Source organism: Oreochromis aureus, linkage group 7 (assembly GCF_013358895.1).
Source record: "Oreochromis aureus strain Israel breed Guangdong linkage group 7, ZZ_aureus, whole genome shotgun sequence".
NCBI lineage: Eukaryota > Metazoa > Chordata > Actinopteri > Cichliformes > Cichlidae > Oreochromis > Oreochromis aureus.
Genome location: NC_052948.1, coordinates 16,946,557 through 17,078,282, shown reverse-complemented (window position 1 = coordinate 17,078,282; position 131,726 = coordinate 16,946,557). Strand labels below are relative to the sequence as shown.

General features: G+C 42.2%; 5 protein-coding genes and 1 long non-coding RNA gene across 8 annotated transcripts; 4 read left to right on the top strand and 2 right to left on the bottom strand.

The window, feature by feature from the left end:
* The first annotated feature begins 2,310 nt into the window (after nt 1-2,310).
* Nucleotides 2,311-26,376, top strand: LOC116332647 (filamin-C-like). Of its 2 annotated transcripts, XM_031755668.2 has the most exons (47): nt 2,311-2,824; nt 5,084-5,332; nt 6,836-6,933; nt 8,114-8,264; nt 8,699-8,817; nt 10,614-10,691; nt 10,797-10,959; nt 11,049-11,249; nt 11,414-11,530; nt 12,174-12,311; nt 12,477-12,603; nt 12,705-12,841; nt 12,948-13,141; nt 13,231-13,344; nt 13,456-13,599; nt 13,762-13,885; nt 14,167-14,327; nt 14,422-14,512; nt 14,640-14,809; nt 14,933-15,050; nt 15,137-15,399; nt 15,497-16,094; nt 16,269-16,442; nt 17,194-17,356; nt 17,500-17,828; nt 17,918-18,041; nt 18,210-18,366; nt 18,446-18,635; nt 18,732-18,755; nt 18,863-19,104; nt 19,207-19,306; nt 19,417-19,557; nt 19,681-19,809; nt 19,901-20,074; nt 20,190-20,354; nt 20,496-20,699; nt 20,781-20,933; nt 21,033-21,155; nt 21,276-21,524; nt 21,630-21,899; nt 22,004-22,141; nt 22,338-22,453; nt 23,261-23,393; nt 23,516-23,692; nt 23,801-24,019; nt 24,507-24,728; nt 25,691-26,376. In XM_031755668.2, exons 1-47 carry the CDS (start codon nt 2,449-2,451, stop codon nt 25,876-25,878), a joined length of 8,235 nt encoding a protein of 2,744 aa, XP_031611528.2. In that variant the 5' UTR covers nt 2,311-2,448; the 3' UTR covers nt 25,879-26,376. The 2 variants fall into 2 exon arrangements, with proteins under 2 accessions (XP_031611528.2, XP_031611530.2); XM_031755670.2 differs by lacking the exon at nt 11,414-11,530 and having other exon boundaries at nt 2,312-2,824.
* A 25,462-nt stretch (nt 26,377-51,838) lies between these two features.
* On the top strand, nt 51,839-84,054 carry LOC116332690 (potassium voltage-gated channel subfamily D member 2-like). Of its 2 annotated transcripts, XM_031755732.2 has the most exons (7): nt 51,839-52,241; nt 52,552-53,739; nt 77,876-78,038; nt 78,578-78,676; nt 79,751-79,849; nt 80,895-81,115; nt 81,981-84,054. In XM_031755732.2, the coding sequence occupies exons 2-7, from the start codon at nt 52,628-52,630 to the stop codon at nt 82,153-82,155; spliced, it is 1,869 nt and encodes a 622-aa protein (XP_031611592.1). In that variant the 5' UTR covers nt 51,839-52,241; nt 52,552-52,627; the 3' UTR covers nt 82,156-84,054. The 2 variants fall into 2 exon arrangements, with proteins under 2 accessions (XP_031611592.1, XP_031611593.1); XM_031755733.2 differs by lacking the exon at nt 78,578-78,676.
* Nucleotides 73,553-75,997, bottom strand: LOC120440917. Its single transcript, XR_005613623.1, has 3 exons — nt 75,855-75,997; nt 74,910-75,016; nt 73,553-74,528 (listed from the first exon to the last, which is right to left on the bottom strand). It is a non-coding gene; the product is annotated as an uncharacterized LOC120440917 (long non-coding RNA).
* Nucleotides 84,055-92,332: 8,278 nt separating the features above from the next.
* On the bottom strand, nt 92,333-101,279 carry nt5dc3 (5'-nucleotidase domain containing 3). Its single transcript, XM_031755722.2, has 14 exons — nt 100,869-101,279; nt 99,557-99,741; nt 99,027-99,101; nt 98,877-98,932; nt 98,680-98,770; nt 98,461-98,598; nt 97,590-97,650; nt 97,331-97,433; nt 96,724-96,825; nt 96,499-96,580; nt 96,311-96,397; nt 93,883-94,023; nt 93,688-93,752; nt 92,333-93,580 (listed from the first exon to the last, which is right to left on the bottom strand). Exons 1-14 carry the CDS (start codon nt 101,164-101,166, stop codon nt 93,319-93,321), a joined length of 1,746 nt encoding a protein of 581 aa, XP_031611582.1. The 5' UTR covers nt 101,167-101,279; the 3' UTR covers nt 92,333-93,318.
* A 4,684-nt stretch (nt 101,280-105,963) lies between these two features.
* Nucleotides 105,964-121,552, top strand: hsp90b1 (heat shock protein 90, beta (grp94), member 1). The gene is made up of 28 exons (XM_039614884.1): nt 105,964-106,134; nt 106,665-106,767; nt 107,091-107,232; nt 107,326-107,442; nt 107,527-107,858; nt 108,110-108,221; nt 108,332-108,463; nt 108,657-108,773; nt 108,863-109,000; nt 109,097-109,174; nt 109,282-109,347; nt 109,598-109,867; nt 109,959-110,204; nt 110,328-110,464; nt 110,561-110,639; nt 110,804-110,959; nt 111,173-111,268; nt 114,846-115,149; nt 116,246-116,281; nt 117,339-117,391; nt 117,482-117,565; nt 117,820-117,926; nt 118,072-118,225; nt 119,439-119,540; nt 119,639-119,713; nt 119,816-119,884; nt 119,975-120,110; nt 120,255-121,552. The coding sequence occupies exons 1-28, from the start codon at nt 106,086-106,088 to the stop codon at nt 120,386-120,388; spliced, it is 3,624 nt and encodes a 1,207-aa protein (XP_039470818.1). The 5' UTR covers nt 105,964-106,085; the 3' UTR covers nt 120,389-121,552.
* A 338-nt stretch (nt 121,553-121,890) lies between these two features.
* Nucleotides 121,891-129,947, top strand: hbp1 (HMG-box transcription factor 1). Its single transcript, XM_031755643.2, has 11 exons — nt 121,891-122,001; nt 123,479-123,645; nt 123,737-123,914; nt 124,251-124,371; nt 124,503-124,617; nt 125,038-125,156; nt 125,891-126,047; nt 126,194-126,338; nt 126,532-126,819; nt 128,756-128,897; nt 129,038-129,947. The coding sequence occupies exons 2-11, from the start codon at nt 123,504-123,506 to the stop codon at nt 129,053-129,055; spliced, it is 1,425 nt and encodes a 474-aa protein (XP_031611503.1). The 5' UTR covers nt 121,891-122,001; nt 123,479-123,503; the 3' UTR covers nt 129,056-129,947.
* The last annotated feature ends 1,779 nt before the right edge of the window (nt 129,948-131,726 follow it).

Genomic DNA, 131,726 nt, shown 5'->3' with positions numbered 1-131,726 from the left:
AAAACTAGTGCCGGTAAAACCCTTCATTGCACGGCTCTCTTTCACTTTTGGTTCACATGAAATTACTTTTCCAAGTTTCAAAATATTTCACTTTGGATTGTGAACCAGGTTTCTATTTTACTCTGTCTCAGAGTTAGGGCTAAAGATTTTTTTTTTTTTAAGTGTCAGATCCAGCAAAATCTAATCAGCTGGCCTTTGGCCTCAGGCCTATCTGTCCTGCAAATTCACCCCAAATCCCTTATTAAATATTTAATATATTCACCTGACAGACTAACAGGGAAAAGCTAATTAAAAAAGGTAGACCGCTGACTGTGATAGCAGCCATGGGCAATCTGGTGGAGATATAATGCCAACTCAACAGAGTCCAGGTCAACAGATCTCGCTCCGTGTTACGGTTCTTGCTTGAGTTTAGTTATTCACCATTCTTTATAGTTCCTTATAAAGATGGGAGCTGGAGTTGAATAAAAATAAGACACTTTATACCAGCAAATTAAAAAATAACATTGTAGAATTTGAATATTTGCAATGTTTTTAGTGATTAAAATCTAGAATAGTGCTCAGTTTTTTCTGTAAATCGTGTTCAGACTGTTTCATTATTTAATTTTATTTTTAAAAAAATATTATATTATGATTAGATTCTGTGTAAATATTCAGTGATTTTGGAATTTGTGCAAACATGTTAAAAAAAAGATTATAGTTGAAGTATCAGTTCACTGTGCCTGCCTTAAACCCACTGACACAACTTTTACTAGACAATATTCTGGATCAAGCTTAAAAGAATGTGCATTTCTCCTGCAGTGCTATGGTCCTCCATAGATGTAGCAGAGTAAAGTAACACTCCAGTGTCTCAGGGACACCTTGCTTCCATCATAAAGGAGAGAAATCCTCTGTTCAGAAAGAAACAAACTCACTTTGGTGTGCTTCGTGGTCAGCCCTGAGAGGTCCTGACAGGCTCTGACTCTTTCAGCTGCAGGAAAATGTAAAATTTACAGTAACTTCACAACATATGTCATTTATATGAAGCGCTGGAACAGGTTATTGTTGAGTGGAACAACGGTGTTAAAAGGTATCTTACTAGCAGGTGGGAGATCACCATGGGTACCCCTTGCTGTGTCCATACTGAGTATCTTGTGAATGCCATCTGCATGTGTCACGGTTATACTTACCTCCCACTACTTCATCAAGGCTGGTGCTGGCATCTGGTGTCACTGCCATGTCAGTGCTGAGTCACAGCACCACCACAATCCTTGAAGCCGCTGCAAGCCCGGTGTTTATTCTGACCTACTCATACAGATAATCAATTTTTCAATGAGCTGATGCTGTCCACACACACACACACTCCCGCTCTCTCTCACACACACACTGTTCATCAGGTGCTGATATCGGGCTGTCACTGATCAGAGCTGGAGATGACACTCTACTCATGTAGCCTGGATAACCTTGACCCACAAAGGGGCTCGCTTTTAAAATTTGAATTTTGAAAGCTGAGAGAGACAATAACTTAAAAGCCTTAAAAACCATCATCTCACAGCTTTGCTGAGCTTTGCTTGCCTGCACACAGATGTATTTCACTCAGTGGTGGCAGATAGCAGTCAACCCCACGTAATGCAGCGGTTTCATCTTCACCTCTGTGACCTCATCCTTTAAGATGTTTCATCCCAGGCCACAATGAGGGACTTGTGTCTAAAGTCCTACTTTTCTGTATCGTTAGGGAAGAAAAAGCCATTGAGAGACTCAGGGCACGTTTCATTTTCTTTTCTTAGTTCAGTGGTTCAGCCACTTGGACCCCGAGCTGCATAACACATTTACAACAATCGGCAAGCCCCAGCCCCCCCCTCAACCGCCCAAATAGGAGCGCCTAAAAATAAGCAGCATGCCACAACTGTTGCGCTGCCTAATGTCTGACCAATCACTGGCCCATCTTCCCCGTAAACCGACTCCCGTTATCCGCGTGGATTAGCAAATAGACTATGATCACAGACGCTGGGTGACGTGGCCCGGGGGGTCCTTTATAAACCCATCTCTCTCCTCACCCGACTTTCAAGTTAAAACAGAGGGAACTCTTAACGGTGCTGTTCCAGCTCACCTGCCACGAAACTTGAAAAAGCGACATTCTTTTCCCCCGTGGGCCATATTAAAAGGGACGACTTATCAGGAGGGTGCCAATTAAAAAACAAAACAGACGACCAGCTGTCTTGCACGTTGTGATTTGGATCATTTAATCCATCACTGACACCAGAGGCTTCTTCGCAAGTATATCCGAAAAATCTCTAAGCTGCTTTTTTTTTTTTTTTTTTTTTTTTTTTTTTTTTTTAACTCATCCGAGTTTGAACTTTCCTCCGCGAGAGCGCGCTTGCCACCGAGCCGCTAAAGTTTTTTTCTTTTTTTGCGCACAATTCAACACACAAGTGTCACCGAGGTATAAAAGTGGACGCGGAAAAAGCCATCATGATGAGCACCAACTACGGCGACGACCAGCTGCCCCCGCAGTACTACCAGGCCACTGATTTCGGGGAAGAGGAGGACGACGAGATGCCCGCCACGGAGAAGGACTTGGCCGAGGACGCGCCTTGGAAGAAGATCCAGCAGAACACCTTCACCAGGTGGTGCAACGAGCACCTCAAGTGCGTTAACAAGACCGTCACCGACTTGCAGAAGGATTTTAGTGATGGGCTGAAGCTCATTTCGCTCTTGGAAGTTTTGAGCCAGAAGAAAATGTACAGAAAGCACCACAACAGACCCAACTTCCGTCAGATGAAACTGGAAAATGTTTCTGTGGCACTAGAGTTCCTGGACAGAGAGCATATCAAACTGGTCTCAATAGGTAAGCCAGCCTTGGGCTCTAATAGTTGTTTGGAAAGTTCACTGCTATCCTAAAACCTTAACAGGCCACTATTACTTAGGAACAAGTTATGAAAAAGAGAAATTTATGTAACCTAGATCCTAAAACATACAGAGGACCATGGCAAACACACTCTCTTTTGGTATGTTATCAGTCCAGGTGTCAGTCAGCAATAACATGGCTTTTGAAGCCAGTGCTGAGACGAGGTCACCAGCTCACTGGAAAATTATTGTGGAGGTGCCACTGAGGTCATTAACTTGTGCCAGGGCCAAAACCCGGTGCCTCCACACTGTTGCTTTTGCTTACTCGCACTGCAGCAGTGTGGTAAATTACAGGCTGGAAATTCAGTAGGACTGCGCTAATGAGAATGACACACTTTATGCATGCGGACAGCAGCTACACACACGGAAACACAGGCAGTTGTCTCCGTCAGGTCAGGGGTCAGAAAGAACTCACCGAGGCTCTCCACTGATAGCCAATTTCTATCCAGAGCCATCAGCAACGTATGTGAGGTGAGGATTAACTGTGGTGGGATTTGAGGATCAGACAGTGCTGCAGAGAGCTGAAGGTACAATAAATTGTTGTGGATTTGTGGATGTTTTTGTCACGTCGACAGGGTCATAATAGAAGGGCTTTTCTCCAGCAGAGTGAACAGAAAGCCACCTCTTAAAGATATTTAACACACAGGGAGGAGAATTTTAGGTCTAAATGAAAAGCAAGATGACATATGGCTCCACCATACTGACTGTAGACAATCCTGCGTTTTATAAATGAGAGTATTTATTACATTTCTGTGCTCTGGTGTCTAATGATCCTTGCCACACACTTGAGTGAAATTCCTGGCATATCTGAAGCTTTGGCTGTTGGACTGTGAAGGCCACAGCGTGTCCAAATGAAAGAGCACTGCGGGTGTGCGTGATGACACCGGGGGAAAACACTCATCTCTCAAATCTCAGGGGTTCTGTTCATCACAGGGAAGAACAGGCCACAATCACAGGCATTACCTCAAAGTCTAGCAGAGTACATGTCCTGGATATTGTGTCTAGGAGTTAATATGGTGGTGTGTGTCTGGCACAGTTGTCGCAGCTGTACAGACACACTTTAGGTCAGACTGCTTTGACAGAAACAGGGCGTGATAATAAAAGCCCTGGCATTTTGCTTCCTAGTACCATCTCCCTTCATGCAGCACTATGGGGTTGTTGCAGCCGTCTCGAGATAATGTCTCAGCCTCATTACAGTGACCCAGAGACACAAAGAAAAATATAAAATAACATAAAACAACAAATCACCTCAGGCTTAGATGCACATGTGTTACCATGTGTAACTAGATGCCATTTGATGGCTGTCTCTTTGACCACGCTGGTGCCGGACACAGCGGGCTCAAAACCACACTGTGCCACATTGTGCCACCTGCTTCTGTCAGTCAGACAGTGACACATCAAACACTGCCTTCTGACAGGGGGTGGGGAGAGGGGGGTGTGCAGATCTATGAAAAGTTAAAAGAGTCTCAATAAAACGCTCTTGTGATAAACAACTGGCATCAAAGGCGCCTCGTTATTAAAGCCTCAGTGAATTAAGTGGGGTGTATCAAATGAGATTAGTCGATTACACATTAAAGTCCTGCCTCTCGTCGGAGGTTATTTGGCTTAAATGGCTGAAGTTCGAAAATTAGAGTGGATGTTATCGGGAGCTATTTGACAAACTTTTCCGTCATGAACTTCAGGAAATGAGCCGCACGCTAACTGTCAATGAATCTAATCTCCATCTATTTGATTTATCGCACTCTCGCGCAACAAGTTCAGGAGGTAATTGAAATCCAAGTGGTATTTATGCAGAGAGGGATCCGTTTCCACATATCCTCAGCTGTCACTATCTTCAGACTACCATTGTGACTGGATGACAGATTGTCAGGGGTCCTCAGCCAGACAGCTGTCTGAGAGAAAGGGACTTGGGGGGTGGGGTGAGTGGTGGGGGACAGTGAAGAGCATTAGATTCTTGTCTCCTCAGCAGTCAATCATCATTGTTTATATTTTTACCCAGAATAGCCTGGTCAACTCTGCAGAATGCCAGGGGAGCACTATTTGATAGATTACACTTATGCTTACATCTTACTATCATAAAACCTATCTTATCAGGATGGCCCATAAGCATGAAAACAGAGATTGAAAGTTCATCGTGTTCATTTTTCTTTGCAAGTTTTAAATCCTCATGAACTCTGCTGTCACTGTTGTCCAACTACAGATAGCAAAGCCATTGTGGATGGGAATCTAAAGCTGATCCTGGGTCTTATCTGGACTCTCATCCTCCACTACTCCATCTCCATGCCCATGTGGGATGACGAGGACGACGAGGAGGCCAAAAAACTGACCCCGAAGCAGCGCTTGTTGGGCTGGATACAGAACAAGGTGCCTCAGCTGCCAATCAACAATTTCAACCGTGACTGGCGGGATGGCAAAGCCCTGGGAGCTCTGGTTGACAACTGTGCCCCTGGTAAGAAGCTTGTAGTGGCATCGACTGACTCTACAGGTCAGGTCGTGCAAGCGCTGAGTCAGAATATGCACAGCGTCTGTTGACAGGCTTGTTGTGCGTGGCAGTTTTTCTTAGTGGAGTTTGAGGTCGGGCATGTGCCCATTTGAAACGCTATCACTTCCTCAGGAGAATTTGTCTCCTCATTTAGAAATCGGGGCCTGGTTTCTCTTACTCTTTCTCAGTCTCTCTCACACACACACACACACACACACACATGCATCTCAATTCAGATTCAGACGTCAGCCAGTGTAATCTGTCTCTGGAGAACAGGTAGTGTCATGGGGTTGCAGAGAGGTTGCTGATGACCGGAGGATGTCCCCGCCAGCTGTCCCACAGTGACTGAAGCCTTCAACCTCACTGTGTCAGGCCCTGAGGCCCAGGCCCAGATTTAGTGTTTATAGCTTTGCTGCTACACAACACCCCCAAATTTGGGCATCATTCCTCCTCTTCTGTCAAGGGGGATGCTTGGCCCTGCATCAAAATGCAGAATAATCTGTCACAGGGAGGTGCCTAAGCCACAGATCCAAAGACCACAAGGCCGTAATGTGAATCTCTGCCAGTTAAGGCTTCTGTGTCCAGCAATGAACACTAGAGAGTCCTCTCCTAGCTGTGCTTCACAGAGCGAAAGGTGGAGGAGTAGCAAGAGGAGTGTACAACACCATGTTTAACTGTGTTTACATGAGCCATTGATCTGGGGAGACGCATCTTTCAAACACTGTGCTGCAACACTGACCATACAAGGTCCTGTCAGCGAAATACAGCAGGGTAGCTGATGAAACTAGCTCTGTTCTGAAAAACCAAAACACAGAGGCTCTGCTTCCACTTCACGTACCAAAGTACAAGGAGCTGGTTCATTAGTCACCTTGACCTTGACCTTGAACAAAAGCATATCCTGTTTGACATGCAGTTAGCTACAGTTACTGTCTAGTTTTCATACAACTAAAGCATAAATGCTTTTTTCTCCTTTGGTGTTAAAATGGCCTTTATGGCATGGCTTAAAAGCATCAACCGTAGCGTTGACATCTCTCAAGGGACATTTTTATAAAGGCTATTTTGCGTTGTGCTGAAAAAAACTTGCTTTTAGACATATGTAAACGCAACCCTGTTAATACAATAGTTCTTTGTCCATACTAATTGGATAATGGTATTCTGTGGTGTGCCTGCGTGGGCCTTTTGAGTGAGTGGCCACTCCATTGCCAACACTAATCCAATTTAGGCATTAGCGGCACAGAGCAGGCTAGCTTCGGCCACAGTGAAAATGCCACTGCGTCTGTCGAAGCTGTTTCTTTTGAACAGTCCCGAGAGATTGTAGAGCAGAAATGCGGGTAAGGTCAGTCGCTGTTGTAGTTAGAGGTGTTGGAGAGATAGTAGTGACAACCCAAATGGCCCTATAATAGCATGTGCAGTTTAACACCGCCTACGTCAGTCATTCCAGAGCTAAATTGCCTTTTTGCGTCCTGTCAGGTTTGTGTCCGGATTGGGCAGACTGGGACCCAAACAAGCCTGTGCAGAATGCCAGAGAAGCCATGCAACAGGCTGATGACTGGCTGGGTGTGCCACAGGTAAGATGCACGATAGATGCCAGTAACAAACTGCCTTTGAGTGTACTGCAGCTCAGCTGGGTGGGGCTGATCTCATGAAACAATACAACATGAAAAGCAAGAGTGTTTCTTCAGTTTTCTGATTGGCAACTTAGCTATACTCATGGGACATACGTTCAGAGAGAACAAACCAACTACAGGCAGATTAAGCCAAAGCCTAATTTGCAAATGCAAACAGATCTCATACACATGGAAGGCAACACTGAAGTGGGGGGGAAAAAAACAACAGAACTATAAAGAGACCAGCGTTTTTTCCAGGGAGATTATGCTGGAGGATGCCATGAAATATTTATTACCCAGCTCAGGTCTAATATTTCCATTTAGTTTATTGTAGCTCTTAGTAAGTGAGTGTGTAGGAGTTTCATTTTGTGAATTTGTGGAGGTGTGAGATTTCTTAACACCTTCCGAGCCAGCCTCTGAAACTGAGGTGTAAATATGCCTGCGTTCATCAGAATAACAATGTGAAGTGTGCGATATTTTCAGTCCCATCTGTAAGACCCAGTCTCCGTATTGAAATGTGCACCGTGCGCGTTGTTTACTTGTTTGTCTAAGGCACAGGGTTAGTTACTCTCCATGAGGCTTAGCATTGGTGAGATAGCCAGGGGCTGTATGTCATGGCGCTGCAGGGCTGGGGGCTGGATTCCATTGTGGTGTTGTTAAGGAGATGTGGGAGAGGTCTGGCTCAGAATAAATCCCCCCCCTTGCTGGCTTATTGAGGGCAACAATCCTTAACCCTGCTGTCCTGAGGTTAAATATAACCAGTGTGGCGCAGGGCTTTGTGCCAGTGTGTGATAGACAGGCAAACAAGTGCTAAAGGGGTGGAGAGGAGCAGGGGTGGAGGGAATAAATAAGTTTTAATCCTCGTTAAATCCCACTGCACTATGCTTAATAAGGCAAATTTGTAGAAAGAGTAACCCAAAACCCTTGTTGCAAAAAAGACAGTATGGTTAATTAAGGCATAAATAAAGCCGTGCTGTCTTTTTATGGTCACAGCTGTCACCATGGTCTTTGCTTAAAAGCGAAACCGTGTTCTCTGTAATTGAAAACAGTTTTTTAATGAACGCCAAATTTTTCCCACAGAAAAGGTCAGCCAGTTTGTGTGACTAACCGCTTTAACGCTGGCCGAATTTCTGTGCTTCAGGTGATTGCCCCCGAGGAAATTGTCGACCCAGATGTGGACGAGCACTCGGTGATGACCTACCTGTCTCAGTTCCCCAAGGCAAAACTGAAGCCCGGAGCTCCTCTCAAGCCCAGACAGCTTTTTCCAAACAAGGCCAAAGCCTATGGACCAGGTGGGCATCTCAACATGAATGAATGAACAGCTCACAACAGTTCGTACAAGCACTATGACATGAATAATGAATGTTCACCTTCTCAGTCTTGAAAACAGTGATGCTAGATACTGTTACTGTATAGATAATTTAGCAGTAATACAAGTGTGTTCCCTCAGGGAAACCTTTTAATACTGCTTTTTTGGTGGTGCATTTGGTTGTCTGTAAATGTTGCATTGCCCCAAGCTTTTGTGAAAGAAACTCATATTTTATCCGATTGCATTAAACAATTTATTTTCTGTACTCTCACTGCATTTGCCTTCCTTGCACAGGAATGTAACCTCAATGCTGTATATTAATTGGATAATTGTAATCTAGAGGGGCCTATTTGTTTGCTCAGACCTTTCTGATGAGAAGGAAAAAACGTGCCTCGTGTTTCTATATTCATATCACAGGCATCGAGCCTCACGGAAACAAGGTACTGCAACCAGCTGTGTTCACTGTGGAAACTCTGGAAGCTGGCAGTGGTGAAGTCCTGGTCTACGTGGAGGATCCAGAGGGACACAAAGAGGAGGCGAGTCATACATGATACCCAAGGGTTGTTTGGCAATCTTTCGTCAAGCTCAGAGCCCCAAATTCAAAATTTGATTAAAGGGCTGGAAAGATAGTTGGCATGCCCCCTTCATCATCCCTCCAGGAGATATTTGAAGAGTCAGTGATAAAGCAGGGTCTGAAAATTACTAAGGACAAAAATCACATCCTTCATAATGAGTATGAGATGATGCCCTCAGGAAAAAGGTACAGGGTACCAAACTGTAGGTTTACATTTTCTTTAGTGCCATTATCAGTCAAATTATTGAATTATTAAACCTAATGCTAAATTTAGACCTCACTATGTCAGCCCAACAATGACCTAATCCAGGTGACAATGGGGCATTGGTTTGAAACCAAAAAAATGGGTGTTGTGCATGACTACTGCTGCATCTCATCATAATGGACAAAAACAAAAGCTGCATCCCAGCAGAAAAACATAGATGGGAAATATTTGTAGTTTTCCATGAAAGTTCTGTCACTTCTGAGTTTTTTTCTACTGCTTGTCTGTATACAACTGTAAACATGGCAAGCAAATTAGGAACGATGTTCCTGGTGTAGTTAGGCGAAACTGTCAAATGGAATAACACAAGACAGCCAGTATTATACACATGTACGTGGAAATCACTAGCAAGCATTAGCAGCAGGCAGTAAGCGTCATTAATCAAGGAGAAGTGTAAAGCCTGTCATGCCTCTCAGTTCTGGAAAGGCAAGATTTTCTAACTCTATAGATGCCTAATCTGACTATAGACTGTATATAAAAGATGGGTCGAGCCACAGTAACATCACCCATATCCTGTCCTGTCCTTGTCCCGTCTCCCTTCCCTCACCCCAGCCAGTCGTGGCAGATGGCTGCCCCTCCCTGAGACTGGTTCTGCTGGAGGTTTCTTCCTGTTAAAAGGGAGTTTTTTTTCCCACTGTCACTAAGGGCTTGCTCATAGAGGGTTGTCTGAATGTTGAGGTTTTCTCTCTGTTAATATAACGTCTTCACCTTACAATATAAAGCACCTTGTGGGAACTGTTGTGGTGTATATAAAATTGAACTGAATTAAATATGGACTCATTGCAGACAGAACAGTAGGTAGTAGGGGCGGGGAAAAAATATTTTGTCTGGCAACTTTGTGTCGATAAAATCTTGATATTTTGTTAAATACATTTAAGTTCTCTGGAAATACAGTGAGCAAGAGGGCTCATCTCATACACCACCATCCTGAGATGATGCGAGCTGAGTAAACTTACATTAAATCGGCTCGAATGCACACAATAAACACTGGACACACTTAGCTTCAACAGTTTACTACAGTTAATTACTCTATTATCAGAAACAGATGCATGTAATTGCCAACTTGACCCCATTCAATCACAGACTGATAGCAGACTGACTCTGTGTTATGGCGTTTTAGAGTGTTGGTATGCTTAATCATCCTATATTGCATCAACAAAATAAATAAATAACTGAAGTGAGATAACTTTGTCTTACAGGATAAAACAGACACTGAGAAAGTTTAACTTTGCGGATGAATTAATGATGAATCGCAATACACGTTGTTGCAATACTCAGCATATTGCAAAATATTAATAACTGCAATATGCTGAGTACCGTGGGGTCAGAAAGAGCGCTGGTTGAAGGCAGACACATTGGTGTCACTTTTCAGAAATTAAAGATATGGCCAGCTTTTATATGCAGTTTATGAATATTACATTGTGACCATTGCAACACGCAAAGATTTGCTCATCTTTGACTAAATGTCTCTCACTTTGACTTTTTCTGTTCTTCAGGCAAAAGTAAAACCCAACAATGACAAAAACAGAACCTACACTGTCACCTATGTTCCTAAAGTTGAGGGAGTTCACAAGGTGAGAGCCCACTGGCAATATTTGTGTTTTAACTATACATACGGTCACGGCAGGATAAAACTGACTCTGTATTAAATTTGTCTTGTTTTTTTCCTTCAACATTAGGTGAAAGTGTTGTTTGCAGGCCAGGACATTGACAAGAGCCCGTACACAGTGAATGTGGCAAAAGCTTTAGGGGACCCGAGCAAAGTCCAGGCCAGGGGACCAGGTCTGGAGCCCACAGGCAATGTGGCAAACAAACCCACATACTTTGACATCTACACAGCTGGTAAGCATGAAAAAAAACACCCACTGCTTACTGAAATCATATAGAAAACAGCAGTCCTCCAATAATCAATGGTTTTCTGGCAAACGTAGGTGCTGGTAATGGCGATGTCAGTGTGGTCATCGTCGATCCTCAAGGCAAAAAGGACACGGTGGAGCTCATCCTGGAAAACAAAGGGGACAGTGTTTTCCGTTGCACCTATCGTCCTGTTCTGGAGGGCCCTCACAAGATTCATGTGCTCTTCGCAGGCCAGGAGATCCCCAAGAGCCCTTTTACTGTCAACATCGCAGAGGGTGAGCCATCTGTCTGTGTTGTAAATTAGTGTCACACAAATCTGATTTCTTACCGTGCTGTAAGTGTCGCGGTGATCAATCCATCACAATCTGCAGTCAACTTTATTTATCCTGGAAACAGCCACCCTGTAAAGTCCATAATCCTTCCTATCTGTCATTTCTAGCTCCAACTGTTGCTCCTCCCAAGGGAGCGCCACTGTCGATAACTCCTCAGTCAGTGCGCACCCCTCCTGGAGCGAAGGGTGCGACAGGGGCTCCTCCCCCAAAACCTGGCCGTCCAAGTTAGTATTGTCTCATAGGAGGAGCTTGTGCCTCTTGCCTAGCCAGATCGACACAGTGCAATCCTGTGTGCCAGGCCCTGCAGATGCCCCTCTGTGCTTTTCTGAGTTTTTGGTGCCGTGGCTTTATGCCATGCTTGGTCGCCTGCTCTATCGTCCCGTGTCCTGAAGCTTGGTGGTGTAGTCATGTTCAGAGAGAAAGAGAAAGAGAGAGAGGAAATGCAGTGTTGTACACATAGTTTGCAGTTTTTCCCAGTTAGAATTTCAGCCACTTCCTGCCTGTCTTTGCTCCTCTCTCTTAAATATCTGTGCTTGTGCTGTCGACATGTTTGTTTTCATCATGGCTGCATTTGCCTCAGCCAATATTCCATTCAATGCCCGCCCTCAACATTTCAGAGTGACTGACTGAAATGTTGCCGGATGCTTCCTTGATGCCCCGTAATGTGTCAATATCTTGTGCAGCATTCTGCACTGAAATTTGTGCTGCAGAAAGCATCATTCTCATTTGCAGGTTCAGTCTGTCAACATTTGTGGAATCCCACTTCAATTGGAATTTGCTACTAACATTGCTGCGGTCAGCTCTTGGCTACTCTGAGCTTTTTTTGCTGCTGAATATTTTTCTCACGCTTGTTGTTATTCCTTTCAGCCATAAACCCAAATGCTTGCAGAGCTACTGGCAGAGGGCTTCAGCCTACAGGTGTGAGAGTAAAGGAGGTTGCAGACTTCAAAGTTTTCACCAAGGGAGCCGGCAGCGGCGCACTGAGCGTCTCAGTCAAAGGACCAAGTGAGTCAGACAGCTCTCTTCTCTGCATCACTCCTCCTCGTGCATTTTTAGAATGATTTCCTTTGTTTGGGTCCTTTGTCTGCATTCACATACGCGTATGATACGGCACTAAACAACAAAACGAAACGCATAAAATGCGTCTGAGCTGATATTATTCCTTTTCAGCCGGAGCAGAGGAGCAAGTCAAAGTGCGAGATGTGGGGAACGGTGTGTATGAGTGTGAATATTACCCCCTTAAACCTGGTAAATACACAGTCACCATCACCTGGGGAGGCCAGCCCATCCCACGCAGGTAGGCTCCTATTGTTGCCTTCAGCGATTCATTAACAATGCGCGGTCACATTTGTGCCAGGTAATATCGTGTATACTTCTTTGTCTTCTTGTGTGCTGCAGCCCTTTCGAAGTTCAGGTGGGTGCAGAGGCAGGTTTTCAGAAGGTGAGGGCCTGGGGTCCAGGTCTGAAGACTGGCATGGTGGGAAAATCTGCTGACTTTGTGGTAGAGGCCATTGGCACTGAAGTTGGAACTCTGGGTAAGATGTGTGCAGGTTATGCAAGCTCTTATGAAAGAAAAGTATTACCATTCTTCAGTGCTTTTAAATCTGAACTTTATACGTGTGAATGCTTCATTTTTCTCAGGCTTCTCGATTGAAGGCCCATCACAAGCTAAAATTGAGTGTGACGATAAGGGCGACGGCTCCTGTGACGTACGCTACTGGCCCACCGAGCCCGGTGACTATGCTGTCCATGTCATTTGTGATGATGAAGACATCAAGGACAGCCCCTTCATGGCTCACATTCTGCCCGCAGCCAACGATGTTTTCCCTGAAAAGGTAATTCTAGCTGATATCACTTATAAACTGAGAAAGTACGAATCAGATCGCTGAGATCTTCAACTGCATCCCAAATAATGTATTTCAAGGTGAAAGCTTATGGTCCAGGCCTGAAGCCGACTGGCGTCATTGTGAACAAACCGGCCGAATTCACCGTTGACGCCCGCATGGCTGGGAAGGGTCAACTCAAGATCTACGCACAGGTATGGACTGCACCAGTTTGTGGAATCCTTGTTATGCATTCATAGGAGTGGGTCATTTATATTCATGTGGGGTGTACACGCCAGACCTGACAAGATTTTGTATCCACTAAGGATGCTGAAGGCTCCACCATAGACATCAAGATCACTGACAGGGGAGATGGCACATTTCACTGTGTATACACTCCTGTCAAGCCCATTAAACACACCATCATCATCACCTGGGGCGAGGTCAATGTGCCCAGCAGCCCCTTCAGGGTAAGAGACATGGAGATGTACACACACATGACTTTATACTGCTCTTGAAATTAAGTCTATTTAATAGGATGATACTTCACCAGATATAGACAAAATAAGAGGACTGCAGTGGTTGTACTTCAATCGATTGCATCTGCGTCAAGTACACTGTGAATTCATTAGGTGCTGGTTGGAGAGGGTTCTCATCCAGACAGAGTCAAGGTCTATGGGCCCGGAGTAGAGAAGACGGGGCTCAAGGCTAACGAGCCAACATACTTCACTGTGGACTGCAGTGAGGCTGGGCAAGGTGAGCCTGAACAAGGAGATGTGGGTGGTTACAAAAACACTCCTAAGTTTAGTCGACCCTAAAGAAACTAGTGCTGCACCATGTAAATGTAAAAAAAAAAAAAAAAAAATGTAGAGCACAGAAAGAGAAGAATAAGTGAATCTGTGAAGCTGAATTTATTTGAAATGGATGACAGTATTTTATAAATAAAGCCAGAGGAGTTGAGTGACTGCTTCAATATATTCACATGCTCAACTTTTAAATAACCTTTGTGAACTGTGCTCATTGTTATGCACCATTAGGGGACATCAGCATTGGAATAAAATGCGCCCCGGGGGTGGTTGGGCCTGCCGAGGCTGACATCGACTTTGACATCATCAAGAATGACAATGACACCTTCACTGTCAAGTACACTCCGCCCGGTCCAGGCCGATATACCATCATGGTGCTGTTTGCAGATCAGGTAAGAAAACAGTTTTTTTACCTGAGCTGAGGGGGCCGGGCTGTAAAATTATCAGTGGTTTTCATTTTCATTACTTGGTAATTATATTCCTCAGGAAATTCCAGTAAGTCCGTTCAAAGTGAAAGTGGATCCTTCCCACGATGCTGGAAAGGTGAGAGCGGAAGGTCCTGGCCTCAACAAGACAGGTGAGCTTTCTTGACATCTATACTGTATAGGTATTTACAGTCGCAACAACTCCTGTTACATTGCTTTAATGCTCTAGGTGTGATACAAAGTAACAGAACAATTTGACAAGACGCACGTGTGTTTCAGGTGTGGAGGTGGGCACTCCAACCCACTTCAATATCTACACAAAGGGAGCTGGCAAGGCCAAGCCTGAGGTGCATTTTGCTGCGTCAGGCCCAGGAGAGGCAATTCGTGACTTTGAGATCATCGATAACCACGATTACTCCTACACTGTCAAGTACACGGCTCTTCAACAGGTACAGCGGACCTCTGCTCGATGTCCAGTTAGATTAGAAAAGGAATTATTCACAATAGTGCCATGCATTATTAAATACTCATTCTTCTTCTGGTGTTTTTTTATTTATTCATTTATTTTTTAGGGCAACATGACAATATCCGTGACTCACGGAGGAGATCCCATTCCCAAGAGCCCTTTCCACATCACAGTGTCGCCAGCTATGGATATCGGAAAAGTGAAAGTGGAGGGATTAGATACCAGTAAGTTATAACCCATCACACAGCTATAGTCCAGTTAACTGTATAATTACATGTTTTATATAAATTTATTGTGCTCTTTCGTGCAGAAGTGGAGGTTGGAAAGGATCAGGAGTTCACAGTTAACACAAAGGACGCTGGTGGGCAGGGCAACGTAGGTGTGAAGATGACCTCGCCCTCTGGCCGACCAATCCCGTGCAAGCTGGAATCAGACAAAGCCAAAGGCGCTCACAGTGTGAAGTATATTCCCCCAGAGGAGGGGCAGTACAAGGTTGATGTCAGCTATGATGGGAACCCTGTGATGGGAAGCCCTTTTGGGGTTGAAGCAGTAATGCCTGCTGATCCAACAAAGGTAAAAGATCATGAAAACTGTATAGATTTTTGCACTATGTATAAAAGGCATATTTCTCTACCATCTCCCGCAAACTAACTAGACTCTTGCATCACAGGTGCGAGCCTTTGGCCCAGGTCTGAAGGGAGGGGTTGTGGGTAAACCAGCTCCATTCACTATTGACACAAAGGGAGCCGGTGCAGGTGGGCTCGGCCTCACGGTGGAAGGTCCCTGCGAGGCAAAAATTGAGTGCCAAGACAACGGTGACGGCACGTGCTCAGTAGCCTACCTGCCCACTGAGCCCGGCGAGTACGCCATCAACATCCTGTTTGCAGAGCAGCACATTCCGGGCTCTCCCTTCAAAGCTGCAGTCCGCCCAGCCTTTGACCCCAGCAAGGTGACGGCTAGTGGGCCCGGTCTAGAGAGGGCCAAGGCGGGTGAACCAGCGACCTTTACTGTGGACTGTACCAGAGCAGGCGACGGCGAGCTCACTATCGAGATTGTGTCAGAGACTGGGGTTAAGGCGGAAGTGCACATCCAGAAAACGGCTGAAGGCACCTTTTCTGTCACATACATCCCACCCTTCCATGGCACACACACCATCACGATCAAGTACGGCGGCCACGTGATTCCCCACTTTCCAAAGGTCCTGCAGGTCGAGCCCTCTGTGGACACCACGGGTGTTCACGTCTATGGGCCTGGAGTGGAGCCCAGAGGTACAAAATCACCAAAATCACCTCAAAATAAATCACTGCATTACATTAAAGACATAAAGGATAGATTTGTTTTATTGGTTGTTACCGCCTTAATATATATGCCAACTGCTCAGAAATAAGTGTTAGTAGAAATATCTAATATCTCAGCACCTGAAGGCCTATTTTCTTATTTAGGTGTCCTCAGAGAAGTCACAACCCACTTCATTGTGGATGCGCGTGCCCTCAACAAGGTTGGAGGAAATCACGTGAAGGTTCACATTATCAACCCCTCCGGCACCAATACAGACTCCTACATTACTGACAAGGGAGACGGCACCTACAGAGTGGAATATACGGCGTTCGAGGACGGTAGGAGCAGTCATTATGTTAGATCATACATAAACTAAGAACTGTGGTGAAAAATGTCCAGATTTGACCTGATGCAGATAAATGGAGGATTTTACATGGACAGGGCATGTGAAAGAGTTCATACAGACAGAAAAAAAATCGCTAACAGGTGCTTGCATTGGGCGTCATTTGGGAATAAAGCAAGAGAGATGGAAAAGAAAGAGCGAGTGAGAGAGGGGGGTATAAATACAGAATGATGCAGTGGTGCAATGATGTGAGGGGCAGAGAGCAGGGAAGCAGAGAGTCAGACAGGCTGTTTTATAAATAGTGCGCTCAGAAGCTCTTAACCAGGTATGTATGTGTGCTGAAGGCTGCCTGCACACAGCAGTACAGCAGGGGAATGACAGGGGGATATTAATAGAGACCTATAGCACAAAGCAAAGATATCACAGAGCACTTCTCTACCACCAGACATGCTCTAATATCACAGCAGTGTGGCTGGGAATCTGGTGTATAGGCCTACTGAGAGGGCTCTGTCAGAAAAATGTTGTAACAGAATAATGAATAGGGAACAGATGTAACGCCTTGTATGTTCACCCGAGCGTCTGCGCTTTTGATAGTGTCTTTTATAAATAAACAGATGTTTACCTCCCTAAAAGGGAATTTGTCTGGCCCATAATTTAAAATGAGAAGCAGTAACAGAATATATATATACAAGCAGACACAGAGGTATGGCGTCAGACCTGTAAGTGATGTATTCGTTTGTGTGTAGGGATGCATCTGATTGAAGTGCTGTATGATGACGCGCCGGTGCCTAAGAGTCCCTTCAGAGTGTCTGTGGTGGAGGGATGTGATCCAACCCGGGTCCGTGCCTTTGGACCGGGCCTGGAGGGAGGAATAACCAACAAACCAAACTGTTTCACCGTGGAGACCAGGTACTGCTGAACCACATAAGACAGAATATTTGCATAGTCTTTAAAATGTTTTTCTTTTTCTGTATTTTATGGATAAAACAGAAAGAGGGAGTATATTGCAACTCCAGTGTGAACAATGTTTAAATTGTCGGCTTCTGTCACAGGGGTGCTGGTACAGGAGGCTTGGGTCTGACCATCGAAGGAGCCTCGGAGGCAAAAATATCCTGCAAGGACAACAAAGATGGCAGCTGCAGTGTGGAGTATGTGCCCTTCACTCCTGGAGACTACGATGTGAATATTAACTACGGAGGTCACCCGATCCCCGGCAGTCCATTCCGTGTGCCAGTTAAGGATCCCGTGGATCCCAGCAAAGTAAAGTGCTCAGGTCCAGGTCTGGGCGCTGGAGTGAGAGCCCATGTTCCACAGACTTTCACTGTGGATTGCACCAAGGCTGGACAGGCCCCACTGGATGTCAAACTCTATGGTCCAACAGGTGTGAATGTGTTCTATTAATAAGAAAAACTGTCATGAATGCACTGAGTGACAAATATCAGTAATTATGTGGCATGTCTTTATTTCTAGGGACCGTGGAGCCTGTTGGTGTGAAGAATAACGGTGATGGAACCCACACAGTTCACTACACTCCAGCCCAGGATGGCCCGTACACTGTAGCAGTCAAATATGCTGACCAGGAAGTCCCACACAGGTAGAGTATGAGCATGAGACTAATCCAGGCAATTTGTTTTGATGTCTTGTTTAAATCTCTGCTCTTTGTGTCTGGATTTAGAAGTGCTAAACACATTTTTGTGTCCCATTTCTGCCTTTTTGTCACACTGAATATGTAATTATATTTGCTACTTGGCCTCTCCAACAGTCCATTCAAGGTAATGTCTCAGCCTGGGCACGACGCCAGTAAAGTACGTGCCAGTGGCCCTGGTCTCGATACCAAAGGTGTGCCCGCTAGCCTGCCTGTTGAGTTCACCATTGACGCTCGTGACGCTGGAGAGGGACTGCTCACTGTGCAGATTCTGGTAGGTTTCCCTTCCTTTTACACTGTATTTTCTAAACTATAAGACACTATGTAAAATAACATGAAATATCTGGTCACAGGACCCAGAGGGAAAACCAAAGAATGCAACCATCCAGGACAACAGGGATGGCACATACACTGTCTCCTATGTGCCTGACTCTACTGGCCCCTACACTATCACCATTAAATATGGAGGAGATGAGATTCCTTACTCCCCTTACCGCATCCAGTCTCTGCCCACAGGAGATGCCAGCAAATGTCGCGTCACAGGTAGGAAAATACTTATGATAAATAACAATCTTATCAGCAATTTTGATTTAATGTTCGTGTTTTTTTAACCATCATGCTCTTTTTTTATTTCCGCAGTTTCTATTGGAGGACACGGCGTGTGTGAGTATCCAAAGCTTTGCTTTTATATCTGCACTGCTGGAAGACTTTACAGGAATCAATGCAGCACATTTTACCTCTTATCCTTCTTTCCGCTCTGTCCTTAACAGCAAGTCTGCAAAAGCTGCAGACCTCTGAGGATACAGTTATAACGGTGGATGCCAAGGCTGCTGGGAAAGGCAAGGTGACCTGCAAGGTTCTGACTCCACAGGGGATGGAGGTGGACATGGATGTGGTGGAAAACCACGATGGCACCTTTGACATTTACTATACAGCACCTGAACCTGGGAAATACGTAATTACCATCCGCTTTGGGGGACAAAACATCCCTAAAAGCCCCTTCCATGTGATGGTGAGTAAAGGATTATTCGCTAGCTGCCACAGTTCTGTGTGCTTTTAAACTGACATTCAGTCGAATGAAACCAACACTTTATTTTTTGTTGCTCCTTGACAGGCCACAAATGAGCCAGTCGTTCCCCGGGATACTGTGGATCCTCTCTTCCGTCCCGTTAACTTTCTCGTCCCCTTCACACCACAGCAAGGCGAAATCACAGGTGTGACAAACGCCCCTCGCGCACACACACACACAAAAAGTCTGCACACACACGCCCACAAAATATCTTATTTTTTAGGTCACTGACATTTAACCGTCTTACCTCTGCAGGTGAAGTGCGGATGCCTTCTGGCAAGACTGCTCGCCCACACATCACTGACAATAAGGATGGCACAATCACTATTAAGTACCAGCCCACGGAGAAAGGCCTGCACGAAATGGACATCAAATATGATGGAAACCACATACCAGGTCAGCAGCACACCATGTTGGATGGATGGATCGGAATTTAGTGCTATTGATTCATTTTGCTCCAGATTTAAAAATATAAAATGCAGTATTAAAACTGGTTGCTGATGATTATGCCCTCTTTAGGAAGCCCTCTGCAGTTCTTTGTGGATGCAGTGAACAGTGGAGTGGTGACTGCTTATGGCCCAGGTCTGAGTTATGGCATGGTCAACAAGGCTGCCACTTTCACAGTGGTCACGAAGAATGCAGGAGAAGGTAGCAGAACATAGGCCTATTTTCTAGTGAGATTTATGAGACAACTTAAAAGAGAAAATACATAGTGGAAGTTTTTTTGTGTCCCTTTCAGGTGGTCTGTCACTAGCAGTGGAGGGTCCCTCCAAGGCTGAGATCACCTGCAAGGACAACAAAGACGGCACCTGCACTGTGTCCTACCTGCCCACAGCACCCGGAGACTACAATATCATTGTCAAGTTTGACAACAAGCACATTCCTGGCAGTCCCTTTACTGCTAAGATCACTGGTAAGGAAGTAGATTATAATATGTATACACTATACACACAGATATATTGAATCTTTAAACTATCACTTGCATTTATGGCTTGACAAAGATCTAAATCATCTTTTTTTTAATTAAGGGGATGACTCCATAACCAGAACATCCCAGCTGAATGTTGGCACAGCGGCCGATGTGTCCCTAAAGATCGCAGAAACTGATCTGAGCTCTCTGACTGCCAGTATCAGAGCCCCATCTGGCAACGAAGAGCCGTGCCTACTTAAGAGACTGCCCAACAGACACCTCGGTGGGATATTAATTTTCCTGTTACACAAAGACTAAGAAGAGTAGAAGATTGATAAGAGTCACCTGATGGATTTAGGCTTTTTTTTCCCCAGGTTGGTCGCATTGAATTTTTTTCCTCTAACCCTTCTTTTTATGCCCACAGGCATCTCTTTCACTCCTAAGGAGGTTGGTGAGCATGAAGTGAGCGTTAGGAAGAATGGCATGCATGTGGCCAACAGTCCTTTCAAAATCATGGTTGGCCAGTCAGAGATTGGTGAGGCCAGCAGGGTGAAGGCTTTCGGTAAAGGCCTGGTGGAGGCACACACTTTTGAAATGGCTGAATTCTTTGTGGATACTAGGAATGCAGGTATGCTTTTTAAGTGGCACATGACACACAGACATATTTTTACAAAAAAGAAGCAAATAAACAGCCAAATTTGTTGCTTAGGTTACGGAGGTTTGGCACTGTCAATCGAGGGTCCGAGTAAAGTGGACATCAACTGTGAAGATGTGGAGGATGGGACTTGCAGGGTGACCTACTGCCCAACAGAGCCTGGAAGTTACACTGTTAACATCAAGTTTGCAGAAAAGCACATCCCAGGTTAGAATCTGTTACTTTTTAAAATTGGATATTTTGCTATAAGAATAATACATTAAAATGAATTAAACCTGCATGTGTGTGTGTGCGTGTTCTTTCCAGGAAGTCCTTTTACAGTGAAGGTGACCGGAGAGGGAAGGATCAAGGAGAGTATTACTAGGAAGAGACAGGCCTCATCCATTGCGTCAGTGGGAAGCACATGTGGTCTTAACCTTAAGATCCCAGGTGAGCACAGAAGCCAGTTAGAAATGGTTAGAGAGCAGAGGAACAACAGGGCGTGATTTTAAATAAATGAAGCTGCTGTATTCTCACATTTATACTTTCGTTGCTTCTTCCCTGCTCTAGGAAACTGGTTCCAGATGGTTTCAGCTCAGGAGAGGCTAACAAGGACATTCACTCGCAGCAGCCACACTTACACCCGCACCGAACGCACAGAGATCAGCAAAATCCGCGGTGGAGAGACCAAGAGGGAAGTACGAGTGGAGGAGAGCACTCAGGTGGGAGGAAGAGGAAGCCCATTCAGAGATGTTTTTGGAGACTTCCTGGGTAGAGAGAGTCTCAGCAGCTTCGCTGGCATCACTGCCAGACCTGAGGGTGAGTCTAACTCTGACTTTAGCTGCCTGCTAAATCACCGATGTTACTGTATGTCTATTGTGTATCCTGGATTGTTTGATCTGACGTTTTGCTCTGCCCCACCAGTTGAGAGTGGTTCCCAGGCCATGACAGCTCAGGTGACCAGCCCCAGTGGGAAAACGGTGGACGCTGACATCGTGGATGGAGGCAGCAGCACCTACAGTGTGCGCTTCATCCCTCAGGAAATCGGACCCCACACAGTCAACGTCAAGTACAGAGGCCAGCACGTCCCCGGTAGCCCCTTCCAGTTCACCGTGGGTCCCATGGGGGAGGGTGGGGCACACAAGGTCCGCGCAGGCGGTCCTGGGCTGGAGAGAGGCGTTGCTGGAGCACCTTGTAAGTTTCTTGTTTGTAAACAGCCATGCTGTTAATGGGAACGATTGTGTTTTGACATTCTTCGTCCTTAAGATTAACATTCTCCTTTACTTTATCATCTTTAGCTGAATTTAGTATCTGGACCAGAGAGGCAGGTGCTGGTGGCCTGTCCATTGCCGTAGAGGGGCCAAGCAAGGCTGAAATCTCATTTGAGGACAGAAAAGATGGTTCCTGCGGTGTCTCCTATATAGTGAAAGAACCAGGTAGAACTTCACACACAGCCGTGGTATTTTCCTCATGCATGTTTTAGCAGTACGACTCGTGTGTGTGTGTGTGTGTGCGTGTGTGTGTGTGTGTGTGTGTGTGTTTGTTTCTGAGCTGCTAAGCTTTTCAGTAATTCCTGTGAGCCTCCTCCACTTCATTTGATGGTGGAAGTAAATAACCTGTCTGCCTCCCCAGGTGACTACGAGGTGTCAATCAAGTTCAACAACGAGCACATCCCTGACAGCCCCTTCATCGTTCCGATTGCTACACTGTCAGACGAGGCCCGCAGGCTCACTGTCACAAGCCTTCAGGTTAGCTCTCGCACACATACGCACACCTCCACACACACATACACAGCTGTCAATAGTTACATTAATTATTTGTCTCAGCAGCTATCGCAGACAAAATAGATACGCAATCACAGAATATCAAGGTAGAATAGCAGATGGCATGTGACATAATGTGTGATTGGTTGCAGATCTTTCTAAAAGCACTTTGCCCTTGAAGTGTAATTGAATGCCAGCGCTGGAGCAGTACCCATGAATATAATACTGTGATGCTGGCCAGTGATGAAGGGCTGGATTAACTGTCCCTCTCTAATGTGGGGCATCACAAGCTGTGCTATGTGAGCACTCAGTTGCTCTGCTGTGATTGTGTTTCCGTCTGAGCGAAAGCAAGAAAGCAAATTGTGAGCTGAAGATAAAGATACCTCTGACAGCTCACGATATTGGTGTCAGTGGCAGACAGATGTTGTTTTATTTGCTTTCATAGTCTCCGTAACAGCTGCCAACGATGCTAAAACCATGTATTTTTAGTTAACTGAAATGCCACTTCAGAGCACTTTTTCTCGCACTAGAAAATGAAAAAGGCAGGTAAAGTGCAACGGCAGCGTTTAAAATGTCACGCTATCTCGGTCTGCTAGGACCTCTTGTCCATCTGTGGGGCAAAAACCACTAAATGCCTCGGTGTAATCTTTGACCTTTTCTGCCTCTCACACGCAAATGCTCTATCTATTCTCGTTCAGGCATGATGAGTCACACACATTGTGTCCCTAAATGTGTGGGGGACACACACACACACACACACGTTTTGATCTTATTATTACCTGTCTTTTGCAGGAGAAAGACTTGAAGGTGAACCAAGAGGCATCTTTCATGGTGCAGCGCAACGGCGCCCGAGGTGTGGTTGATGCCAAGGTCCACACCCCCTCTGGCTCTTCTGAGGAATGCTATGTCACTGAGCTTGACAGCGGTATGCACCACCCTCAGCTTTTAGCATTAAGTAGGCTGCACAACAGAGATAACTCAGGTTTTTTAATTTCAACATGTCATCTGTGAGCATAAGAGCAGAAATGTCTCCTCTTGTGTTTTTAGACAAGAGTGCAATCCGCTTCATTCCACGAGAGAACGGAGTTCACTCCATAGATGTCAAGTTCAATGGATGCCACATTCCTGGGAGCCCATTCAAAGTGCGAGTGGGAGATCCAGGGCTTATTGGAGACCCTGGCATGGTGACTGCACATGGCCCTGGACTGCAGGGGGGAACCACAGGTGCATTTCACTGCCATTCACCATCATGTGCTCCTGCTATTTTTAATATTCTTGCACACCTGCAACAAGGGGGAAGCCCTTCAAACATCTGCATCTTTCTTCTCACAGGTGTACCCTCAGAGTTTGTGGTCAAAACCTGTAACGCAGGCTCTGGCACTCTGTCAGTCAACATCGACGGGCCGTCCAAGGTCAAGATGGACTGTCGGGAGTGTCCTGAAGGCTATAAAATCACCTATACACCCATGGCACCCGGCAACTATCTCATCACCATCAAATACGGCGGGCCACAGCACATAGTGGGCAGCCCTTTCAAAGCCAAAATCACAGGTGTGCTTGACAGTATATATCTGCATGATAGGTCTTCGATTGAGAGATAAGTGCATCTCTGAAAAGTGCAGAAGTAATGAAAATGTCACATCTTCCACGTGTGTGCTTCTCCGTGTTCATCTTAGATAAAAGCTGTTTTTCTCTTGCACTGCAGCAATATATTCCTGTCACTGGCTGACGAAAAAAAAACCATTCCCATTTTTTTTTTTTTATTAGTGTTACATAAAAATGCTTTCAAGTTTGAAAACAACTCCCAAGAGTCCCTGAAAGTTCACTTTATTTGAAAGTGGTATAAAATCTTTTCCAATTTGGGCTTCCTTGCATTTTTCCGTTGAGGAAAAACTCTCCCTATAAACAGCAGCTTTTCCTCCCTCATATCTTTGTCAATACCCATCGTGTTATGTAATGTCTGAATTAAGCCATGATGACTGGAGATAACTTTGTTTTTCTCTTTTTCTTTTGCTGTCTCTTCTTCTCTCTCCCACAGGCACGAGGCTTTCTGGGGGACACAGCCTCCACGAGACCTCCTCCGTCTTGGTTGAAACGGTTACCAAAACATCCAAAGTGGGTGGCGCTTACAGCGCCTCCTCTTCTACCACCTCATCCAAAATGACGTCAGATGCTAGCAAGGTGGTTTGTCGTGGAACAGGGCTGTCCAAGGCGTTGGTTGGGCAGAAAAACAATTTTACTGTTGACTGCAGCAAAGCAGGTGAGGCGATAGAGATCAAACATATTTTGCGTGAATACAGAAAAAAACATGATTTGAACACTTGTATATACAGACACCAAAGTGAGGTTTACTAAATGATTCAAAGTGTAACCATATGTTAACAGGCAGTTTTAAGCTGCTATGAACTCAGTAATCTCAGGTTGTTTTATGCAGTGAATGAGTGGGATCTGGATTTACATATTTCACAATATAAAAGTCCAAATTCAGTTTCAATTCATTTTTATTTATCTAGTGCCAAATCCCAAAAACAGTTGCCTCAAGGTGCTTTATATTTCAAGGTAAAGACCCAACAATAGAGAAAAAAACCCAACAATCAGGTCACCCGCCTATGAGCAAGCACTTGGTGACAGTGGGAAGGAAAAACTCCCTTTTAACAGGAAGAAACCTTCGGCAGAACCAGGCTCAGGGAGGGGCGGGGCCATCTGCTGTGACCAGTTGTTAGTGAAGGGAGGAAGAGACAAACTGTGGAAGAGAGTCAGGGATTAATAAATTAATAAATCATCATAAAAACCTAAAATTCGGATACAATCAAAGCTCTCTATTTTTTACACTACGTCCCTCACTTATTTCGGGCTCCACCAAATAATTTAACATCATCATCATAAATGCCTGGTAAATGTTAAATCGCTCATTTTCTTTCGGCAGATAGCTGCAACCTTAGGGTAATATTCTAATATTTAATGCTACGCAAGAAACATAAAGTCTACTTTCCTGAAAAGAGCTGCAGAACCAAAGAAATGTATAACAAACACAAGACGATGTCATCACAGAGGTCGTGATGAACTGCAGAAGCGAGGAATATTTCTCTATTACTTTTTCATTTTAGGAAACCTCTCTGACATCATACATTTTCTTTTCATTGGCTGAATAAAAGAATATTTAAACTTGCATAACCATCAGCTTTTGTAGACATTAAGTCTCCCTCTTGCCGCTCCATCCAGGTACCAACATGCTGATGGTGGGCGTGCACGGACCCCATGCTCCCTGCGAGGAGGTCTACGTCAAGCACATGGGCAACAAGCTCTATAACGTCACCTATACCGTGAAGGACAAGGGCAGTTACACCGTCATCGTTAAATGGGGCGACGATAACGTGCCAGGAAGCCCGTACAAAGTGGCTGTACCATAAAAACAACAGCAACAATGACAAAAAGACTCCATCCCTTCTGACCCTCCACGCTTTTCTCCTCATGTGCATGCATCATTCAGTACTTCATTTCCAGCACCGCTGTTTGCTCTTCAGCAAGGATCACAATCTACTAAACATGCAAGAAAACCTGCAAGGACATTTGCTTACAGAATTACTGATGGCAGAGAAGCTGTTGTGCCAAATTATTGTTTAAACTTCAGATGATGTGTGTGTGTGTGTGTGTGTGTGTGTACACTCACAGGTATGCATCCACATTCAGATGGGTGTGGGGGCAGCACTGTGGTTCAGAAGTCCTTGAGCGACCCCCATATGGCACAAGTACAAGAATGTTAAACAGATGCTAGAGTAACAGTGTTTAGAGTGTGATACAGTATGGTTTTGTATGATTTAAGAATGACAAAATTGACTTTTTTTGTTATATTAACCTTTTTTTGGTAAGTCTTTGCAGACCTAATAAAGATTTAATTGCTAACTTTCCAGACGAAAATGATTTGGTTTATTTGATTTCACGCTGTGCTGGCAGATGCTTCGCGGGCTCTGCAAGAGGCATCTCTTACGTTTTACATTTCCATAGTTTCATCATGCAGCTATTTTCTGACCACTGCTGGTTCCTCTGTCTGAGCAGCTGTCAGGATTTTTCTTTTCGATCACAGCAGCTCTCAGCTGAGTAGCTGCCCTTTAGATATTTGAGAGCTGAAAACTTTCTTCCCGGCAAACTTCAGACCGTGCAACCAACATTTAAAATCGACTCTCCTAAAGGTCTTCATTTACCTTTAACTCGATATCACGATACAGCGTTGCGTCAAATAAATAATGAAGGGTTTCTTTTTGAGTCCACCTTGTTTGCATCCTGTACTTGTCCAGATGCAATCACAAGATGGCAGCATAGGCAAGCTCACATCTGTATTCACATCTCCAGAAAATACACCATAATGCAATCTCCATTGTTCCCAGTAAAGATTGACTACACCATGCTCAACACGAGGAAGCCCGCGGAGCGTAGAAAGCAGGGGGAAACGGCTTCTGTTGTTTGTGTAATTAATCCTGTTGGATCAGAGATGGAACACAAGTGGATTCTGTTGTGGCGTCCTCATGGTGGGGCGCAAACCAACCAGCAAGGAGGGAGGTCTACCCTTTCGCTTGTGTGTTTGTGTGTGCGTTCCTGTGTGTGTGTGTGTGTGCCTCTCCATGAATTGTGCACACAGTCCCGATGTCTGCTGTGTGGTCTGTGGGCCTCGGTACCACGGTGAGTCAGCCAAGCAGCCTCCACACGGTGACACAGTTCACCTGAACCAATACCATTCTTCACAGAGAGGAGCCTATAATTAGGTGCTAATTTTCTCTGGTTCCACTGTGACATGATGCTGGGGGCCATGGCGAGGCAAGACAGAGCGCGCGGGTGCATCTGATGAACAGTGGCGAGAACTCGACTCGACCATCTGGCTGACGCTGCCCGCTGCTGTCTGTGCTGACGCTGGGACCGGGGCAGGGCCCACCCACGTCAGTCTGTCCTCCCCGTACCGCTCCTCCGGACTGGGACCCAGGCGTCTGTCCACCACAACATGTTTATCTCGAGTAGATGCCAAGTGAATCGGGGAAGATACAGCTCTTCCCCGTGCAGGGAGCAGCGATCAAGCAGCATAGAAAAAAAAAAAAGGAAGGGGGGCGGGGGGTACAAGCATAGGGGGGAGGAAGAGGAGAGCGGAGAGGGCAAAGAGAGGGGAAGAGAGTGTGGGAGGAAGAGGCTGAGAAAGATGGATTAGAGGAAGAGAATGGGATTAAAAGAATCCAGATGGAAGAAAGGAAGACAGGCCCACAGACACACACACACACACACAAAGACACAAAAACAGAAGCAGACAAACAAAAGTACATTAAAGACAACCTAAAAAAACTGACTGCAGATGAATCAATCAAATCGCTGTTCTAGGTCATTTAGAGCATGCTAATGCAGTGCATAACTTTTCCTTCAAAGATAGCGTTGTGTTCGACTATTGGAAGATTAGGGGGGGAGGGTTCCTGCATGGAGATGCTTCTCCCTCTCTCTCTCTCTCACACACACACACACACACACACACAAACCGACAAAACACAAAAGTCTGGATTATGTTAGAAGTAAAATTGTATAAAGGCATGCCCCCAAATGCTTTTGAAGATGGTGCTCTCGGGGCAAAAAAACTCATTCTCCAGCGCACCCCTATCATGCTGACTCCTGTTCTCGTCTCTCTTTTCCATCTACTCTGATCCAGCCTTTCCCACCCTCCCTTTCTTCCTTCCCTCCCTGCCTCCCCCGAGTTTAATTTTTCCTCCCGCTCCTTAAACTCCTATCAATCTAAGCTTCTGCAGTTTATTTCTCATCTTCCTTCCTCTGTCACCGAGAGCCTTGTCCCCAGGCCTGCATCTTCTACCTTTGACCTCTATCTGTCAATGCCGGCTGTCTCCTCAACTCAGATGGAAATCCCGGAAGATTGGGTCACAAGACATTGACATCTCTCGGAGCAAATAAAGAAAAAAAGGGAAATGAACCAGCAAACAAACAGCTAAACGAGTGTTTGCACAAACAAATGGTTGCCCGGCCGGGTTAATGAATGAACATGTAGGGAGAGAGAGAGAGGGATTGTTGTAGCAATGCATCCATTCAATTTCCATCCAAGCCTGAAGGCTCTGCTATGTAATTGCTTCATGCATAGTTGATACACTGCATAATCAACCAAATACGCTAGATTTTCTCTGTTTGTGTAGATCTGGACTTTGAAGGCCACTGGAAAGTTTGGAGTTGCTTTTAACGCAAAAACTCATTCATATCTGAGCGCTCAACGTTCTCCTTTCAAACGCACAGGCACACGCGGGACCAGTGAAAGGTACGCTCTCCTGTAGTTGAATCAGGACCGCGATGTGTTTTATTCATATAGATGAAATATTCATTAGCCTGTTGTTGCTCTGCTTTTGTCTGTGTCTCTTACACGTAAGCTGATTAAAAATCAAGACGGACTACGGCCGCAAATTGGTTCGCTTCGTGTAGGGGTGTAAAAACAATGCAAATGGATGGAAGGAGTTCCCACTGGGCGTCAGCAGATTGTGTTCATGCAGCATGCAAATGCGTAAAGCATGAAGCTGGTCCAAGCCCTCAAACCAGTTGCTGAATAGTTGCTGCACTATAGAGAGGGATGGATTTCTGTTGATGGAAGCCTCCAACGAGAGATGCATGCCAAAGACCTCCCACCCTAAGAAAGCATTTTCACACAAGGCAAGAGGCGCACATTTCTGCCATATACACACATACATATAAGCTTGGCCAGTCATTCATGCTCGAACAGAGCAGACTCAAACAGGCAGGCAGCACCACGCACACGAAAAGAAACAGCGTGATGTGAAATGGTTTAGCTTCATGAGGTGTATGAACAGCAACAGCCCGAGGCAGGAGAAATGACAGGGAGAAAAAGCGTCCTTTTTCCTCTGAGAAAGGTGTGTTCACACTTCTTTTGTGGAGCAGCAGGGACATGTCAGGGGCAAAGTCCCCATGTCTCCATCTCTAATTGGAGCGTATCCCTCTGCCCTGTCCCCATCGCACTATGGTGAAGGCAGGATGCTGTGCTAATGGATAGCCCCCCTGCGGAGGGCTTGTCCTTGATGTGCGATTTGACGGCAGCCCTTGCTGAGGGTAGACTGCAGATTAGAGGCAAATCAGAAGATTTGTTTGTCCTCTCCAAGCGGGGTGGGACATTCAAGGAGAGAGACCAGCCGTGTGCTGTGATGGAGTGGGTTGGACCGGTACGACAGATGTGTGTTAGTGTGACTGATGTGTTTTGGGTGAGCAGGCTGCGCTGGGTCACCGACACCTGGAGAACGAACATAAGCCCGTCCAAGAAATGCCTGGGCATACTGATGCTGTGTTTGTTTCGATCACTGTCCAAATGGCGAGCTGAGCCAAAGGTAGCTTTCTGTGATAGCACCTTTGGTGAAGATTTAGGAGAAGATAACGATGTTGTAATTACCTGTGCTAAATTGGAACTGTGGCTGCTCAATGAGGTATAAACAAGGTTGCTCTGGTCCCCTTGGGGTAATTGTTTCAGAAGCCTGCAACAGCCCGGTCCAGTGATGGTGAAATTGGAAGGGGTGGTATCCTGTAATTTCTCAGACCACTGAAGCGTGCCCTGTGTGTGGGCTGAAACTCAGGCTGATTCCAAATGGAAGCATAACTTTTTGTTCCCTCTTACTGTAAGAGTCAAAGTCATTGGTCTCAATCAGCTTTAAACCTGGAGATGATAGGGGCCTGTGGGTCATTGGGCACCACCTGTGCTGTCTTTTGCATTTCAGTGAGTATCCCAATTCCTATTACAGAACACTTTGTTCGGTCATGGGCGCAGATTTTTTTTTGAAAATGCTGCATTAAAATATGTGCACAGGTGGTTAAATCTATGTTCCACTAAGCAGAAATAGTTCTGAAGGGGAAAAAAAGAAGCACATCCTACTCGACACTCCTTGCAGATGGCTTGTCTGTTAATATTAGCATAATAGCATTCTGAGCACACTTGCAGAAATTCACTTATTCATCACAGCATCGGGCCAAGCTAAATAATACCGTGGCCCTTGAGCTTTCAAGGGGCGACATGATTTCAAATATTTGAAGCAGATTCACTGTGTACAGTCTAAACAAGTGCTCAAATTAATTGCTGAATGCTAATACAAGCAGACAGCACTGCACGGTGAGATGTCATGCCCGTCATGCAGGCTTGACCACAGGAAAGCTGCGAAGCAATGGGTTATCCCTCTGATCTGGCTGGCTCAATCCTAGTCCCACATCACACCATGTAACCAGAATTCGCGGCCACAGCCTTAACGCTGTGAGCTCTGATTTAAAGCCCTACTTTTCATTTTATCTTTTGTATGTGACTGACCAGCGCAGCATCGCTTCAAAACATGAACCACAACTAGTTATATCAAAGTTTCATTATTCTACAGTCCCCCCCTTTTTTCACTGTACCACCCAAACAGCCTGAACCTCATGGTGGGCTTTTTGTAAGACTGAAAGATAAGAGGAATCTGAAATAACACGCTGCAGCAAACTCACACAGGTAATGTCTTTTTTGACTGCTGTAAAAGAAAATGCAATATAATGCATCAAAGTCACATAGATTAAAACACCCACCCAGATAGACACACACACACACACACACACACACACACACACACACACACACACACACACACACAGCATATAGGTGCATAGAGCTAGGGCAGCCACCAAAAAGCATGCAGTGCAGCTTCTCAGTCTTGCTGACATGCTCCGGGCCATGCTTAATAACGTGTTGCTTACATTATTTTAAAACTTTAAACCACAGGCCTCTTTATTAACATGCATATCACATTATCGAGACGGTCCAGGCCACATTACTGTCATGTATGCCCATCAAAGTCCCCCATGAATTTAATTAAGCATGTTGCCTTTAGTATGCTACGGGCTGCTCATAAAGACGTCACGTAGTGGAATACACTTCGTGCCCTTCCCCCATCTTCATCAGAACGATTCAGTAGATTTCTCACTACTCGACAGTGGACCGATGAAGGCAGTAGAATGAAAATATTGACTTTCTGGAAATCTGGGGGCAGATGTAATCATGACAGTGATCATCACAGAAAATCAATCCTTAATATTGTCATGAAAGCTATTCCATATATAGGATATTATAATTGCTACACTAAATATCACATGGTGACATTTACATACCACACGAGACATTATTGTGCCTACAGGCAGAGAGCGCAACCATGCAGATTACAGATATTTATTCATGTACAGCAGAAGTGGTGATTTAACAAAATAAAGTGTTTAAATTCAATTAAAGATGAGTAAACATATACCCTTAAAGGTACCCTCAGTTGTTATTTTGAGTTTACTTAATAGAAAAAACAATGTTGTGCTCATGAATACACATTAATTAGTGGGTAATTATGTATTCTAACAAACTGGCACGTTCTCATAAACGTGCAATTAAACCATTATATAAAGGAGCGGGCGCCAGTTTGTGGAAGCTACCATGTTGTCCCACCATCTTGAATACAGGGGCTGAGAGAGACCAGTCACACATTTAGTACGCCAAAGGCAGAAGACAAGTGTTCATCTGCAAATTTTCATTTATGTCAGCAGCTTCAGATTCAAGATATGAAAGAGCTTGTTTAATCGTCAGAGATGGCTTTCCCTTCACCAAAGATGTGAAAGAAACAACGTCACCTTCCTCCTCACTTCAAACCTCATGTCATGTACGGAAGTCAGTACTGTAACACATTAAAACGTGCATAAATATTTCCTGATATTTTTGCAGTTACTTATTGCCAGCAGATTAGACATGTGACCCCAATACCTCTGAAGAGCTGACAACAGCCCGGCTGGTTTTAAGCTAACATTATGTTAGCTAACTCTGATAAACAGCTTGATTACATTCTCACAATGTGAGAGAGTTTATTCGCTAACGGTCTGAGTCCAGCGATGTTAGATCCATTTCAAATACTATTTCACTTCAAAAACTCAGTATCGCTGTCATCGTTTAAACCTGGAAGCCTCGAAAGAATTATGCACTCTACTGACATCTAGTGGTGAGATCTTACACACAGTTACTTTAACCATGTAGGCTTTCCCCTGACTGCTAACTCTTAAACTCTAATCCATGAGCAAAGACAGACATCTTATTTGGATATTAGTATCAACTATTTATTAAATAAGCAGGCAATGCCTGTCACAACCCTGTTGTCTTCATTTTTAAAAAAAATACTTTTGGATTATGTGGATCATTTGCTTTTAAACCCTTAATAATTAACAGTGGGTTGGATGACTTTATAAAGTGTGAAATGAGCCACTCTTAAAGACAAAGAAGCCCACAGAAAATTATCATCTGATTCTGTTGTTTCCATTCAGAGCGCCAGACCCTTTTGACGTCTTTCAGCTCACTGCTTTAGTTTTACAGCTCCCGAATTTACTGCTGCTGGCTGCGTGCCGAGGAAACACGAACTGCACTTGTAGTGCGAACTGAAACATAACCCCAGTGTTGCTTAAGGTCTGCTTTATGTGCAAACAGACAGCTGTTTGCTAGCACGTATTAACTTTACAAGATTATAATATGTCACTATCAATTCTGCCGGGCGGGCATTAATTCTACATCACAACAAAGCAATAAAATGTTGTCTTGCCGATGCCAGCCTCTCCTTTTTATCCTGTCATGGTGGAAGACTTTATAAGACATAATAACATGGATCAAGTGGGTAATGAGATGTGGCTCAACCTTGAATTTCATTTGCAACATCCGGAGTCTCATTGTCATGTGCATATATTGTCCCTTTCTCTGTAACGAACATTTAATGGAGCATTTTTGTTTGTTTGTTGTGGTTTTTTTTACATGACAGGGGAGGGGGTTAGGGAGAGCTTACAATTATGCTATTATTCCCAGTGTGCCCTGTTAGGCTAAATACTTCAAATCCATCAGAAAAGACATAATTAATCTGGTTCATTTGACAGGGATAATAAACCCTGTGTAATAAGCATTATGTGAAAGTGATTGGCAGCTTGTCGTTGGGTCTTTAGGTGAAGAAAATAAGAGGGAGCTCAAATATGTGTGTGTGCGCTGATGTACATGCCCAAATTATGTGTGTGTGTGCGTGTTTGTCTATGTTTATGGCGGAGCTGGGGGGGTTAGTGTGAGGGGGTGCGATACAGTTTGTGTGTTGTGATCCAGTCCCAGCTGTGTCTCATTAACTGCTGTCATTTTAATCCTCTTAGTCAAATCCCATAATTTTGTCCATCAACAAAAACACAAGCAACAGGGCAAGAATAAGCTACCCAGCTTCAGCCATTGCGAACGGAGGAAGTCAAGACGGAGTCACACACAAACGCAGCTACCCCGGTGTTATGTAAAACAATCAGGGAGGCTTTGCTTTTAAAATTTCATTGACTGTTTTTGGTGCACAGCCACTGTTAATCTGGTTTGGACTCTGCAGATTTCCAGGAGTTCAAAGGATTTGTTGTTTGTGGCTCCACTCGGTTCATCTGCAGATTCCCCCCGGGGATCATCAGCAGACCAGGTTGCGTTACGTAGCACTCTGAATTCCTGCACATTCCCTTCTTCCCATGTGAATTTATTTGAAAATGTATGACTGATTCAGTTTCTGCCTCCGAGTGGCCCGACAGTCCTCTCCCCTCTGCGATGAAAGCTATTTTCTTCTCTTTCCTCACACTGACAGCTGGTGTGTGCTCTTCACCGCCAACACTTCAGCACAGACCAGCTCTATGTATAGATCGCTGTCATTGAAAAAGCCTATTTCGGTTTGCTCTTGGTGCTATGAATATATGTGCAACATTTTCCTGCGCTTTTTTCCTGACGCAATTGCCTCTTTTTCGCCAAATGAGTGCAGTAATGCTGCGACGCACAAGCTCTCGCCAGGGTACATAAAAAGCCGACTTTCTTCGCGATGAGAAACTTGACTTGATTGTCCAAATGTCAAGTTGTCCCTTGAGAGGCTTTGTAATGCACACAGAGCTTGTGGTTTGTTTTAATTGTGACATTTATGAGTTGTAGGAGAGCAGCATTTATGCCACCTTTCTCCTGTGCCAAAGCCACCCGGAGGAATTTTTCTTTCTTTCTTTCTTTTTTCCACAAGAGTGAGTCGTCCATTAATTGTGGGTACAACTGGTGAATCGATCTGTCAGGTAGTATTTTCCCGAGCTGCAAATTAGTTTCCCCAGCAGCTGTTACACTAAGTATAAGAGGGCTGCAGAATGTCTCTGCCCAGTATAAAGTAATACCACACTGGGTTGCCATAGCTTCCCATGATGCCTATAAAGTTCAAATCAACACATTGCAATTACCATCTATTCCTCAGTGAATGTCTGCCCATAGTGGCTGCCTCCACCAGGAGAGTTAGGACAAGCTTCACTGCTTTATTCCCCCGTATGTCATCCTGGACTGAAAAACAAGATTAAATTGGTTCTGCTCAACTATTTGCTGTCAGCTAAAAGTAGATGGTTCAGCCTCGGAGAAAAAGGTATTCTGAGAATGTGCGACCAAACACTCGCTCGCGCAGACAACAGAGGTGTGTGCGGATGCAGATGCACGTGCACAACCTGATACTCGTACACAAATAAACGAAAGAAATTCAAAGGCGAGCTCAAAAATGCACACGCACAATCAAAAATAAGGCATGCACGGGAAGACGATTGCACACACGCATGAAAACACACTCTGTGGAAACACACACACAAACGGACCACACATTCAAGCATTAGCGGCGTGTCAGAAGTCTGTCATTTCTTGTTTGGAAGATGTGAAGGCGTAGGCCAGATTTGTGACCTTTGTTGTGACTGTGAGGCGTGTTTCTCTCTCTTTGGAGAAGATGATTAATTTCTGTTATTTACATTACTGCCCTGAAGGCTTCTCAATAGGCCTCACGCATTTGTCATTTCCACTGCACTGTTTTTCAAATGGAAATGAAATAGAATGTACAGCCTCCTGGGTCTGCCTCACCAAGACTCTTTAAAGCAGAGAAGATGCTAGGAAAAAAAAAAGAAAGGAAAAAAAAATCTGAGCTATTTGCTCATAATAAAACGGCCGTGTCAACATGGTGCTGCAGCATTCACACAGTGCAGTCTTGAGGCTCTGGTAAACAATACATCCTCGCCATTTCCGCCACCACTGTTCTTGCTTAATTAGAGCTCTGATTGGATGGGCACAGCTCATAAAGCAGCCATAACACTGGTTCAGTCAGCTGCAGATCTGCACTGCTTTTTAACATTATTTTATCGCCTGCAGGAACCAGTAGATCCCCAGATGTCTGCCTGTGTATTCCCATACATGCAGCTAACACACACACACACATCTCAGTGAAACACCTTGTGAATTTGTGTTCACCATGTTCTCACTTCCCATTCTTCCTCTCCTCCAGCAGTTCAGGGCTTATTTCGTTCTACTCCTGGGAGTGTGGCAATGGAGTAAAAGAAAAGTGAGAGGGAGTTAAAGGGAAAGTGAGAAAGACTTGAAGGTGTCCTGAGAGTGCTTTTGCCATACAGAAAAAGCTGCGGCTAATCCTCAGAGTGTCACTCTCCGCATCCTAAATAAGAACATCCTTTCATACGGTATGTGCAGACACTTCCCAAGACGTGACTAGGCTCTAGCCCACCTCACACAACCTTGGAAAAATAAAACCAATCAACTCTTCATCATCATCGTCTTTTGTTCTGACCAGCAAAACTGAACTGTGTTTGCTGTTGGAAGAAAAACAGAAGCACAAAGTCACCGCTTTCATTACTAGGGCCTGGTGATTTTTCCTTAAATGGTCTGATTAGAAAACAGCAGCCACTGATGAGCCATAAATGAGTTATGGTCATTTATGCTAATCAAAGCAACACACACACACACACACACACACACACACACCATACAAGCACCTTGTTTTATGTTAAACAAACACTTTATTTTCCCAGTGAGAGACGCTGGCATTTGTTCCCCTGGGCTGTATTACTACAGCTGGCCTATAGCTATGATCATAACTTAACGTCTCCATAATGGGCTTGGCCCTCTGAGCAAGCTGACCTGTTAGGTCTGGGACTGCTTGACAGCAGTAATTACACATGTGAGCTATTTAAATGAGCATGATTAGCCAGTAACAAGCTGGAAGAGTGAAAGGAGGTGATTAGACAACGGCATGCTGATTCATCCGCCAGTGGGGGAAAAAAGCCAAGCCGCTGCAGGTGAATATTTGTGTTGCTTTATGCAGCAAAAGTTGATCTAATGATGTTTATACTCCTGGTGGTGAACTCAACCATAATGAGAAAGTTAAATTGTAATAAAATGGGGTTTTTACCACTCTAATTTAGACACGAGGCACACCAAGGCAGGCTGAAATGGAAGTGCTTTTATGGTGCCGCTCAGGCAGATCAGAAAGTGGAAATATATTTAATATCAGCAGTTCAGTTTGTGTCGCTCACCTTGTGTTTGTTTCAGCCTCTTGTTTAGTTTAACCACATGCTTGTGTTGTAGCGTAGCCCCTGAGCTGCTCTCAAAGCCTCAGCGTTGCCCTCGGGCACTTTTTTCCCTTTTGTGGGACAAAAAAAAAGATACCAATGCCTTAGCGTATCAAAATGTTGCACGTTAATGTGGCAGCTTTATTTATAGAATGAAGGTTTTATAATTATTTCAGCATCAAAAGGCACGCTCTGTGTCATTCTAAAGTCTGTATGTGCTCCTTGCCATCGTAACATCTGACAAGCAGCTCCAGGCACTTCACTGTGTGCACTCTGAGCAAGAGTCCAACTCTGGCAACGTTTTCATGTGATTTCACTAATGCTCTCTGTCCAAACTTTGTTCCATTTAGATATTCATGAACAGGAACATCCCTCTGCAATTGCTTTCTACAGCAGTAGCTCATGGATGTGTCCAAATATTTGATTTCCTGTGAAAGATACATGAAAACACTCAGTGATGAAGTTATGACAGGGTTCCTATGATCATGATATGAAAGTTAAAGGCATCACCACAAAAAAATGGAAGAAGAAGAAGAAGAAAACAACCACACAGAAGTTTTAATTCTTTGGGTGACTAAGGAAGAACTGATGCTGACCTAGAGGCGGCGGCTCAGCATAAAACATGAAGTGTTTTTTTCCCCCCTTACAAAACGTGATAAAATGGTGCATTAAGCAGAACATGACACCGAATTCTACTCAGTGATTTGTGGCCCTGGAGTAGGTCAATAATAACGCCGGACACATCTTCAGTGAACGCTCACAAATCCATGCTCCATGCTCAAACACACATTCCATAATGATCTTTCACTCAACTTGAAAAACTTGTACAGTAGCAGCCAACTTCCACCAGCCTCTGCCATTAATAACATGTTAACGATGTATGTCTGCTTTGAAATTATAATATTTTTGCAAGTGCTCCATTTGAAATCCATCACAAATGCAAGGGGGGGTTGGGGGGTATTCTGAATATGTAGCTGAGGAATTATCGGAACAAGGCCCTTCGCTGTCTGTCTGTCATTAAAACACTGTCAGATGTGCTTTGGCGAGGGGTGGTGGTGGTGGTGAGGGAAGCGGGGGGGACACGACGACTGTTAAAGGGAGCACGGGGACTTATCTGCTCAGCTGTAAAATGATTTTCTGTCTCTTCAAGAGATACTGTGAGTGTGTGTGGGGGGGTATCAGTGATCTGAGAGTAATTAAGATATGGGCTCACATCACACAAGGGCTTTGCACGTGGGAGACGAACAGATAAAATTGAATGTGAAATAGTTGAGTTTAAAGGGGGACTTTGATTAATTACAAAACTCTCAAAGGACGGTCCACCCCCTCTTAAATTGAACTGCCATCCAATAGCAGCTGCTCAGGAGCTGACGACCTCAACACCTCCGCTTTATCTTTAATAGGCAGGTTATCTCGTTATTCGTTGCAGCTCACCCATTCATTTGTTATATTGCTCTTTCTGCAAGACTGAAATACATCATTATCTTTGTATCAAGCTGTTCCATGTAAAGATTTTCTTTAAAGGGTAAGACAATCGTGTCTTCAATGGAATTTCAATTGAGTTTTATTGAGTTTATGACATATACCCATACTGGTGTTTTCCCTGTTACTCTATACACACTGTTTGCTAAAGATGCAGATTAGAAGGTTCACTCAGTGGTATATAACCAAAAATAGCTGATGGTATTACCCTGATGCTTCACATGAATAAAGAAATAAAGAAATAAACATTTGTGGGAACACACTTGCCTACTTTCTTGCTGAGAGTAAGATGAGAAGATTACCATGGCTATCATATCTACCCATCCCACAGTTGGCTAACTTAGTTCTGCACCAAGAGTGAAAACAGGAAAGAAAGTGGTACATACCTCTACATGGTATGACAAACAGTCTCTTTTTTAAATTTTGTCCTTTTTGGACAGATAAACAAACATAGTGTAACATTCTAGGCAGACTTTGTGATGTTTGAACAATGACGGTCTAGCTAGTATTTATGCTAAGGTGTGCAAACCTGCTGCAGGCTGTATCATTCTATTAAAAACTGAGATATGAGTGCTATCAATCCTTTAATTAATTTTTCATTATCTCTTTTCAAAATGCTGAATTCATTGAAAGGGTAGTTGTGAAACTGCTGGATAATCAGTTGAGGCATGGTTTATTTGAAGGGTTTCAGTCAGGATCTGAATTCATTATAGCAGACTATCATAGCACAAAAACAGCACTAATGAAGGTTACGAATGATCTTCTTATAGCTTTTGACAATGGATTCATCTCTGTCCTGTTAGACCTCAGTACAATGTTCAGTTGATCCCAATATTTTACTACAGAGTATATCTGACAGATTTCAGTTTGTGCATATAAACCTAATATAATTTAAGCCTTTGTCGCCCAGAAAAATTAGTCATGGAGTTCCACAGGGTTCTGTGTCGGGACCAATACTCTTTACATTATACATACTCTCTGTAGATAATATTATTAAAAAATGCTGTATATATTTTCATTGCTTCGTAGATGATACATATCCAAGAAGCCACATGATGCTAATTAAACTACAGGCATAAGGTCTAGATCAGCGGTCCTCAACCTTTTTTGTGCCATGGACTAGTTTATGTCCGACAATATTTTCACAGACCGGCCTTTAAGGTGTTGCAGATAAATACAACAAAATAAAACCAGTACCAGTACCAAAAAAAGGAAGATTTATTCATAACACACAGCAAAAGACCTAGAGAAACCGAGTTGACGAGAAAAGCAATTAAAAAAAATAATGATGAAAACCAATAAAAACCCTGAAAACCATAAATTTCACACCCAAGCCTCAACTCTTGCGGCCTGGTACCAAACGGTACAGCAAGTACTGGTCCGTGGTCCGGGGGTTGGGGACTGCTGGTCTAGATCACCTCTAGTGTTCTACTTTTTAATTTAGATAAAACTGGGGTCATATACCCTGCCTTAAAAATCTTAAAAGCGCGTTATCTAAACAGATACTTTGGATGGCATTGCCTTGGCCTCCAATAACACCATGAGGAATGTGGGAGTCATCGTTGATCAGGATATGTCCTTCAACGTGCATAAGTAAATATGTAGGGCTGCTTTTTTCCATCTGTAAAATTAGAAGCATCCTGTCTCAGAGTGATACTGAAAAACTAGTTCATGCATTTATTACTTCTAGGCTTAACTATTCTAATTCATTATTATCAGGCTACTCTAAAAGCTCCTTGAAAAGCCTCCACTTAATCCAAAACACTGGAGAGAGAGTACTAACAAGGACAAGAAAGAGAGACTATATTTTTACCACATTAGCTTCTCTTCACTAGCTTCTTGTTAAATCCAAAATTTAATTTAATTTTAGGCCCCATCATATCTTTAACAAACTCATGCTACCTTATTATCCCAGCAGAGCACTTTCCTCTCACACTGCAGGCTTACTTGTAGTTCCTAGAGCTCCTAAAAGTAGAATGGGACGCAGAGCTTTCAGCTTTCTGGCCCCTGTTCTGTGGATCCAGCTCCCAGTTTGGATTCAGGAGACTGACACCCTCTTTATTTTTAATATTAGGCTTAAAATGTATAATTAGGGTTGGATCAGATGACCCTGAACCATCCCTTGAGTATGCTGCAGTAGACTGAGGCTGCTGTGGGGCTTCTGATGATGCACTGAGCGTTTCTTCACATCACATCTTTTCACTCCCTACAGGGGTATACACCACTATTGCATTAATCATCAGTAATTATTAAACTCTGGCTCTCCCTTCAGTAGTGGGTCTTTTGTCCTGCCTCCCATTTCTCTCTTATCTTTCCCCTCACCCTCAACCAGTTGTGGGAGTTGGCTGCCTCTGAGCCTGGTTCTGTGTGTTCCTGTTAAAAGGGATCATCTGATTGTTTTTTTTTTTTATATATAATATTGTAGAGTCTTTATAATATCAAGTGTCTTGAAGTGACAGTTGTTGGGAATTGGTGCTATATAAATAAAACAAATTTAATCATGTTGAATTGAAATCTGGCTGCAGATACCATTAGCCCCCTAAGTGATAGTAATGGTTGCAGCCACAACCCTACATTTTAAATAATTTGGTGATATACATCCACTCTATACATAAATCAGACATATGGGCTTCTGGCTTGCAGTCTGGCTTTGTTGCAGTCATTGAAGCCTCTGGTACACAATTTGTGTGTGATTTTTTTTTTTTTTTTTAACATGACAATGATACCAAACACACTGCCAATACAGAAAAAGCCCAGCTGGACAGAAAAACACACAATGGAAGACTATTAGTCAGAGATTGGCCTCCATGGAGCCCGAAGGTTAACTGTGCTGTGTCGTGGTTCTGCAAGGTGAGGTTTTGACACTAAGTTTAATTTCATTGATATTAGTCGTCCTTGGGTGGAGTTTCCAGTCCTTTCTGCACCTGCTCCAGATCAGCTCATTGTGTGGAGGTTATCTTGATGCAGAAGGCTGCCTTGGTTCCTCACCACTGACTCTGATCCCGTAACAAGTATTTTTCAACAGCTAACACTCAGCCTCTCTGTTCCTTTCAATGAATTGTCTTGTTCTCTTATTACTGAAAAAAGAGTAAGGAGAGTTATTATTGAGGAGTTGAGGAGAGTTATTATTTCATGTCACTGCATGGCTTCAAACATCAAACTGATTGGAGCCTAAACAGTAACACATGAAAGACAGTCCTGTTCATATATTATCAGTGGATGTTGCATAAAAATGGATGGAAGAGGCACCGTGTCCCATAGTCTGGGGTTAAAGTGGGACATATTTTTATTTATTTATTTATTTATTTTGGCACAACACAAGTTGCTAAGGTACTTCAGCATCTAGCTAGCCCTACAAAGGATGAGCATAAAGGGAGTAACATTTTTAAAGCGGCAGCTAAATTCAAATGCAGCATTTCTATCAGCTCAAAGAAACATCAGCAAACACACAAAGTGTTTGTTTGCAGTTTGTGTTGCTAGCTAAAGGTCCAGCTGCTGTTTTTCACAGGGAGAGAAAAGAAAGATGCTAACTTCACTCAGAGATGGAGAAAGATAAGAAAGACGTTAAAAGGACTCCTCAGTGGTATCTGCTAAACTGAAAATTTAACTCTTACAAGTAACGCCTCATGTTTTTAAATCAGATATTGGGTCTGTACATGTGACATTATACATGTGACAAAATACTCTGCAGCTTAATGCAGGATAAAAGGGTTAGTTTGTGTAAATCCACAAAGAGCAGTAAACCTCAGAGCAGCAGTAACCCAAATCAGCTAATAGCAGCCTGTACATGAAAAAACATTAACTGGAGCTCTCAATAGAAATGATTGTGTTGTAATTCTCTTCCCCACGCTGAGCCACTACAACTGATTGTAGGGTTTCCCCATGTGCTGAACTTTAACCCCTTTGCTGAACTTTAATACTCATTTTCCTGTTTAGAGGCAAAGCCCCCCCCCCCCCCGTCTACAATGTAGGCTACAGAATTTTTTTTTTTTAATTTTCCTTATTTTTCACTGTTCATGCTCTTACTAACTGACTGAAGTTGAGTACATCTATTAAAATTTAGACTAAAAGAAAGTTTGTATTCCCATCTACTAATATTGTATTATTATCAGTGATGGGAATATCGGCGTTACAAGTAACGGCGTTACTAATGGCGTTACTTTTTTCAGTAACAAGTAATCTAACTAATTACTATTCCTATCGTTACAACGGCGTTACAGTTACTAACAGTTGAAGCTGTGTTCAGCTTACCGCATTTTATATCAGCTGCACGGAAGCAGCTGTAAGTAATCTGGGCGCTACAGCTTTAAGCAGCTGCTTAGGGGGCTGCGCGCTCCCGCGGACGGTAATCACGATCACTGTCTAGCACAACACCTGGAGCTCAGGGGGCAAAACAATCGCATGAGTGCTGCTGTTTGACTGAGGAAGAATAAAGTAGTCGTGGTAAGTCAATCACATGACCACTTAAAGACAAAGCAACAAGGTGCCAGTTTTTAAACTGTGTTGATAGGCCACGTAAAACCAGAGTCATGATAAACAATATATACGCGGCGTTGTTTCCTCAATAGTTTCGCCACGTTAGCGCTAGCAAGCACTCTGTGCTTATGAGCAAAAAAAACAAAACAAAAAAAAGTTTTAGGAGTGACGGCGAGAGAGAGAGAGAGAGAAAGAGAGAGGGAGAGAGAGAGAAAGAGAGAGGGAGAGAGAGAAAGAGAGAGAGCAGGAAAAGAGAGAGAGCGAGTTTTGAGATGTGAGAGATTTGTGACGTTTATGGTGTTTGGAGTGTGTAGTTAATGTGTTGTCTTGTGTAGTTAGTGTGTAGTGTTGTGGATAGTTTTGTGTTGTGTGTCAGAACAATGAGGCGACTGCTGTGTCCAGGTAGAAACAGAGGTGATACACCTGCTGCTGTCAGACCTGCAGGTATCAGGCTGTGATGTTCTCCTTTATAGTGGACAGAAATGATTTTTTTGGAGTGGCACAAATAATTTGTGTGGCATCTTATTGAAGAACAGCTGATTGTTCTTTAAATAGTTTGAAATGGTTATTTAAAAAAAGGGTAAAAGGTAAATGGATGCAAATAACTTTGTTTGCAAAACTTGTGCATAGGATTTTAAAATTGACAATTAATATTTGCATTTGAAGTTATGAAATATGATTCATTAAAGATGTTTATGGTTGTTACAGTAAAAATATAACTTTTTCTACTGTGATTTTATGTTTTTTGTCTGATTTTAGATCAATTCTGGTTGTACAGTATGACAAAATGAGAACATAACTGTAAATTCAGGCACGTGAGGTTGCGCTAAAAAGGATGATACCAAACAAGGCAAAGCAAATAGTTTTTAAAGGTAAAATGTGGAGGGAAAATCAAGAGTAGTAAAAAAATGGCCAATTATACCCTGGACGCCAGAGGGTTAAACGTTCTTTGTTTTTTTTTTTAAGTAACGCAATAGTTACTTTTCCAAGTAATTAATTACTTTTAGAATATTGTAACTCAGTTACTAACTCAGTTACTTTTTTGAAGAAGTAACTAGTAACTATAATTGAATTACTATTTCAAAGTAACTTGCCCAACACTGATTATTATTACATTACTATAGCACACGGTTCAGTGAGCTTTTCACAAAAACAGCTGGTATAAACCAAAGAGCTACTTTTCCTACTTTTGCGTACATTTAAGAGCCAGTACTTGTTTACTTTTACTTGAGTAAATAAGTTTCATCAGTACTTTGACTTTTACTGGAGTATTTTTTAACACTAGTATCAGTACTTCTACTTAAGTATAGAATATCTGTTCTTTTTCCACTTCTGTTGGAGACCCACTGCTCAAGAGCTGCACCATGGGCTCAAGCTCGCCTCTCCTACAAGAAAGACAAAAAAGACACAGTCTCCATTTAAGCAACTTTGTGTCTTCTGTTCTGCAGCGCTCCCGTGTGTGCAACCTTAATGCCAGTCCAATCCCACTACCCCCACCACTTTATCTTTGCTTTATTACTTGACTGTAAATAAACACTTTAAGCATGTTAACTCTCATCAGAGCCTGCTTCGTGCACTCATGCTAACCCCTAGTATGACATGCTGAAGCAGAGTGAGATCAGAACAGAAGGGCAGCCAAAGAAGAGCTTTGAAGCCTGGAGAAGGATTCCTGAAGACTACTTAGAGAAAGAAAGCATGCCTAAGAGTTCAGGCTATGTTAAATAATATAGGTGGTTATACAAATATTGACTTTCAAGACCATTAGAATCTGCCTTGCAGACTATTTCTCTGTAGGTTTAATAAATCACTCCACCTATTTCCCATTTTCTTACAAAATATAAAGAATTGAGTGGATCAGGACTTTAGATCAATGAACAATTGTTAGCACAGGTGAAGAACATCCTTCACCTATTTATCAACTGATACATGTACTCACTGTATTCAGCAAATTGCCTGGCATCCAAGAATATATAACATGAAATTTTAGTTCATTTGGAGGAAAGGTGCTCTCATTGTTGGAGTTTTCACCTTGTTGTTTGAAAATCATTACCAGAACCTGTAATCTCTTGTTGCTAGGCATCATCACCATCATCCAAAAAAAAGGTGAGAATCTGAGAGGTTGAAGCTTAAAATGAATAACTAAATAAATACATAATTTTATAAAACAAAAGTGAGATGAGCTGATTCACAGCTGCCCAGCCCCAACAAATTGCACCCAGGTCATCTACTGACATTACAGTTCAGCTCTTATAAAGACAGAGTGCTTCTTGCCACCAAACCACACCCACCGGAGTGGAAAACAGGCACCACTATAATATGTAACTGAGGTCTGAAACACCAACAAAAACCCTTTAACTGGCTAGAGGCAAAAAAATAATAGAAATGTTGCAGCATCCTATGTCTGGTTAGCTGATAACGAGCTAAAGGTAGCTATGTGTTGCAGGAAACTACTGTAGTTTTCTAGGGCACAAATTATGCTACTCATGCCTTTCTAAATGATTTAAATTCCACTTTCATACAACTTGCATGATGCCAGGACATTTCACTGGCAAATTGCTTGCAGCACATGTAGGCATACTGAGCGTTCAGATCCCACAGTTTTCCCATTCTTCCTGCTGATGCCTCACATCTCATTGCTGCTATCCACTATTGTCTCCTGAAACGCTCGGTTTTTCAGTTCACCTGCTTAGCTGGGGTTCTTTACACTGCTGCAAGTGCATCCCATCAGGCTGAGACTTTAAGGCCTTTTTTTTTAGGTTTTCTTATGCTAGCAGAAAGAATCGACAAGAAGGAACCTATATGCAATACAAAGTTAGTGGAAAGCAATGAATTGTTTTCCCCTCCAGTGTGCAGCTCCGTTCCTCTGCTTGATTTGTTACCTTACCAATACCCTCCTCTGTGACCTCATAATGATGCTACCAGTTCACACTGTGCTTTATAGGTTAAAAATAAACCTCCACAAATTGTGAACTCGGAATCAATTTCTCGCTGAAAAAGAATTGTTCATTTATAGCCTCGGAAGTTACACAACATGCGGCAGGAAGACAAATTAGAAATAATTAAAGAAGCTAAGAAAAGCAGCTCACAATTGGCTTTTCTTGAGGATTAATCACCATGCGCGCTCCTTGTCATCATCCCTCCATCCATATAATTTTCTGCGACTGTGGTTTGTGCGGTTTCTAGTAAAGCAGAAATCATTTTACAAAAGTGGCTCAAAGAAGCTTCAGATTAAAGTGCTGATGCTTATCGCAGTTTACTGATATGATGTACTTAGAGAAAGCCCTTCTTCATTCCGTCTTCCTCCAAGCCGCGATGCTTATGATTGATAAAACTTTCAGAGCTAGTAAATTGATTTGCCTCCTGTCTGCGGGTTAATAGGCCACGCTTATGTTCGCTCAACAACAACACTCAAGTACAGCGTGCCTATCAACATTTGTCTCCCCGGACAAAATCACCAGATACCTGGTTCAATGACAAATCCCTGTTCGGTGGTTCCACTGCATGCTGTTCACAGATGACTGACCGTTCCTTCATGTGGGACAAAGGTATGGATAAAAGCAGGAAAAAAAAAGGAAGGGGACATGAGACAGAGAGCGAATGAAGAACAAATTTTGCAGTGCACATAAAGGGGGAGGTGTAAGAGCTGTGAGCTGTGCCTTCATGATGATATTTCACCCTGAACAAACAAGCTGAGCCTCACAGAGAGAGGAAAGCATCGATCTACCCGGCTCCAATCATAATACATCCACTTTTCCCCAAGTTTACTTTCTGGCATTCTATCAGGACTTTATAAATTATTTTGGGTGACAAATCGATTTGTTGCTTTGCCTCCCCCCCCTCTGCTGAGAGAAGGGAAACTTGATTGTGAGCAGTGTACGTGCATGTGTGTGTGCTTGCTTATGTAAATGCATGTCTGCCTGTGCACACGTGTGTGCGTATGCGCGCGTGCATGTGTGCGTGTGTGTGGATACACTCGCTTGGGTGTTTGTGTGTCGTCTGCTTCGGAGGCATCATCTGCCATCTGGCCTCAAAGTACAGGGGCCACATGGTGGGAAAGCAAATGTCACTGGTCAGGCCAACCAATGCCAAGTCCCGACAAATGACGTCAGGAGAAGCCCACACTGCCACTGCCCAAATAAACAACCCTTCCACAGAGTCTGATCCCCTCCTGACCCTTTGTCGCACTGTCGGTTGCTTGTAATGATGGCGATGGTAATCTAGGAATTAAAGCTTTTCCTAGCATGATACTCGAGCTTGAGTCACTCTGGATATGAGCTGAATCCTTAAAATCAAGGGAAAGAAACGCATCCTATGACTTAAAGGGAGGATGGTCAGCCGGATAATCTAAAAAAAGACAGAAGAAAGGAGGATAAAAAACGAATACCTTTGTCTGAGGCAGAACTATTAAAGCCAGTGACATTTACGTATCAATCAAGGGAAATGGCAATGCAATCATGAACCAGAGAAATGGTACCTCACATCTGCCAAACAAATATGACTTCTATACTGAAGGAGATTTGCTCCCCCTTTTTTAACTGCCATCCCCTGTGCTCCAGTTCAAGCACACACGTGAGGAACAGTGTGCTGATGAATGTGTGATCTGATTCTAAGCTTCTTAATTCAAGTCCTTTCTTCACCATCACTTCATTGCAGAGAAGCAGCTGGAACATAAAGGTTTTAACACTTGCCACATTTGAAAAGAGCTCTTTTTCGTTTGGAGGCTGCGTCTGCACACAGAGACAGTGAGAACCTGTTAAAAGCCTTGTGTTTAGATCCACACAGAGCATCTGCTCAGCACCTCTGCAATGGGGAACGCAATCAACAGATGAGGCGGGTAAACAACTCAGCGCCCTTGCAAAGAATTACTGTTTCGACAAGGGTTTGCCAGTTGGGCACCATGCTGGCTTTGGTTTTTAATTACACACTGAGAGACATACACATAATGCATTCCTCTGTGCTGTTGCAAGGCCAAAAGAGATTCTAAAAAGGTTGAACAGACAAGCCAAGGTAAGGGAAAGTATGGTTCGGTTCAGTCTCACGGCCACGCTTTACATTTTCCAGCTGATGCGCCCTTGTGCATTAGTACTCACACAGCTGGTGGTGCAGTGATGTACTCCACTTCTCAGAGCCCCAGACATGCTGCAGCATATTGTTTTAGCTATAGGCACAAGCACTCACAGTGATGGACACCTCCGTTCCCCTTGCTATGCCTTCTACACCTCTTCACCAGATGACAAGAGCCACTTTCCCTATAGACGCAGTGGGAAAGAGTTGGGTGAAAACAATTAAAAATGCGCCAGTGGGCGAAACGCTTGTCCCCTTCTCGCTGATTCCTGAGCAGAAAGTCCTGAATAGAAATGATAAATTGAATTAATGAGTAGATTTGTAAACAGCAAATGTATGTTTTTTCCCCAGTGCTGATAGTTTCATTGTTTTACTTATGTCAGCAGTGTCAAGTCCAAAAAAATAAATAAATAAATAAAAATAATGATATGCTTGTAATGACACAATACAGGTACTTTGATCGCACATACCCTGTATGTCCTATTTGCAGCTTCTTGACAACCAGCAGTTGTTAAATTACAGATTATCCCAACAATCCTGACAGGGATGAAACTAGTCATAAAGTCCTCAAGCATCAGCCTCCCACTCTGGGCAACTCCCTTCCCTGAAGCACATACTGGAGCACATGAACACGCATATAAATAGCTTCACACATGAATGTGCGCTTCCACGCACGCGCACGCGCACACGCACGGATGCAGATACTAACACACCAGCTGGCATTTGCAATAAAAAGCCAAAAAGACTTGTTCTATTTTACACATCCGCAGGGGGTCAATAACTCATTAGAGCCAAGGAAAAGGCAGAGGCAGCTGAGGGAGATGACGTGGTGGGAGATGGGCGGTGTGACTGTGGGCTGTTCACCTGAGGATATCAGCGTGTCATTGTGCTCAGAGGTCATGATGACGAATTATGACTTCATTTAGCAGCGTTTCATAAAACGTGCCAGGGCATTGCCGAGCCCGAAATGGGGTACTACACGTGCAGTTTGCCTGTTTAATTCTCCTCTGACATTTTCTCTCTTACTGGGATTTTTTTTTTTTTTACAGCTCATCCTTTTGTTTTTTATTTATTACCTTTATATTGCTTGTCATGGACCCACATCTCATTGAAGAAGTCTATAAATGTAAAGTTTATCAGGTTAAACTAGCCCACTGTCCTTCTATCAAAGCCTTTGCAGAGTGTTCGCCTATGGGGTTCTCCTTGAAGGCGGTGTAGGCATTGCTGTGAGTATTTGTACTGTAGATGATTCATCGTGCTCACTAGTTATTTCTGGCCTAAACTTCTGAGACTGCCTCAATAGTTTCAAATATTTGGAGTTTCTCTATTGATGACCCGAATCAAATGGTGGCTGCCCTCTTGGCTTCTTCCTTAACAAGTCCTGGCACATATCCAGTGAAGGGGACTCATCTGTTTAATCATCTCAATCATTGAGCTGGACCCAACTAAATATAGAATACAGAAAACAGGCTGCAGTGTGGGCTGCATCAGTGTACTACAGCAGGCAGACTGCTACTGTCAATGGATCAAATCCAAAAAAATATAGCCGTGTATGTTTGTGCGTGTGTGTGTAAGCCCACATGAATGTCTAAGGGTTTATCAGACAGTGTGTGTTTGTTTTGGGTTCGTGCCTTTGGGTTACAACACTTAAGGAACCGTTTACAGAATTTATCCTGTTACACAACCTAATCCTAAAAGCCTCCGAGTCACTTCAGTAGTACAACATCAGAATGTCAGGAAGCACAATCTAGATAGTCAGAACAAGAGTGTAATTATATGCATCACCATCATCATCATTATTATTATTACTATTATTATTAATACTACAGACTGTTTTAAAAATATACATGCATTCAGTTCAAGTCCACATCAAAGATTTCCATTTATGACCCGACATCCAAGCAAAATACCACAAAAACACCAGGATGATGTTCTCAACCTTGTTAAGGACAAATGCTAATTACATGATCCAAAGACTAAATCCATAAACACACAGACATTGTAATTAAATAATCTGCACAGCTCTGTGTCAACACCAGCCATCTGAAATGACCTTGGAGCTTCTTGAAAATTAGTGTGCTCATAAAGTGCTGCACGTTAGCACTTTGGATGATGTCGTTCCGACCCTCCTATCACGTCACAGACTGAAACTGTGCAAAATGACAGGTTCGTACTGTTCTTTCGAAAAGAACATACGGTGGGACGGTGGCTTCACTTGTTGGAATATCCTGGGATGACTGATTTTACAAACTGAATGCAAGCAGAAATATAAAGAACAAAAGGCGAAAAAAAGAAAACCCAAGCTGTTAATTTGCTTGATCGTGTATTCATTTCATAAAGCAACTATTAAATAGCAGAAATTCTGATAAATGCCATGTGCAGTCTAAATTACACCATATGTAGATGCTAAACAACCACATTTACCTCCTTTTAAACTAAAACAGTGAGGCTATGTGTGCTGTGACAAGCTTGCAGCTAGTCTGGCAACCACCTCAGCCTGTGTTTGGTGCCATTTGGCAACCGCTGGAATATTTAAATGCCCTGATGAATACATAGCCCCTGGGCCCGACGGCTCATACTGATCACCGAGTGTGTTCTGACATGCTCAGCATACACTAATGGGACTTCTGACAGTCCTGTGCATTCATCCTACAAAAACCCGGCATGGTGCCAGAGGGGAACAGAGGCTGGGTGTGAATGTAGTTCACTGGCTGAAGATCTGGAAAGTAAAAGGCCACAGGTCAAACTGGTGCAACATCTAATGTGTCCATCAGGAGCCATTTATAGTGCCAAACTGTCCTTTGGCAAGAAAAGGAGCCCCTTCCTATTCATTTGCTACAAATTACAGTACTTTACATAAGAGCAACAGCTGCAGTAAATTTGCCAAAGTGAATGAATCCACACCTCATCTGCACTGACCGTCCATTTCCAAGGAGCTCGGTAGCCGCGTTTACTTAAGCATGACCGTTTGGCTGAAGCTGGAGAAGCTCTACAATTATGTGACTGCAGGGCAAAATACGCCTGTAATCTGTAACCTGCACGCAGGCATCTGCACAAGAAGCCGGCTTGAGCAGCAGAGCTGAAAGCACGGGTGCTGTCCGCGGTGCTGAAAAACAAAACTGGCTAAAACGGGAGCTAAATCCTTACTGGGAACGTGCTCCTTATGTCCCAAATCGCTGTTTTCACAGCCAAACACGGCCTGAGCCTAAACACGTGCTACACAGTGGACACAGCTGTCTCGATTCCCCAGTGTTGTTACGTTATGGAGCACGCGAGACATTTAATTGATTATGGTTATTTTGGAAAATGTCAGTAGAGCGGTGTAGCCCAATGATGTTGACCTTTTAAGCTGTGTAATTCTGTTCAACAGCATTACACAACAGTGCAAGTCCAGGAAACCGTATTGATCAGGATTTGTTGCAGATCTGAGATCGGATGTTTGTTTTTATGTAAAAAAAAAAATTAAACAAACTCAGGCTGAAGATTATAGTCAGAAAATTTCGAGTATGCGCGCACTCACGTGTTCCTCTAAGCTCGAGTGGTATCAGGTTTACTTTTTTCCCACTAAATTGGTTAAAAAAAAATTATATATGTACATTTAAAAAATGCGCCTTAAGGGACTATATGTGCGTTAATGCGTCGACATAAAGCCGATGTTCATTACGACCTCCATAGAGAATAAATCACTTTATCTAAGACATTTCATTATATTAGCGACATTATGCATATTGTATAATATTAGAGCGGAGTAATATACGGCTGGGAGTAAGTCCCTGGTGTGCAACGAGAGGAAAAACACACAAACAAAAGCGTTAACTTGAGGTTTTGGCGATGCCGCCTACTGAGACCACCATTACGCATTGATTAGTTCCCCCCACAGTGAAGCAGCAGAGGAATTTCTGGGTGCAGATATAGGACCACTCCTCTCTCTGCATACGATTTTCCCTCCTCTCTCCACAGTCGGGGCTTGTTGGTGAGGAAGGGGGAGGATGGTCTTGCAGTCGACGAGAGGAACAGGAGTTTATTGAGGAGTAGCTGCAACGGGAGGAAAAGCCTGTGCACATGAGCCTTGCGGATGTCAAGAAGAGAAAAAAAGAAAGGCTCGCGCCTGGACAGATGACCGCTTTGTTGAGACACTGGCGCTTGAATTGTTTAACTTGTTGATGCAACGTTTTTCTACTGTTTCCCCCCCCCTTCTCGTCTGGGTGCAGTGACACATAGATGGGTGGCGGAATCGCAAGTATTCTCTTCCTATGATAGGTATTTTATTGAACTCGCCGTGGATGCAGTTTAAAGAGAAACCTTCTTTAAGGTGGGTGTTTTTCCCCTTTTCTCTTACTCTTTTTTTTTTTTTTTTTTTTTTTTTTTGGCTGAGAGCGGGAGAAAAAGAAGAAGAAACACGCCTGCTTTTATTGATGGATGATGATCGAAATCTAATTCATATTCTGCCGCAAAGTGGGCTTCCATAACTGAACAGTTACACTGTGGATAAGGCTGTGGAGAGTGATACTCTACGGTGTTATGCGCAGTATCAGTAAAAGTAAATGGGCTCGTGCGTTTTCTTATCACATTCTGCTCCACAAGCCTATAACCGTCACTGTCCCTATCTGTTCTTCCTGCAGATGCAATTCATCTCCGAGCCGTAGCACTGTGATAACCGGAGCAGGGTCGTTTTAAAAAAAGAAACTACAGGTCAGCATGGCAGCAGGTGTAGCGGCATGGCTTCCCTTCGCCCGAGCAGCGGCCATAGGATGGATGCCCGTGGCGAGCACCCCGATGCCCATGCCTCCTCAAGACAAGAGGAAAGCCCAGGATGGACTCATTATCCTCAACGTGAGTGGGACCAAGTTTCAAACGTGGCGAACCACTTTGGAGAGGTACCCGGACACTTTGCTGGGGAGCACGGAGAGAGACTTCTTTTTCCACGAGGAGACGAACGAATACTTTTTCGACCGCGACCCTGACATCTTCAGACACATCCTCAATTTCTACCGCACGGGGAAACTACACTATCCGCGCCAAGAATGCATATCCGCGTACGACGAGGAGCTCGCGTTCTTTGGCATTATTCCCGAGATCATCGGGGACTGCTGCTACGAGGAGTACAAAGACCGAAGGCGCGAAAACGCGGAGAGGCTTCAGGATGACGAGGAGATGGACATGAACAATGACGTCACGCCAGTCAACCTGACGTTCCGGGAGTACCTGTGGCGGGCTTTTGAAAACCCCCACACCAGCACCTTGGCTCTGGTCTTCTACTATGTCACGGGGTTCTTCATTGCCATATCGGTGATGGCCAACGTGGTGGAGACGGTTCCCTGTGGGACTTTGCCCAACAGGTCAAAGGAGATTTCCTGTGGAGACCGTTACGCTCTGGCCTTCTTTTGTTTGGACACCGCGTGCGTCATGATCTTCACGGTAGAGTACCTCCTCCGATTAATCGCGGCGCCCAGCCGGTACAAGTTCATGAAAAGTGTGATGAGCGTCATCGACGTGGTCGCCATCATGCCTTACTACATCGGCCTGGTGATGACCGACAACGACCAGGTGAGCGGTGCTTTCGTCACCCTCAGAGTCTTCCGGGTTTTTCGGATTTTCAAGTTCTCCCGGCACTCCGCTGGGCTGCGCATCTTGGGATACACCTTGAAGAGCTGCGCCTCCGAGCTGGGCTTCCTCCTCTTTTCGCTCACCATGGCCATCATTATCTTTGCCACGGTTATGTTTTATGCGGAGAAAGGCTCCACGGCCAGCAAGTTCACCAGTATCCCCGCAGCCTTTTGGTACACCATTGTCACCATGACAACACTGGGGTAGGTGGCTGCAAAAGTCCATTAAAAAAACCTTCTAGCGCTCGAGACACACCACAACTCACCAGCTCGGCATTGTTACTGTGTCGATAAACACACACAACACACAACAATGAAAAAGAAGCCCCAAAATTATTATTACTGTAATAATACCAGCAATTAAACAATTATTATGTAGCAGTGTTCTCAACGAGCACTTACAATTAGCTAGTAGATCTTAATTTGCATAAAAAATATTTTAACTAACTGTAGCAGGGCCACAGGTGTGGGCCATTGGACGTATTAATGCTCAGCCAATCAGAGAGCAGGAGCAGTGTGCTTTATAGAAGCTTCCGTGGTCGATTCGCTCCACAATCAGCGAGCCTGCCCCTCACAAGCGCATCTTATCATTCTGAGGGTAAGCCACCGTCCCTGTCGATTTCCAAGGGTCGTTACCGAATGCCTTTCTAAAGGTTACCGCAATGTCTTTAAAAAAGGCGCTTTTATTGTCGAGCTATAGGAGCAAACAAACTACAGCTCACTGACCACGCTCCCACATACCGCATTAACAGGCCAAATTAAAGGCAAAGCAGTTTACAAAACGTATAGGACACACACACACACACACACACGCCTCTCCTGTCCCTGCACCGCCTCCTCTCCGCCTCTCATTCACCCTCTCTCAGCTCCCCTCTCTCCGTTTCAACAAGGTGCAGTAAATATTTGAATGCCAATTTCATGCTCGCGAACACCACCGGTCGCAACCACGTGCTGATGTAGCACAAAATGATTAAACTCGGGTTGGACGATTACATCAAATTAATTTGTATTGATGAGCGCGCTCAGCTGCACGGTGTGGCTTGCTGTTATTATTATTATTGTTGTTGTTATGAGCATTATTCCCAGTCTTTGGTGATGCGCTTTTGCACGACCCAGGGTGTTGCAAACTTTTGTCACCGTCGTTATGTTTGACCTGATACCTGCTTGCATTAAAAACAAACAAACAAACGGAATGCGGAGTTTAAGCAGCGGGGGAATCGCAATCACACCAAAGGAAAAACACAACAATGTTGCTTCTGCACTAGCTGCTGCTGCTGCTGCTGCTGCTCGTATGGGGTTGAGCACAGCCGCTCAGCCAGTGTTAGTCCTCCTCTTCGCTGATGACACAGAAATTAGGGCCTGTTGAAATAACGCCAGTTTTTAATTTCAAAGTCACAACATCGCAAAGCAAACACTGCAAAAACAAATTGCCTCTGGCAGTGTGTACTTGTGTCTGTGTGTGTGTGTGTGTGTGTGTGTGTGTGTCTGCAGCAGTGTATAAGCTGGAGCTATGTAAGGCACAATCCTGAGAATATTAAGTTCAAAATGTGTTCCTTCCTGCATTAGTATCATTATTACTGTTGGTTTGAACTGACACAGAGATCTCCACAATGCGCACAACCTGATCCAACAGGAGGGGGGGGGGATAAATAATCCCTCTTGTTTTTGTCTTCCTTCACATCTGCATTGATGCAGCCACTCAGCACCTGAGTACCCCTCAGCTCTGCAGGCAGCATATTTTGTTATTATTATCATTATTGTAATTGTTATATAATTAAACAGTGACATTTCCCTCTATCTGCGCTCATGCTGCGGGTGACACTGAGTTAGTGGATTTTCTGTCTTCTTAATGGCATACAACTCTTCCCTCTGTGCTCACTCAATATCAGTCGAACTACCACTCACCCTCGAAATGACCAATGAGAGCATAATTAGTAATGGGCACGATCTGGTGATTGAAGCGGGCCACCTCGTACACAATGCTGCATCGGCCGTGCTTTCCATTTCGATTCAAAGCGCGGGTGAACGATGAGTTGTGTAAGAGGGTTCATTATTTATCTTTGGGGAGAAACAAAGATATTGCTGCATTCAGCTCGGAGTCCCCTTTGTGTTGCTCAAGATGGATTTGAAAAAGATGTTTTTTGCCGCGAGAGAACAAAACTGAAATGTCCTTGGTAATGGGGACATCTTTGTCACTCCATTGTGATCCGTGACAGCCCGGCTGACAGATTTGCAACCTGAACCGAAGCCTTACAGTGCTGCAGAATGCTGCATAGTGGACCACTGCTGGAGAGGCTGAATACTCATCAGTGTAAGACAAAGTTGCGATCCATCTTTGTCTTTAAAGGCGTGCTTCTGAAAAAACACATCTCACACAAGCCTACAAACCAGAGTCATGTCTACTGATACAGCGACGTAAGAAAAGCATCTGCTGTATTCTTCTCCAATCACCTTCAGATGCTTATCTGATCAGGGGAAATGAGGTATTCTGATGGTTTGTATCAGAGCTCAGCATGCAGAAAAATTGATCCACGTCTGACAAATAGGTATTTAGACCCATATGAATGGGGGTGTCTTTTCATTCGCTGGCAAATAAGCTCTTTAGAGACTAGCGGGTGCGCTACTGGCTGGAACCTCCATTTGAAGCCTTTGAAAGCATTTGATTTCATTCTGATAGTCAATGATGCTTTATGCCTGCATGGTATCATGATGCCTTTCCACTACATATATTTTCAATTTCCCCTCACTTGCACCCTGTGGAAGTAAAGACTGTGGTGTGCGTTCTCTCCCCTGCTGATGGCCCATTGATTGTGCTTAAGCAGACGTGCAGACATTGGGAGAGCAGGGGCTCCTGTTCAGAGGCACTTGGCAGGCAGCCTGAATGAAAGGGAAGGGTGCCTGGAGACCAGCGGAGAATCAATAGCACTGTGCAGCTGCGTGTCATGCCTCTGTGTGTCTACTCCTCTGTGCCACCAAACACAGGACAAGACCCACTTATCCCTCCTTCTTTATTGAGCCTAATCTCTGTGGCTGCTTTCGGATATCCAACAAAGAGGAATCTGCTTCTGCCGTGAACTTCAAGAACTGGGTGTAAAATATGAGATTTTTATCTGCAGCTTTGCGGTATCTTTGATAACGGCACTCGAGTCTGTGGGTATAATTTAGTGTCTTGATTTAATATTGTTCATTTAAGGTGGTATTGCACTTTATTAGGCTGGAATCAGACGTTGCAGTGTTTTCCTGCTCTTATTTTCTCTGGATGATCCACATGGTCAGGGTGAATTAGCTGCAGAGGGAGTTTTTGGTGCTTCAGATCTTTTAAGTGATTTAAGGTGTAATGGAGTGCACTGCTGAGAGCAGCTGTGAAAACGGTGGATGTCAAGCGCAACCCACAGGGGAAGAGGAGTGGGGAGGACAGGGCTTAGTCTGGCGTAGGCTAAACCTAGACACGTTCCTCTGGACACTGGCAAACATTACCTTTGATAGACAGGATAGGCTCGAGCTTCTGACTCAAACACGCAAGCCCACACGCAGTTCCCATATATTGAAATGTACTCTTTGCCCGCCAAGATGCCTAGGAGGAATGGTCATTATAATTACTGATTTGTTGTGACATTTACTATGTAAATTGTCCTGCGGTGTAACAAATACGCGTGTATGCTGTAGTCACTCAACAGATGCAGGATTTATCACCGTGCCGTTTGTCTGTGCTGCAGCTCCACCCACCAAATACAACCGGAACGGCTTGACAAGTGAGCCCTATAAACCTCTCAGGATAGGATTTATAAGACAGAGAAAGCAAGGTTAACAGACATGAGGGTCACTGTAGGGCCCATAAACCAGCAGAAGTATAACCATTATCATGCTTGCCAGTTCTGACACCTCAGCCCCCTGGCGATCGAAAACTACAACGCAAAGCATCAGCTTCACGGTTTAGCGTGGCGCAGAGAGCGAAGCTTTTTGAAGTCGAAACCCTTCACCGCATGTCAAATGTAATTGAAACGTGCAGGAACAATCTGGAGGGCCTTTTACTGTATCTGTACCCAAGAGATAACAAATGCATTCTTGATGATATAGTCCTCATGCGGTTGGATAAGTTACCGTGCCCCTGGCAGCCAATGCAGAGAATTTTCACTCTTTTTTTTCTTCTTCTTCTTTTTTTTCCCCCTTCTGAGCACGACAGTCAGTGAGAACATTTGGTGCGTTTGATTACGTAGCGCAATTGGTGTAATTTTTGTGTTCAGTAGAATAAATTACACCACTTGCCATTGTGTATGTTATGCACATTATGAAAATCAGCAATCCATTTTGAGCGACGTGATGTGCCGCCGTGTAAAACAGAAGTGGCTAATGTGAAATGTGTAGGCTGCCATCAGCCTGTGGGCTCACGGCGGTCCTCCAGGTGCTTTATTGGGGAGGAGAGGTGACGCTAATACGAGGCTGGTATAATAGTCCTGAAGTGACAGGTGACTTAATGAGAGGAACCTGGCACTGAAATGTGTTCTGTGCGAGCTCCTTTCTGCCCATGCAAATGACTGCGAAATGGAGGAGTGGAAGCGAGCGGGAGGGTACCAGGCAGCTTTCTTCAGAGGAGATTAAGATCATTGTGAAAGAAGGAATCCATAAAAAAAAGTGCTAAATTGAAAACACGCAAGCCCCTGCATTTTCTTTCTCCTCTTTGTTTGCTCAAACAGTTTCACTCTGGCAGTTAGAGATTTAAAAGGGTGCTTTGAAGGTTTGAAGTGGAATGATTGATTAAAATCTTAAGGCCATTCACATATTGCATATTTATTACATCATACTCCTGTGCTTTGAAAGGTAGAAAGTACAGATGTTTTTATTTGGTTATTTGGGTGTTAAATGAGTTTTCAATTATATATATTTCACTGAAAAAAAAAAATAAAAATCCAGCGTCAGAAAGAAAATGCATTTGCGGTCAGTCAACCCTGAACTGAAAAACAGATTATGGCCAGCTGGTAGGTTGATGTGAGGTTACTGTGTATGTGAACTGACTCTAAAAGCAGGCATGCGTCACTGCGGATGGTCAGATTGATAAATAATCTATATGGCAAGGACAAAATGGCTGTCCCCCCCATTTGATTCGATTTCTTTGACAGCCCATCTTCGAGGCAGCCCCAATAACACTCATTCCACGAGGGGGGATTTTCATTAATTCACTTTAAATGTGCTGCATTAAGCAGGGAAATCGACTAGCATGTTCTGCACTTGGGCCTTGGTAAGGCAGTTCGAGGATGTAAAATATGGCACCAGTGTCTTTTTTTTTTCTTTTCTTTTTGCCACTGCTCAGCATTTTTATCTTCTTCTTTTGTATTGCGAGCAACGTACGAGATTAATGGAATTTTTCAGAACAAGATTAAAGTTGCACCGTACGAATGCGGCATCATTGCATTAGGAAATAAGGAGATATGTGAGAAAAAAAACATCACCTAGATTCCATTGTTGCTAGAAAGCATTTGTTCTGCCTGGTTCCACTCCCACCCGATCTTAACAGCCAAGAAACCTCGATCCAGCCTGAGTGAATGAATGAAATGAGGAAATATCGCCTGTTATGTGATTGTGTATGATCTTGAAATTTGATATGTTGTAAAAAGACATCGGATGTGTATATGTGCCACAAGATCAGAGGATCAAATAGTTTGCAAATGATAAATCCAAGCCCAACAGCTATTTCCCTCTGTGGTGCTGCATGGCTTATTTACATACTCAGCATTTACATACAGATGAAAATGGCTTGTCTGCTATGCAGACGCACATAATGCCTCCTCATCACTTTGTTGAAATGTACAACGTATTCTAAATAGATTCTTAGGTTTAATCGTATGATATTTTACAAAGAGCTTAGCATTAGATCAATTCAGTTATCATATCAAGATCAATAAAAATGTATTCAGCACAACACACAGAGGGTGTGCAATGCATTATTATTACGATAATCCCAGAATCACCCATATCAATTGGAGGCCTTTCATTATAAAGGTGGTAATATTCACGGAGGTAATATATGTAGCAGAGGACCACTTGTCATGATTTATGAGGCTAATATATTTTCTGAGCATATCTTCACCATCTCCGACATTGCTCATTTATTTTTTTCAGTTCTTTATTAATAAAATAACTACACGTGCGCTAAAGTGCAAGACAATTTTAATGATAAACAAGAAAATAATATTGCGCGACTTTTATGAACCAGCAAAGCGACTGCCATGTGCAAGCACAGCAATAAAGCAACAACGGGCCTGTGCGTTATTGATCCTGCTGATGATGATGTATTGATACCCTAGACGAGGTACTCTTACTTTTTGTGTGTGTGTTGTCATATTCTGTTGTGTTTCTTTGCAGCATCGTTTGCTTGTGTTTGAAGCAACATATAACCCATATATGTTTTTAATGAGTAACCTTGAGAGGAGCTGGTTACAGCAAACAACTACTGAGCAGAAGCAGTTTTCTTATTTGACACTGTCCTCTGAATAACAGTGACAGCATCGATAATTTCAGCAAGTAGCACTAAAAAAGTGAGAAAGAACTTTTACTGCAATCATTTAGGTACCTTACCAAAATAGTTATTTTTACCTAAGCTGAGTGCTTATTTAACATAATCAGGATTCAGAGCTAATCGAGTGATTCTTGCCAATCAACCAAACCATACTTTAAGTGTAGCGTCGTTGCTTGCTACACCAAAATTGTTCACACATTGCACAGAGCCCTTTTTATAGTTACAAGAACAGCAACTAAAAAGTTTCCCTGGAGAAAAACAGCGAGTACCACTTACTTGTTTAAAATTTCATGGTGTGGGTTTCACCATGAGGTCAACAAACTCATTATCAGCTCAATATGGTGTTGAAACAACAAAGGAATTAATTGGTATGAGCCACATGGTCACATTAACATTGCGGAGGAAAAAAAAAAGTCACTGATAATAAACTGTTGAGTTTTACATATGCAAGCCAATGCCCTTGCACTTATTACCTTTGTGTAGCTCTCAAACTAATCAGCATACAAAGTACAAGCTGTGTTTGTTTTCATGGTGAGCTGCAACATTTTTAATGCCCACTGTGCCGATGTGAACATTGCCCATATTGGCATGCAATATGGAGTAGTTTGAGGGAGAAAATGTCACCTTTTTTTATTTCTTAAATTTTTAGATGCCACCGTCACTACAATAAATGTGGAACTAGCAATCATTATATTGCTTTTTCAAGACCAAACCAGCCCTCGCACCCTTCTTGACCTCAAAATCCGACGTCGCAGCGCAGGCGTGGGGCGGAAAAGTTTTGCAGACGATGGCAACGATAGGCTCGCCTGTCTCTGTGAGGAGTTTGGGAGAAATGTGTTGCTCTTTGCACCCAGTATTTCTCTCGAGCGTTGGGGACAGCATAGCAAACATAATATCTTGAAATGGTGCCAGCTTTTGTAATGCCAGAGTGCGAATCTCCCTCCCCCTGACATTTGTCTCTTTATCAGAAATACCCCTCAGCTAACAAGCCTACATCTGTGATCAGCAGAGATTCAGAGATTATAGCTAACAGCAACAATCAGTCTGTTGCGTGAATGAAACAGAAACAAAAAAAGGATTCAAAGTCGCTCGTGCTTTTTCTGACACTTCATTTGAAGAGTGATAGGATTTCACTGTAGATAAGGTTTTAAAAAGAAAGCTGTGCTGATTTTAAAGCCTCTCAGCAAAACATTAACTACTAGGCTGAAATGAGAGAAGCACATTACCTTGACACCTACCCCAGTTTTTAAAGTACCTACTTTTAAAAGCTACACGGCATACATTCATTTGGCTGTGGCAGACTTTCATTGTACAGCAGTATGTTATGTTAACGCCACTTAATGCCATGCATCTTGCAAAAAAGCTGAAATCAATACGGACTTTCATGTTCCCCAAAAAACGTAAGGCATGGTGTTTCATGAGTTTTTCGAGAAAACAATAAGACTTTGACGCTAGCACATTAATGGAAACTTTGTTTACAGCCATTCGTAATACCTGAACGCCTGCAGATTCGAGCGAAGTCGTGAATATTGATTCTGCCCGTTTGTCAGCCTGAACGTTTCTTTCAGCGCTTGTGAATCAACACATTATTTCATCAGAGCTGAGGAATCTTGTGCCAGTTTACGCCGCCAAGACGCCACAATAAAAGCTCCTGATGATCAATACTGATCCGGCTTGAATGAAATCCACAGTGTTCTCTGTAAGAAAAAAGGAAAACAGAGCTCTGTAAAGCTCACGAGTCTGGCTTTGAATCGAGCTGCCCATACTAGCCACTGTTAACCCAGTTTCATTGTTGAGTCTTTGCCACAGGCTCCATAGATTATTAGTTTCTGTATGCAGCATGAATGATAAGAAGCTATGTCCCATTTCAGTTTAGGTATAAAGAGCTTCCTCCTGTCTGCCTGGCAGGGAGGTCCTGCTGAGATGAGGGATGTCAGCCTGTCACCCTGACACATGGCAGCTGTTTCCTGCCTGCCCCAGCTACTATAAATAGCTAAATATATCACCTAATGTAGGCCATTTGGTCAAACAGAAACTAAACAGGGCATGAGCTCTGGGGCTATATGTTTCCCTTTCACCTCAAACGAATTTCTCATGCACGGTAGTGTCACCAAATCTTCACTGTTTTATCCTTCTGCGACTATCTCCTTCCTGTCCAACGTGGATTGATGACATATTGAGTTGCGATTTTGCAGCGCCATCACTTTACGTCAGGTTCAGAGCTTCAGCTGAGCTAATGCAAGCTCAAAAATCTTTAAAGAACAATTGTGTACAGGTTTCATTAGTATTCTTCTCTAATTTTAACATTTTGATGAGATATTGTAAAGATAAAATCCTGACGCAGTAAATAAAGGCAGTTTGAATGATCCTGGCACAATAGGCCTGCAATAAGGATCAGCTTGTGACTATTATAGTGTTTCATTGTGTGATTATTATTTTTTTAATGTCTCAGAAATGTGTTGTTTTAGCTCATCAACATTTCAGTCACACACAACGCTGCGACACAATTAAATTACCACAAACTACGGTCTTCAGAAAGAGTGTTAAATCAACACTTTACTGTCACATTCTCAAGAACCGAGCATAAAATCTTCACAGGGGGAACCGGCGATGATGGTTCTATTGTGCCCACCCACTGTAAACTCAGAGCAGCTACACGACCGGCGGAAAGCAGCACATATCAGTGTCGGTCTCTTGTGTGTGTTTGAGCGTAATTTACTGTCCCACTGTGATAAACCATAGTATTTTCCTTCCAGGTTTCTGTATAAACAGCTAGAAGCAGAAGTTGTTTAAGCCAATTTACTGGCATGGCTTCATGAAGCTGATCTGTAAGTCAGTGTGCCACTTTGGTCACATCTACAGTTGCGAGTAAAAGTTTGGGAATTGGCTTTAAAATTAATCTGCTTCTGCCGTGAATTCTGATTATTTTTTTTGCAACACGAAAAACACAGTCCAACTGAACTAATGACACACAAACTGTTTAATGAACACAATGAAGAATTGCAGTGAAAGGAAGTGCATCGTGGCCAAAAGCTTTGGCAGCTGCGCCACTGCCACAACCAAAATTCTTCTTTGTTTGCCACTAAAAGATTTTGTTGAAACTTATAAAAACCCTTATGATTGCTCCTCACTATATCAGAGAAATAAAATAAAATAAATCAAAACTTTAGTGGCAAAGTGCATGAAAAACGACATTTGAGCCACCCCAACAAAAATAAAACTCTCGTCCACCACTGTATTTCTGCAAGAAATGGCTTTTGTAAGGTGTTCCAAAAAAGGAAATGACATTGGAATTGTGTGTTGCAGAGGTGCTTCATACCTACATTTATTTTCTAGCACATGTATGGAGGGATTTGAAATCTAATACAGAAATCCATGAACTGTTTCAAAAATGGACTTTCCCATTACTTTACCAGGGGGAAGGATTAGAAAAGGTCAGAAGTACCTTGTGGACCTAATGGACCTAAAGGATGAGCGAGTGTATTTTTAATTATGATATTTTGGACTTATTATTTGATTTATTCTCTTCTTTTTTATAGAACAAACACTTTATTTTATTGTGTGTGTGAACCGCTGACCAACACTGATGCATTTCCTTCAGGATCAATAAAGTTTTATGATGAAATGGAATGAAAAGAAAAGTAGCTGCAATGTCCAGATATGAGTGTCCTGACATGCTACTGTAAAATGGTGACATTACTTAACACCAGCATGTTGGTACTGCAGGTTTGAGCATGTAGACAGTCTTATGTTTGACTACAGCCTCACAGTGCTTGTGTTGCTGTAGAAATATTCAGATTTTTGTAATTAAATTACACCCTGTTACTTTGTTTTGTTAAAATATATAACTCTATAACTATTCAATATTAAGACCCTATAATTTTCTCAAATATCACACTGAAGGAGTTTCATGTCTGATTGCTTTGACATCAGTGTTACAGGATATCTTGTTAGAGAAATGTATTCATCTGTATTTTCTCTGGCTATCTCCTTGATTAATTCACATTTTACTGAATCACTGTGCTGAGCATTACTTAAAGCACCCATGCGGGATGTCTGTGTTCCCCTGATAATGTGTCACCTGCTACAGCACAGAACAACTTGGGGTGAATTCATCGACTTCTGGGAAAAAAATCGGAGGTGAAAGTGATCGGTGATTATTGTCTGCCCAAAAAACTGATTATTCCCCAGTTAATATCAAGCCCACAGATGCATAACCATCTATCACTTGGATGTCTCTAATGAATGATTTTTGGGCAGTGATTCAGAGAAAACACTGTTGGTTAGAGGTACGTGAGCACAGCGGCTTAGGCTGACACTCTTTGCTTTACTGGGTGCATTATGTTATCCATATAATAGATAGAATTATACAGATCTTTTGAAAAGGATGACTTTGTGTTATCCTCTGAACATGTAGTTCAAACAAAGTATTTCTGTGTAGAGGAACAGAGTACTTCTTAATCATTGGGGGAAAAAAAGCTTGATTCTTAGCCCACAGTTTAAGCCCCTATTTTAGTGATTACATGCCTCACAGGGGACGCTAGGCAGAAAACTAATAAGGTCAAACAAGGCAGACATATTAAAGGTCCAAAAAGAGAGAGAGAGAGAAATTCCAATCCTATCTTGCCTATCAGTGCCTCCTGATGTTTTGCTGGTTGGATTTCTTGGATGTAAAAACAACAATACTCGAAAGCGTTATTTGAAAAGGGATAGACAGTAGCTACTGTAGATTGTTCTGCTTGTCTGGGTGTTACTGCAGTGTGGGTTCAGCTCCCATCTAGAGGATTTCCTGCCTGTGAATCTTGTTGCAGGTGTCCTACACAGGGGTATCTCAGTTAAGGACTGCATTTCCATGTGGGGGATTTTCATCGTTTTTTTTCCTTTTTCAAAGGTATTAGTGGGAAACCGTAAACAGTTGATGATTATTTGTATTTTCCTCTTAGCCAATTGTCTGTAATCCCTACGAAGGAGCTTAAGAGTTAGATTTCTGGCATACACGCTCTTATCTTTACACAACCGACACAGACAAATGGAATGTATCTCATTTTGACTGAGGCCAAAAGGCAAAGTGAGTTGTGCAGAGGAAAAAAAGCTGCCCAGATAGTTAACCTTAATAAAGTCAGACACTGCAGTCAATTTCAGAACCAGCTCAGCCTTATTTAATTGCACACATATGCATCTCACACATGGTACACGCAGTATTTTCACTGGCAATGTATTATATGGTGAAACCTGTGGTACTGTTAGCCTGTCCTCTGGAGGTCACAGGGCAATCATACCCGAGCTTTCACGTAGACTGATCCAGCATCAAAGTGTCAGATGTGACATTCAGTAACCTCCAAAGGAAACGTGGTCTCATTTTGAATCCAAAAATTCCATTTTGCATGGATTTAACTGCAGTTTCTTTCCCCGAGATTCTTGCGCACACATGTCAGAGACAGAAAACAAGCTGCGCTGCTGTTGTTTCAACTCCCATCGTCTTTTCTATGAAATGGCATCCATCAAAGTTAATGGGCTGTAATCATCACCACAAATACACTGTCACACGTTCCACTGCTCGCTCCTGAGTATTCAACTCCCAGTCAATGGGATGTAAAGAGTGACAAGCATGAGGAACACAATTTCCCATATCATTAACGGCTCCGAGTGAGAATTGGAAAAGAATCCACCCACCGCCCCCAAAAAAGTTTTGCCTATTCTTCAGATTTAGATTCTGTTTGCTCAACCTCTTCTGGGACTGCAGAGGAGAAACATTTATTAGATGCATATGTGACAAACAGTCAATACTACTGACGCTGTTTTTCAGGCACCCATCCACATTGTCATCTGGTGAAATAATTCTTATTAAAGTATGTCACTTGCTACTGACAGATCTGCTGCGTGCTAGATAGATTAATTTCCCAAGAAGCCAACTCTGCCAGCTTCCAATCAGAGTTCAGCGCATCCTGTAGATCTACTTATCTCCAGGCAGTATGCTGCTGGACTGATCATACATCATACAGGTTTATACACACACACACACACACACACACACACACTACTCTTTCAGTGCCTGCTATGGCAGAGCTCCAAGAAGAGCGTCCCTCATGTATTTGCGTGTTTGATAGGATGGTTTAGCTAAAGCATCCCCAGTAGACAATTTGTAGACCTCAACAGATGGAGAAGTCCAATTAGAAAGTGGGAAAAATGAGAGATGAATGTCCCTGCTCTTTCTCTCCCAGGACAGACAGCTATTCTTACAGCACAGGTATTAAAACCAACACGTGTCGGAGGGAAAACATCACAAAAAAAAGAGAAATAAAGGATAACGAGGTTGGGATTTGATTTCTCAACATGACACAATCAAAAAAGAAGCCACCGAATATTATACAGTTTGCTCGCGCCACATCTACAATATGTATAAATGTCTCCTTATGTTGTCTGATTCTTCAAGGGCAAACATCCCACATAGCAATTGCCTTGCCATTAGCCAAGACCAAAAAAAAAGGAGAAAGAATGAAAAAGTGCTTAAATATAGCAACCCCCCTGGGATAGTAGAAGGAAGGGCGTGCTGTGGTGTGATTAAAATGAATAACCTTCATTCAGTCACGTTTGTTAACGGTACATTTGAATGTGCTGTCTGTGGTGGGGGCCAAAGCTGTGCCTTTATCTGCCTTGTCCTCCGAGTTTGAACATCATTATTCACCAGGAAGCTCGTCCTCAGCGCTGGCAAAGATGCTGAAGTTATAAATAATAGGAGTTGTGTCATCAAGCACACATTGGGCCCCGGGTCGGTTTAATTCAGGCTTTTAGCCACCCCTACTGTGAATGCAGACATCGCAATAAACCTGTTGATGACTGATAGATTGTGTGGATGCAAGACCAATTTTTGCTGGAAAATGACCTTTTGCTTGTGTTGTTGTTGTCGCCATGGCCCCCGAGTTATTACTTTTCATGTCATTTTTTGATTTGACAGGAGAAGTCTTGAGGAGTGAAATGGAAAAAGTAATGATGTCCCCATGTGCGTGATGTAGCGTGGTGCAGGTGGGGCGATGGTAGATAGGGCTGCAGCTAGTAGCTCTGCTCTGCCCCGGGGGCCAGTCTGCAGCTGTTAGGAGAGCTGCAGCTCTTCCCGATACTTCCCTGCAGGTTCTCGCTGCTTCCTTGGTACTCGCTGTTATCTGGGCTCGCTGCTGTCGCCGGTCTGGCTGCCATCCACACTCTCTGGGAGAGAGAGCGCTCAGTACATTTTTACGCTTCGCCACTCTTTCCGTCTCATTCCAACCTCCGCTATTCCTCTCACTTTTACCGTGAGATTTTGAAGTGTCCCTTTGAACTGGCAACTGCTCCTATAGTTATATATATATATATTCTTTTTAACAGCTGTATTTTTCTACCTTGATGTTTATTTCAAAGACAATGCTCCATTGGCACAGGCCATTTACGTGCTGAGTACTGTATCTACCTACAAAGCATCCTGAATGTATGTGCAGTCTTGTGTATACAGGAAGTGAACCCATATATGAGAGGCTGCAGCTGTTTGGTGCAAAAAGCTGATACAGACGATTTAAAGTTGCAGCTCAAACAGAATATAGAACTTTTTTTTAAAGCCTGAGGACAATTGATTCTCTTCCTCAACACGTATTATCCTGCAACTTTTTTTGTGTTGTTTATTTATTTTGCCTACCTTCAGTCTTTTTTTTTTAAACCATTTGTCATGACGTTAACATGCCCACAGCTAAAGACCAAAATTCATCTTCTGACTTCATTCATGAATGTAAATCATATTTTGACTGAGTAACCCTTAATGCCAGTCCATTTGTTAGCTTATCTGGAGCTTTTAACGTCACAATTTTCATCATTTGTCATAACGATGAATCAATTGACACGTCGGCTGACTACTTTGGATGTCAGCTTCTCAAATGGGCAGCTTTTATTTGTCTTCTGTAATTGGAAATCGAATAACCTTTGGGTTTGAAATGGTGAATCGCGACATCACCCTCAGCTCTGCTATATTGTGACGGGCATTTCCAATTATTTTTTTTAATTCAATAGTTTAAACAGCTGCTGAATTAATGGCCTACTCATCTTTGTATTACATGTGCAGTTGTGAGGCATTCGACGGGCGACTGTTTCATTAAACCTTTCTCCATTCTGCTCCGGCTTTATCTTATAGTACAGATAACCCTGATGACACTGCTGTGACATAGTCAGGGGTTATATATACCAGATAAACCTCCTTTGAGATCCACAGAAAACATTACACAGCTGTTTTTACAAGTAGCTCTCCTCATTATAAAACTGATCTTTATCTGGAAAATTGATGGAGTACCCTTATGTCATCTAAAAACCCCAAACACCCACACATTTTTTTTTAAGTGATGAATTGATAGATAATGAAACTTGTAAATGCAGACCTAAAGGGCAAATAGCCCAAAAAAGAGCTATACATCTTTACATCTGCCTGGTGACGCTGTACTCTCCCGTTAACTGAGCAGATTTTTTTAGATAACGTAGCTCATGAATGCACACTCTGCAAAGTCAGGGCAAAAGGGGCCATTTGGTGAAGGAAGCTGATATCCAGCGGCTGCTCTGCGTGGAATCGCACATCAAAGTTAATCTTGCGCCGTCTGCTCTGGCGGCGCCGCGGAGCACTAATCTGCTGTCAGTGTGATGAGGCTCCTGGACCAGTTCCCCTTTCCAACACAGAGGCACTAATCCACAAGACCTTTCACGTTTTTTTCTCCGCTCCATCACCTGACCAGACAACAAAGGTCACAAGGTTCCCTTTGAAATCTCGTCTGGTCAATACTAGCTGAGGATCGCCACTGGTTCTGGTGTTTATTGTGTTTCAGTTTAAGAAAAGCTGGTTTTGGTGCATTTTGCCTTTAAGAGCCGCATCTTACTTTGAAGTGTGCTTTTTTTTTCTACTTTAGACTGGAAAAAACACAAGTATTAATGCGGCGAATGCCACGAACACAGCCACCGCTGTCATTACTGCTAGTTTTTCCTTAATTGATCATCTTAAGAAATTCAGTTTTCACCTTTAACCCTGCCTCCGGCATTTAGATTCCAGAGGTGAGGTAACTTGCTGCCAGTTCAATCAAAGCTTTCGGCGTTCAAGAAAATGCCACTGCTCTCTTGCCAGCATTCAGATTAACCTACGATGAATACAGAACGAGTTCATTAGCATAATCGCTTGAGTGTCTGATGATTTCATTTTTATTATCACGTTCCCTTATAATCCATAGCTCTGTCGCCCCTTCGTGCTTTCAGACCAGTCTTTCATGTTCCTTTGCCCTCCCCATGCAGTCACGAAGGAGTGTAATTGCATTATCAAAGTATTATACTAACGTTGTGGGAATATATTTTTAGCCCTTGGCTTTCTGGAATGATGTAAGGCGAATGGGCAGAAATCTAAACATGCAATGACAAATTAAGACTGAGCAATGTTTCAGTTGGCTTACCTTGGTTTCATCATGTCCAGAGTGATTAAAGCATCTCTCAGACCTCGCTTTAATAGCCACAAATCATAATTCTCATATTTACACGGTGGCATGCTATTTTTCTTGGTCCAGGTCAACACTCAACCCTCTTAAAACTTTTAATAATACAAAACAGCCTTTCATTTAGTTATCGAAAACAATTGGCACAAGGAAATGGTTGTAATTATGACCACAAGGAGCTCAAGTGGGCCTAGAGGTGACTCGGCATATACAGTAATGGGGGGAAAAGGGCGCTTTTTTTGCATAGTACTGCGCTTGTTTCTCAAGTGTCAGCAGGTGTAGATTGGAGACTGGAGAGGAGCAGAAGAAAAGAAAAATGTCAAGCAGGGCTGTGCTAGCACTGCATGATAATAGAAAAGGAGGAGAAAAAGAAAGTGAATGAAGCGTTTCATCTCCAACTCATAGTTAGAGGCAGGCAGGTCCAGGCAGAGGAAGGGTGAGTCAAAGTCAGGAGCGGAAGAGCGGTAAAGAGGAAAGCTTTTTATCATCCCTGACTCTTAAGAAGATCTCCCAAATGAGAGAGGGCGTGCATGCTAATGTCAGAGCCGCGGTGATAACTAGCCGCCTGGTTTTGCAGGGTGAGGGTTAAGCTGGGATTTGCAGGGCTGAGGGAATACATGTTTGATATGTGAGCAAGAGAGAGAGCTGAGGTGCCTTTGCCAGAGCCATACGTGAGGGATTATTTTATATGGTTTATCTGTGTCTTCGTGGCTCGAAGAGAGGAATTTTGCCGCTCTTTATTGGGTCTGTGTAGTTCCTGAGACTCTGAGGTGAACATTCAGCTGGAGGATCAAAGTTATATAGACACTGCAGCACCACAAAAGCCTTCATTTACTATGCGTTAACACTGACTGGCACGCAGCCACACATTCTTGCTCCCACAAACTTCACATCCCAACCTTTGGCTCCACTCGTCAGCTTTCACAAATCTGCAGAGACCGGATCTCAGCTGGGTTGTGAAAATCATAAAAAATGATCTCGTGCATCTGCTCCACACTTCTTTTTTTTTTTATTTGATTTTTTCCCTGCATTTCAGCAAACAGCCAGAACAATGCAGCCTTTGCATTACTGCCTGCAGAGGCTGCGACGCGCACCTATCACAAAGTTGTCCTTCCCTATAGCTATTGTTTGCAGTTACTCATACCTGAGCACCCTGTTTTTCCTACCGCATGCATAACACCAGGCAGTGCGGTCCTCTGGTTCTCCCCTATCTGTGCTTCCTCATCTCCCCATTATGTTGTGTAGTTCTGCCAGCCTCTCCTTCTCTCCCTTATCACCTGCAGTGAAAATCTAGCGGGCTAATCCCAGTGCCTGTGGGATTCCCCTCTCTATAATGATGTATATCTGAGGGATAGCATCAGAGCAGAGTCCTATCAGCCCACACACTCTTAATCCCATCAGTCTTTGGTGTCCAAACCCAGGAGAGGGAGCATTTTGGATGTTGTGCTCCCGGCCTCTTGCCAGAGATGCGGTGCAGAACATCAGGAATGATATGTTGTGTTCAGGGATCATGCTGGAGATCATGTTCATTTATTGTGTGTCAGACTGTTGAAACCTTGTGGTGTGTCTCCCAGCATTGCAGTGGTACATATTGTAGGTGTGCTAGCGTGTATTGAATGCTAGCCCCGAGAGATTGTGCCAGTCTATCTGGCAATTACAAAGATTTAATTTGTACTGTTTTGCAGTCTGTTCATGGTGGAAATAGATAAATAAAAAATGTCCTTAATATTTTAATATGCTGACCAAAAACACGAAACAGATGCACATTTGGTGCATCAATAATATGAATTTATGAGAGCGAGAGAGGGGAGTTTTCCTTCATTCTGCTACCTTCACTTGCCCTTGTATATCTGTACATACAAGAATGTATATCCAGCTTCGATTTTCTTACTTCATGGTCAGATTTACTACCTACTGGCACATAAAAGAATGGCCGACTGGTCAGCTCATTCGTGTTTTTACAAACAAAAATTTTATGAAGGCTCTTAATATGACATAACGACCCTTACAACCTCTCAGTAACCCATAAATCTTGCAGTCTTCACAAATACAATGTCAGAGAATCTATATCCTCTTGTCACTCATGTTCATATGCCTTGTATGACATCCAGGCAGTGTAATCTATTTTCCTCAAATTCTCAATTCATAGTTCATAGTATGATAGAGTTCTGGAGGAAAATTACTTTTTTCTTTTTGGGGTGGGGGTGGGGGGATATCTATTATTTAACTGTCAGCACGGTTGAATATTGTGCTCTTTCAGCCTCACGGAGAAGGTACAGAGAGCTGTATTGTTGTGCAGCATTGCTCCATTTGCTCCTTGTCATGACTTGTAAAAGAAATGGAGACTGTTTCAACTGGTCAGGCTAATATCTGGAAGAGTCTGTGTTAAGTCCTTAGAGAAGATTTTAATGTTGCGTCCACTCTGACACTTTAATCTCTGTGGTACATTTCACAGCACTGCCCACAAGAGATGTCTTCACTTTAAGAGCGCCTAATACTTCCTGACCTTGCCACTGTCCCGTTGTCCCCGCACAGTTTTAATGCCTCTCGCCGTCATTATCAACTTCTGATTGGTACAGTCGGTGACAGTATCAGAGTTTCACTATAATTGACAGGATTTGGTCTCACAGGTTTGGAGGGCTTGTCTGCACTGTAGAAACAACTGAACTGTGAAACGGAGCCAGTGAATTACCTCTGGAAGCATGATGGGGAGTCGGTGCGCCATGAGATGTTCGGTGAAGGTCAAACAGAAAATTGTGCATTGCCAGAATTATCAAAGACGTGTTGAGGAGACTTGATTCACAATGCACGGTGGGAGTTTACCAGTCTAAGAAAATGTAGAGTAAAAGTGGCTCACCTGCACATAATTGCTTGATAAAAGTCCTTTTTTTATAATATATGAAAGCCTTGTTTTAGCACAGTAAGCTCATTGTGACTTTCCGAGCATAAAAGACAAACGCTGAGTGGGATGTGAAGTTAAATCAGTCTCAGGGAAGAAAGTGAGACCGAAATTAATTTGAGATTCAGATTTTCAGATTGCAGGTCCCTTAGTAATTATTGCTATAAAACAACATGCATAGATGGCGCACAAGATAAGGACAGTGTGCTTAACTCATCTTTATTCTAATCAGCTGATGAATCAAAACGGTTAATAATTAAATTAGTTTCATTCCACTGCTTCTCACTGAAATATCAAATTGGAGTAGATCAAAGTGTGGTTTGATGAAAGTGAGATTTAATGTCTTTACCATGAAGGATTTAATAGGATGTCACCTCACAGTCCAGCAGTTTCACTATCTTAATCATAGGATTCTTCTTCCTTTGAACACCTTGACCTTGATCGCTTATCGGCACAGACGAACACTGTGAGGCCTTTTGAACGTTAGATATTCACTTTGCTTTGATTAATGCACTTTACTATAGTCACTTGTGCAGTGTGTGAGCTAGTTTCGTACAAAAATCCAGGAAAAGGAGGGTAGGAAGACCGCGACAGAGGCACCACTGGGTGACTGGCCTTCGATGCTGTTGACGAAGCCCTCTGAAAGATCTGCCGCAGCCCTCCTTGGATCCTAATTGTCAGCACTGGTAAGCTGTTGGCAGTAATCGCAACTGGAATGTGAGTTGTTGGGACAGCAGTGTGATTACTTCAGGCCTCTGTGCTTATTTCAGAAACCTGAGCTTATGCTCGCTTAAAGTAGGGATTTGTAACTTCTATCAGCCACCAAACACTATTTGTGTGCAGCAGACAGAGTGGTGCAAATGACCAGAAAAGGCCATTCAGGCATAGTTTATTACCTGAAAAGGTTCATTTCATTTAGTTTAATCTTTAGGTGGAAAAAAAGAAGAACCTGCCCTGTCTCTGAAAAGAGAAATAAACAAATGACGTGTCTGCAAAGTCATCCAGATATCTTTTTTTTTTTTTTTTCACTTCCCACTAACCAGATGGCAGTCAGATTTCAGACACAGGGTTCTGGAAGACAATCAAGGAACAAGATTGCTTTTTTAGGAAGGAGGATTGGTTTAACTAGATGTCAAATTAAAGGCCCTACGCACACACATATACACACAAACAAGTGTCTGTTTTGACTGTGTGTCAGTTCCTGTGTGTCCAAGCGTGTCCCTGTTTTTAGGTGTTGGCGCTAGCTGTGAGGCGGTGAGGTCATGTACAGAAATCTGTCTCAGAGCACCCCTGATGGAATACCGCACTGCTTTTAAGGTCAACTGCACAAACTCTGCCACGCAGGTTGATACAGGGACTCATGAATGTTTGATTGGTCTATTATCCAAAGCCAGGCGAGGACATTCATCCCCCCGTTTCTAGAATTCAAATATTCCTTTGAGTCTGACATTTCTCCTACACTCTGAGGCAACCCCGCGGTTTCACTCTCTCTCAGCGCGCCGAGCTTCATCTGCAATGCTGTCATCTCGCTGTCGGACAATTCTACAGAATGCGTTGTTTTTAAAGGCCGGCGCCAGCGCGAGCACTGTATGGTTTTAGGTGGGCGGAAGTGGGGAATTGATATTCAGTCATTTCGACATTCCTCTTCATCCTCTGCAGAGAGGATAAGAATCTGGTCATCCGTCTTTGTGTCTCACCCGTGTCAGCTTAGGGTAGCAGGGGTAGCAAATGTGAGTACCTGGTACTTAGAGACAACAAGAACAAAGCAGGAACATTACTTTAATCTGCAGCTGCTGTTAATTCCTACCTCTGCCATCATCCACGAGGCAGAGCTTTGTGTATCTCAGCTTTCCCTTATGAACAATCCATCACTGTTACTGTTTCTCTCCAGAGTGCGCTTGCTGCTTTCCTTTCTCATCTGCTCGCTGCTAGGCTTTCCTTCCAAAAGAAGACAGTCACTGCAACACACTGTATTCCACAACAGACGTGCCTGCATCTCACCAGTCCACTCGCCGCAGTAAAGTACATGCGAGGGAATGCTGTCTTCCATTTTTTTATGGATCTCTTAATAGGCTTTCAGCAGCACATCCAGAACCTATAATTGACACCTGCTTTCAGTCATTGTCTGCCATTAGATAGGAAAATGACTTGACCTGTAATGAACTGCAAAACTAATGACATCTGTGCGAGATTAGTCAACTTGAAAGCAAACTGTTGTACATGAAGTCCCATCAAGCGTGATATTAAAATGTCCACTTTTACATCTTTCCGCCCGAGCTCTGTAAAAGCCCAGACTGTTGGGCCCAACATGATGGAAACCTGAAGCTAATGACTCAAGCAGACGTCTGTGGGCATTAGACAACTTCATTTATGAAATAGTCAACCTCCCGTGTAGCGATACATTCACATTACCCTGCCTCACTTGAGAGACGGACTACTGTCACAGCCACTGAGCAATGCTGATGTTCCTTCCTACCTGCATTCATCTTACTCTCGGGAGGTAATGGTCTTCTCAGGTCATTTGCGCATTAGGGTCTCACTCATTCATCTCACCCACCTGCGAACGTGTGAATTGCCGGTCCTCTGCAGCACACGGAGAGATGTTTAGATGACAAGGAAAACATACGTGCCCTGAATCATTCATTTTAAATCCCAGTGCTGCTGGTGGCCTAGCATGTCAGCACAGAGCTGCATGTGAATATGCTGATTATGCTCATACGAATGAATTTGCAGATTTTTGCCTGGATCTGTTAATTACCTTGGAGACATCAGGATTTTCTATTTGATAAAGTAATAATCTTCAAAAGTAATCAGATGTACATGTGGCTACAGGATGTCACTTTGTTTGCAGCTAAATGTTTAAATTGGATTGAATTGTTTTTATTGTCCCAGGGGGACTATCTGGATTGCAAACGGTAGTCTATGCAACCCACACATGTCATAAATGAATGAGAAAAAAACCCATAAATACATATATAATATACTACATTGCAGTGAGCTGGTAAAGCACTAGAAAAATTTTTATTTACATAAACATTTAAAATCCATCGTCCATACAAAAATCCATATTGAAATGTGTATATAGTAGCAGGGGCTTAACCAACCAGCAAACACAAAAATGATCTGACGTGTCACATTTGGCCTTTTTTGAGAAGGAATACCTCCATCTTTTCCAGCCTTTCCTCCTGAGTAGCCTACTAGGGCCAGGCGTTATAGCCTCAACATTATATCACAATATTTGAAGAAACTTTACAATAGCACTGAGGACACATTTTCATTGATGACACATTACCTAGTTTGAAGTGTGAATCTATTGCAAGTCAAATGTAAATGTAGCATTTTCCCTGGAAATTTCAAGTATAAAAACTTCTCAGTAGCTGCACAATACGGTTGCCCAATAAAACTGAAAGATGTTTCCTACCTGGGATGTTGTATCTTAGATCCAGCTTTTTAACCACCCTGTTTTTCCACCTGTAATCGCATCAGTAATTTCCATCCACCGTTTGCTCTTCCCGTCACATGGAGTGAAACTAGCATGTCCTCTCCCGATGCTCGGCGGAGTCATTTGTTTACATGTGAGTTGCACATCACCAGCTGCTAGCATCTCCTCCTTGTAGCCTGGTTGTAATAGACGGTGTGTTTGTGCCTCATGAGGCGAACTGAATTTATCATTTCCACATTTAGTGGAGACAGTTTTCTTGCGTGTTTTACAAAGCACCGTGCTTTGTTAGAGGTTGTTCAAGTAGCTCCCATTTTAGGCTTCAGGCAACGGGGATTTTTTTCCAAATTCATTATGAAAAAGGTGTCCGTCCACATGAAAAAAACGATCTCATGCATACCAAAAGAACAGGTGGTAATATAACCTTAACCGTAAAGAAATGTTGGCCAATTAAAAGTCCACAAACAATAAAGCGGGATTTATACTTTCCGTGTTCGTGATTTCTGCTTGGGCCCCTGTAACATAAATTTCATCATCTACAGTGAGTACGAGGTTCTGCTATTTTTGTGACAGCGCAGATAATTTACATAACAGTGCACCAACTACGCATGCGCCCAGACAGTGGACTTTAAAGAAGTATAATAAGAACTACAACTCGGCCGTCCAGCTATCCGTGTCCGTGTCCACAATCGAGCATAACCCAGGCTTAACACGGAGCCCAGTCCAACATCAAAAAAGGAAATAAAGCTGCACACCTTTAACATTGTGAGACAAAATCCACGTTTTCTTCGACCACATGTTAAAAATAGAAACTAAGGTTTTTAAAACTTCACTTTGGCAGTTTTTCAAAAGCTCAGTTTTCAGCGTGAACATATTAGCCTCCGGTTCTCTGATGCTAACATGGGTCTCTTGCTTTCAGACATGCCTGGATTATGCAATATAAATTTATAACAGTATTATGAATGACCTGAATCACCTTTGTTGCACATGTTGGCATTAAATCAAATTTTGTCATCGAAATAGGAACATATGGCCTAGTATCTCCAAAGCTCTGACTTTAATAAAAACAGCTGAAAAGACAGCAAAGTTTCAGGGAAAGTCAAGAAGTGTCTCTCTTCTTTAGTTTGGTTGTAGTGCTTGGTAAGTGGTGCTGAAGGTGTCTGCTAAAGTAAAGAAAACGAGGTGATGAAGACAGTTTGATTTCAGGTTTGCCTTGAACAGAGACGGATTTGGCTTTCTAGCAGAAGACAGGCATGTTAATTTGATGGGACTGGGGATGAGTCAGTCCAACCTGACAGAAGCGCAGCCTTTAATCTGTTGAATGCAGCCTGTTCACCACTGAAAAATGACATGCTTTATTTGTGCTCAGGTATACCATGAAACATTCCACATCAGTGTCATGCATGATTGCCAAAAAAGCTCTTTTCTCCTTGTGTTGAATTTTTGGGTTCCCTTTGTGTCTCCATATTCCATTTTAATGTGGGAATAAGAACAAAACACACCGGTGGCTGTCGCTGAGGACCACAGACTTAATCGATCTCTCCGGGGTTGGGCATCACACTGCTCCCTTCCCCTTTTTGCTTTTACTCAACATGATACTACTCGCTGTATCTTTCACAAGCTGTTTGGCTAACAGAGGTCACAGAGGATATGTAGCGCATTTGGTCACGACGTGAAAGCATTAGCCGATGCCAGCAGGTGTGTAATTATATATGAAACAGTGTTTTAAAAGAGGAACATCGCAATGGCGTGTAGAAACTAGGCCGGGGAGAGGTGACATCAGAGGGAGTCCTATTTATTCTTCGCCCACTTCAAATGTGTGACTTTTTATTTGAAGTTGTGAAATATCCCAAGGTCACCGTAACTATATTCAAGACTATTAAAAATACCATTAGGCACACGCAACAACTTGACATGCTAAACAAACCTCCTGAGTGGAAGATTTTCCCTGTTTGTGTTCCTACCCAGTCTGCTCACACTTATCTGTTTTGTGTGTGTTTCAGGTACGGTGACATGGTGCCAAAAACAATCGTAGGGAAGGTGTTTGGGTCCATATGCTCTCTGAGTGGGGTGCTGGTCATTGCCTTGCCTGTCCCTGTCATAGTGTCAAACTTCAGCCGTATCTACCACCAAAGCCAGCGGGCAGAGAAACGACGAGCACAGAGGGTATTGGCTCCCTGCCTTCCCCCTTCCTTTGCCACTGTCTTCCTTTTTCCCCCTATCTGTCTTTATTTTGCTTCTATCTGCCCTCTTTTTTCTCCCCCTCTTCTCTGTCCCTGTCTTATCCGCATGTAACAGAATGACAGGGCAAACACTATCTTCCAGAATATTAATCTTTTATTGTGCTTCTGCGTATTGTGTGTGTATTGAGCGTATGTGTGTATTGACTTGCTTAAGTATATTTCGGGGTGGGGGGGAAAGAGGGAAATAAGAGAGCGAATGACAATGACTGAACAAATGATCTTCAGAGTATTGTGTCAGCAGCTTTTTCGATAGCAATATGTGCATTTCTTTCTAAAAGTGTTTGCTAAGGCAGAACTTCCTAATCGTAGATTTAGGCATAACCTTTCTCCACTAAATACTGCGGCTGCCGGGGCGGGTGGAGAGGGCGGGGTGGGGAGGAGGGGTGGTGGAGGAAGACGTAGCCAATTAGTGTGACGGACAAACTGTCAGAGGCTAAAACAGAGGTCTGTTTGTTCAAACAGAAAACTCGCCTCGCTAGAATCCGTGCTACGAAGATTCGAGGCACTAATGCCTATATGCGCTACAAACAAAATGGGCTCCTGATCGACTCACTGGAGGAGGTAAACCGGATTGGGGACCAAGCAGCGGCTTGGGGGTGGGGGGTGGGGGCTGACTGACCGGGGCCTCGCTGATGCTTGCATGTCACTCTGCTCAGGGGTGTGGGTAGGGTGGTCGGGGGTGGGGGGGCATGCCACCACACACCACACACACACACGGGGAAGCTTTTCATGCTGTAACACAGGGGCTGCTGTCATTCCAGTGCTTCAGTGTGATCATCCTCTCTTACATCAACCCTCTCAGCTGCAGCATTGACATTCCTTGTCAACACTCTCTCTCTCTGTCCATGCAGCAGGAGGGCCAGGCAGGCATACTTGCCTTCTGGTGGAGCCTCAGCCATTACACTCACACTTACTCATTGACCAAGCTCTGCATGTCTGTCCAACAGGGTTTGGAGGGGAAGGAGGGAAACAAAGGCTTACTGGACAGTATGTCACCTGTGGAGGCTGTCCGCTCAGCCCACATCTCCTCTAAACTCTGTTTTTTTTTGTTGCTGTTTGTTTTGGGGAGGTTTTTTGAGAGGGGGGGTTGTTTTTTTTTGGATCTGCTGTGTGTTTTGTGCGTATTTTCTAGAGCATCCCAGGTTGTAGTGCAGACTAATACAGCATACCGTCCATCCCAGAGCCGCGCAGAGCTTCATAAAGTGTGTCTCATATGTGTGGTGACATTATGGTGCAGAATGCTGTTGCTGTGTTTGGTACGCTGTGTTTGATCTGTGTCTAGGTGTGCCACTGCTGCCGCATTGAAAGCGATTTCACCTCGATTTGGACTTTTCCTGCTTTTTATCATCAAATTTGTGAAAGAATAAGGAAACCAGTGTTCTCAGTGTAAACACGCTGCAATTACTCGCAGTTTCTGTGCACCCACCCCTAAAACGTCACCGTGTCACTAGGTTCAGTGGACTGGCTGCCGCGCTACAGATCAGCATTTCAACTCTCGGTGCTTTTGCGTCCTCGCCACTACATCGCCGAGCTACTTGCTGTTGACTGTCTTCTAGCAGAATGTAACCCTGCTCATCTACACTGCTGTGGTTTTCTCTTTGTTTTGTTTTGTTTTTCTCTTTTAACTCTGTCAAGGCTTCCAAGGAGGCAGGACAAGCCCTGGTGGGGAAGGCCCCCAGCCCTCCTTTTGAGAGCCAGCATCATCATCTGCTGCACTGCCTGGAAAAGACCACGGTAAAAAAACAAAAAAAAAATCTTAGAAGACCTTAAAGCCATGTCGATTGGAAGATGAAAGCTTTGGTATTTTTCATTTTTTACTATCTTGGTAACAGACTTCACACGGTTTAAAATAGCTCTCTGTGGGGGGAAAAAAAGCTCCTTTCATTGCATTACTCCTACAGTCTGCGCTGTATCATCAGTAATTCCAACCTGTTACAGTGAGTTGCAAATAGAAACAAAGTGACTTTTTTTCATCTATGCTCAGACTGTACAATCTATTTCCTGTTCAGCATAAGTTAAAAATAGCTTTAAATGGGGCTGGGAAATGTTGAGTCCCCGAGCCAGCGACATGCTAAAGATAACGTGGCTCTGCGATCCACAAAGATTATTTCATCTAAACAAACTGGCGTACTTCATTTTACTGTATCAATAATTTAGAGATGCAGGGGCCTCTTTTATTCTTTGCTCTGACATGAGTTTTACACTCGTGCAGATCTAAACTCTGCAAACAGACGTATGCAGGGAGCGAATCAGTGTTTCTTGTCATGAGATGATCCCTCTCCTAGTAACCGGCTTGCCTCTCATCTGGGAAAGGCTCCAAAAAATGGTTTCACACTATTCCCATGGCGATGAAAAGGTTTACATCAGGTCTTTTACAGTGTGCATTATAGATAACAGACAGAGAGCAGACCAAGAGTGACAGAGGCGAGTTATAAGATTCAAGGCACGGCATCAGATCTTGCACAGCCTCTCTCTGCCACCTGCTGGCGGGGCCTGAAACGCACTTGAAGCCTGACCTTCAAGTTCTGCTCGTTTTTCACAGCGATAACAGTTGTGAATGTTCTCACAGATGGCACTTAATATGGACATCTGGGCCAATATATTTCTATTCCCTTGATGATTCATTTTCCAATTATTAAACAATTTTGCAGTGGATTCTGTTCAGTCTGTTTAGGCTTTACTGTGAAACATCTTTACTCATCATTGAGCAGAGCCAATCATTGATGTAATAGAGTGATTCATAAGCAACGCTGAATCCAATTTTTTTTTCCTTCTCCAGAATCATGAGTTTGTGGACGAGCAGACCTTTCAGGCAAACTGCATGGAGGTCTCCGTAATGAACAAGTCCGGCTCCCGGGCCTCCTCCGTGTCCTCGTCTCCGCACGGCCTTGGCTCATGCTGCTCTCGACGCCACAGAAAGAAGAGCAGCTTCAGCCTGCCCAGCACAAATAACCAGGAGCTCAGCACCATACAGATAAGAGAGAGGCCAGTGGCTAACAGGTATGTAGTCTCTCTGACTTCACACTGCTTTTGGGGATGCTGAGAAATTAAATAAATGACTTGAGTGTTTTTTGATTTGATCAGTACGTCTACAAGTGATGTTACCTCTGCCCTCCTCAATAAATGTGGAGATATGCAGCAAAAGCAAAGAGCAACAAGTGAACAAGCAGCTACAAGCACAAGGAAAGATGAAAAAGATCGACAGTACAGCTGGCATATACAGTATGTAGGTTGTATTGACATAAACGCACTAATGTGCTGTAGTTAATGGTGTTATCCCGGCACAGTGTTCCTGTTATCTCGGAATAATCCTCACTGTTTTTCACTGGAACTGCTTTCTACCTAATTGCTCTCATGAAAACTGTTGACAGCACATTCAGTGGATTATGCAGAGTAACAGGTTTTTTTTTTCTCCCCCTGTGAGTACCACAAATTAAATACCCTTCCTCTTCATTATAGCGGGTGGCAGCAGATTCCCCTGAGCAAACCCATTCCCATAGGCAAGTACAATATAAATGATCTGCAGTTCTTGTTACTTCAAAAGGTCAAAAAAAAGAATCCGCGATTCCAAATTGGGTGGAGTAGTTTGGTGCTATTGCTCTGAAAACGTCTACCGTGTGTGCAACATGATTTCAGTATTTACAATAAAGGACTGTTCTCGGACAGTAAATTAAAAATGTAGGGTTTTTACAGCATATGCATCACAGGATGAACCACTTCATAAAGAGGGGGTATATTTGTGTGTGTATACAATCCTCACTCATGTATACATTGTACAAGAACATATTAAATAACAGGTTTGTGCCGTGTACATTTGCAAGCTCAGACCTTTCAGCCTCTTTTAATCCCGTGTTTTCTTTCACAGTCGCGCCAGCCTGAACGCTAAACTCGACGAGACCGTGCCCTTGAAATGTGATGAACCTTACATCACTCCCTCCATGGTCAGCTTATCTGCCCCGGTGGTGACTTCATCAGACGGGGACGGCTCCACCACCACAGCATACTCTCAGAGCAACATTGTCCGAGTATCTGCCTTGTAGATGTCACGCCTATCTGATCGGGCTAACTGGTCTCAAGAAGCACCAGATGCCGAGGAGAGGGACCACCGAGCATCAACCTGCCATAATCTAAGAAGGATTATAAGATTAACAGAGGTCGAGGGTTTTTTTGAAGTTGTTATCTCATCTGATGTCAAACTCTGCATGGTATTAAAATGATGTGGACAGCTGCCTTGGAAGTGAACCAGCAGATGTTGCTCCATCAAGCACAGCAAGAGCAAGGAAGAGGGCGAGGAACGCGTGGTCATCGTCGTTGCCTAAAAATACTGAGGAAAAAAGAAAAACAACTTTATTTTTGATTATGTAATGTAGTCATATTTGTTGTCTATGATTTAAGGAGGAAATGCGGATGTTTAAAGGTCATTCTTGATGGCCTCTGATGACAAAGCACACATATTCATTGCCTGAAGGCAATCTTTGTGAATATTAAATCAGTCTCCTTTACACATCGCGGGACATTCGTTTCACTCACTGCTTGTTACATCGATTGTTTTGAAGCCACCCACCCCCTTCAATGAAATGTTTTCTAACGCTCCCCTCACTGTTGTAAATTCCGAAAACCGTACATCCACTGGAATGGATAACTGTTGTGAATATTCATTAACTGACTCATTAACTAGTTGAAAAACGTCGCTTGATGACGAGTAAAATATACTACGCATCCTGACCATGTTTGTGAAATGTGCAAAGTGAAAGTCAAATGACGAATTCTGTGTTAGCTTACATATTTGACATCCTGATATGGATCTGTGTGACAGCCGCTGTCGTTAGTTAACAATTGATACTGAGAACTATACAGGGTATATATTAGTTAGGTCACAAGGTAGAAACATAAGTGAATGTTCTCGGCGGCACTTAACTAATACTAACCCTAATGTGGACACGTGGTATTTGGACTGAAAACTATATGAGAGAGTGTTGAGCATCAAATCCAATGACTTACCAATTCTTATGATATTCAAAAGCAAGCCTCGGTGGAGTTTACTGTGTCAAAGGGCCATTTTGTACACTTTTCATGTTGTAAATATCTCAGTTAGGACTTTCTCGATCGCATTTGAAGCTGGCTCCTCTCTTATTTCTAGATTTAGTTGACACTTGTTGGCATTCTCTTTCTGTCTGTTAACTGGTTGAATTAAGGATTTGCATGCTCTCATTGCCGAATTCTGTTTTATTAAAGTATGTCTCTGCTTCTTGTTGGTTTGTCAGTAAAAACGAGATTGGTGGGAAGGAAACAAGTGAGCCTGGTATGTCATGATGTAAATTCTGCTTTTAATGAAACACAAGTCTTGTCACGGACCACATATGTAAGCGGCAAGGGAAAAGGGGACAAATGATCACACACATTGTGCATTTGGTGCAGTGGATAGAATAAATACTGTAGCTCTATGGAAACATCCATTAAATGACCCATGTCTTTTCTTTTATTAAAAGAAAGAAAGAAAATAATTAGGTAGATCTCGTAATGTTTTTTTCACGACCACTCAAAGAGCATCTTTTATAACAGGATGGCATAATAATTAGGTGCTGCTGGAGGACATGTGAAGACCTGACTGGCCCAGCGGTGGGTCGCGGCTGCAGGGTCTCTGGAGGCAGACGTGCAGGCCTCGGTGATTGTTTGACAGAGAGCGCAGCACCGACCCCCCCTGCAGAGCTGATTGCGTTAGTTCAGGCAGCTTCTCACAGCATGCACTGCCTCTGCTCTGCAGTGTTTAGTAACTGCTGAGAAGTCAGCCTGCATAAAATCTAAGATAACGCAGCGGCATATAAAATAATAAGCTTCCTATACCCAAATAAAAAAGAAAAATCCCACTTTGACAACTGGGATTTAATTTAGTTAATATTTGGACAATGACTAGACAAATGTTATTAAATTCTATATTCACTTGCACAGCGAATATGAATACAGTCATTCGGTCTAGAGCCACTTAAAAGAAATGAATAGGGGTGAAAAGTCTATCTTTTCTTATGAAATATGGACTTCATCCTGTTTTTCAGCCGATAAAATTCTGAAGAAAACTGAGGGTTTACTGCAGCGTATATGATTGGGTCACTTAGTGACGTGATGCAGGCAACAGACACTGACAGGACCTCCATGTCTTCAATGATAATTATCTGAAAAACAATAGACAATTTTAAGAATTAAGAGATCTTTAGATTAACTTTGTATAACACAACAGAGATTTTCATGTGAATCCCATTTCATTTATATAGCACTAAATCACAGCAACAGTCCCCCCCCCATGTGCTTTATATTGTAAGGTAACGACCCTGCAATAATAGAGAGAAATCCCCAACAATCAAATGACCCCCATGAGTAAGCACTTGGCGACAGTGGGAAGGAAAAACTCCCTTTTAACAGTTAGAAACCTCCTGCATAACCAGGCTCAGGGAGAGGCAGCCATCACCTGCAACCTATGTGTGATGTAATGAATCACATATTTGATTTTAACACCCTCTTGAAAATTGAATCATCTTGACATCTTCATAAGTCTATTGCTGCTGGCACTTACCTGTGAGTTTGTGTTTTTGTGAATAAAGTAATTCACCAGGATCGTTGTGATCAGTGGTAACCAGAATAAGAGGAAGGTTAGAATTATATAGCCAGCACGTTTAGCCATTTTGCCCTCTTTCTTTTTGTTTGCTCTCTCTTTACTTGCTTTTGAAGGCATCATGCAAACAGCCCCTTCTACTGCTGCAGGGAGTTGCATCGCTTCTGTTTCGGGGACGTTGCTTGAGACTGGAGGTGAAGCGGTCACCTGAGCCTGTGAAGCAACAGTCAGTGTTTCTCCTTCGTTGTTGTTTAGGGCTTGGTCAGGCTCTGTCAGTAAGATAGTAGTAGACTGAGAATTTTCATTTGGTGCAGGCAATGATGGGGGCTGCAGGAAGCTGTTTTCTTTGGATTCTTCTTCAGACTTCAGTCTGTCTTTGGACTGTTCCTGTGTGTTGAAACTGACTGACGCCTGCTTTGTGTTTAAGCTTTTAACATTTGAAACAGCATCTCCATTTGACAGATTCACTTCAACCTTCATGACATGGGGGTTTGACTGCTCTGTTTTTAAAGGTTTTTTCTCAAGCACTGTAGCCTGTACTGGAAGGGGCCGAGCTTGTTTTGTTTCTGCATTGCTCATCTTCACTGTATCTTTAAATTCTTTCTTATCCTCTGAATTGATGGAGACAGATTGTGCTGATCTTTCCTTGGGTGAATTTGATTCAGCTTGTGTCTGAGCATTGCCCAAGCTCAAGGTGGGGTTTTGCTCAAATCTTCCACATTCATTTTCCACCACTGCGGCTTTTTCTTTCTCCGGCTTTTCTTCTTTTTTGTCTTTTTTAGCGAGAGGAAAAGTACCTTTGTCAAATATTTTACGACTGTGTGATCTCACCAGGGCAAATATGCGAGCGTAGAATCCAATGATGACACCAAAGCACGCTGCCCACAGTGGGAATAGCATGTAAAGCCCAAATTTGTCATAAGAGAATAACGTTTCTCTCTGTTGTCGTTGGCATTTCACGTGCAAAGGTGAGTCCCTCAAAAATATCACACAAAAAGCAGACACCAGAATAGCGAAGGTCCATGTGAGAGGAATCAGCGCCTTAATTCGCCTTTTCCTTTGACTGGCTTTGAAGGGCTGTGCAATGGCCTGGTATCTCTCTGCACTTATGCACGCCAGTGTTAACAACTGGATACAGCAGCTGAATGAAAAAGAGGCCATTTGTATATCACAGATGAAATTGTCCACTTGTCTGTTTCGATACACACTCACAACAATGGTTAAGAGAACCGGGCAATCGATTACACATCTCAGAAAGTCTATAACAGCCAGATTGACCACCAGCGCGTTATTGGAAGTTTGCAGGGACTTTTGCCGATACACCGCCAGTATGACAAAAACATTTGCCGCAGCCCCCACAACAGAAGTGCTGGAGAGAAGAAAGCTGTTCGCCAGCACAAATGCGATTTCAACGTATTCCTCCAAGGCTGTATTGTTCCCAGAGTCTAGTGCAGGTGTGGGCTCGCCTCTCATCTCTGGATTCAAAGAGCCAACATATTTAGTTCTTTATCATCACTCTTTCCACGCTGACCAAACGCACGTCAAGCCTGCGTCCCTTATCGCCACTGAATGAATAATATTAACTGGTAAACCTGTAGCTCAGACAATTTGCGCCAAAGAATCCGCCCTTTTCATTATCACTCGACAGCACCGGCGGGTCACCTGGGAGTCCTCAGTGTTCACATTCATTAAAAGCTCTGCAGTGTATTCACAGCAGAGACAACTGGGGGAAAACGTTGGCTGTTAATTAAATAGCAATTACGTCACCATTGTCTCATTCCTGATATAACTGAAAAAAAAAAAAAAAGCCAGGCAGGGGTTCAAATCTATAATGCGGTGATGATGACGGTATGGCACTGTAATGCACAGGATACTGTACGCATATGTGCGAACTGAACAGCTGTCCGTGTCATTTAATACAGTGCACCACAAAGGTTAAAAGCTTTGCATTAAGCATGCCAGATGGATGACTTGGGAGTTCTTGAATTGGCTCAGGATATAAAGCGAGCAATGCTGCAGGATTATTGCACGACACTGTGTAATCCTGTTTGGAGATAAAGTGTGAAATGCTCTTTGCTTCAAATATGCAAGCTATGGACTACACCAAATCTGGGATTAGATTAATATATAATGCATTTTGCGTTTGATCATCTAACATATTAGGCTGATCAAATATCTCCCAGTAACATATGGAATAAAATCAGAAGTTCTGGAAAAGAAAAAACTCAGTTATCGCACATCTGACAATATCTGGACGCCAAAGACAATGTGCAGCTTATAACGACAAGATAAAAGATCAAAAACACTTTATTTCGAAGCAGATAACCATCTGCAATATTTACAGCGCACCAAACAGGTGGGTGGGAACAATATGAGCGAGAGAGTGAAACAGATTCACACTAATATAACAAAGCTTACATACAGACAAAAAAAAGACCATGTAAAATGTTCTAGCAGAGCACTAAACAATTACCTGAAAGATATCACTCAGCTGTGCACAGTGTAATGTGATGTAATGTGACGTGTAGATTTAATTTAAAAATACTGCTACAGTTTTATAACTACAGTGCGCCAAAGGGGGAAGCTAGCTCTTTCTCAGTGCTGGTGGCTGCTCCTGAAGCCCGAGACTGAGTGGCTGGATTTCATTGATTAGGACCACTGAGAAACTGATCTGCTGCTCACAGATGGAGCAGTCCAGCTGCTCAAAGCTGAAGTTTGACTTGACACATAGTAATTTTATGAGTAAAACTAATGATGGATTGTTACAGTGACTGATTTAAATTAATTATCCTGTTTGTTAGCACCAACTCAACAGTGAAAAAAAATTCTCCTCAACTGGGTGCTTTTACTCCATCGTTAATCAGCAATGCATTTTTTCTCTTCGTGACTGCTCGTTGCTTCAGGAACGTGCCACGTGGGACACGATGTCCTGCCTTTGAATCAGACCCAGAGATGTTATTATGTTACCCTTCTCTGAACCGTCTAATGCCCCTTTGAACTGTCTACACAGATGAAAAAGCACAAAATAATACAAATGAAAAATTGCCAGACCACAGAGCAGGCTAACCAAGTAAAATGAAAGTCTTTTACTGCCTGACTGACTACTCATTGTTAAAACATGCACAAGGTGAGCTGTGCAGCAAGCTTGCTTAACAAGTGCACCGAAATTTCTCATGTTTTCCTAATGCGATTTTGTGGGTAGAGAAAAACTGATTTAAGCATATTATTCTTCCTTTGCTATTTCCCTAGAATAAAAAATAATAATTTTACCGAGTACATTGTGTATTCACAAAGGCGCTCGACAAAGAAATAATGCCTATATAGGCTACACTGGAGCAATGTTTTTGTGCAGCAGACGTTTGGAAAGTGTGAGAGTTGGGAAAAGGCAGGACTTATTGCATAATCCAAAAACAAATAAAATTATTTGACCAAGCTGTCAGTATTGATTAGACCACGGAGCTGGCTACTGTTGACTTTAATTCAATTTTTTTTGTTGTTGTTGCATAATGCTATCACACAGGAGGATGCTGTGCTGTATAGCTTCCATAAAAACACATCACTTGTTCCCAGAACAGTCCTCCTAATGTAAAAAGGGTCACACAGTCTACTATATGCGTGAATTAACAATTCATTACCTAACAGTTCGACAATATTAGGAAAAAAATAGGAAATGCTTGCTTATATGGGTAGAAAAAGTTCCACTGCATTTAATTTATGCAAAAAAAAAAAGAGTCTTTCTCTGCAGTCTGGGTGTGTTTAACCATCTCAGTGTGGTTAAAAATGGAAAGAAATTGTTTTATGTAGTGTTTTTCTGTTTGTTATGTATCTCCTTTAATTCATAAGCAAAAATCATTACTGGTTTTGTTAGTAAAATGTTACAGAATAAAAGAAGAGACTACAAAATAGCCATGCAATATAATATTCTAGTCACGAAAAGAAATTTAAAACAAAAAAATAAAATAACATTTACATTGTATCGGGTTGCATTACAGCATTTTCTTATTATTATTTATTAAGTTTCCTGTTTTTTGTCCAACCTTCTGAATATCCCTGTCAGCCTCTGAGCTGATTCTGTTCTCTAACAACGTTGGATACCTCTGTGACAGACTCGAGTCTGTAGGTGTCCTGGTCTGTCTTCTTGATGAGGCACCAGTAAACGCTGACAACCATGACAGCTTTTTTTTGTCACAGAGGCAACACCTTGCTGTGTGTGTTGACGCTCCTGCCAAAGGAGGACAGCCAGCTCCCCTTGTTCACAGAGTGCATGCGGATGCTGACACTGGTGGACCCATGAGGAATGTAACGGCCGCAAGACAGCACCTCCAGAGCACAATCACGGAACTGGTAGAAAAAAAAAATAACCCAAGAACAAGAACTGTCAAGAAATATATGAGCAATAATTTCACAAACAGTGTTTCTTCAATCTTTGTTCACAATCAAGATTTTATCTCAGTTCTACAGCACCTGTGTGCTTTTACCTGTTTGTTGGAAAGGAAGTAGATGATGGGGTTGTAGACTGGACTCGTCTTGGCAAAGTACATTGGCATGGTGGCAACCAGAGGAGGAATGTGCAGCTCTGGATCTATAACTACCACCAATGACAATGCTGTGTAGGGCAGCCAGCAGGCAAAAAATGCTACTACCATGGCCAACACCATACTGATGGCATGATCATTCTCTTTCTGGCTGGAACGCCCACCTTGTAGCTCCACACTCCTGTTCAGCTAGAAGAGAGCAAAGTTGGGCCACATTAAAAGCTAATTACTTGTTTTACTATGCATGCGGTAGACTGCAAGCTAACATGGATAGATGCATGAATTTTAAATGTTGCTTAAATGGCGTAATGAATAAGCAAAAGCTATTACACACCCACCTTATTCATGGATGTCAGCAGTTTAAAGTAGCAGTAGATGATGATTGCAACTGGAATAATGAAGCAGAGGAGTGTGTAGAAAATGAGATAGCTGTAGTTGCTCCATGATCTCTCTTCCCAGGCCAGTGAGCAGGATGTCTGGACCCCCTCAGGTCCGTAGGAGCTCCAGCCAAATAATGGCGCCACAGCCCAAAACAAGCAGAAGATCCAGACAAACAGCAAGCCAAAGATGCTTCTCCGTATGCTCAGCTTTAAACCAACTTTTGGCTTGCATACCACATTGTATCGCTCATAGGCAAGAAGAGTAAGAGTGCAGAGAGACACCAAACCTAGACAAGACAACAACAACAAAAAAAACCCAACATAACTGACATTTAGACAGTTCAAGGCATACTTGGATTTCTTTTCTTTTATAGAGTTATCAACTCCAATGATTTTTGAGTATGCTCGGGTGTCATGAAGAAGATATCTGATAAATCTGACACGTGACTAAACTCTATATACAAAGAAAACATTAATAAAACACATATACTCTATAAACTATCAAAGCCAAATTAAAGGAAGAAACAAAAGTCATTTATTTAAATGTTAAAAAAGATGCTCCAAAAATTTAAGATTTTCTAATGTTTCTTGGTTCCCAGGATATTTAAAAGTAGAATGGGAAGCAGAGCCTTCAGCTTTCAGGCCCCTCCCTGAGCCTGGTTCTTCTGGAGGTTTCTTCCTGTTAAAATTGAGTTTTTCCTTTCCACTGTCGCCAAATGCTTGTTCATACGGACAATTTTCTCTCTGTTATTGTAGGGTCTTTACCTTACAACATGAAGCTCCCTGGGCAACTATTGTTGTGATTTGGCACTGTATAAATAAAACTTAATTTTCTAGAAATCTAAAGCATTAGTAATTTTAATTAGTATGTCTCACTGTGACAGAATGACAATGGCAACTGTATTCATACAGCACATTTTATTATGTGTAAACTCCATGTGCTTAACAGAAGAAACAAACATATAAACTTCTGTGTGTAGGTCTGTTTGAACAAAAAAGGTTTTGAGTCTATTTTTGAATGTTGTCACAGATGTAACTGATCTCAGGTCAGCAGGCAGCTTGTTCCAAAGAGCAGGACAACAGTATCTAAAGGAAGCACCATCAGCATACTTGGATCTGATTCTAGGAACGTCAAGATCTACACCTGATCACCCGAGAGGTCTGACTCGGTCGTAAACAGTGAGCAAATCAGAGATGTACTGGGGGTGTTCAAACCATTGAAAGCTTTGTGACCTCTTAAAAAAATGTAAAAGGTGATTCCATACTGTACTGGGAGCCAGTGCAGTGCCTTCAGTAGTGGGGTATCATTGTCCTTCATACCTGTAAGAATTCTGGTTGCTGCATTTTTAATGAGTTGAAGTAATTCTACTGATGATTTGGAGTGTCCTGAAAACACAGCGTTATAATATTCGAACATCCTTGATATGACAGCATGAACCAATTTCTCAAAGTCAGTTTGAGATAAGAATTTTCCAACTTTTAATATATTTTTGAGTGATAGAAAGCAGTTCTGGTTAAATGAGTAATTATCAAAACTGAGATCACTGTCCAAAATAATGCAAAGGTTCCTGACTTGCTCACTGTGTTTCAGAGACAGGGATAACAAATATGAAACTATATGTATGTATTTCTTTCTTGTCCCTGTTCAGTTGTAAGAAGTTTCAAGACATCCGGCAATCAATGCAGCTCATCAGTGTGAGAACAGAATTTAGATCATCAGAGTAAAATGATAGATACAACTTAGTGTCATTTGCATAAGAATGGTAGAATATATTGTGATTTTATGGACCAAAGACAGTAAGACAGACAGAAAGTCTGAACTCCAGAAACACACACACACACACACAAACACAGCATATAACAACTAAACTTACCAAAGTAATTGACTGAAAATCCCTGAAACACGCAGGCTGTGTGTCCAATAAAATAGGAGCCTTGGTAGTTTGTGATGGTGACCACCAGGGAGCCACAAAGGCCTATCATGAGGTCAGACACGGCGAGGCTGAGGATCAAAACGTTCATTGGCTGTAGGAGAGCTGAATTCCTCAGCATTACGGCTATGACCAGACTGTTGTTAAACACTGATAGCACCGTGTTGATGAACATGAGGAAAGAAAGGATGCTGTAGCCCACGCGAGGGAAGATTGTTGGTGGCACGGTCACCACCTCAGTTTGGATGGAAGGGAATGGAGAGCTGGAGCTCAGAGGTGTGCTGTTGGTGTCCATGGTGCCCAAACTATCCAGCCTTAATGAAGCATCTATGAGGTCAGGGACTGAACCCCCAGATACTCGCTCCTCAGCTCAGGAGCCAGTGTCATTGGTTTGATCATTTTTGATCCCTGTCAAAGCACTAGGCTTTTTTTTTTCTTTCTAAGATCCCAGAGCCTGCACCTGCCTGACAGTTAAAGCCCCAGATGCAATATGGTAAATTAGTCAGTAACACGATTTGGGTGGGGGATTAATCCCAATAAACCCTCTGCTATAACTGTAATTAGAAACTTGAGTGGTTATTAACACTGGTGCAATTAGTCCTGAAAATTAAATTTTAACTATGAAACCTTTTGTTGTTTGTATACGTAATAATACCAATAACATAAGCAAAGAATGAATGGATTACTCATTCATTAAACACACATCTGCTAATTAAGTCGGCAGATCAGATCATGCCCTTTTAAATGATGACATAATCACTGGGTTAGGATCAGGCCATTTCCAGTTTAATAAATAATGAAATAAACCGTAGTAAACACTTCATAAACACATCATTTAAACTACAGACACAGACTATGAGGTCATGGTTGTGGCCACTGTAATTTTCCCTTTGATATTCCTTTTTTAATATTATATTTAAAAACTCCAGCATATATATAAAATATAGCCACGGTTACAGCACAAAACATTTCACTCATCTCCTACAAAAGTGTCAAACCTAACAAACCCAAAACGCAGCTTCCTTCACACATCAAAAAGCAACATTCATGCTAAATATAGCGATGATGTTCTATTTTTTTTCTCCTGAGAAAATTGAACATTTCTCATGTGCTAAAATGAGACATACAGGCTGTGCTGTGCGAGAATTCCTAAAACTATTAAACGTCTCAGAACATCAAAGTGCAGTTTGCTTGACAATGTGCAGCAAATAATGACATCAACGGAGATTGTGGCTGGCAAATGTTTTTCTGAAAAAGCTAATTGCAATAAGTTATATCAGGGTGTTGCAAAAAAATACTGCAGTAACGTAAACAAAGGGATTAAGGCAACGCAGTCTGTAATGTAACTGTAAATATCCATTACACCTACAGATGCAAAGGACAAAAAAGGCATAGATGATTTGTGTGCAATTCACAGCTCGAAATAGGAGAAAAGAAACATGGTGCGTGACTGCCCCCTGTTGTTTATACTGCATTAAATCATCTATTTGTTTAATTAAACAATTCTGTCAAACACAAACTACTCATCTTAAGACTTGTTGTTTTACAAGGACATAAATTACTAATTTAAAGCACAAATTTCATAAACAGTTTACATCAATTGTTACCATTGGAGCTCACTTCAAAAGGTGGCATGCCTCTCTAAAATACAGTAACTCAAAACTGAAAAAAAGAAAATTAAATAAATGAATGAATGATTGAGATCATTCAGCCTCTGTGTTTGCTTTTTACTGTGGTTTTCTGTTGCTAATCACACTCTGCTTTGGTCCTGTGGAGCTGGAGAGGAGACACCTAAGCCGGTAGAACCGTGCTCAGGCCAGTAGGGGGCTTCGTGCTGCAGAGGAGTACGGCGAGGGAAAAAGGTGTGCTGGAAGTCGTAGTTGAGCAGGCAGCTGATGGAGGCCATGTAGATGTCAGCGAAGCGCGAAAGTCGGCGTGAGAAGTAGGTGGGGTTGTGGTATGTTCGAAAGAGACTTCCAAACTGAGCATTGAAGATGTCCTTGGTCTGAGGCCTGTAATGTATGAAAACACAACCATCGAGATATGGTTAGATCGATTCCTCAATATCTCTATAAATGATCCAAAACGGTTTTAGATAAATAAAACATTTTGTTATTACTTCATGGCTTCTCTTTCTTTGATCCACTCCTCGACCACAGCTCGAGATGTTGGATCCCTGTGCACCTGTTAGAGAGCAGTGCATAAATGTGAACCAAAAAAACCTTAAGAATGAAATTAAAGTTTAAAAAGTACAATAACAATAATAATAAAAATAAAAGACTAAGAGGAGTGGATGATATACTAGGTTTCTGACCTGCATCTGTTCAATAAGTCCAGTCAGTGACTGTAACCAGGTCATCATGTGGACGTACTCTGGAGTATTCATGATCTTAATCTCCTTCCTCAGCTCAGGAATGATGGCACCCGTCCTCCAGCCATGTTTCAGTGTTAGATCCTGTTGAACAAAAGATCAGTAGATCCATCTTGATAATCATGATAGGCCAATAATTTAGAAATATACTCCTTCAGTCTGCGGTTTGAGCCGTGAATCTTTAGTACATGGTATGGAGGAAATAAATCATTAAACAATAATAAACACAGAACACACAGTGTTTCAATACTTAGTAAGTATAAGTAAAGACAGATAACCAGAACAAAACTATAACAATTTCATCTGCTAGTTAAGAGCAACATGACACAGACCTCTGAAAATGCCATCTGCAACACATCCAAAGTGGGAACATGTTTTGGACTTGAGTAATTAAAATGAGGAAACTCAGAAATGTTTCTGCTCTGTGCCCACTTGCAGCAATGAGCTCATTCCACAGCCAGACAGCCTGAGTGTAAGCTGTGACTAGTGTAAACTACAAAATGCCAGCTTCCATCTCTCCAAACAAGCAAGACGACGTAATTGACTCCTGGCTGCCTGCCACCTGCAAGGCATCATGCCAGCGATATAAAATCTACCTCTCATTATCAGCTTTTACTGCTAATCAAGCTTATACATATATGTAACCTGCTTTGTCCAAGCTGTTGCCAGTTCCTGAGTTACAGGCATAAAAAGATAAAGAGTGGTGATGTGCTGTGCTACTCATTACTGAATTTCCCGGAGGAACCTACCCGAGGGATTAATAAAGTTCTGTCTCTCTATCTCTCCATCTATCTATCATTACGGCAGGTGTGACATACGAACTTAAATGAGCACTTTTTTGAAAACACATCAAATATCTATACTGATACGTACTGGGTAATGTGTTAGGAATGAAAGGAAGCCGGATCGTTTGATGAAAATCAAAATGATCAATCTACACTCAGTGGTTTGTATGGTGCCCACGTGGTTACATGCATGCCTGACAACGTCGGGCCATGCTTCTAATGAGACAACGGTTGGGGAATCTCCCAGATCTGAACGAGGGCATTACTGAACTCCTGGACAGTTGAGGTTCAATCTGACTGCGTTGGATGGACTAAAACATAATGTCCCAGAGGTGTTCTGCTGGATTTAGATCAGCCGAACATTGAGGTCAGTCAGTGGTATCAATTATGTCATCCTCCAGGAAATGCCTGCATACTCTCACACATGAGACATTGTCATGTACCAGGAGGAACCCAGGAACCACTGCATCAGAGTAGGTTCTCACAATGGGTCCAGGGATTTCATCCCAATAGCTAATGGGAATCATGATGCCGTTGGCTAGCCTGTAGAGGTCTGTCCCTGCCTCCATGGATACACCTCCCCAGACCTCACTGACCCACTACCAAACCAGTCATGCCAAACAATATTAGAGGCAACATAATGTTCTCCACAATTATAAAGCCCAAACCAGACCCTTTTCTGTCTGTCAGGTGCTCAGGGTGAACCTGCTCTCATCTGTGAAAAGCACAGGGTGCCGTTCTGGTATTCTATGGCAAATGCCAACTGGGCCCTCAAGCCACTCTCATGAAGTCTGTTTCTACTTGTCTGGTCAAATTCACACCAATGGCCTGCTGGAGGTCATTTTGCAGCTCTGGCATTCTCATCCTGTTCCTCTGTATCTGCTCTTTTGTACAAAAACAGATCTACAGCCCTGTCTGGCCCTCTTAGAGTAACTGCCTGTCTCCTGGAATCTCCTCCATGCTCCTGAGACTGTGCTGGGAGACACAGTAAACCTTATGGAAATTGCATGTATGACTGGAGGACTTGGAGGGGAAGGAGGAGGAGTGGGACTACAGCAAAACTAATGAAAAAACAAAATATGAGGAGGGAAAAAAAATCTCAGTGGCCTCCACCTGTAATACCATTCCTGTTTTGGGGGTAGATTCATTGTTGCCCCACTAGTGCACCTGTTAATTTAATTAACATGAAAGCAGCTAAAACCTATTAACAACCCCCTCTGCTACTTAACTGACCAGATCAATATCCCAGAAGTTTAACTGACCTGATGCTATGCTCTTATTAAAAAGTCTTCCTTTAATTTATCAGCCAAACCCACTGCAGTGTCTAAGTAACTAGGCTTGAGTGCATTTAGTTGTATATTTCACACCCTTTTGTCTTCTTCCAGAACAGGTAAGACCTAGATTGTTGTAAAGAATAATCCAGCCTGAGGCCTTTGAGTTCTGGGAAAACACACTAAATGGATCATTATCAAAGCACTGCATGGTCAAAGCAGGGTTCCACTCTTTGTTTGTATTCATAGTATAATTATTTTAACACTACAGGCCTTGGTGTAGTTTTAAAGCGTTGTTATAAATATGCAACTTACTGCCAAGTCGCTGTAGATGTGATCTCCAAAGTAGAGTACTTTGGATCCTCTCCAGCCGGTCAGCCTGAGGAATTCATAAAGGTTTCCCTGAATACCAAAGTCATACATAAAAAAGAAAAATTAACCATTTGTTTCATCGTGCAGTGTATCCAGTGGAATTTATTAGAACTGTTAAATGGGCACAGTACCTGTTTATAGATCTGCCCTTTTTCCAGCCTGTGAATTCTGTCCCACAGCAACACGCCTTTGTCTGTTACTCGCCTGAAAGGTCTAGGACAAAACGCCAAATTGGACATTTAGTAAAACGATGCACATTTTTATACAAAGAACAACACAATGTAGCCATACTGGCATGTGTTATTGAAGTCCCCTAAAACATAACATGAAGATAGTATGAGAAGCATATTACTTACTTCCTCCTGTCATTAAAGAAACTAGGTTTATCAGCTTGAACAATGACAACATCAAACAAGTCCCTCCAGTCTTTTCCTACGATGTAGTTCATTCCTCGATCCCTGCATAACAATGGAGGACAGTCAAATCAAAACCCTTCTGGGCACAACTTAGATTGTCTGTTAATTCAAATATCAATATCTCAATACATCTCAATATCTCATTTTACCATTTACACATTTACTAACACAGTTACGAAGCCCGTTCTTCGAATTACAACATTAATAAAAACATGAGATCTTGCACACTGTAGCGCACATCAGGCCCATCCTGATAACTCAGTGTAACAAAATATTATATCAAAGACATAATTTCAGTGATTTTTCAACCTTTCGAGGTTGGATACGCACAAGCTTGTTATATTTCTGGAAAAAAAAGACACTTCAAAAGGCTTCACAGTGAATGATTTACAATGAATTACAAACACCAGCCTGCTGATGTGTGTTTGCCCATCCATAAAACTTGGGGCATTATAAAGCGGCACCAATTAAACATTAGTACACCAATACACGATGTTTTTAATTAATCACGTCAACAAACACTTGCACTCTGTTTGCTCTCACTTACACAAAGTCAAAAGGGCTATTGGTAATGAGGAACATCTTTTTTCCTTGCGCTGACAGCTTCTTCAGCACAGCGTGGCTTTGCTCACCATAGCAAATGTACTTCTCTGAAAAGAGAGAGGGGGAAAAGAAACCCTATGCTTTTAATTGTAAATCACAGCTTCATTAAGCCTAAATTATGTTTTTATTTCTTCTATTCAGATGTGGCCATATCATTTCTTTCATTAGTTCAAACTAAGTAATATAAATCAAAGTAAAATTACCAATATCCGCCTCCACAGCTCGGTACATTATGCCCTTGACGTGAACATCTCTAATAGCTTCCTGTGAAGAGAAGTAAACAGCCCTTAGCCACAAGTTATAACTTCAGCGACGCTAGGTTAACATTCAGGTCCAATAGCAACTTTGCTGTGAATATAAACAGTTGACTTAGAAGCACAAAGCAAGTGCATCTGTGAATACAAATGAATATGAAGAAAGAAAGCCCCAGAGTTTAGTTTCTTTGGTGACACACTGAGAAAGTGTTTGAATCAATGAGTGTGCGAGTAAACTTTCCCCTGAAATCCTGATCCCCTCAGGGAAAACTTGGGATGTTTAACATCTACAAAGATTGTTTGATGCACAAAAGAAGTAAAAAATAATAAAATGGGCTTGAAAGTAATTAAAAAATGGAGGAGGGGGGTGTCCTTGAGAAAACATGAGAAGCATTAGCGGAACAGAGAGTAAGTGTGAGCGCTTTTAAAGACAGCGATCTGACAAATACCCTACAGTGTGACACAGAACTGAGAGGTCCACCATGACAGTTGGCCTCAAAGGGAGAACGCAGATCTGATTTTTCGCCGGTCTCCCTGTGAAGTCGTGGAGCCACCAGAGAACAGACGCACATGGCTGCAAGCGAGCGTGCTTGACTAAAATTAGACATTGCTTTTCAGATCTAAAAATAAGATGGAACCGAATGGCTGGAGTACCACAGCGCTCCCTGGAAACATGTAAATACAGTTACAGTCATGAACATGTGGCTGGATTTATTATAATCACACACACACTGGCCTTTTGGGAGATCCAATCAGGAAAAAGAGAGTGCTGTTAAATCATTACAATAAAACAAGGTACAGCGATAACGAGACAGCTGACCTTTACGTCTTTGTAGAGATGGACTGGCTCATAGTCGATGTTGTGCCTCATGAAGAAGTCGTTGACACATGATAGAAGGGTCATCTCAGGCAGGGAGAATATGTCCATGAACTGTTTCATCGTATGGCCATGTGAACTCTGCAGGGAAGTCATTATCATAATTATTATGTTTGTTTCTGTATCTGTGTGGAGACATGACAGTGTGGAAGTGCTGATCACCTTGCCATAGAAGTCACTCATGATCTCCAGAGGAACATGGCAGCCTTCATACATGGCAATTACTTCTTCGTCAGGAACTGGATGAAGACCTCTGAATCAAAAACATTAAACAATGTAAATTCCTAAACAGCATGTCATTTGTATCATCACATAAATGGTCACTACTCAGGCATGGAATTAACAAAGTGCACAGATACCTGTATACAGTTCCCAACTGGATATAGTGAAAAGCATCTATCTTCATCAGTAATGCCTAAAAATGATTAAATATAATCATCATACCGATGGTCCTCACATTGATCTTGGATTGTCTAAACAGTTTAAGACAATGGAAGCTCCACTCTCACCTTTTGGACGTCATAGTGAAGTCCTCTTACAGCAAAATTTGGAATGTATTCGTACTTTCGCAGACCCTCTGGATACTTTAAAAAAACAAAGGTTTACATTTAGTGACAAGAAAAGCATTAGGTTTACTTAAAACCAATGAGCAACATAAATCACCCACAAAGGTAAATGTACTTTTGCAAGTAGATGGAGCTTAAACAGGGCTGTAGCTTCGTTTAAACCTTAGCCCACTGACAACCTTTAAGAATCTGTTACATAAATTAACTTGTTTTGTTTTTAGCCAATGCACAACAACCGCCGCCTCAAGACGCTCTGGATTGTTTGGTAAAGACCCTAAACCCAAACAATCAGATGACCCGTACGAGCAAGCATTTGGTGACAGTGGGAAGGAAAAACTAAATTTTCAAAGGAAGAAGCCTCTGACAGAAGCGGGCTCAGGGAGGGGTGGCCATGTGTGGGCAACCGGTTGTGGTTGAGCGGAGGGGTGACTTAATCGGTAGTGTCAGGTTGTAGAATCATTCACAACACACACCCGGTGGTTAGTGACGAGGATGTCCCGCGCTATGTTGAAGATGAGAGTGTGGAGATGGCTGGAGTAGAATGCCAGAGTGTAGTCATAGTCGAACCCGTAGATCTCTATGTCTCGCAGGCTCATCTCATTGTTGGCAAAAATAGTGTCTGGGTCGACAGAGTTGGCAGTTATAACGGAGATCAGATCTGAGAAGAAAAATAAAAACACAAGAGCTTTGTTCAGCTTATTTGAATTCAGAAATATATACAATAATACAGACAAAGAATGTATCTGTATATATCCTACCTCTTTTGTAACAAGTGGGCCAATCTCAGCAAAACTTTGCACAGACACATGGACAGCAATTATTAACATCTGTGTTTTTAAAAAATATTTAAATTATTAAATTAAATTATTGCATTTTTGTATATATCTCATCTATAGTTAATAAGTATATTGCCTATATTGACTGTCACATCTATTTTACTTATAGCATTATTAAAATCATTTATAGTAATCGGAAGATTGGTGGTTTGATCCCTGGCTCCAGTCTGGTCAAGATACTAACCATCAAAGTGTGAATATAAGTTTTTGAGGATCTGAAATATGTAAGTGTGACAAATATGTAAAAACTAATACATTAGAAAGGGGGGGGGGGCATGCATTCATACAGCTCTTGATTCTATGCACCTAAAATATTTTATCTATCTCACATCCATGGCCAGTTTAGAAACACCAGCCTGACATGAATGTCTTTGGAATGTGGAAGGCAGCTAAAACATGTGGAGGAAACCCACACATTGATAGGGAGACCATGCAAACTCCACTCAGAGGGCCACAAACAGGGTTCAAACCAGGAAGCTTCTTACTGTGAGGCAACAGTGCTAATCGCACCAACTCCCAAGGTTACTCTCTCATTCAGGAGTGGACAAAAGGTGTGTAAAAGAACACCTCAGTCAAACATCAGCACAGTGTTGATTTAACCCTTCAATGTCAACTTCCCAACAAATTCTGACCTTTAAAAAAGATCAATAATCAGTGATGCAATAAATAAAAACATTCAGGTTTTAAGGTCCAGAAATGTAGACATTGGGGATTTGTTAGCATCAGTGAGACACAAATAAATTAAGTCACAGAGACAGGTACAACCTAATTTCCACATTTACAGTCTGCTGTCTGAGAGGCTATTAATATAGAGGAATGGTGAGATGTAGGGCATTAGTCAGCAGGAAACACAGGCCATAACAGAGTTATAAAGAAACAGCAGCTTTGTATTTAGGGCAGGGCTGTAACAATTAATGAGGAGCCGCCTCACTGTGAACAGTGACCATACCTCCAGTCTGTCTTTTGGTCTCATCGTAAACAGACCACAGCCTCTCTGTCGTGTTCTGACCGTCTAAGGAGCTGCTACAAACAGATGCTGCGCACTTTCCGGCTCTGGGCTGGTGGGAGAGTAGCTGACCGACTCCCTGGGACACCGCTCTGAAATTCCGCTTCCATAACCGAGACCTTACCGGGTGGTGGTGGTGGTGGTGGTGTAGCCCCTGTACGACATTACAGAAAATATTGGCCCTCTGCAGACAGTCCGTGTGTTTCAGAAGAGACAAGAGCGGCAAAGACCAGGGCGCCATAGCTTCGTTCAGAGCGTGGCGGACCGTGCGGAGGTCGCGGAGTACTCCCCAGCCGACTGCATGCACTAACGGGCTCACTCTGCAAAAACAGAAACTGTCGCTGTGTAGTTGCTCTTGCGTCACTTCCCTGTTTGGTAAGGTCACGACCAGCCAGCCAATCAGGAGCTCGTGCGTTTGACGTTCAGTGCCTCCCATAGCCTGAATATATTAATAATAATAATATGTATAAATGTATATAAGATGCATATTTTTAACACTTTATGCTCGCTCCTTACTGCCCTTGCATCATTTGGGATCACAGATAGGCTACACGTAGTAAATGTGTTATTACAGAGTAGAGATCCTGCAGTGTTCAAACCCACAGTATTGTCTCTAGCAATAAAAAAAAAAAAAGAATGCTAAATCAAACAGATTCAAACAGGAGCCACAAACATCAACCAGCAAATTCAGAACTCAACCTTTTGGGACATGCTCAGACTATCTATCTATCTATCTATCTATCTATCTATCTATCTATCTATCTATCTATCTATCTATCTATCCTTCCTTTCTTCCTTTTAGGGATGGGGATGAGGATTATCAGAAAGAGTGGTGTCTCTTTTAGCTTCTGCTTGTTACATTCAGATCATCTGCCCACGTGAACATGTGAACAAAATGAGCAAGCAGTAGAATAATATGCACATTTGTGGGAGAACCTTGCACCACTGTTTTTCTATCATTTGTGTTTGCTTTAATGTGCATATTTTATGTTAATAGCTAAATAGTGCCGCCTAGTGGATAAAGATTAGCGGTACACTCATTCGCTGTATGCTTGTACAGCATTACCAAGATGTGTTGGTGTAATAGTGTAGTTTTATAAGTCTGTTACTCACCGTCAACCCTTCTTTGCAGGTGTGTTGCACCCATAATTTCGGAAAGATCCACCACCCAAATCGATGAGGTCAGAGGTCAAATGTGACATAATATTTGGATGCAAACAATAATATGATACTTGAAATCCCCATGAGTATTCACTTATCATTTTTCAGGGTCTTAGGGCAAGAGGCAGGGTACACCCTGTCTAACACATAGACACAGACAACCATTTGCACTAACATTGACTCCCACATTCACACCTATGGGCAAGTTAGAGTTTTCAGTTAACCTATCCCCACTAAAAGCATGTCTTTGGACTGTGGGAGGAAGCTGGAGTACCCAGAGAGAACCCCTCAAGCATTCTGCCAGCAGGCATGGGTTCTTTTTGTGTGGAGAAAGAACCAGGCAGAATTGAACTCAGGACCTTCTTGCTGTAAGACAACAGTGCTAACCACTGTGCCGCCCCTGTATGTCTATATGTTGTCAACAAAAACAAATGCAGTTGCTCTATATCAGTTTGACCTTCGGAATAATCTACTGACCTTGAAGGAGAGGTCAGAGGTAAAATGTGAAATGACACAAATATTTTTGTCAATTTTTGACAAATTAATCCTTAAGCTGACCTTGAAGACCTTGGTGGATGTGAGCTACATTTTAATGGATTGTGAACATGACATCATCTACACCCCGACAAAGTTTTATCATAATTCATTCAAAACCTTTGGGGCTATCGTGTTTACAGACTGAAAGTATGACGTGCACATATGCATGCAAATGCTACTAAAACTTTCACCTCCTATGCAGAGGTGGAGGGAGGGCTCAAGACTTTTGATCAGTGCTACACCAAAAGTCATTCTTTCACCTCCAGATAGCTCACAATATAGCTATTAGGCTAATACAGTATGTGCTTCTTACTTTTTTAGCAGATGACATCACATCTATCTAATATTAGCTAGATGGACTAGCTACATAGCAGAAATTGTGAAATCCCATGTGAACAGATTTAGAGTCTTAGATCATTAGATACTCTGGGACTTTGTTAATTTTTCCAAATTCAAGGTTTATATCTAAAGACAACGAACATTGTCTTGTTCAGTTTGCTCTATATTAATGTAAGTGGGAAGCTATTCCTTAATTGATAACTTATCATTCGTCTCTGGGATGCTCTTACCAAACCAATCACATAATTAGTCTGCCTCATTAGTTGATACCAAAAAAGGAAAAGAAAATGCAAAATCTCTCAGTCCAAACATTTAACATTTTCAGATAGATATTAAGTATCTCACATACATATGTGAGCTTTTCAAATGAAAAGACTCTGCCTTTCATCAAAGTCATCCAAGGAAAGAATTCTGTGATCATCCACTTTATTTTGTGGTCTTTCAGGTCTTTTGGTTTTGCTGAACTTGCCAGTGTATTTCTTTTTAAGAAGGTATCAGTTCATTGATCTGGCCACTCCTGAAGGTTTTGCCATCTCTCTGATAGGTGTATTTGGGATTTAGTGTAATGATTGTTGTTGTTTTTTCACTTGCATCAATATCTCTTTGGAACTCTAATTGAGATTTCCAGTGAAAGTAACCAAATACAAGTTCAGCACTTGGAATGAACTGCAGATCTTTTATCTCCTTGATTTGTCATGGAGTAATGAGGGAACAGGCCTCACCTGGCCATGAAACTCCTGAAAATAGGGCACATTATGGACATTATGGACAATGCTGGGCATCCTCTGCACACGGCCATAAACAACCAGAGGAGTCTGTTCAGTGACAGGTTGCTTCTCCCAAAGACAAGAACCAACAGACTTAAAAACTCCTTTGTCCCACACGCCATCAAACTGTTTAACTCCTCTCTGGAGGGGAGAAGGAGGGGAAACAGGAGGACAAAGAAGGGGGGGACAACTAAGCTGTAGTGCCTTTTCACTGTGCAATACTTTTTGTTAATATCCAACGGTGCAATAGACTCCCAATACGTGAAATGTGCAATTCCCTTGTATTCTTATTCCTATTTATTCTATTAATCCCTTTTGTATACTCTGTATTTATATATGTGTATATATGGTATATTTCTGCTCACATTCTGTAACTTCTGTCGGTGCTGTGCTATTGGAAACCGAATTTCCCGGAGGAACCCACCCGAGAAATTAAAAAAGTTTTATCTAATCTAATCTAATCTAATCTAATCTAATCTAATCTAATCTAATCTAATCTACTATGTATAAAAAGTGCTGTAATTTCTAAACAGTGACTGCAAAGGGTTTGTTAAACACAGTGAATTAAAGCTGAAAGTGTGCACTTCAAGCACATATTGATTGTCTGATTTAGAATCCACTGTGGTTTCTAAATCAGACAATCAATCGTTGTGAACAGAGACAAAATCACAAAAACTGTGTGATTGTCCAAATAGTGACAGGCCTGCCCGCCTGAAGTTTGTGATCAACAAGTAACCCAACAGTGATAAACTTAACTTTGACTAATAATGATATAGTGGCGCAGTGGTTACCACTGACACTTAAACGCAAGAAGGTACAGAGTTTGAATCCACCAGCCAGCTGAGACCTTTCTGTGTGGAGTTTGCATGTGTTTCCTGTGTAGGTTCACATTGAATTGTGGATTATGATCTTGGATTGGGTAAGCAGAAGGATTGTGACTTAAAATTGGGTAAACAAATTAATTCTGCTTAAAAAATGCAGCTCCTCATCTTCTTAATAGAACCCATAAAATGGAGCATATCCCCCCTGTCCTAACCTCCTTTCACTGGCTTCCTGTGTATTTTACAATTGATTTTTGAGGTTTGATGTATGTTTTTAAATCCCTTAATAGGCTGTCACCAACATATTTTGCCAATCTCTGAAAAACTTATGCAACTTCAAGGCCACTGACCAGTTATTCCTCTATGTCCAAAAGACAAGACTTAAGGGTGAATCAAGCTATCTCAGCCATAAGCTCAACATTTTTTTGAGTCCACCTTTGAAACGAGTTTTTCTTCTTTTGCTTTCGACCCAGCATAAGAGTTGAAGGCATTAAGGCTGTTTTGTGTATTTTTGCAGTTCTTGACTTGAACTATGACTTACTGTAATGTAGTAAATTAAACTATTGACCTTATAACAAAAAAGTACTAGCCCAGTATTTTATTATTTATCTTTAAATTGTTAATTCTGATCTTTTTTCCATTCACATTTGGAGAAACATCACACTTAATAGGAGCTGACACTGTGGTCAGACAGTCAAGTGTAATACATTTGAGATATTCAGTATTGACGATTGTTGTCATTTTTTTAAAATAAGATTCACAGTATCTCTTTTAAATATCGCTGCTGACACGATCGCTAACACCCCTGACACAAAACAAACTGAGCAAGCAGCACAATAATGATATCCTGATCTGCGGGAGAACACTAAGAACTAGTTCCTGAAACATTAGCATTTGCCATTTCAGCTTGCTAACTATATAGCGCCACCAAGTGGATCAGATTCGGTGACTCACTTGAGATAGACTCATTCATTATACTTTATGCTTCCACAGCATTACGATGCATCCAGTCATTTAAAGGAAAGGGAATGCAAAATGCCAGAATAACACGCCATATACACATCGAAAAACACTGCATCATTTACTTTTGTAGAGACTGAAACGGGCTTGGAGCCATAAACTAAACATTCACCAGCTTTCGATTATTAATCTTAAGTGTGTTCCTTGGCTCGGGAACTTTACTTGGAAGTGCTGTCAGTGATGTTTTCCCTACAATGAAAGGTAAATTTTAGGATGTGCTGATTATTCATTCCTGGCCAATGGTGTCCAGCCACGATTTTCGGGTCTAGGCATATGTTGAAGAAACTGATTGGACAACATGTACCGTAGACTGTATTGTGATTGGTCGACGGTCGTGCGTGGTGCACAGCCATTGGTCGGTAGTCACGGGGTAAGGCGAGTGGGCTCTTTTGGTGGGAGAGACGGCTAGTCATTCCTCGTTGTAAAAACCAGTGCTGCATGCGCTGATCTCCCGGCTATTGTCTCAGCAGCTGAAGGCTCAAGTCGTCAGGCAGTCAGTCAGGAAGCATCTCACAATGAAACGAATCTGGGTGATAGGGCTTCTTTTCGCACTCTTAGCATGTGGTGAGTAGCGGCATTTTTTTTAAATTATTCATTATATTAGCTACCTTTAGCCCGTATGCTAGCACTAACTTGGTTTTTTGCTTTTCTTCTCATTCACTGTGGAGTTTACACGTTCTCCCTGTACTTGACTTTAAAAGGCTTGCAGGTGTCAAAGCAACAGTCTAGTTATATATTTATTTATATATTTTTTTTTTCCAATGACGAAGAGCGTATTTAATTTACCTGTTATTTTAGAGTAACGCCACTGTCCGTTAATCTCCTTGCCTTTCCAGAACTTTCTAGCAGAAACACCATCTGTGTTGAAGCTGTCTCATGTTAGCTAACCTCCACTGTTGCATACATGCACGTTAAAATAATGATTAAAAAGCTAACACGGTCAGACGTTACGTCTTAATTAATTTGTTGACTGTGAGAATGTGTTTGCACAGTGCTTTAAAAAAAAAAAAAAATGTTAAATGAGAGTCTAAAATTACCACATGTTCCCGGTAATTGATAATGAATTTTAATCGAGCAACTTTGTCCCTTGACAGCTGCCGTAAGGGCAGATGATGAACTTGACGTTGACGGGACAGTCGAGGAGGACTTGGGTAAAAGCAGGGATGGCTCCAGAACAGACGATGAAGTGGTGCAGAGGTAGGTGTTACTTTGCGTAACTCCATATACCTTTCTAGATAACTGCAGTTATTGTATCAGGGAAAGTCCACTAAATCTTAGCAGAACAAGGTCAAGATGATAAAGCTTGTGTACAGGTGCTCAGGGCCACTTTTGAGTTATAGTGGAGGTAAGAGGTGTGCAAGTTTTACTGTAAATTTGCTTGTAATAATAGGAAGTTGTATATATCTTGCTTTCATCTTCAATCTTAGTTATCTGAAAGGACAACAGATTTGTTTGGCAGCAAAGATTTGCTGTCGTTCCCCTCTCTTACCCTGCTTGTATTTGCATCTGTCTGCCTTCAGAGAGGAGGAGGCAATCCAGCTGGATGGTTTGAATGCAGCTCAGATTAAGGAACTCAGGGAAAAGTCTGAAAAACATGCCTTTCAGGCTGAAGTTAACCGTATGATGAAGCTGATCATCAACTCTCTCTACAAGAACAAGGAGGTAGGCAGGAATAATCTTTACTCAACCCTGTGTCTACATATTTTTATTTAAGACAGTTCTCACAGAGCTCATCATCACTTTTTTGTGCTGCAGATCTTCCTTAGGGAGCTGATTTCCAATGCCTCGGATGCTCTGGATAAGATCCGCTTGTTGTCCCTGACCAACGAGGATGCAATGGCCGCAAATGAAGAGCTGACCATCAAAATAAAGGTATGCATTAACTTACTGAATGCTGACACCTTTAATGGAAAAGCTGTGCATCCACTAATTTAATTTCATTATTTCTATCCCCAGTCTGATAAGGAGAAGAACATGCTGCACATCACTGACACTGGTATTGGAATGACCAAGGAGGAGCTAGTAAAGAACTTGGGAACCATTGCCAAGTCAGGCACCAGCGAATTCCTTAACAAGATGACAGAGATGCAGGAAGAGGGACAGTCTACCTCAGAGCTGATCGGACAGTTTGGTGTCGGTTTCTACTCCGCCTTCCTTGTTGCTGACAAGGTCATTGTGACATCCAAGCACAACAATGACACACAGCACATCTGGGAGTCTGACTCAAATCAGTTCTCGGTCATTGAGGACCCCCGTGGGGACACACTGGGAAGAGGAACCACCATCACGTAAGTTATTTATGTGTTAACATTTGCCCACACAGGATTTGGTTTCTTGATCTTTCAAATAGCTCCTGTGAAATGTGTGCATGGCTCACGTTATTTGTCAAAGCTTATGAAATCGTAGTTAATGTCTTTGTGTTGTTAATGTACAGTCTTTATTGAAGAAGAACTGCAGAGTATTTTCATGCTGCTACATGAGTCTGAAAGTTATAAAAGCCTGAACTTTGAAATTTAATCTCATCTTTGTCTAATTGCAGACTTGTCCTAAAGGAGGAGGCCTCAGACTACCTGGAGCTGGAGACCATCAAGAATCTTGTCAAGAAATACTCCCAGTTCATCAACTTCCCCATCTATGTGTGGGCCAGCAAGGTGACTACTTTGTCATTTCCTTCAACACTATGAGTCAGACTTAATCCCAGACTGAAACTGACAAATATGGAAATGAACAAACGGTTGCATAATTTCTTTTAACATTCAAGACTGAGACGGTTGAAGAGCCCATTGAGGAAGATGCTGAGGCAGCAGAGGAACCAGAGAAAGAGGCTTCTGAAGATGAGGCTGAAGTAGAGGAAGAAGAAGGAGAGGACAAAGACAAACCAAAGACAAAGAAGGTATGTTAATGAAGAAATGGTGGTTGAGGACTATATTGACACATGTGTGATCATTAACAGTTTTTTATGGTGGGTTAAAGTCCCATTGAGTCATTAAGATTTATGGACTATTTTACTCAGAAAGCAGTCTGAAAATATGTCTGATCTAAAATGTATATTTTTCAAAAGTTATATAATTGTGTGTGACGTGTAGGTTGAGAAGACTGTGTGGGACTGGGAACTGATGAATGATATCAAGCCCATCTGGCAGAGGCCGGCTAAGGAGGTTGAGGAAGATGAGTACAAGGCTTTCTACAAGACCTTCTCAAAGGTAGGCACACAACCAGTAATACTTTGTCGAACCGGCTCTGTAGGCTGGTATACTAATGTCAACTTTACCCATCTTTCATCTTCCAACAGGACAATGATGACCCTATGGCTCACATCCACTTCACAGCTGAGGGTGAGGTCACCTTTAAGTCCATCCTGTTTGTGCCCACTTCAGCTCCCCGTGGGCTGTTTGACGAGTATGGCTCCAAGAAGAACGATTACATCAAGGTGTGTAGCCTAAGCAATATTTAGCATCAGATTTATTCAACTTTTTCAGCAATACCCCAAAAACTGAGTTTCAAAGTAAATGCCTTCCATTCGCAGCTGTTTGTCAGGAGAGTTTTCATCACAGACGACTTCAATGACATGATGCCCAAGTACCTGAACTTCATCAAGGGAGTGGTGAGTTATTTTTAACTCTTATTCGACGCTCTCATGCTAATGTTATGTGCTTGGTCTCTGCATTAATATCACCTGCACTGTGATTAAGGGAAACTTTATTTTGTTAGGTTGACTCTGACGACCTTCCTCTGAATGTGTCCAGAGAAACTCTGCAGCAGCACAAACTGCTCAAGGTGAGCTCAACATGCAGCCCTGTTCGCTTCCCATTCCATCATTTAGTCATCATTAACCAATTAAGCCACTGATTAAAATGGATAATGAAGCAACAAAGCAATTTTTAATGAGCGCAAATCATAAAGTGCTTTCAGGAATAACAGGGGGCACTAGAATATGGTTAAATTAAACCATAATTTAAAGATTCTGAATAACTAACACTAGCTTTAATGCAGTATGAAATGGTCATACCTATTTTATCTTTTTCAGGTTATCCGCAAGAAGCTGGTCCGTAAGACTCTGGACATGATTAAGAAGATTGCAGAGGAACAGTACAACGACAAGTTCTGGAAGGAGTTTGGCACCAACATCAAGCTGGGTGTGATTGAGGATCACTCCAACAGGACCCGTCTTGCTAAGCTGCTGCGCTTCCAGACCTCCAACAGTGAAACAGACCTGTCCAGCCTGGAGCAGTATGTGGAGCGCATGAAGGAGAAGCAGGATAAGATCTATTTCATGGCTGGCACCAGCAGGAAGGAGGTGAGTGAATGTTTTTGGTCAGGTGAAAGAAGTGTAAACTATCCTACACTAGCTGAAATTCTCATGTCTCTTGTTCTTCCATCCGCTACAGGCTGAGTCTTCTCCCTTCGTTGAGAGGCTGCTGAAGAAGGGCTATGAGGTCATCTACCTGACAGAGCCTGTGGATGAGTACTGCATCCAGGCATTGCCAGAGTTTGATGGAAAACGCTTCCAGAACGTGGCCAAGGAAGGTGTCAAATTTGACGAGAGTGAAAAGGCCAAGGAGAAGAGGGAGGCCCTGGAGAAGGAGTTCGAACCTCTCACAACTTGGCTGAAGGACAAAGCTCTAAAGGATAAGGTAATGCTGTGATATTAAAAGAATGGGAAATGAGTGCCAGCTGTATAAGCAGTTAATTTTGGCTATAGCTGCCCATTTATGTCTGTTGCAATATTTAATGCATTGCTGTTTATTCCCCAACAGATTGAGAAGGCTGTTCTCTCTCAGAGGCTAACCAACTCACCCTGCGCCTTGGTTGCCAGTCAGTATGGCTGGTCAGGAAACATGGAGAGGATCATGAAGGCACAGGCCTACCAGACAGGAAAGGACATTTCCACAAAGTGAGTGTTAATCCCGTGCTAATCTTTGCATGTCCATTTATTACTCCACCTGCTATTGCTTTGCTCTAAATCTGTATTTCCGTTTAATCTTTCCAGTTACTATGCCAGCCAGAAGAAAACACTAGAACTCAACCCCAAACATCCTCTTGTCAAGCAGTTGCTTAACAGAGTCAATGTGAGTTTAACCACTGTCATTTTTGTACATCTGTACTATAGTAATTGTCCTTTACTAAGATTACCATCAAATTACTTAGTAAATGTAGTTCATTACATGAATAAACTTAAAATGGACCAATCAGAGCACATAGTTGAACAGTTTCTTTTCCTCACACCCCCCAGGCCGATGCTGAGGACCAGACTGCATCAGATCTGGCTGTGGTTCTGTTTGAGACAGCCACACTGCGCTCAGGATACCAGCTCGTTGATACAAAAGCTTATGGAGACAGAATAGAGCGCATGCTCCGACTCAGCTTGAATGTACCACTAGATGAACAGGCAAGTAACTGCAGCTCTTGTATGGTATACTAATTTGCATAGCAGATGTTTCAGTTTTGGTATCTGTGTCTGAACTAATGGTTCCTCTTCCATCAGTGACCTTTTTTGAGTTTAGTCCTGTCTCTGCTTTTTAAATCTTTGTAAAATGTTAAGTATTTTTGCAGTGATATTTAAGACTGTAGGATATATTTAATGATCATGACTCTTTTATAGATTGAAGAAGAACCAGAGGAGGAGCCTGAGGAACCAGCAGAAGATGACTCTGAAGATAAAGAGGAGACTGTGGATGAGGATGATGATGAAGAAACGGTGAGAACACTTCACACGCTCTTGCTTGAGGAGAATGTAAAATTAAGAATCTAGATGATGGAGTGCTTTACTCTTCTGACTTTTCTCTAATCACTCTTACAGACAAAAGACAAGGATGAACTGTGAAGCACTGAAGGGAAGAGCGTGTAACAGTGGAGCTGGAAAATGGACTTAAGTCTCTGTTTCAGTGCCACCGTGGCCACATTATTTCTGGGTGGGGTCCCTGGGTTGGGGTTTTTTAAAGCGAATATTTGTTTTTGTTTCTTTTGTATTACATTCCTCATGACTGTAAATTTGTTAATATTTAACTGACCTGTTTATGGAAAGATGTGATCCTGTCTATTGATCAAATAAATGTTTCGTGGAAAAAATGCTTGCATCGTTTCTGGTGTTTTATTCAAAACTGAAAGAGTTGCTTTCAGACAGGTCTTGGCTACTATTTTCTTTTTCAATCATCTTAATCCCAACATATCAAAAGTACAGTCTGGCTGTAGCTTAGTGTAATACATCTACCCATACATAGGGTGCCATGACATTTTACAGTTTGTTTTCAGACTGAAATGATGTAAAGAGTCATGGTTACATGAGCTGTTCTACATTTAGGATACTTTACTGTTCTTTTCGGTTGCACATTTATGCAAATTTAATGAGGAAGGATGCATTTAAAAAAAAAAAAAAAAAAATAAGTGCACTGAGGGTGACACCCCTGTGGTTTCTCTACAGCAACCCTGGGGAGATGGCTTACTGGTAAGATGTCATGAAGACTGATGCATCTTGTACAGGATGTCTTCATTGAGCCATGCCTTTTTTTTTTTTTTTTTTTTTTTTTTTTTACTGAAAGAGCAGAACTAGGTGCCTAGCCTTAATTGTTGGATATAGTGATTTTGACTATAATAATATTGTACACTAAATGCTAAATCTAATAATCTACTTGTGTGGGTTTATCTCAGAATCTGTTATGATGACCTAAACATGCAGACCACAGGCTTGTCAAGGTTTACAGGAAAGCACCAATGAAACCCACAAGGATGTGGAACAGCCAGTAGATGCAAGAGATAAAACTTGTTTGGGGTTTGTTTGTGGGGTTTTTTGACAGGGGAGCGTCTTCACCACTGAATTAATTATCTAATTTTACACAGTAAGCTTATTTTACCCAAGAAATACATTTGTTCCAACACACTCAGGAAAGACGGCAAATTAATGGCACTTGAAACAGGAAACAACATCAACTGTATTCTAGTTTAACAATACATTGTAATGTAGTGGGATGTCCAGTAGGTGGCACTAATACATTCAAAATGGGTTCTAGCAGCCAATGAATTAAAGGACGCACTCAATCATTACGTCATTAAATTGACTTAAGAGGTTTCAGCTTCACATTTTTGAGATGAAGCCATAGAATAAAAACATGGAGCCCTTTCGAAGCTGATATCGCCCTACTTCACTTGGCAAGTATTATTTAAGTATTGCAAAAAGACATGTTTCCCCCCCCCATTTCTTTAGTTTAAATGCACGTGAAAGAATGTCATTGTAGAATAAAAGAAAAAAATGCAGACCTAAAAAAACAATCTACATCTGATGAACAGTATCTTGAAGTTATGTTTTAAAAGAAAACTGTTCTTTTCTTTATATACATATATATATATATGTATATATATGTTGTATATCAACAGAGAATTTGCTGTTTAAGTGTAGTTAACAATTACACCAATGCAAGCTCTACTGGTCTGTTGTGAACCTTAAAGTAGAAACAGTCTTCAGGATCTATGGTTCAGTGAACAGGGCTGACGCACAGTGTGTGTGTTTTGTGCAGCTGACTCTTACAGTAGATGAAATGATGGTGTTGTGCTGTATTCAGATGTGTGTGTGTGTGGGGGTGTGTGTGTGTGTGTGTGGGGGGGGTGTCTTATAGTTCACAGTGGTCTGGAATAGTGAGTTTGAAAGCTAACATCTAAACTGCAGCAGTGGAGCATTACAGGTCACTCCATCGACATGCTCCCATTCGCCGGAGTGAGAAAATGCTGCGCCTTTCTTAATAAAGGGTGACAGATATGGGCCACAGCAGGGGGAGGGGTGTCATAGTGGAGCCACAGAGGAATGATAACCATGGCAGATAATAGCTGTGCTCCTTTAGCACAGTTATTATCTGTTTCCTCAAGTGGTTCCCTCAAACTAACCTTCTCTCTGCTGGAAGCCTTGAAATTCCAACACAATATGAGAAGGGATTTTTTTGGGGGGGGGGGGGGGATTTCTCACACTGTAGTAGTTGTGCCACCACATGCCATGACTAAAACTCACCTGAGGTCACCCAACCTCAGCAAGTGGGCAGACTTCCCACTTGCTCTGCATTCCAGTTTAACCCTTACCCCCTTGTTTTGCTCTACTTCCCCTTCCTCTCTGGATTAGCTGTTTGACAGAATGTAGTTTTGCAGGCTTGTGAACTCATGTCACTCCTACAAATGTTTCTGGTACGAGAAAGTGTCAACTAAATTTGAACTCATATTGTGGATATGCATTTTTGTGGCTCAGTCATATTGTAACCCACAGCAGAGCATCATTAGTTCATCTCTTGATAGATGTCCATATGAAGTCTATGATTAATGAGCTTTAGTTTGAGACCTAGACTTATTTTTTCTGTCTGAGCCGTTTTTCTAATGTACTAAATGTTCAGCTACACAAGTCCGTGATATCACAGGGGAACGTTTGATTCTGAAATGAAACTTCCATCTGGCGTGGTCAAAGTGTTCTGACAGGTCCCATGACATTAAAATATCCAGCACATTTATTATTATTTTCTCCCTATGGAACAAGAAATGAGCCTCCAAACTCTCTAAACTATCATAAACGATCTTTTCTTATTAGCTCCTTTAAAAAAAAGAAGCCTAAATAAAAATACAGAACTAATCTTTATTGAGCTGTAGGTCTTTACAGAGGTCTTAGGTTTTAATGTTTACCTGTTTAAATATGAATTACATGTGGCAAAACAAAAAAATAGATACATTTCCCTCAGATTCAGTGTTTATCATTGCATGGTAGTACCTTTTTGTCTTTAGCCTTGCTATGTCTACTGCTGTTGTTTTTTTCTTTTTAAATAATATGCGATGTCTTCTTATTTAATCATATTTTAAATCGTTTAGGGTAAGTGTGAGCGAACAACCACGGAAAACATACATGCCAGACCGCAGGATATTTGATCTAATCTCTGTTAGTGAAAAATCGATCTATGACTGAAAGAGCCTTCCCCAGGGCTTCTCTTTCCCATCATTTGTATTTTGCGACTGACTGCAGTTTCTGCGCCGCTGCTGCTCATACGCAATCTCTGGATAGGTGGTTGCCATGGATTCCTGGGTCACATGCGTGGGTTTCCTAGCCAGAAGCAGCAGAAGATGTTCGGACCAAAAATCCAGAGCCATTTTCATTCAAGAAAAAGAGAGGATCCGCTGTGGAGGGCTTGCTGAGCGGGTGGTCTGACTACACACCCGTCTGCTGATTTCGGCATCTTTAAAAAAAAGCCAACCAAAAAACACGACGGGAAGAAAACCTGATCTGGGTGCTTTTGAATCACTGAAATTCGCAGCAAACCGGTTTTGTCCACATCCATAGACTGATAACAGGAATGAGTATAGAAATTCCTGAAGGACTGACGGAGCTGTTACAGAGCTTTACCGTGGAAGTGTTGAGGAATCAGCCCAGGGACTTGCTCGAGTTTGCGCTACAGTATTTCACCCAGCTTAAGGAGAACGAGACCAAAGAGGCCTCATTTGGCAATGACCAAAATTCGGCCCCGAGACTTGGGAAAGCGGTCAATTTCATTGACGAAGCCATGCAGATCGATTCGGAAAACGGAGAGGAGGACGACGACGATGACGAGGAATTCATAGGTGGGCTAACACATTCACCGTGCGTATTTCTGTCAGGGGGATGCTGAACGTGACTCGAGATGCTTTGCTTTGAATTGTGAGCATGTATGGATGGATGGATGGCTGCACCGCGGCTGTTCTGTGGGAGAGAATGAGAAACCACATCGAGCGCGCTGATGCTGCCGCCATACATTTACAACGGCTCTGTCATTTGCCATATATGGTCACCGAGGCTCAATGCTGCTTCACGAACGTGTTTTGCTCTTCACGTTTCTGCTCAGAGAATAGCACCTGCACACTGCGGCTTCTACGTTTGCTTTATAAATAATTATGATAGTAATAAAAACATCTGGACCGTTTGAATGTTTTCTGTCTCAGGTGCAGGCCCAGTGGGCCTCCCCTTCATATGTACCCCCCCCCCCCCAAAAAAGACAAAGCTTGTAAAACATAAAGGGCTACAGCTTCAGCTGTTCTATAGATGCAGGCAGTACACAATGTGCCGTCGACAGGCCTACATTTCCTGAAGTATTTAACACAGTGACTGCTGCTAGAGTGTAATGAGGTGCAGCCAGAAGCAACCCAGAGCTCTGACACAGCATCCCAATGAGTGGTGGCTTCTGCAAGACTGGCTGCAATGGTTACATAAGGAGAAATGCCTCACATGCAGTTGTTAAACGTCTGTGTTTTGGGTCATTGTTGTGCCCCCCCAACCAACCAACCAACCACCATTAATGCCTCCCATATTTCAACGAGATTCCCCGGTCAGCACTGGTTGGCAGGCCATTAATGGATGAGACCTCCTATCTAATGTATATTTCATACTGACCTATTGTGTAGCAGCTTGGCACTGTTTTTCTCATTTAAATTTGATTCAAAGGCTAAAATCCACTTCAAAGCAGCTGTCCCCCATTCAGCTTTTACTCAGATGAATATAGACTCTAATGAGAATGCTCCACTTGTGCTGTAGATGTGTAGATGTAGAAATACAACAGCCTCAAACCTTCCTAGCAATAACAGTTTGTGATGGATGGATATCTTTTATGGTGAAATCTAACATGCTTTTTTAAAAAAAACAACAAAAAACCCAGATATATATCTTTCTTTTTCTTTTCTCCAGCCCCTGTGATAAACAGATTCATCCGAAGAGCATCAGGTGAGTTGCCATCTTCCTGTTGTGTCAAGGAGGGAAACTCTGGACAGTGTCTGAGCTGAAAACATTAAATAAAGCCTTCTGTGACACATGACTAGCGAGGCTGCGTCAGATTGGTTTCAGTACAAGTGATACTTAAGTATTTTTCCATCTGTCTTTTGTTACCGTCTTCCACTTATTGTAATCGTGTTGATTTGTTACAGCTTGTGAAGCCACTTTGTCTTGAACCCGTCAGTGAGTAATGTAGCAATAGTAAAGTTGCGGCTTCACATAACTTTGTTGTGTTTGGATAGCTGCTTGGTCTGCCTTTCTGAATGGAAAGAATTATTTATTAATAACTTAGGTATTTAACTTACCTCTTATCACTTCAGACGGGGAACGAACATCTTCTACTTAGTACACTGTAAAGCTTGCACAGGAAATGAAAACAAATTTAATTAAGTTAACATTAAGCTGGTCACTTACTATATTCCACTTTAGCCTGTGCCAAGTTGAAAGTTTTTTATACCACTACCCCATCTTTCTGTTAACATATAGGAAGGAAATGCGGTAAGAGTGCTGTCATCCATCACCGCATATTCCTGTACTCAAGATGAGAAAAGTTGTTTTTATTGAAAGATTTATTGCCTGAAATGGTCCTGAATCATCCCTGGAATTTGCCTTTTTTGTTTGACTGGGATGAAGTCTGTGCCGTGGGCCACCTGAAGATGAACATTTGTTTTTCAGATGTTATGTAAGGTGTCGTTATTCATCTAAAAGTTCATTTAAAAAAAAAAAAGTGAAGCTTTTTCAAATAAAGGCCTGGTAGACAGTTCCACTGGAAGTGAGCTCTCAGAGACCCTAGAGACGCTGGTATACTTCAGCATTATAATTCATGAACGGGACGAAACAAGCAATTAATAAGGGATTAATTAACAATTCTATTTACAAACACCTTTGACATCTACTGTCGCTAATAACAAGACAACTGCCCCAGAATTGAAAACACTGTATGGACAAAATAACTGCTGCTCATCAATAAGAGAAATGTAAATGTGATTTGTGTGTCTGTGTCATGCAGTGTGTGCTGAAGCATTCAATCCTGACGAAGATGATGAGGATAAAGAGCCAAGGGTAAACTGCATCCATCCAGTGATTATTTTATTTACACAATTGGTTTAACTGTTCAGAGGTTATAAGTCTGATTCGTGATTTATGTTTTAGGTCACTCACCCCAAAACTGATGAGCAGAGACAGAGACTACAGGAAGCATGTAGGGACATTCTTCTGTTCAAGAATTTGGATCCTGTGAGTGGATTATTCCATAAGCTCTTCTCTGGTTTGTGCCCTGCCATATCCTAAATTAAACAAAGGGAAACATGGCCCAAGGCCAGCAAATTTCTTTTTTTTCTTTTTTTTTGCTGCATGCCCAGTGCACCGTGCCTGATTTTTTTAGAGATGGTTATTTATCTATTTGTTTTGGAAGCTCGAAAACGAACTCTGAGTGCATTCAGCGTGATTCTTTCACTGTCTGACTGCTGTTTTTCCCCCCACCATGACAGGAAGAGATGTCTCAGGTGCTGGATGCCATGTTCGAGAAGTTCTGCACGGAAGGGGAACATATCATTGATCAAGATGATGACGGGGACAACTTCTATGTTATCGAAAGGTGGGCTTAACTTACTCCTGAATTTCAAACTGCTTTATAGGTTGTTATTTAACTTAAAAAAGTGAACACAGTTGCTAAATAATTGCTGAAATCATTGTTTTGTGCTAACTAAAGATGTTTTTTCCCCCGCTTTCTTTCCATTCAGTGGCACGTTTAACATTTTCGTGAAGGTTGATGGCACGGAAAAGTTGGTGGGCTGCTATGACAACCGAGGCAGCTTTGGAGAACTGGCGCTGATGTACAACACCCCCAGGGCAGCCACAATAATCGCCACTTCACCTGGAGCCCTTTGGTGCCTAGTGAGTAAACCATTACACCGCACCCCCCTGCAATAGCACAGTTGGATGCTTAATCGGGTTTTTATAGCATGCTGTGCTGTCAGCTGTCATGATTTAAGTAAACGGGGAGTTTATCTGTGACGGTGTGGAAACCATCATTAGGTGAACACAAATTAAGGCGAAAGCAGCTGTTTTACCTCCAGGCTCTGTTCGTTTTATTGTTACATTTCAGCATGGATGCTATTTTGCTTAAGCAAAACCCGCAAAACATGAAACTGTTTTTATAACAGCAGCTGCTTTCAGTATCCAGTTGCAGCCTGACTTATTTCTGAGAAGCTGCTGTTTATTAGTGACTATGAGAGCCATCGCTGAACTGTGGGTAACGTCTCAGTTATGTCCTCTCAGTGCAAGCTGGGTAGGTTGCTGCCATGTCCTGTGCTGACCTGAGGGATTGTAGGTTGTTTTCTTTGAGTCTCTAATCTCAAACAGGAAGCCCTTTTTGACCAATAATTGGTTTAGGTCAATGAGGAAGAGTGCTGCCAAAAATGGATCCAGTCAAACAGTCGACCCTTTATTCATGGCCCTTGTTTATTTTGTAAACAAGCGATAGGATATGAACTTGAAGTGGGTCCAACTTTAGCAACCTTTAAAACATGAGGTTCCAGCCTTGCTTGTGCCTTTGAGTGAGGGAAAAGGTTTGTCAGCTATAGGGCGCCCTCTGCAGTCACATATGTTTCCTGCTTGCAAAAGCTTGCAGTATGTAACTGCAAGCTTTTGTTGACCATGCTGTCTGTGACATTATTCCTCTCTTTGTGTTCAGGCTTGGTGTCCTTTCATTCATTTCATTCATATAATGACACATGGATAATGCTGTTTCTTTTCTTTTCTTAAATTCAAACTATAAGTGCGCACTATTGTTTTATGTGAGCTATTTGATGAACAAAGATAAGATAGATAAGATAACTCTTTATTGTCATTGCACAGTCATACCTGGTGCAATAGTATAACGAATTTGGAAACTGTCCAATGTCGGCACTAAACACAACACAACACAACATGAGATCAGTCTGGACTTCTTGGTTGGGGATCTTTCATCATTATGTTTATTATTATTTTTATTACTGTATAGCACTATTATGAATAATATTTGTGTGAATTGTTAGTTTTTATCTAACCCCAGGGCAGCGTCATCAGAAATTGTGTTTAATGAAGCCTTATTTTAAATCTGTTTCAGGATCGTCTGACATTCAGGAGGATCATAGTGAAAAACAATGCCAAGAAGAGGAAGCTGTATGAGGCATTCATTGAAACGCTACCCCTGCTTACATCTTTAGAGGTCAAGATTAACATTGTCCTCCAGCATTTACACAGTGTACTTCATATTTACAGTATTTACAGTAAAACGGTTGCAAACCAAATATGTTTCATGCACAGATGTCAGAGAGAATGAAGGTAGTTGACGTGCTATCCACCAGGGTGTACAGCGACTCGCAGCAGATCATTGCTCAGGTGAATAATGCCTTCGTCTGATCTGCTTTTATTGGACATTTAAAAAAAATTTCCACATGTTTTCGTTCTCCTTTGCAATTGCTGTCTTGCTTTATGTCACAGGGTGATTTAGCGGATTGCTTCTACATTGTCGAATCTGGCCAGGTTAGAATCACTATGAAGAGAAGTCGGGTAAGTTTGCACCGCCACCCTTTAGACAAGCCTCTGATTTAAAAAAAAATCTCTGGAAACTTAGAGTACGCATTTCTTTTTCTTTGCTAGACAAAAACAGACCAAGAAGAAGAGGAGGTGGAAATTGCTACATGCTCCAGGGGCCAGTATTTTGGGGAGCTTGCTCTCGTCACAAACAAACCCAGAGCTGCATCTGCCTATGCTGTGGGGAGTGTCAAATGCTTGGGTAAATTTTGTGCAGTTTTGTGCTCGTTCGTTCATATATCGCACCAAAGATGCACATCTCCCAGTAAAACACATATTATTTTGTACCATCCTTTTCAAATTCTCCTCCGAGTCCTGACTGTATCTGTGTTTTCTTCTTTATCAGTCATGGATGTTCAAGCCTTTGAGAGATTGCTAGGCCCATGCATGGACATCATGAAGAGAAACATTGCTAACTATGAGGAGCAGCTGGTGACCCTGTTTGGAAGTAGCCCTGAAATTGAGCAACAGACTGCATGAAGCGACTGCAGTGGACTGTAAATGGGTGGATGGAAAAAGGCTTGTAACCACTTAAACAGCTTTTCTTACAAGAAATGTGAATATCCACCTACATAAACCATTTGAGTGTCAGATATATAAAAAACACACGTTGTCGGAAGGTTATGGCCGAAGAGTAAAGCCAAAGCAGAGTTGCTTAAAGCTTGTTTAAATTACATTTCCCACAACACTCACCTTAAAAAAAAATCTAAGTGTGCATTTTACTTGTCGGTGTCAGGTGCATTACTTGTTTGTAATTTGAGCATTTTTCTTAACTGTCACATTTTCTCCACAGTGTTATAGCCACACGTACAATATTATATATATCGTTTGTAAATTTCTAAACATTGCGTGTCAAAGTCAAAAGCCAAAGCTGATTTCTTACTGGATAAGTGCAAGCAAATGTCACATGTGCAAAACAGCCCAAACCTGAGAAAGGGTAAACAATTTGTAAAGGATAACATCTTTGACATTTTGATTACAAAAAAACTTGGCAGTACCCTAAAATTTCTACAAAAATACATTCCTGTTTAGCATAAGATGGAGTCCCTGGAATACATGCTCATAAACCACGTATCACTGTTGCTAAGTGTTTGTGGCCGTTAGCCGAGTACTATGCTTTTTCTTTTTTCAAAAAAGCAAAGTTCAGAGAGATAGCTGATAGTTTTGTAACAACACACAACACATTGCTGTACAATTTTAAAACTGAGTATTTACTGTTATTATAATAGGCCCACTTTAAACTTAATAAGTTGCCCAACAAGACAGTAGTCATTACAGGCAACATCTTAAGGCAACTCATTTTTCTGTGTTTCAATGTAAAATTTAGGTAACACTGTTTTTGCATAGGTGAAACATACATTATTATGACATCCATATTTGCTGTCTACCTCTGCCAACAACTTCTACAGTTTTACGCTCAACAGGAATCTAAAGTGGGTCCTCTCTCTTACTTCTTCTCTCTCTTTTTAAAGTAATTGAAGTCTTCTGTATTTTGTCTGCAGCTTACATGGTTTAACTGGTTAAACATGCAGATTTTATCCCCCACCCTCCCCCGTAGGACTGGTCATTTTTGAAGGCATAACCACAATACTGGCTAAAAGTACTGTATGTTTCACTTTTCATGTCAATAAAGAATTTTTTTTTTGTATTTGTGCTTCCTGTCAGTATTTGTTAAAAGAATGAAAGAGTCAGCTTCTTACTGACCATTCGGATACCCATTCATTCTTCATGGCAGCCGCCATATCTTCTACGAGATTATTTCGTTACGAAAAAGAGAATTTAATCTTTAAAACGATGTGTCCATGTGATTCTTACTGTAACTGCAACACTGCAGATAAAAAATAGTCATGTATTGTTCCTGTTATTGCCAATCAGCTGTTACTGGCTAGTAACGGGCGTGTACTTTTATCCAATGAGAGGATAAACAACAAACTAGGGAACACCTCTCCTATTTTTCTCAAACATATCAACCAATAGAAAATCCGAATTCCTCTTATTGACGTTGTTGCGCACCAATGGGGAGCTTCCTCTGGAGCCATTCAATCCCTCCCCTCGAGTGAATGCCACAGAGTTACTTGATGTCGACAGCTATGGTAAGTGGGAAGTTGGTGAGTTTTTTCGAAGAAATAAACGGTTGAAAGTAATTTTTAACTTGGTCCATGTGAGACTCGTGTCTTTGCAATTCTTGTATAACGTTTAAGCGAGGTTGTCACGCGTTAATTTGACGTCGACTGAAAGATTGAGATCGACAGTGGGGCTTTTTTTTTTCTCTCCGTTGTGACGCTCGTTGTTTTTGTTGCAAGAAACCCATCCGACAGCAGTTGTTTGTATTAAAACAAGTCTTCAAATTAGTAAAATATGATTTGAGTAGTGTGAAAATGCCGTCAAAAGGCTTCTATAGGTTTTTGTGTCATTCATTTTGAACGGGGCAAAGATGTTGCGTCATGCCTCAACTTGTTGACATTCTTTTGTTTACAGTGTTAGACCCCAGAGCTTCGAGGTTTGAGCGAAGGAAAGTACTGCTGCATTTAAATGTTGGAGAAAGAGCAGACCGAGCCCCGCAACCGTCTTTTTCGACAGTATAAGACTGTTGAAGCGTTTTCTGAACGGTATTATGTTGTTCGTGTATCCTTGCTTACGAAGTCGAAACAACGGTGTCTCCGAACCTGCGGCCTTTGATCGGTTGACAGACCGTTAGTGTTAGCCAGTTTTTCATTTAAATGTGTTAAATTCAGGAAGTCACGGTCACCTTTATATTTTAACGATTTTTAACGATTTTTCATACATTGTTTGTCGATTAACACAATATAAATTCCCAAAAAGAATGATATATTTTACTTTGTCATTGACACTCACATACTTTTGTTTTCAAAATCGATGTTTTCCACCGTCTGTAAGACACTTTTAAAGACGAATTTCTGGCATTTTTCGCTTTCGCTGCGCAGTTTTGAATGAATGAGCTCTGGTACGCATGCGTCAAACCCTTTTAAGTTTATAAACAAGGCCTCCACGCAGGGAGTCACATGACTAGTCACAGAGGTTTGCTGTGTCGATTCTGAGACAAAGGAGTCACCCAAAGGCTTTGTGCCTTTTCCGTAATATTGATGTCATACGTGATATACAATAACTCAGTACTAACTGTGGTGTTTTTGTTTTGCTGTGGTGATGATCTTTGATAGCTCATCGGTGTCATAGTCGTGTTTTTCTTTCAGTTGATTATTCTTTCAAACCATATTACCATAAAAAACCCGCAGACACACATACAACTTTATAACCGCAAAGACTTTATTTTCATTTAGTTCAATTCAATTCAATAGAGCTCAATTTTATATATATGGATATACATCCATATATATATATATATATATATATATATATATAGATATATATATATATATATATATATATATATATAGATATATATGTACATAGTGCAAAAATTACAACAACAGTTGCCTCAAGGGCTTCAAGTGCAACTGGTTATTGCACACCCCTGATTCAGACGTCAGCAGTAGTTCCATTTAGCTTACGATAGCTCTAACTTTGTCTTTTGGTTTTGCCCAAAACCAGGTGATGTGTCAGAGTATGATGATGGATGCTGAGTAAGCTGGACAGTAGCCTGTTTTTTTTGGGGGGGAAAAAGAGGAAACCGAACATTGTGAAAATGGACGAGTCATTCGATCCGCTCAAGTGTAATGAGGACCTGCCTTCCTCACCTGGGTGCCACATGGAGTATGGTAAAACTAACCAAAAAGTATTTGCAGTCTGCAGTTAAGCAAACCGAACCCTTAAGATATGCGTATGAAAAGTACTGAATTATCTCCTTAGACGACATGCCAGAGCTGCAGGAGGTGGAGGAGGACCAGAGGTCTCCGAGGTTATTTCAAGTTGGAGCAGTGTCTCACCAGGAGCTCAGTTGTTCTCCTAGCACCAACTGGCTTGCTGAGTTGGCCAACATAGCCACCAGTCCTCAGAGCCCTCTACTGAAGGACGCCCCACACAAAAGGTTTGTAGATGTTTAAGGAATGCCTGTATGTGTGATGTAAACACAGAGACACTTTTACACATGTAGTAACAGTACACCCCAGTACACCTGGGGGTAATTTCACAAGATTAAGAGTGGCAGTTTAGCAGAACAACAGCAAAAATAGCCCGTAAAATTGTGCAGATTTTTAACTGCAGTTGGGGCATGCAACATTACAACCAGGACTGAGCAAAATCTGTTTTAATTACAAAAGAATCACATAAAGCTGCATATAAGTGCATTTGAGTGTGTGACAAATATATCTATTTACATAACAAACTAACTACTGATGTTTGTGACATGATCACTGTTTTTCAGATCATCTCCAGTTCACATCTTTGGCAACAGCAATAGTTTACATTCCTATGCCCGGCCCCCGTTAGCCAGTAGTGCACCCAACCCGTCCAGAGGCCACCTGAGGGAGCGCAGGCGTGTCAGGGTAACCTTTCATTTCTAACATTTTCCTTCAAAAACCTGAGAATCATTCATTCTAACAGACTCGGCATGGATTCTCAACCTGTCTCAATGCTGATATGATTGTAATTTTTTTTTCTTAATTATCAAAAACAGGCTAGCAGTGAATCAGAGTCTGGGGTTTTCTCAATGTCATCATCGTTTTCTGATGATGAAGACATGGCATGGTCTCACTCTTGGCCCTCCACGGCCTGGCATTGTTTCCTAAAAGGTGCATACATAAGAACACATGTCCATATGCATCCATCAGTGCATACACACACACCTAGAGGTCAATTCAGTCATACGTTGGAGTTAATGATGAACATTTGAAGTACTTGAAACAGTTGTCTTGAAAATGCCTCATAGTGTTTGCTTGATATTTAAACATGAATGCAAAATTCCCTTTTTTTTCAAATGTCATCACTTGGTAAAGGCAGGAAAAGCCTTCAAAATGTGCTGAGGACAACTAGAGATTTATTCAGATTTTGTTAATATTTTCTCCCATTAGGATTAGCACAAATTGCAAAGAAGATCAGTTCTTACCTCTGGTGTCCAAACAGTAGCATTGCATCCAGTTTCTAGCATCCTCTCTGCAATATCAGCACACTTATGCTAATTTCTCATGCTTCATTGTTCTATTGCTATTCAGGGACTCGTCTGCGCTTCCATCGAGGTCCAAATGTGGAGTGGCAGGAAGCCGATGAACTCGGGGATTCGGATGATGACTCAGATGATGAAAGCATGCCACCATCCTCATCCTCTTTCAAGGTATTGCAAAGTATGGTGCCTTTAGTATGTCTTAAAAATCCTGAAAATCTGACTAGATGAGTAAATCATTGTGGATACTTGTATAAGGTACTTTATAATATGTACTTTACTTTGTACTTTATACACACATCCCACCCATTGTAAGGTTTATGCCACAGCTGTCCTAAATTAACAGTATTGGTAATAACTAAAATAATCTTTTATGTTTTATGTTGTTTTATGTTTATGCTTTATGTTGTAATGGTTGATCTACCAGTGTGTACAGGCTGTTTAATCAGTTTGATGTCTTTAATCCACAAGTTTTCAAATTTGCGGTTTTGGGGGAAAAAAAAAGGGAAAAAAAATATTAAAGCAATTATTATTTGTTAATTAAAATAAAATACAGTTATTTAACTGCATTCCTGAACAAAAAATGAGCTTTAGTGGTCAAATATTATGCTTGAGTAATTTTTAAATTCTCCAGAGTGGTGGCTGAAGTTTGGGTATAAAAACATGAAATCAGTCGTTTTTAGTTTTTGACAGATTTCTAAAATATTCCTGTTTTTGTTTTTTGTTTTTTAACACAAGTGGTCTGTTAAATTTGTTAGGCACTGTAGGTGTCTCGGGTACTGAGTCTTTAAGCAGTTGGACACTGATTTGTATCTACACTAATTCTTCTCTGGTAGTGAGTTTGTCATGCACGTTTTTCCAGTTAATAGAAACATTTCTTATCTGCATTTATGTTTCCTTTACAGAGATATGGCTCCGATGGGCTTAAACTGGTGAACCACGAAGAGACATTATCCTTTGGGCAGGCAGTTCTGAAACTGACCTTTGACCCGGGCTCACCAGATGAAGGCCTGCTAACAGCTGAATGCCGATTGGATCACCCCTTTTTTGTCAAAAACAAAGGTACAAAAACATCTGTTCTTTCCTTTTAAATTGATCTTTGCTGTTAGAATCTTCCACTTAAACAATTTGCTGAATCCAATCTGTTTAGTTTTTGCGTTTCAGTAAACAGCTTTAGGATCAAACTAATCTATAATATACTGTTTCAGGGTGGTCTTCCTTTTATCCAAGCCTTACTGTGGTGCACCATGGAATCCCTTGCTATGAGATGCAGCTGGGTGATGTGTGCCTGCCGCCAAACCACCCAGATGCCATTAACTGTGATGACTCAGTCGTCTTTGACACTTTCAGAAGGTACACTCTTTAGATGGTCATCTAATTTTTTTTGCAGTTGTTTCACAAACACTTGGATACAAGTTGTTTATAAGTAGTTGTAAATATTTTCACATGAAACCTGGCTGTTTAGAAATACTGTTTGTGCCACACACCAGAAGAAGGTTCTGGTTATTGATTGGTTAATTGAGTTCTTCCTTTCTGTCTCCTGCAGCTATGACTTTACCCCACTAGATTCCTCAGCTGTGTATGTCCTGAGCAGCATGGCTCGTCAACGGAGGGCCTCCTTGTCCAGTGGGGGTGCTGTCAGTCCAGACTGTGATAAACTCGAGCGCTCCAGCTCCCCTCACTCCTCCAGTAGCAAATCGAACAGGAGCCACAACTCAGGGATAGCCAGTGGTGCCACACCTACGAAATGCAAGCGGCCAATGAATGCCTTCATGCTCTTTGCCAAGAAGTACAGGGTGGAGTACACACAGATGTATCCTGGGAAGGACAACAGGTGTGCAACTGTCACTGAAATACAATATACTTACACATATTCCCAGTTACAGTACTGTGCATAAGTCTTGTGCCACCACTCATTTTTCAATATTTTGCTAGGAAAATATGAAAAAAGCCAGAGCTTTCATGCACTTTTTTCAAGGACATGACTTTCAGATATTATTCAATTTTTTGTCTTCCGCTTCTCCAGTTTGCAAGTTTTTTGAGGTTGCTATTACCAATTTAAAATTGGTTCTATGCTAAGTTGTCTGTTATATGTAGACATAACACTGATTCACCCCTGGAGTGTTTTTTTTTCTTCTTTTCTTAAATGCTTGAATGAGTCATAGGTGAGCATTAATTGACTTGATAAACCAAAAAAACCCCCCAAACAAACAAAAGAAAACATTCCTCTGGAAATGTTCAGGTGCAAGGACTGGAGTGAAAATGGATGAAAAAGCAGCCAGTGTTCAAAGAAAAACTTTGACAGACCTTCAGAAAGCCTGGGCAACTATTGCTCAAGACAGCTTATAAAATGACAAGTCTTAAATTGCTGACATATGCTTGTTGATCAATACACTCATGCAACTGAAAGGTCTTTGTTGTCTCATGAAATTAGACACCACCACCACCTCAAACGGCCATAAAAAAACAATTTTCAGCCACACAGAGGGGGTCTTAAAGTGTACGCTGTGTACACTTGTGAAAATATCTAAAAATGCTAACCGCCTCTTTACCAATGCCCAACGCAGTTCGGTGTGAAAACGTTGCATGGGTGACTCAAACAATATCAGTACCAGCAAACGTTTACCAGTTTTCACTTAGGTTTCTTATTGTCGTGGTTAGATGTTCCTTGGTTAGAATTTATTTTTTATGATTTAATTTGTATCAGACCTTTTGTTTTTATTTTCCTGTGACCTTGGGTCAAAATGTATCAACGGAGGAACATGTGGAACAGTTTCACATGATTCAAAATGCCCACAGCTTTATGGTCGCTTTGTGTCTCCCTTCCCACGCTAACTTCCTCTGGTTCCTTCTCTTTTAGCTCATTGTTCTTGATGATACTTGACTGTTTGTCCCACTTTAATATGTTTTTCAGAATAGAAAACTGCCAATTTTCTGATAGAGAATGACTGCAGAGCTAGAAAAGTGTGAACTGACTTAATATGAAAACTATTATTTTTGTGTTAGAGGTTGCTAAATGCTTCAAGCTAGAGCTGCCAAGCCCCAAGCAACACATGAAAAGTCCATGATATAGTGAATGAAGCCTTGTAGTTGAACACAAAGATGATTCCTTATTGGCCAGTGTAGCCCTGACAGCAAGGATAAAATTACACTCCAAGAAACCCAAACTTTCCCCCCAAAACAAACAAACAAACAAAACAAAACAGCAGAGCCACTGTGGGTCATGCTTCTGATAGAGAAGCAGTTCATTCAGTGGTGGGTTAGAATTTCTGATATGTAGATAAGCTGTGAACAAGTTGTAGTAAACCAAAAGGACTAAAACTCTGTTCTCATTTAGGAGCCCAACCCGTGTATGAAGACACACGCCTCCCAGCACATTATAATGAAGGCTTTATTCTCCACCCACAGATGGTTTACCAGCTTTAGTTGTTACAAAGCAATAGTTAAACCAAGTGTGGCTGTTTTTATTTTCTTAGGTCAAAAGTTAGAGTGGACATGAAACATTAGATGTAGATGAGGCTAATTTACACCTTGGAGTTCCACTCGAAAACACTGTCACACATTTAACACTGACCGTGACTGACAGCTGACTGTGTTTAGATTAAATTAAATTTAGTTTCACTTCTTAATCAAACGTATGTGGGACGCTTTTCTATATCCTGGACAAAAGGGGCAAACGGGACGGTGTTAAAAGGAAAACAAAGACAGATTCTGGCATGTCAAAAGTCTGAAAAACTGAATCTCGATTTGTCTCTAACCTTTCGCTCCAGAGCCATTAGTGTCATTCTGGGTGACAAGTGGAAGAAGATGAAGAGTGAGGAGAGGAGGATATACACCATGGAGGCCAAGGCCCTGGCCGAAGAGCAGAAAAGGCTCAATCCAGACTGTTGGAAACGTAAAAGAACCAACTCGGTAAGGACCAAAATCAGATATCACGCACTGATTTCTATTTCATAACCGTTTCAACATTGCACACTGACCTTGCATTTTGTATGGTTTTAAACATGGGTCGAGTCTGCTGTGTATCTACAACTCCTGTTGTCTTTGCACAGGGTTCCCAGCAGACCTAGATAATCTACCCACATCCCTGGCTGCTGTTGTTTTGGCATGGAGAGGTGCTGGACAGAGTCTGATGGACCGCTTGATGCCTCTTTGCTCTCCTGTATTCTTGAGACTCGACTGTGATGCTGAATTCACTTGCTTTTTATAACCATGAAACATTATAGTGACAAAACAGAGTTATGAGATATATATACAAAGCATTTAATCTAGTCACTAACAGTGCATATATTTTCTTATATCTTTAATGTCAAAAATGGTCTTATTCCTCTGAAATAAGAATTAATTTCAGGTTATTTCATATCCAGTGGTGGGACAACATGAGAGCCTGTGGTGCTATGCTTCAGTCAAAAAAAAAAAAAGACAAAAGTGGGAATTTCAGATAACTTTTTCACAACTGTTCATAGTGATATTTTTAATATTCAGTATATTGCACAGATAGGTAATCTATTAAAACATTTTGTATTACAGTATATAGCATATTCTGCCGCTGAACTATGGCGAACAGTTTGTGATTACTGCCCTGCCAAGTCTTTAGGTCGTTTTCGCCCGACCTCCCGGTCACATGATGACAGGGCTTTCCGCATGCGGTGGTGGGTTTATACTCAGTCATAAAGCACTTCAGGCTTTCACTGTAAGTGTTTATTTCTTCTGCACTTTATATAAATATGTAATCTAATCCTATACAGCCATTGTATACAGGGGGAAACTGTTTGTATAATACAGCTCGTCTCTTGACAGTTAGCCATTTGACACAATCGTGGCCCAGCAGCCATGCTCTGCTTTCAGGTTTCTCTTAAATTTTAAATGCTTTTGTTCATAATGTACAGGTTTTACAGCACCAACAACCTCTTGCACAAAATATCCTTGTATCATATTATAAATAATTTTTTAAAATTCTCATCCAGCTTTGTGTTTCTTTGATGATTGGCTTTATGTGTGAATATATTTTGATATGTTTATAGCTTGTTCTGGTAATCCTTTGAGTGATTACCAGTTTCTTACATAAGCAAGTTTTAAAAGCTCTTAATATTCACTGAGCTGAAAGTCCGACTGGGAAAGACTGACAATTTCATCACAGGTTAATGCATTTTAATCTTTTGTTTGTATACCACACCAAAGCAACCATGTACAAAGTTAAAAGTGTGCCGAATTCATTCTTGTGCTGAATAACAGCAGTGTTGAAGGTTTTAGCTGAATCTTATGCTCAGTGGAATCTGACCTTGGCATCTGTCTGTCTAATCTAAGCAATAATTTTAGGCGTTATATATATGATTACCACCAGAGGGCGCAAGCGCCCAGTTTTTGTAAAGAGACTGTTGCTTTTTCCCCATGACAAACATCTTCCATGTCAATCTTCTCTTTATAAAAAATAGCATGATTTCTAGGTCATCATAAAGGGAACATGTATAACAGCATGTGTGAATTTTACAAAATGATGTTTCAGCATGAAAAACAGAAAATGATTTTCCTTTCTCCTTACTGTAATTAAACAATAAAAGAGTAATATAGTCCTCGGGTGATTGGTGCTCAAATAAAGGCATTTTTATGCTTATAAAAAATTTTGGGGGCCCCTGTTTGGCTGCTGGCAGAAAATGGTAATTTTAAAATTGGCGAGAAAAACATGCCTCATAAAATAACAATGATCAACACCCTGCAGGCCTTTCAAGCATAGGAATCTAATTATAGCATATCCATAGCAGACTGCTCTAAAATAGTCGATGTTTAATACTTTATGGTGTTTTGAGGGGAATGAAAAGTTGAGTCTGACGTGCTTCTGGCTGAACGCTGCTGTACGTCTGAAAGGAGAACTAAAGAATGTCATAATTGTGGTGGAAAATTAAAAGCATTTTTCAAATCTTGTCACCGCTCTGTAAATTAAAACAATGTATCACTGCCATAAGGATAACACAGAAAGGGCTGTGGTGTCTTATTTATGAACATTAAGGTGTGGACAGTGAGCAAACTTGACACCCAACAGTAAAAACCCATAAGCTGTGTCCTCTCGCATTTGGATTTTAAAGGTCTGCTGCTCTCATGTTTAACAAAAGGATGGAAACCCTTAAAAAAATTGTACAAAAACGCCATCTTGGATGATTTTTCTAGAAAGCGGATAAAGATAGAGACAATTCATGTGAGAGGTCGCTGAGTTGCAATCCACACAGTCATCCAGAGAAAATGTAATCATGGACAAATGACTTGCCTTCATGCATAAAGCCCCTTTATTTTTGCAGGAAGAAATGACGAATACTAAAATGAAAAATTAGAATGGCGAGAAACTCAGGGGATCATCACTGCTGGCTTCCTCCTGAATCAAAAGCTGCGCCTTAATCAAGGCTTTCTAATTAGGGGCAATTAGCTTTAGTAATTCACTGAGAGATAGCAGACTCTTGGTGTCTTTGTAAGAGCAAAGTGTTTGGCAGTAATGTGTTAATGACATTTTTCTTATAGATACATGGCTGCCTTTCCCTTCCCACTAACACACACTAAGCATTACACATTTTAAAATCTGGTAAAGTACAAAAAAAGAAGCCATTTGAGACAAACGTGTGATATTATGTGAGTACATTGGTGAATGCATGCAAGAGGCCTATTTGTCACATGTCGCAGTGTAAGATGCTCTGACGATTTAGAAAAAAAAGGAGATGACTTGTAAAAAGACAAGTCTTTACAGCCATCAGC

Coding starts and splice junctions, on each gene's coding strand:
- LOC116332647 (XM_031755668.2), top strand. CDS start 2,449: ATGATGAGCACCAACTACGGCGACGACCAGCTGCCCCCGCAGTACTAC. Junction 12,312..12,476: donor CGTCTCAGTCAAAGGACCAA/GTGAGTCAGACA, acceptor ATTCCTTTTCAG/CCGGAGCAGAGGAGCAAGTC. Junction 18,756..18,862: donor TATTGGAGGACACGGCGTGT/GTGAGTATCCAA, acceptor TGTCCTTAACAG/CAAGTCTGCAAAAGCTGCAG.
- LOC116332690 (XM_031755732.2), top strand. CDS start 52,628: ATGGCAGCAGGTGTAGCGGCATGGCTTCCCTTCGCCCGAGCAGCGGCC. Junction 78,039..78,577: donor AGAAACGACGAGCACAGAGG/GTATTGGCTCCC, acceptor TTGTTCAAACAG/AAAACTCGCCTCGCTAGAAT. Junction 81,116..81,980: donor GAGAGGCCAGTGGCTAACAG/GTATGTAGTCTC, acceptor TTTCTTTCACAG/TCGCGCCAGCCTGAACGCTA.
- hsp90b1 (XM_039614884.1), top strand. CDS start 106,086: ATGAAACGAATCTGGGTGATAGGGCTTCTTTTCGCACTCTTAGCATGT. Junction 106,768..107,090: donor GACGATGAAGTGGTGCAGAG/GTAGGTGTTACT, acceptor GTCTGCCTTCAG/AGAGGAGGAGGCAATCCAGC. Junction 110,640..110,803: donor AGTTGCTTAACAGAGTCAAT/GTGAGTTTAACC, acceptor CACACCCCCCAG/GCCGATGCTGAGGACCAGAC.
- nt5dc3 (XM_031755722.2), bottom strand. CDS start 101,166: ATGGCGCCCTGGTCTTTGCCGCTCTTGTCTCTTCTGAAACACACGGAC. Junction 98,933..99,026: donor TTCACTATGACGTCCAAAAG/GTGAGAGTGGAG, acceptor AATCATTTTTAG/GCATTACTGATGAAGATAGA. Junction 97,651..98,460: donor ATCTCTACAAAGACGTAAAG/GTCAGCTGTCTC, acceptor TTCTCTTCACAG/GAAGCTATTAGAGATGTTCA.
- hbp1 (XM_031755643.2), top strand. CDS start 123,504: ATGCTGAGTAAGCTGGACAGTAGCCTGTTTTTTTTGGGGGGGAAAAAG. Junction 123,915..124,250: donor AAGGACGCCCCACACAAAAG/GTTTGTAGATGT, acceptor ACTGTTTTTCAG/ATCATCTCCAGTTCACATCT. Junction 126,048..126,193: donor CTTTTTTGTCAAAAACAAAG/GTACAAAAACAT, acceptor ATACTGTTTCAG/GGTGGTCTTCCTTTTATCCA.